Source organism: Sinohyriopsis cumingii, unplaced genomic scaffold (assembly GCF_028554795.1).
Source record: "Sinohyriopsis cumingii isolate HCF-2022 unplaced genomic scaffold, ASM2855479v2 utg000622l, whole genome shotgun sequence".
Lineage (NCBI taxonomy): Eukaryota > Metazoa > Mollusca > Bivalvia > Unionida > Unionidae > Sinohyriopsis > Sinohyriopsis cumingii.
Window position 1 is genome coordinate 2,660,538 of NW_028315918.1, and position 121,255 is coordinate 2,781,792.

The 121,255-nt window shown below is 35.6% G+C and overlaps 4 protein-coding genes and 1 long non-coding RNA gene across 5 annotated transcripts; all 5 read right to left on the minus strand.

Annotated features, from left to right (window-relative positions):
* Positions 1-33,877: 33,877 nt before the first annotated feature.
* LOC149773676 (uncharacterized) lies at positions 33,878-64,554 on the minus strand. Its single transcript, XM_089946249.1, has 9 exons — positions 64,261-64,554; positions 61,425-62,353; positions 60,609-60,992; positions 59,430-59,876; positions 39,173-40,381; positions 38,619-38,848; positions 38,238-38,346; positions 37,226-37,453; positions 33,878-36,594 (listed from the first exon to the last, which is right to left on the minus strand). Exons 2-9 carry the CDS (start codon positions 62,311-62,313, stop codon positions 36,395-36,397), a joined length of 3,696 nt encoding a protein of 1,231 aa, XP_089802375.1. The 5' UTR covers positions 62,314-62,353; positions 64,261-64,554; the 3' UTR covers positions 33,878-36,394.
* A 989-nt stretch (positions 64,555-65,543) lies between these two features.
* Positions 65,544-71,105, minus strand: LOC149773677 (baculoviral IAP repeat-containing protein 7-B-like). Its single transcript, XM_089946250.1, has 4 exons — positions 71,054-71,105; positions 68,203-69,131; positions 67,598-67,770; positions 65,544-66,948 (listed from the first exon to the last, which is right to left on the minus strand). Exons 2-4 carry the CDS (start codon positions 69,089-69,091, stop codon positions 66,574-66,576), a joined length of 1,437 nt encoding a protein of 478 aa, XP_089802376.1. The 5' UTR covers positions 69,092-69,131; positions 71,054-71,105; the 3' UTR covers positions 65,544-66,573.
* Positions 71,106-72,917: 1,812 nt separating this feature from the next.
* Positions 72,918-95,923, minus strand: LOC149773678 (uncharacterized). The gene is made up of 7 exons (XM_089946252.1): positions 95,640-95,923; positions 92,512-93,440; positions 91,712-92,092; positions 90,966-91,393; positions 74,988-75,897; positions 74,189-74,569; positions 72,918-73,822 (listed from the first exon to the last, which is right to left on the minus strand). The coding sequence occupies exons 2-7, from the start codon at positions 93,410-93,412 to the stop codon at positions 73,374-73,376; spliced, it is 3,450 nt and encodes a 1,149-aa protein (XP_089802378.1). The 5' UTR covers positions 93,413-93,440; positions 95,640-95,923; the 3' UTR covers positions 72,918-73,373.
* Positions 86,891-90,130, minus strand: LOC149773679 (uncharacterized). Its single transcript, XR_016417329.1, has 3 exons — positions 90,041-90,130; positions 89,500-89,578; positions 86,891-87,702 (listed from the first exon to the last, which is right to left on the minus strand). It is a non-coding gene; the product is annotated as an uncharacterized LOC149773679 (long non-coding RNA).
* A 7,088-nt stretch (positions 95,924-103,011) lies between the features above and the next one.
* Positions 103,012-107,993, minus strand: LOC149773680 (uncharacterized). The gene is made up of 3 exons (XM_089946238.1): positions 107,890-107,993; positions 107,192-107,419; positions 103,012-106,558 (listed from the first exon to the last, which is right to left on the minus strand). The coding sequence occupies exons 1-3, from the start codon at positions 107,978-107,980 to the stop codon at positions 106,359-106,361; spliced, it is 519 nt and encodes a 172-aa protein (XP_089802364.1). The 5' UTR covers positions 107,981-107,993; the 3' UTR covers positions 103,012-106,358.
* Between the last annotated feature and the right edge of the window lie 13,262 nt (positions 107,994-121,255).

Sequence of the window (121,255 nt, forward strand, 5' to 3'; positions counted from 1 at the left end):
TTAAGGACAGGTGCCTCCATATCAAATACTGGGTCTGATTCGCGCCTGAACATTTTTATTATAGTTACCATTTTTCCAAATGATGATCATCGTCGACGAAGACCGCTTCCTGCTATTAAATTTGCTGTTATATTTTTTTCTGCTTCTTCAGATATCGCCGCTAGTTTTTGATTTGCAGCCTGATTTATTATTTTACTTACGTCTGAGGGCATCACCTCAGTACTTGCCAGTTTCACCGGTGGTTGTTGTTTTCATCGCAATAATCGTGCTAGTCTTTCCTTGATCGCCGAGAACGCCTTACCAGCAACATTGACAATTGCACCAGGAGCTTTATCACGAACAATATCAATAGCCTTCATCGATAATTGTTTTGCGACGGGTGCTACTTTTGGAGCTATCCTCGTGAATAATCCCCGAATGACATCACCAAGTCCATTTCCGTAAATAACACTATAGATTGGTAATCGTAAGTTTACCGCTCTAACCTGTGTGGGTTTACGATGATTATCATGCACAATCATCTTATTTTATTTACCATTTATCTAACAACTAGTCATCAACGAGCTCATCAATAAGTTCTCGGTAAACGCCAATATCCATGATACCACCTTGAAATAGTCGCCGACAAATATCAGCTGCTTCATTGGTTATTTCTGGTGAATTATTTCCAGCTCGTTTTCCTCCTATGAGAACTTCTAACCGTGATACGTCATTGATGATATTATCAGGACAAATAAAATTATTTCCCAGACCACTGCCAGTAGCTCCTTCTTCTTCTGATTTCTTAAATAGTCTTAAGGGTGATCTTTTCTTAAATAGTCTTGAGGGTGATACTTCTTCTTCTTCCTCACTTATTGTTCTGAGAGATTTTGGTTCTTTTTGTGCAAGATACATGTCTATTTTTCTGCGATAATCATTATATACCTCATCACTAGAGTAAACTCTATCTTTATTGTAATATATACGATATATCCATTTATACCAGATTTCAGGATTACTAATACGAGTGGAACTATGTTCAGGTCTTAAAAGTTCTTCTTTTTTATTAAAACTTTCTACTGCAAGTTTTGATAACGTATTAATATCCTCAATTTCTTTTATGAACTTGATACCCGCACTAGTAAATTTATTGCTCAGCATAATCATTCTTCCTTCTTCTGATTTTGTTGATTCACGATCTTTCATATCACCTATCTCAGCACGAAGTTGTCCAATTTCTTCAAGTATTTCCTCACCAACAGGTGGAGGCTGAGCCGCAGCTATTTTCCCGGCTATGCCAGTTGGAAGATCTCGTAAAATCTTCTTTGCCTGTTTAGTTCTTCTTGCTATTTTTTCGGCCTGCGCCGCAGTTTGTTTTGATACCGGAAGAAGATCTTCTTTGATGACAGTTGTAACTTGTTCAGTAGCCGCAGTGACGGGCTTAAACAGTTTTTTAGTGTCTTCTTCAAACTCAACTTTTGCTTCTTGCTGCGCTTGCAGATTTTTTCTAAATGAGTCTCTGACAGGAAGAAATTTTTTAATTGTTTCTAATCGTTCTCGTGCTGTTCTTGCAGTATGAGATTCTGGATGTACCATTTTATTATAACATAATAATTTAATTAATATCAGCAAAAGAGGAATACAGAAGTTTGATGAACTATTACAGAAAAAGAAAGAACATAAATCCAAAAATAGAAAAACCACCATCAGAACTTGAATATTACTTGAAACATAGAACAAATTCCGAAGATTCAGATGAAGATGAAACAGATGAAGATTCCCATGATTCAGATGATGATTCCCAATATTGATAGCAGCAGAGAGGGGCGTCTACAATTCTGTTTGGGACAAACAATAATCGTAGACGTGGTAATTGACCTCTATGAGTGGTCACTATTTTTTTTTGGTCAAACACAAGGGTGACCATTCCCCTAAGTGGTCTGTTCACCCTCTCTGCTGCTTCTCACTCTTTTCCCTGAATGAGGCGAAACAAACTTATATGCTTAGGTACCACTTTTTACAACAATTATTAATTTTTATATCTTCAGAAATTATTGAAAATAAGGCTAAATTATGAATTCATACTAATCTCTCTTTTTGGGTTACAACGCCGCAAAACTGGATTATATATATATATATATATATATATATATATATATATATATATATATATATATATATATATATATATATATATATATATATATATATATATATATATATATATATATGTTTATCTATGTGGAATTTAAATCTTAAAATGCATAAATGTATCAATGGCGAATCCAAACGATTTTACCACAACAACTGTTATTAGACTTTTGGATAATTAGTATTACAAACAATGCTCATCACCTTAATGACTAAAATAAATTAAAGTTAAAAGACAATATGTATACCCGAACAGTTTGTCGAGCGCTGCATTTAAGTGTATAAAATAATCCTGGTAGTACAGTATGTCCTCGGTATTTAGGTATAAAAAAAATTCAACTTGTATCTTTACCAAATCTTTTGGTACACTACGGTGATGTTACAGAAAAACTTTGAAAAGTGTAAACGCTGTGAGCCAAACGTTTTTGTTTTCTGTTTTCCAGTGTTTCGAATGGTTCATGGTCGAAGAGAGAGAATGTTTTACACTGTGACTGGGAAAAAATATTCGAGTCATGTCGCGTATTTAAACGATTGATATTCAGTTCAATTCAATTATTTATTCTCATACCCTTGAGTTTATTCTCACAGAATATATACCATAAATATTGCGTGATTATCAATGTTATACGCACAACTTTAAACAACTTTCAACAGAAACTCAAGAAAGCCATCACCAAATGCTGCAAAAAGGAGAGTATGGGACAAATATAAACAATGTTTATAAACATTGTTATTAAAAGTAATTATATATCTCTAATTTTAAAAGCTTCATATACAAATTTAGCTAATGTACATAGTTTTCTTATTAATTGAAGGCCGAGGTCAGTTTTTATATTTTATTTGGAGACAATTTATCAGAATGTTGTCATTTATTGTTAAAGTCACAGAAAAGCATCTGCAACCCTTTATACAAAAAATTTAACAAAGTTGGAACAGTTATAAGAATCGGAAAGCATCCAAACTTCATCAAATCCAAATATGTGTAAACTATCTTTTAGAAGTATAACCTAGATAATACCATCATCTGACACACTTTCAATAAAGAATAGTCTATATGCTGCACTCACTGTAAATACAGTATTTTTTTGTTCTAAACCAGTTGTTAACTAACTTTACTAAGCTTTAGTATTGAAGTGGAATTCTTCCGTATACACTAACTTCAGAAAAAAAAAAGTTTTACATTTCAGAACTATTCTATAAATTTTCATTGTACATTTTCAAAGCATCAGCCTGTTAAAATTCGCATACCTCTTCCAGCCAGGTAAAAGTCCCATACCCCTGCTAAAAATAATTCAAAAGTCGGACAACATATTGATGAAAATTCAAACATTCATTATGATTTTATTAATATTTTATACAAATTACAAGCAAACACATTCATTTCCTTCAAAACCATATCATCCAATGTTTCTTGAGATTTAGGGAATTTTCCATTGCTCAAGACAACAAGACCAAGGCAACTAAAATATATGGGTTATCCAAATTGTTTTGCATAAAAAAATAACAGATCAATGTTTACCACATCGATACTTATTAGCAATGCGTTTTTCACCTTTTTCGAAATAGGCTTAAAGACACCTTGCTGATCTTCCACTGGTAACGATTCCAGATGTTTTAAAATGTAGCATCAAGATCCTAATTTCCGCTAGTATTTATTTACTTATGTTTTATAAATACATACAAGTATATGCATGCAGATAATGAGGCTTAAAGAACAATTTTACTTCTATTACCGTTAGTTGTAGTCTGTTATTACCATACATCACGAAAATGAAGAACCATTATTACCATTCTCTCTGTATTCAGTACACTCTAAACAACTATCACATAAAGGCGGTACCATTATCACTGTTAATTGCAATATGTTTATTCAACGTAAAGCCACGCGTAAGTCCCTTTATATTGTTATTGCGATTTTTATATGCAAGAGCATCATGCGAGACTCGCACCACAATCACAATTATTGGTAAAAGATCTTAACCAATATAAATGTAGCCTTAAAGACAAATTTGTAACTTTATTTTTTCTTTCTTTGTAATTAACTGTACAAGTTTTAGAGATCACTTTTCCTCATCGCTGTTCTTCGTACTCTGTTTAATAAAATCATGTTCTGCAACTAATACCTACCACTACCGTTGTAATTGGTCCCCTGTTTTTCAACTTCGTCTATCGAAATCATACACCAGCATTGAATGAGGGTGTCTTTGAGAAGTGAGATACATTGGGCGGTGCTAGAGCGTTATTAATGAACATTGTTTTCCTACCTCTTAAGTTTGTTCCAATGGATCTGTCAGTGAATTTATTTTTTTACAAAGAGGGTATTATCCTTCCATGTAATTAAGAATGAAATAGTTTCTTCCTACCACGTAGGTTTATTACAGGGTGTACTTCATTGAATTTAATTTGTTTGACAAAGCCCTCGCCCTTAAAAATATTTGGTTACATCGCCTACCCTAAAAATTTTGAAAGTCTGCTCGTTCGTTTTTGTATCTATTATAGTCTGAGGTGGAATTTTCATATTTATCGGTTGAAGCAGCTTCAGCTCCAAAATAATGAAAGGAAAACATTAAAGTGCGTATTTAATATTGCTGTTTGCAGCATCAATGGAAAAAGGTAAGGGCTTATATTTTGAGTCATGCCTTATTAGCACGTGTTGCGTAAAGATTCACGTGCACAGGACAAGAATTTTTTACTCTTTTATACAAAGTAAAAAAAAAACAGCAACATGTATTAGTCAGAACAAATATTGCATACAGGTTATTGTCTCTCATGATTGTTGTTAAATTTATTGTTGTGGCAATATACGCTTCACTTTCAGTTCTATGGAAAACAATGGAGTCAGTTATGGGTTGAACAAAGTAACATTTGACAGATAGATCGCAACAAAACAAATGTACTCTTTTAGGCAAAAGCATATTTCATGACATTCTTCATTTCCAGTCAGTAAGAGTAGGAAGTAGTAGGATAGACTACAATATAAGGATACATCGATAATATCTATGCATCAGGATGTTATATTATGATAATTATGACATGAACATATTAAAAGAGAGTACAACAGAATAAGTTTATTATATTTAAAAATAAAAAAGAAATTAAAATGTTTTGTGTCTGCGTAGATAATCACACATACACACACACACACACACATACAGACACCTGATAGGCCTGTAACCTAAATTGTACCTGGCTGATGATTAAACATAGTTACACACGACCAGTCCTTAATACCAGTCTTACCTAAATCACGTTTACCCCTGGTCTCACGTGATCAGACTTTTATCCTGGCCGCAACTGACTGACCTTTAACCTTGGTCTCTTTGGAACAATTTTCCAAGATAATTCTTGGTAAAATGACGGCTATGATGTAATTCCAGTTTGACCTTGATAAGGAAAGCTGGAAAATTTCATCAAGTTGAATACCGTCACAATCAGTACTAAAACCTGATTGAAAAAATAACTGACGTGGTGCATATCGATCTGTATTTGATCTACCACATTACTCCATAATATAACATTCATCTCATTTCTTTTATCTCTGCAAGTGTTCAGTAATGACAATTATCGGATGCTATTAGAGTCGATAACTTTATCTTTCATCTTTTGTCTCTACAAGTGTTCAGTAATGATAATTTTCGGATGCTATTAGAGCCGATAACTTTATCTTTTATCTTTTGTCTCTACAAGTGTTCAGTAAGGATAATAAAGGGTCGCTACTGGAAGGTAAAATAAACTGTCGTCGAGATTCAATATTTGCAATATTCAGTTTTAATATTAAAAAGTGCAAACGTTAAATAACACCCAAATTCACGGAACGTTTCTACGACGATGAAATACATATTTTCTGTTGTCTGAAAAATATGGCATCCGTCTTGGTGAAGAGTCTCCAGTTTGGATTGAAATGCTACAGCGTTCGAGGCTCCATGGCCACAATCAAGTTAGAAATTATACATTGATTAATGAAATGACTGTTTCGTGCCATTTTATATCCTTGATGCGTTTCGTTTTCAAAATCGGTAGATAGGCTACAAGCTTTCCGGAGAGTGTTCGCGAATGCTTTAAAAAATATTGCACAATCAAGATTTATTCAATTTCTTCGACATAAATATGTATACACTAAAATAATATGCATCTTTGGTTCAAAGTTGTAAATGGCATAATGTAAACGTTTTTTTATTACATACCCATGTAATCTTGCATGCTTAATCTGGACTTAGATACAGCTCTTGAGTCCGTATATCGTAAAACATTCTGGAAGTTTTTCCCCTTTATATGACTGTTCTAAATATTACTCTGACAGAACAGGATGGAAAAGTCACTGTTCTTATTTTCATGTAAAAATAAATTTGACTGCATCATTGTCACGATGAAACTGGACACACCGAGTCAATTGTTCCTCTAATTCATTGTACACTTTCATGTGCTTTATGACTGAATTTATTTTCAGCTCATGGTAGATGTCCTATTTGTTGTACTGACTACTGAATGATTGTGCCGGTATCGTTTATGACAAACCAGCTCGGGGCATTGCAAATTTGAATAGGTTTATATCGTTCATATCTTAAAACTATACCGCCCTGTTCAACACTTATATCAGGTTATATCTAGAGATGTAACACTGCTGCAAGCATGCCAAATTAACGCACTACCCTCTGCTTAATGTAAAGTGTCCTCACGAACATTAAATAGTACAATACATATATTTGCTCTGGTTAGAAAATAAAGTCTTTAAACACAAATAAAATTTAGAAGAGCCCCGTACAATAAACATAACAACAGGAGCATAAACTAATGTCAATCTGCAAGCACAGGAGAGAAATAAACAATCTATGTAAACATTTATGTAAACAACCATCAGTATGGTGAGATAAATACGCATAATATATAGAGTGGCCGGAATTCTCAAATATAACATAAATCGAACTGTTTCCATTAAAATAAATTAACACATCGTAAGGTAAATATAAGTGATTGCTATAAATATAATCGTATCCATGTAAAAAGAAACTGAATACTTTATATGACAACTTATTTCCTAGATAACAACATGAACACTCATGGCTATTTTATGACTATAAAAAATAATGCACATACTCTATTACTTTATACCAGTAGTACATCTGCGAGATCATCTCTTAAATCTTCTTTCTCTAAAATGTCCTGAGAGCAAACCACTATGCATCTGCTACATCATACTATCTGCAAAAACTTATGAGCAAATAATTTAAATATATAACTAAACCACTCTTTATTCAAATTATTGAAGAAGAAATCAAGTGTCAAAACAAGGCCATTTTTCTGGAGTACCTAATGGAGTGTTGGTATACTTTCTCTGAAGGTCTGTGAACATGGCCTTTTATCCTCTTGCATGCATTCTACAAGTGATCGAATGTCGGAATCTTGTTGTAATTGTTTCATATACCATGTAATTTTGTGACCATGGAATATGAAAATTCATAAATTTTATATCACCGTGAAGAGTCCGTCTATTGCATTCCTGTTTCATCAGTTGATAGTCGCAACTAAAGCAACAATGAATATTCTTGAGAAATCCTTCTAAATGTTCCAGATCAAATTCAGCATAATAATAAAACTTTAATAACTCTATGATCAGAATGTCTGCAATTTTGATTTTCACTTACTAATCCGTTTTCATGATTTAGCGAAATAAAATTTTTACTTTGGTAGCGCATGACCGATTTGTGACACTGGTCTTACGTTACCAATCCTTAACCTTGGTCGCACCTGACCGGCCTGTAAACCAAATTATTCTTGGCTGCTCTTTAATCCTGATCTTACATGACCAGTTCTTAATCCCATTCTTACCTAATTGATGTGAAACCCTGGTCTCACGTGACCAGACTTTGACTATGGGCGCAACTGGTTGACCTTTAAGCTTAGTCTCTCTTTTCCTGGTTAATTCTTTATATGATAGGTAAGATCACGGCTGTGATGTATTTCCCGTCTGACCTTGATAGGCAAAGCTGGAAAATTTCATAAAGTTGAAAACTGTCTTGATCAATCCTAAAACATGAATGAAGAAACGAATGACGTGGTGTAAATTGATCTGTACTTGCTCCACCACATTACTCAACATTAAAGCATTCATCTCATTTCTTTTCAAAACTGGGAATGCAATAAAGGGACAATCCATCTGCATTCCCGTTTCTGGAAGTTGGTATTTATTCTACTGTATATTCATACACGGACAGTGTTTCTAGCCATCAAGCCATGCAGTTATTTGAGTCTTTCAAACTATGAAACCAATTTAAAGTTTGGTGGTGACTTCTTACTGTGAATTTTCTCACCATCAGGTAGTGTTTGAAAACCACAAGGAAGTTCCAGACGGTCAGCAACGCCCCATCTCTGACACAATAGCTGTTTCAGACTTAGTCAATGACCGACTTGGATAAGCGATGACCCTTAGGTGTCCACTCTGATATGCGAACTGATAGAGCCCCTTTCAAGTAATTGAAGGCTATTTGGTACCCGTTTGTCCATTTGGTTGTTCTTCATGGTTATGTGAAACAATCGTTTGGGTATATTTGAAAAGTTTCAAATAGTAGGTACAGGTACCCATGAGTATGGAACCAAGATCGGACTAAGTTCAGTAACATCTTCTGGCTCCTTCCGATGGAGTATTATTTGGACCAGGGCAACACCATGATTTGAAATTGTATGTCACTGGAAGCTGGCTTCATCCTTTTAAATGTCACACTTCCGAGGTATCAACTGCAAACGTGCCAATTATATACGTTGCAAAATGTCTTTGAGTCTTTATATAGGTTGCAAAATGTCTTTGAGTCTTTATATAGGTTAATAGAAAATAACGATACACCCTATGATGGCATCAATATAGATTCCACAAGACAAATAATGCAAGTCTTTCAATGCAAGATTTACGACTCGTCGAAAATGTATGGGACACTTAGTCGATACCTGTGGCATTACTGAAAATTCAATAAACCATGCTTGTCACAAATGTATTTTTTAAAGAGGTCTTCTTTCCGAAACTATCTTGATGTAAAATCTAAAATACTAAACTGCATGAAGGCATTCATTAGCTATTGCTATAGCAAATCAACTTTCTACACAACATTCAATTATCTGTTGTCAAAATATGTTATCATTATTCTTCTTTCCCATCAACACAGTTGAAAATGACCATGAAGAGGTGCATTTCATGACTACATTTATACTTTCAATTTATCTAATGTTTCTTTCTAATCGTTTACAAATGACTCGGTACTCTTTTGAAGGGCTGCTTTATAGGTTTGTGTCCCTTGTGTCAAGCATGTGTTCTGCAAGATTGTTAAGTCATAAACCATTCTCAGAACGGGAGAAAACATACTGGAAATCAATCAACAGTCTTGCTAATTTATGTTTTGCTCAAACTTATTTTCGTCTAATATCTTAAATTTAAATGGTTCTCTAGATTTCCCTTGTTTGTACTTCTCTGAGTTTGCTTTGCTTTCCTAGTTACAGTTTTCCTCTTCTAGTAAAATACATTTTAAGTAATCTTGAAATTTCCATGTGGTACCACTTGTTACGCTTCTCTCTATTAACCTCATACGTCTTGTGGCAATGTTATTCCCTTTCTCACTTTCGTCTTCTTCTGGAGTTAGTACCCTTATCACTGACCTAGGTTTAACACTCACACGTACCTTGTTTTAGCAATACTGGTGATACGAAGGGATTAGTGACACGCAACTTTATCGTAGTTGTAGCATTGAGACAATTAAGACCCGAAGCCATTACGAAAGGATGACTTTCCTTGAAATGCTGCGTTGTTTCAATTAAAAAGACAATATCCACCTTCCTGATGATCAGTTTCACGACGATCAGCGCACGTCTATACTCTGTTCACTCAGACCTCGTTTACTGTACATATTCTATCATCAAACTGTATATTCCTAATTTAATTGCTAACAAGCTGTTGGCACGTGATCTCTTTAACATCAAGAATGATTTCATATTTACTCAATATGATATCTCCTAGCTTCCCATAGAACATTTAAATGCATCAATACAAAACAAAAGTTCATTTTCAGTTTCAGCAACAATGACTTATATGTCCGTACTAGAAGCGTCTAGCTCTATTATGGCTTTGCGTTTCCAATAATTCGTATGTGGTTATCCTCTTGCATGCACACGATATTCTTTAGTTCTTAATTCCGATCTTTCGGATTCCTGTTTTCTTGCATATTTATTCTGCTAGGACGGTTTTCTCAGCAACAGTATGTACTACAACACCTTTAATATAAATAACCTATAAATTTCGTACACCTCTACAAACGTGTGTTGATTATAGCTTACTTATTGAACAAATTGCTGCATTTGATCAGCAATGTAATTATTTTCTTTTAAGACATTGACAGTCTCTTAACCAACAGAACCAGTCCTCATTAATTTAAACATTTTTCAGAGCTAGATGCTAATATTTCTGATTTGTTTTCTGAGGTTTTCATTGTTATTGGTTTTCCACCATATATCATTTGATTTCTTTTATGAAATTAAAAGAATTTACACAAATAAAACATGCCTTAATGTGAGACTGGTATATCTGTTTCTAACCACGTAATTCGTTTTGGTAGCTTTGTTTGCTTTTGTGACCACTATCACGTTTGCTTTAAAGATGGATTCTGGAAGCCTGGTTGAGAACTCTGTTAAATTAGCAGTTTATTTCTTTATCTCCTCATAACCTTTCTCAGCTTATAAATCTGCTATGAAATCTTTCTTTTCACTGTTGCTTTTGCAGTCTGTTGCATATTCTTGTATTTGTTTATTCCAAACTTTATTCTTGTTCTTTCTTCTTTGTGTTGCCCTGGCAATTCTTTTATCTGTGGACATTTTTTCATCCTTAGTCTCAGATAGGCTGTCTTCATCAATGTCTTTACGCTTGCGTCATCAATGTCTTGCATGATCTAACAACCCTTTAAATAACCTTAGCAGTACATCTTTATCGTTCGGTTTCTTGGAGAGTTGAGCCATATTTCTTGTCCAGGAGACTCAGCTGAGTGCCATATGATTTTGCAGTTTCAACAATACTAAACTGACACTAATTGTTTACGTAATGCTCTGTAATCTGCACGCGCTCTGTAAGACAAATGTCCGTATTCAAATTCACCAGCGGCAATCGTAACCTGACGATTGGTAACCTCTTGAAATTTAAAATCTATTTAGCAAAACCTATCAACTCTTTTTACATCTAAAGGGTGGTAACTTGGCGCTTGTTGCGTTTTCCTGGTCCTTCGCATTATGATAACATGCACTGAATGTATAGTATGGTTCATTTTCACTCTCTGATGATAAAACATTTATCTGTCTAGCTTTTAAGGCAGGTCTTGAAATTTTAGTTTTGTTATGGCAGTCCTCAATTGTCTCCTTGTTTCATGAACGTTATGGTTACCGTCTTGCCCATAATTACCGTCACTTGTGCGAAAAACAGTCTCTTGGGTGCTTCTAATTGTCGTGTCTTCTATATTAATGTTTTGCAATCTTGTTCGTAGCTCATCTGCAACACCCATAAAAGTATTTTTTTCTAATTTTGGATAGCTTCTTTTCCATTGCTTTTACATCTTTGGCAATGTCTGAATCCTGTGTAGGCTGGTTCCAGATATTATGTGTCAAGAAAGCTTAAACAGTAATTTAATAACAAACTCTGACTTCAGGTTCATTAGTTTATTGCACAAATAATTAGATCACCTTGAACAATAACGCAAGCAAATATGAAGCTAAATGACACGTTTGAGAATAAAATAATTTCAACTATCATCTTGCTTATCTGTACTATCACAGTAGTGCATATTACTTGCTTATCTGTACTATCACAGTAGTGCATGTTACTTGCTTATCTGTACTATCACAGTAATGCATATTACTTGCTTATCTGTACTATCACAGTAGTGCATATTACTTGCTTATCTGTACTATCACAGTAGTGCATGTTACTTGCTTATCTGTACTATCACAGTAGTGCATGTTACTTGCTTATCTGTACTATCACATTAGTGCATATTACTTGCTTATCTGTACTATCACAGTAGTGCATATTACTTGCTTATCTGTACTATCACAGTAATGCATATTACTTGCTTATCTGTACTATCACAGTAGTGCATATTACAGTAAAATAAAACACACTGTGCAGAATAACCAGGACTTATTTTAAACTCCAGTTGAAATAAATAGAATGACGACATTAGAATAAAAATGTCCAATCAATAAATCTACATCTGTGGAATTAAACTTGTCTTCAAACACTTGCTATATATACCTAAAACTATATTTCTAACGATAAGAAAATAATCTACATTTTATGATTTTACACAATAAATTGCTTATCTAGCATATGTTATAGTAAAGGTTTTCGAAAGATACGCAAAATTCTCTGCCTCCCTTTTGTTTGAAATATACTATACTCAAATTAGTTTAATATTCGAATAGTTATAAAGCTAATAAATCTAATTCATGTACCTACAATTTTGATTATAGCCAAAATCTAGAATGGTTCCTAATGAAAACGTTTAACCATGCATACAATTCGACCAAGCCATGTCGTTTATATACCTTTCGACATCCTGTAAAATATAAGGAATTCGGCTAAAACCGGAGCAGAAAACATTCATCCCTTCAAATTTATTCAATCTTCAATGAATAAAAGTTATTTTTACAATAACCTAAACCTATTCATTAGATAACATTTACTTTCCGTAACAGCGATATAAAACCTCCATTGCAAACTCGTTCGAATCTCAGTACTAACTGAAGCGGGAATCGAAACACACGATGACCTGGAAGTGAACTCTAGTGAGGTCACACCAAAGAAGTCAAACACAACATTACACAGATGGTTTTGTCCTTATGGGTTTATCGCCACTTTTCAGCACATGATAGGCTATACATGGAGGCCAGTATATCTGGTGGAGGAATAAACCGAGAAGAACTACCAAACCACGGGAAGCTACTGGCAAGCTTTCTCAGATACCCACGTTGGCCGACCCGAGACTCGAACCCACGCGGACAGAAATGAAATGTGAGTGGTCTGTAAAGGTGAGCGTCTTGGATCACTCAACTATCTGGGACCCCCGCATTACGCAGGAAAATGACGGGGAAAACAATTAGGGGTGAAACGATACACCTGTACCCCGTATCGATACGATTCACGATACACAAGTAGTTAAGTGGGATAATAGAGCGACAATGAAAATTAGCATTACAGGACCCCTTGGGAACATATAGCGACAATGGAAATTTAACATGGAGAAAAATCGTGGGAACATATAGCGACAAGGGAAATTTAACATGGAGAAAAATCGTGGGAACATATAGCGACAAGGGAAATTAACATGGAGAAAAATCGTGGGACTGTTGAGCGACAAGGGGATTTGAACATGGAGAAAAATCGTGGGAACATATAGCGACAAAGGAAATTAACATGGGATTTTTTTTTTAAAAAAAAATAAAAAATAAAAAATGGGGTAGGCAATTCAAAGACTATCTCTTTTCGAGAAATATGGCTGGCCCTGAAAAGGGCCTTTGGGTTTTCTTCTTCTTCTTCTTCTTCTTCTTCTAATTTCTTCTTTTCCTCCACCAAGTTCTTATTTTATCTCCTACACTCTTCTTCTCTTTCTTTTTTTTATTCTCCTCCTCTTCTTTCTTCTTCTCTTCCTCCTCTTCTTTCTTCCTCTTTTCATTTTCTTCTTCTTTTTCAATTTTTTCGTTCCATTTGCGTATTCTTATTCTTTCCTCTTCATCCTCCTTTTCCTCCTTTATTTCTTTCAACAGATCACTGATGATTACCTTCATTTTTCGTAAATTGTTTATCTCCATCTTCACTCTATGGGGACTATATGAGTAGTGATCCTCGTTTAGGTTAACCAACATTTGCTCAAACATTCCTAAATTGTCCATGACGTTTTGCAATTTTTCCATTTTGTTAAGGTGGTTTGAAGCCATCTTCTTTTTTTATTCTTTGCAGAATGGTTTGAACCACGAATACTGTGGGTTCTTATACAAAAAGCGCGGACGTGATGGAAAACATCCCCCTAAAAACATAAAATTGATCTTACCTAGATCATGACCAAACAACGTGCGGACGTGAAGGAAAACATCCCCACTTTTTTCATTTCATATAATATAACCCCAACTATACTCTTCACATACGCTAAGAAACCCATAATCTACTATTCACACAAACATACCTGAGCTCTTACAAACACAAACACACAATCACACAAACACATACCCTCACATTTTTTTAAAAAAGAGTTAGTGTTTATTTTCACACTACTCTACCTACACACTTTGGCAAATCGATCGTTATTTCTTTTCTAGAGTATTGGGTAGCCCTGAAAAGGGCTGTTTTGTTTGGAACTTCATGGACAGGTGGTTAATGGTGGCACCTTCCAGGCCTGGCGCCACATACGCATCTTATCCCCCAGTTACTTTTTACCTTTTGGGGGGAGAGAGCAGAGGCAGGATATGTCGCTTCAGAATCCCAATTTTCGCTCTCTGGGATTTTGAAATTTCTTCTCTCCTTTTCCTCCTCCTCTTCTTTGTTTCTTCTTTCCTCTTTATATCTTCTTTCTTCTTCTTCTTCTTTATATCTTCTCTCCTCCTCTTCTTTGTTTCTTCTTTCCTCCTCTCTTATCCTTCCCTCCTCGACAATGGCTTCCGCGGCCAGTTCATTTAATATGCGCCTGGCATATTCCAGATGCACATGAAGCTCCAACAGTTTCTCAAGTCTCGTGTTCATTTTTTGGTGTTGATCAATCAACAAGGGTAGCTGGACTGCCGAACGAGTTTCAATTTATAGTGAAAGCGCGGACGTGATGGAAAACATCCCCTAAAAAACATAAAATGGATCTTACCTAGATCGTGACCAAAATCAACAACAACGCGCGGACCTAAAAGAAACACTCACTCACTATTCTAAAATTTTTTATTAATCACTTCAATAGACTATCCACATACGCAAAGCAATCCAATCTAACCCCAAATATACACCTCTAACAGCCAAAAAACTAACATCATTTTAATCTACTATCCATACCAAGTTACGTGAGCTCTTACAAACACAAACACACAAACACACAAACACATACCCTCACATTTTTTATAAAAGAGTTAGTGTTTATATACACACTACTCCACCTACACACATTGGCAAATTAATAGTTATTTCTTTTCTAGAGTATTGGGTAGCCCTGAAAAGGGCTGTTTTTTGTTTTGCTATGGCATTCTTTTTTTAGTTTCTAAGAATGCGATGTCCTCTGATTATAGACTTTCTGGCAATAGGTCTGCTTCTTCGGAAAGAGAAGAAGAACTCTTTGGTGTCGATACGGCAATCGACAAAGCCTCTGTCAGGTTCAGGTTGCTGCTGCTGTTGTTGTTGCTGTTGCTGCTGTTTTTGAAGTCTGTACTTCTCTGTCCATTCTTCTTTCTCCCTGTTCACTTCTTCTCTGAAGAGCTCTTCTATCAGGTCTTCAGTGATTTTTAACATTCTCACATTCTCTATTTCTTCTGGCTTCGGTATCAGACTGTGTCTGACCCTATGCAAATTCACGTAGGCTTCGTTGAGCTTAGCTAGTTTGGAGCACATCTTCGTAGGAGGATGAGTCGACAATGGATGGTTAGACTGGAAACAACCCCGGTTCTTAAAGTGAAAGCGCGGACGTGAAGGAAAACATCCCCCACACGGTTTTCGAGCCGCAACGTTCAGTGAGTGTCATGAGAGGGATAGTAAGAAATGAAAGAGCATCAATTCAACATTCTTATAGCTAAACAAAAGACAAAAGCATTTTTTCAAAACACAACATTTTTTTATTCAAAAATCACTTAACACTAAACAACAACATTTTTAACAATAATCCAACACTATAACATCAAACAATTTTTTTCAAATCACAAACATTTTTTTCTTCAAATACAATCTACTTTAAACAGGGCTGACAACGTTGTGAATGAAATTGTGATTTCCACTGTTGGAAATCATTAGGCCATTGATGGACACTACGTTTCCTAGCTTGAGACAAAAGATAAACATAATGGTCACAAAACCATCGATCTACTTTCACATCATTTCTAGCAGAAGAACGAGGATCGAAATGAGTCACTAAATGTTCTAAGGAATAGCCCAGGCTCCGATGATGCAGAAAATACACACAGTACTGTCCACACACCAAGGAATCTGTGCCTTGTAATTTCACATTATTGAATCGGGTGGTTTGAGCATTTCTTCTCATAAAGTCGATGATATCGTCTTCCAAAGGGGGCAATCCATACGAATCGAAATATTCCACACATCCTTCTTGAGGAAAGTAGACGGCTACCCAGTGGGTTCCTGGGAGATGACTGTCGTCCGTGTTGATCACGTAAGCTTGATGGTCTTTAGGTTTGCGATGAGGGAGTTCATCTTTAGCACAGACGACGGGATTCCAAGAAGACGTATACGAACTGTGGTTCAAAAGGTAATAAAGTTCCCAGGTATCCATTGTTTTGTGTTTGTTTTTTTCTTCTTCACAGGTAATAATACGTTGTCAATTCGATCCTGACTTTTTGCTTGAAAATGTCTGAGGAATAAACGGTTATTCGTTCTGTTTCCTCACTCTGATTCAGGAGAGCTTCGATACGATGGATCTCTTGAGTGGTTAATGGTGGACAAGAATGTTCACGCAAGTCTTTATACCACTGGTGCAACACGTCTTCGTTCGAGATGAGACTCCAAGCTTCGTCCAGATACTCGTCCAATTTTTCTTCTTGACTTAACATCAAGCATTTATCGTGTTGAATTTGACTGGGATGATCGTTTTGACATCCATAGCAATTTTTCTTGATCAATTCCGTCATTTTGTCGACCAAGTGTTTGGCAAAACAGGAGACTAAATGGGCTTCTTGTTCTGGCCATCTCGACTTCATCATGACAATTTCTTCGTCTTGGGATTCTCCTTCCACGGTCTCCTCACATTTCATGTCCAAAGTTTCTTCACTTTGTAAAGAGGGATAACAGTCTTCCATGGCTTCTAATAATCTAGAATGACTTCTCTCAAACTGTTGATTTCTATGGTATTATCGAATTCTGCATACAGGATGACGTTCACTGTCTCTGGCAGAGGATTTGCAAACTGAAGTTCCACACGAATCTGGCCGGATTTTATAGGGTGGAAATGTCCCTCGTCGCTGCCTTGGTCTGGAGTGAAATCAAACGCCCACAAAGCATAGCCTCCTGCATAATCTTCGTACGTAATACCGTGACTGGTGTTGGTTCCTAACTGACCGGTGGCTTCGTACAAGGACAAGTACGATCTCAAGTAATTCTTCTCTTTAAAGTCAGGTTCAAAAGGTCGGGTACACAAGGTCTTACCATCGCGACTGACTTCGATCTTAGACACGCCAAAGTGTTCAAAGTTGAAAGGATTTTTATCGGCAGCTCCGTTGAAGGCTGTATTCTCGACCATACCAACGATCAAACGTTTGGGTAACTGTCCTTGAAACAGATGATCTTCGATCATGGATCGCTGTCCCTTGGGAATGGTGAAGGTTTTCACTTCCACGCGTCGTATGGGATATTTGGCGGTCGTTCTGCTCAACGTCTGACTGATGTCGTTTCCCACTTTAGGTAACACTTCCACACGGCGTACGTAGAGTCTGGCTTCTAGGATTTTGGTTTTGTACTCGTCAGCATTACCCAATAAATGGAAAGCGGTACTGCTCCGATTCAGTCTCAGGCGAACATTCACTCCGTTTAGCAAATATTTCTCTTGCAACCACATGTCCAAATGCAAACGGTCCATCAGTTCTAAACTCTGTCCATCTTTGATTCTGTCTCTTCGTTCTATAAATCCCGCATTGTTTGGTGTTTTTTTTACATCAATTTCGAATGTTTCAAACTCGTCTGCTTCGTCAGCTTCCCATACCACACAGGAATTGAGATGAGTGTTCTTGGCATCTATTCCGTACGTCAAGAGATTTTCCAGGTAGGCACGATAAGGGTAAGTATCCATGCTGCTACTGACCAGTTTGTTATTCAAGTACAAGTCCACTCCACTGAACAAGGAATGCATGAAATTGTTGACGGGAGCTACTGCTTCAGTGTCTATAGGACCTCCAGTCTTATCTAGAATTTTGACTTTCAGGTACAAGTAACTGCTATTCAGATCGATGTAATCTTCGGGCTGTCCTTTGATTTCAAACTCGATGGGAGCGGAATCGGTCAATGAGGAGACGGGGTGAAATTCCACCCACTGAGATTCTTGCATGGTCATCATGGTGGGGGGCATGGCAAACAGATCCAGTTCCGTCTTGGAACAAGCGCAAGACTCTCGGTGCATCATTTTTTTGTTCTGTGTCTCAATAATCGAAAACGTCTAAGTCTCGAACGGTTCTTCTTTTCTTGGCCTTTCTCGCTTGAAGTCTGGTGAAAGGGTGTTTTCTTCTTCGTCGTCTCTTTCTGCCTTGTCCTTGCTGAATGCCTGACTCGGTAGCGTGCAGGGCATTTATAGGTGTGTCTCGTCGGCCCAAAATGTCTTTTCCCGTTTGCAGCAAGACATTTTTGCCTGCCCTCATGAAGGCTTCTTTAGGGTTTTGTTTGTCGATGATGACATTTTGGAGAAATTCTTTGCCTTGCGTCAGTGCCGCATCTTTCAAGGCGTGCAATCCTCGTGTCACCATCGGTTTCAACACTGGGGCCACCGAACGAAAGGCCGATTTTAACATGTCTCCTAAACCGTGTCCTCGCTGTCGAGCCACCCCTTGGTACACTGGATACATGACTTGCTTACGAGTCGTGAGAGAACCGTTTTCGAAAATGGAGTTTCACCGTGACTTTTCCTTTGGTGAATGGAATATTTTGTCCCAGATCTCCTTTTATAGTAATGTTGACCGTGTCCAAATACGACTTGCTGACCGGTAAATAGTGAGGATGGACAAATTCGCGGTGGACGTGGTAAGTGTTTCCACCTTCCTCGTCAACGTTCGTGGTAGAATCCACTTTGAAAGGAATGACACGCAGTAATGGCACAGAGGTGTGTCCCACCACGTTATACTCCACCACATCGGAGTACACGAACATTAAATTCATTCCTTGGTTCAGTTCTACCGGTTTTCCAAAAGCTTTGTAAAAATCCATATTACTGTTGATCTTGGGGCTCCAATTGTTTGTGACCATTGTTGAATGTCCACCCAAAATTTCAAACAAAATACCATTGAACCTGAAGGACAATGTGTCCGTATCTGGAAATTTCATCAGTAAGCGACGAGCCACTTTATGGTACTCCAGGGTGACACTTTTTTTGACTCTGATCAGGGCTTTGCCAAAGGCGAACTCGAACCTGTCCGCAATAGTGTCCACCAAATGTTGACCACTAAAATAAAACCCTGCTGGAATTTTCACGGTGTAGATACTGAAGGCTGGTTTGCTGGCTGGTCTTGTGATCCCTGAAAACCCGATGTCAGTCATGGCTTCTTGTAATTGTTGGTTCAGGATTTCCACCTCAAAAAAGTTTTGTTTTTCGGTGATGTTTTGGATTTGTGTAGGGTGAATCATTTCTACTAAAGCCACTTCCCAATGGGCTTCGTGATCTAAGGGGATGGCTTGAGGTAATTTGGCCGTGTAACAGCACAACGTGTTGTGGGGAAACACCTCCATGGAACTGTCACTGGGTAAAGTTAAGTAAAATTGGTTTTGGTGACTCATAATTCCAGAGTTCTGTGGCTGTCCGAGGGGATATTACTGGACGTCAGAGGTGTGTCTCCGCCCAAAATGGGGTTCTGGTTGTGGTTGTTGGAGTGGTGACTGGCACTGGCACTGGACACAACGTTCCCGTTCGAGGAGAATTTCAGGGAGGGATTGGGAAGCAGGTAACCGATGCAACTGCTCAATAAAATGGTCCACAATTGTTTGTCTCCTTGTTGCAAACTCAAATTGGCGATGGCTGCCCCGATGACACAATACACCACGAAGATTTGGCAGAAAAAGACGATTTGCGTTTTAGGCACACGTTCTCCACACCACACCCACAAGGGTTGTTTTTGTAAATCTTGCACAGAAGAACTAGGTGAAGGAGGATTGGTCGACGTAGCTGCGTCTGCTGTGTGAAAGGGCATGATGGTCACTTCTTTTTATAGTCGATGACTTGCGAAGCGTCGATCCAAGAATCGAAACTGGGTGGATATCCTTTCCAACGTACTTTGACTTCTTTGACACGTCGTTTGCCCACTTTACGGGTTCTGCGTTCGAGAATGCTTTCGATGTCGTACACGTCGTCTTCTTTTTTGGTGACACGTTGTAACTCGGGCAAATAAAACGTTCCTTTGAGCACTTCTCCGTTCATGTCTTCCAATTTATAGACGGCAGGATGACGGCCATGCACTCGTCCAGTGACGCGAAACAATTCGGTCGTCCAGTTAGGTAAGTAACCTTTGTCGAAAGTGCGTTTGGTTTTGCCAATGCGCACCCAATCTCCTACGGTCAACTCTCCACTTTTCTTGGGGACAGCCCTCGTCGGGGACGTACCGAACAGACGCTCGAACACCAGCACTTCGTTGTCGGGAGTCACGTCTTGCGGGGCACGTCCGATGCTTCGATGGTAAGATTGGTTGTACGCTTGCACCAGATGCGGTAAGATGTCGATGTACTTCAGAGTGTGGTGATGCGTAAAATATTTCCACATGCGTTCTTTCAAAGTGCGTTGAAAACGCTCCACGATGCTGGCTTTGGTTTCGGGATTCTCGGTGGTAAAAAAATGAATGTCACGTTTCTTTAATTCTTTTTGGAAAGCTTGGTTCAGAAATTCAGTGCCTTTGTCCGTTTGCCATCGAAGAGGGCGACGACCGCTTTGTTTTAACACCCGTTGCAGGGCTCGCACTAACTCGCTGCTCGATTTGGAAGTCAAGGGCACGACCCAGGCAAATTTGGAAAAGACGTCGATGACACAAAACAAATATTTGTAACCACGATTGTAGCTGGCCAAATGAGAGACATCGGCTAAATCGGCTTGCCATTGATGATCGATGCCTTCCACTCGGGTGCGACTTCTGGCAAACTTGCGTCGAATGGGTTTGTGCAAAGTGTAGGTAGCTTGTTCTTGTAACCATCGTTGCACTTGAGGTAAACGGAGACTTTTCAGTCGCGTTTTGGCAGCACGATACAATTTTTGAACTCCTGCGTAACCTGCAGGATGCGAGGGATCGTAGTAAATGCTAGCTAAGACTTTTTCCATTTTTTTGTGTGGATTGGTGTGTTAATAAGGCACCCACTCTTGGAAGAGGCTACTCTTTTTCTCTTGGGGTATTTTCTTGGATTGCAAGGCTTTGCGTGTGCGACCGGCAATAGGTGTTGAAGAGGAGGAGGATGTCTGAGCGGGGGATATCGGTTCTTGTTTCACTTCTGTCTTCACTTTCTTTTTCTCTTGTGAGGAAGAAGGGGTGGCCATCATCTTTTTAATCCATCCAATTCTGGAGGTAGGTGGTGTTGTTAACTTGCGTACTTTTTCTGGTGGAGTTTGAAACCCTTCTTCTTCTTCTTCTTTTCCTTTTTCTGTCTTGGTCACGGGTAGTGGTGGAACTGGTACTGGTACTGGTGATGGTGCTGGACTTTTCATCAAGGTCTTAAAATCTTTCAGAGTGGGTAGAGCTGTTTCGTCTAAAGCTTTCTGGTGAAAGAGTTGCAGTCGTTGCAAGAGTTGACCGTACTTTTGCGATTTTTCTGTTTCGGACAAATCTTGGCGATCCATCAAGGACTGCAATTCGTGTTGTAACTGGGACATTTCGCTCAAATGGGGATTGGGAGGTAAATGCGGGGTGTGTTGTTCTTGCCACCGATGGTATTCCATCCATCGTTTGTAAGGCACTAAAGCTAGTTTTCGTCCTTCCATGGGGTTGTCAGGGGTCGATTCTGAGATCTTGGGACTTCCGAAGGCCTTTTTATCTTGCTCCCACCAGTCCTCCCAACATGGTTCCCAAGACTCCTTTCAGTATGGGGCCTAACAAGAGAGGCAAAATGCCTCCACGTTGCACTAACATTTTCTTTTTTTGACGAATGGGAATTTTCTTTTGAACCATTTGGCGAAGAACGTGACGATGTTTGCCTAAGCATTGTTTCTGGTGTTTGGACAAAGGGATCGTGCCTTTCAAAACGTTCAAACAACATTCGCACACGGTATCGATGACCTCTTTGGAGGCCGTTTGAATGAGTTTTTTTCGTAGGGGTGAAGAAGCTTTGGACAGGACAGATAACAGGTCCCCATGTTTAGCTAAACGTGGTGGCAGTCCTTTCCTTTTCTTTCCTTGGGGTTTTCTGGAGGGTGACATTTTTTGCTTGTGGTTCCGGGACATTCACCGAACAGACACTAACGTCGATGACTTAACGCACACCCTTTTATCTTTTTTTTGGGACTATCGCTTTGTCATAAAGGTGACAATGTTTTTCCCAAAATCACCAAGGAATCCTCCCCTTTGTTGACGCCTCTTTTTCTTGGAACGACTGTGTCTTTTCTTAGGGTAATGTCGATGCTTGGCTAAGCGCTTTGTCGGATGACGCGTCTGCCTTTGTCTCTTTCTTTTGTGGCTTCTTGGAGGTGACATCTTTTTTACAAGTTCACTGATACCCCGACTTGGTCACAGGCTCTTTTTATACTGGAACGCGTCGCCACTGATTGTCTTTACGTTTTATCAGTTTGAGGACAGGCATGACACGTCGTGCAGGGGTACGCAACGGACTAAATCGAGCCAGTTCTTGCTTGGACAAATCCAGTAAACTTTGTAACATGCCCGATCTTTCTTGGACTTTGATTTTGGGAGAAGGTACTTTGTGAGCAGCAGCCACTGCCGCTAAATGGGAGGGTCCTGCCACTGGGGAAGTTCTTTTGGGGGTCATCAACGGAGATGTTCTTGGTGTGATCAACGTCTCCAAGTACTCTTCAGTTCTGGGTGTCATCAACGGAGAAGTGGATGAACGTGAGGATGCCGGAGACGCAGTCACTGCCGTGGCAGGTCGTGGTTTGCGAGTGTAAGGTTGCGTCCTGGCCGAAGTGCCTCTCTTGCGACTAGTTTTCTTCTGTGGACTTTTCTTTTTCTGGGGACTTTTTCTCTGTTTCTTTTTCTGGGGGCTTCTTTTCTTTTTCCGGGGTGGTGGTGTCTGGTAAGAGGAGGGTCCTGCCACTGGAGAAGTTATTCTTCTTGGGGACCTGGTCTTTTTCTTTTTCTTCTTGGGGCTTCGTTGGACTTTTGTCTTGGGGATAACTTTGGGGGCATTAGGATCCCATCTTAAGAGTGAGCGAATGATGACCCCTCCTAGAGTACCGCTCCCTCCAGGTTTCAAAATGATTTGTTTTTTGGTTTGAGTGTCGATGCGGGGATCGGCCAGTTGGACCAAAGCGACTTTGTTTCGATCGAAAAAGCGTTTGGTTTGATGAGGAATCTGAATGATTCCTTGGAGTAATTGACGTGCCGTCACCGTGAACCATCGTAAGACTTCTTTGAGACTAGCTTCTAAGACACGGGCTCGTGTTTGTGGATTTTTTTCTCGACTGATGCCATACAAGGCACGAATCAATTTGACGGGAAGATGCGACTGAAGGGACGTCATGTTCACACTGTGTGAGACAGACGAAAAAGGGTCTGAGGTTTTTATAGATTTTTTATGGGGAGTGAAATGAAGTCGAGGACGGAGACGTGTACAGGACAAGCCCTCCGTCTTGGCACCAGTGGTGAAACAAGTGGGTACGAAATCGCAAATCCTCGGGGGTCGTAGGTTTCAAATCGACGAGTAAATAGGCGTGTGGCGTTTGAGTGGCATCGTCGTACGCCTGAGTCAGCCAAGGCGTTCCTAACTGTTTGGCTAAGACTTGCACTTGCGATTTATCTCGAGGGCTTTTAAACAAGACCACGTAATGCGCATTGAGACTGATGGTGCGATGGGCTTTACTTTGTTGAAACAAATTTTGGGTGATGTAAATGACACTGGCATTACGGTGATGCCCTTTGCGCGTGAACCACAATTTAATTTCTTCTTCGTCTTCTCCTAACATGTCGTCGAAAATGACCAAATGGGTTAGACGGGAGTCAGAGACGATGCCGTCGTCTTCTTTAGGAATGCCTTCCACAAACACGATGGAATCACCTTGACTTTCTCGCAAGAGGCTGTACGCCGATTGCCACTCTTTGTAACACCACACGATCCGTTGAGGGGGCCGATCGATCAAATGATGTTTATGTTCGATCAAACGTTTGACGAATTCGGTTTTGCCTGAACCGCTAGGTCCAGCAATGAGCATGTTAAAGGGATGGCGAAGATACAAAGCCTCCCAACTGGCACGATCTAAGTGTTCGTCGATGACTTTGACAGTAGAGGAAGAGGGAGCAGAGACAGTAGAGGTAGCCATGGTGTGAGAAATGTCACTTGTGACACGAAAACAAACAAGACAAGAGTTTATATACTTTTTCAGAACACGTTTATTGAATGTTTTTTTTCAAACATGAATACGAAAGACAAAAATACATAAAAGCCAAAGGCTTAAGTACAAGGATAAAAGGCACATGATAACGATGAACGTGGAATAAACACAAGTGTCTGTACAACAATCACATCTTTTGGGTAATGTTCTAACCAGTTCAACAGGGGGTAAGGTCACACAAGTGTCCTCCCGAAAGGGTCTTTCAGGTCTGTCCACGACAGTCCTGTCCTGGGTGACGGGTTCTTCTGGCACCGTCACTAACACGGGTTGAAAAGTAACTTTTTTCCTTGAACAACTCTCGTGCATACTGGGCCACTTCTTGGGTCCAAGCCTCAAAATCCCATTCTTTCCAGGCACGGACATCTGTCCAATGGGGATGTAAGTCACAAGCTACACACACATCGTCATACACGTCTTGGGTAGCTAAAAGTTGACGAATCTTTTTTTCCCGTAGAGGTCGAGAAGTATCCAGATGAAAACGCAAGGCTTTGAGCAAAAGGAGTTTTTCGTGACCATTTAAGGCCATGGAGGTGGTAAGTACTGATCGTAAAGAGTCCACAAAGAATCGGCTGGTAAACGAAATCCCAAAAAACAAGTCACTAAGACACACACCACTTGTCGTCCCAAATTGAATGGATACAGTTCTTGTAATAATCGATGGTAATGATCCACGGTTTGAATATGGTCATTGAGTTCCTTCCACGGAATCTGTTGGATGACATGTGACATAAGTCGTGGCATGGCAGCCTGTTTTTATAGTCTCTTTGTTTCGGAAACAATACACGTACTTTCTAGCCAGAGATCTTCGTTCTCCAGTAGGGAATCTAAATCTTGCATACTGTAACCGAAACTTCAGAGTTCGTTTAGAAGTTTCCTCTTCCTCTAAGTGGATTCCACGTAAAATATGTTGATAATCCTTTAACTTGTCTTCCTCAATGTATTGCTGTAGGTGAATCTCGAAGTAACCAAAATCATGAACATTTCGATCATTCACTAACTCAAAGTGTTGAACAAGGTCTGACCACTGAAACAGTTTCTGACGAATCAGTTCTCTTATACCATTCAGGTACCAGTGGTTAAAGATCTGGTGACGTAACGGATGCAATTGTTCTTTACGTTTGACTTGTATTTTCACCAGCTCTCGGTAAATGCGTTCTCTCAACTCCACAGGCAAAGCACGAATGTTCTCTTGTAAAGTATCCATGAATAGGTCATACTAAATCCTCTTTGGTCTGACACAAGAAATGTACTCTTTGCACAAACATGGTTTCACTTCAGTGTCGAATTTAAATCGTTGAGTCACTAATCTACACATGACAATTCGTTCAGAAGTTTCCTCTTTCACTAAGTTGACATTGTGTTCAAGATGTTGGTAATTCGTTAACTCTTCCTCTGGAATTCGATGCAGTACGTTTACAATGATGTAGGTAGAATCGTCCATACCAAACCAATCCTTTTTAAAACTAGAGGATCGTTGATCAATGTCTGTCCGATGGAACACTTTCAATTGAATCAATCCTTGTATAGCCTTCAGGTACCAGTGGTTCAAACACCGGTGACGTAACGGATGCAATTGTTCTTTACGTTTCACTTGTATTTTGACCAGCTCTCGGTAAATGCGTTCTCTCAACTCCACAGGCAAAGCACGAATGTTCTCTTGTAAAGTATCCATGAACAGATGATTATGGTAAGAAGTTACTTCAATGTCTCGGCCCCACTAAAGGTAAGTAATGACAATTCGGTGACCATCGAGCATGTTCTACGTAGGCTGAATCTTGCGGTTCCCAGTGGTGAAGTGACACACCGCAACTGAAGCACTTGACTTTATCTCCTTCGCCCAAGTAGAAAAATCCGGCTCTGGCTAATTCTTCGGGGGTCGGTCCTCCCAGATACTTTGGCCATTTTCCTTTGAACGATTGAAGACGATTTTCAAAGTCGCAGTATTCCGACGAACGCACAGGAAACGAATATTCGTTTTTCACAGGTTCGTTTCGATGAGGGTTGAGTGACATGGGTAGAAGTTTGCTCAGGGCTGGATGACATCCGTAGGGAGGTAAACGTGAAGGTCGACATTCCCCTTTAAAACGAAACCCAGTAAAATGTCCAAGAGGACGAGCAGCATCGCTTTCGCATCCCACAGGTTTGACACGCACAGCATCACTTTCCATGACAGGGGTAGGGGTACTAAAGTTCCCATGATGCTTTACGGCATCGCTCAGGTCACAAGGTACAGCATCGGTCCCATCGCAAGGCTCACAATCCCACTCGTCTGCAAACTCCGTTACGCAATTACAATGGTAACCACATGGACAATCGCAGTCTCCTTCCGGACATTTTCCGTCGCAATGCCTGGGTCTTATCCATCCAGTATTAGTCACACTAGAGGAAGATACAACTTTTTTACAATCCCCAAACTGGAACGATGTCTTTTTCAAAGTATTCATCTTGTTCGCTCGGTCTTGGTAGTCCCAATGAACTATCGATCTTGACCATAGCCCCCTTTTTATACTAGTCTCAATGCAGTCTCCAGCTTGTACATCTTTCCTTTTTTACGTTTTTTATGTCTTGTTTCGGAAGGTACCGTCTCTAAGGTACCGTCAACATTGTACCGTAGTGTGATGGGTGGAAAGGCCATAGAAAGGTAAGGGCAGTGCGGAGACCATCGAGTATGTTCCAGAATAGCTGAATCTTTATAGATACATAGATCCATTCGTAACTTCAGTCCGCAAGCGAAACACTGTACCTCGTATCCCAATCCTGACTCAGGTTCCAAGTAGACAAATCCTGTTCTAGCTAAAACATGCGAAGAAGGTAATCCTTCCCTATCCGTAGGCCATTTCTGAAACGTGTCCAATCGACGGGCACAATCACAATAGTCAGGTAAGAAGACTGGAAAATGGTAGGGTTTGAACTTGGAGTTCTCATCGGGTTTCTCACTCGATTCTTGCTGTGGCGAAGTCATCTTTCTGGTGGGTGGCTATCCTCTTACAACCAATGTTTTATACCAACGTGTCCATACGGTAAGGTGAAATGATTGGGAAGTCGAACTCGCTTCTGGTATACAATTTGATAGACTTTTTCCAAGGGTCGACTGACGATGTGGTGAGTGGGTAAACGTACAATCTTGTTCGGTTGATAGGTGGTCACTTTAAAGTTTCCATCCTCTCCCGATTGCAAGGCTTCTTTCAATACCCCAAAGTTGACCACTCGACTGGTACGATGATTCAGAGTCAGTCCTTTCACTTTGCACGTCGTGTGCACTTCTCCTTGTTTGTCCCGGTATTCGTAGCCGTAATTTTTGGGACCACCACTAACGAAATTTAGAATCTTGTCGTCGGGATGCTCGTCTGTCCAGGCTCCTAAACGGTCTCCTTCGATGTCAGGGTGCTGTTGAATCGGGTGATGGATGTAAATGCAACTGTCCGTGTCAAAGTACAGGACGCGTTCTTCTAACAGTTCTAAAGCTTCGTACAATTTTAAGCGAGCATGAGCTGTCACGTAAGCCGCAATGATGACATTTCCAAAAGGGTCGTCTTGTACAAAGTCCAGATCTTCTTCGTAATTGACCAAGATCAAATCCTCTCGAACGACGTCCACGTGTTTCATGTATTTGGTTTTGTCGTGAATCATCTGGAAGTAGCGGGAAGGTTCTGTCAAATATTCCGTCTTGGGTAAACACGGTCGTTGTGCCATTTTACCCCACAAGCAATTTAACATCACTTTGGCAAACGATCGCCTGCCTTCGTTTTTCTCGATGTGGTCTAAAGTGATGCCTTCTTGTTCGTAGTATTTCTCTTTGAATTGTATTTGGTCTTCGGGAGTGTGACACCAGGAAGGATAGCCGCTGGCTTCTTGCTTCAGTTTCAAAAAGGCATCCACGTAGTCGGCGAAAATGCCTTTCTGACTGGGATCACCCTTGTGGTATTGTTGTGTCTTGGGAAAGTGACAAATTTCGTACACTTCTAACAGTTGGTATCCCATGTCCAAAGCTTTGAACAATTCTACGCTGACCCAGGTTCCCGTCAAGGCCCGTTCTTCCTGGCTGTGATGACAAGGCTGGTCTTGGTTGCACGTTTCGGCACAAGTACGGCACAAGGGAAACATCAGTTTGCCTTGACAATGGTGAGGTAAGACGGGATGGTATAGGTTCGTGGGAGGCAAAACTTTGCACTTGATCAAGCCTTCGTATTGTCGAATGTTTTTCAGGTCGATGTGTTCCGTGAACAATTGTGGGTGCCCTACAGGAAAGCGACAATATTTGCACACGTAGGGATACAGCGAACACACGTCCAAGTATTTGATTTCTTCTCCTTTCTCTTCGTCGGCTTGGTACAGCAAACAGGTGGCATTGGTCCTTCCTCCGTACAAACTATCCCTCGGGTTCAGCGAGTCCATGAACTGGTAACTTTCCACGAGGCGTTTAAACTCGGGATCGGTTTTCATACGGTGATCGTACTCGTGTTCCCACATTTCCACCACTTGGTATCCTTGCTGTTCTAACTTTAGGCGTCGCTGACAAGTGTCCTGGTACAAGTCTTCCATGGTTCGTTGCAAAAACTGATTTTTAGTGCCACGGTCAGGGTAACAAACAGGACATCCGTGAAATAAGCAACCGTTAAACTCGTACACGATCTTGGGGTTTTCTAAGTCCCAGCCATCGACCGAATACGTTCCGATGGTCTTTTCGCCCCCTCCGTTGCGGGCATGCTGAATCCACTTGTCTTCCTTGTCGCACAAGTAATGTAACCAACGTAGGGCTTTGACCGAGTATTGACGTTTGACAAAGTGGGTCGTTTGAGGGCCGATGACAGCCACGGTGTTTTCAGGCATGAATCGTTGTCGATACACTAGGGAACACGCTTTGGCAATGGTGCAAGCTTCTTTCAAAGGATCCACCCCTCCGTGTTCCATGAACAGTTCTCGAAATTTTCCACAGCAACGCCGTAAAATGTCCACGTCGGAACGACAATACTTTAGCATTTCTTCCTGAAAGTCGAAAGGGTCCGAGGCGTGAGCCTGGTACCAAGCGTAGAAAGCTTCTCGTTGTTCGGTACGCATGTTGTCGGGGTCGTAATAGTGAGCCTCAGGTAAATGGGGTAGAACGGCGTGTTGATTGGCTTCCGTATTGAAAAAGTGTGGAAAGTACCCTTTAGCCATTTCTGTCATTCCAAACGTTTTAGGCATTCGGCTCAAAGGCATGGCCAAATAGCTCATCGAATCTTTAAACTGTACTTGTCCCACTTGCATGAAAATGATTTTGGCTCCGTTCAAAGTCACTTTAGGACGCTCGGTGCCTTGTTCCGTATAGTATCTGAGAAGAAACTGTCCATCGTATCCGGAAAAATTGTGAGCCATCACTGTGGCATGACGATGACAATCTCGGTAACGTTCGATGTCCTCTTGGCTCCACGTCTTGTCGACGGGGTCTAAGACCCATTGGGCAAAATCGGCTAACGTGTTCGGTCCTCGAAAGATTTTTTCACGTCCTCCAGGAATCTTGCTGCAGTGAGGGCAATGACTGAAGATAGGTTCTTGAATGCACTTCTCGCACGCTCGATGAGCCACGCAGAAATTAGGGATGTGAATGCCAGTCTCTTGCATGCATTCGAAATCGAAAAAGATGAAATTGCCTTTCTTCTTGTGACCGTCCTCTTTCTCTGGTGGGGGTTGGTATTTTTGCACGTAACATTGGTGTTCCAAGTCCACGATGTGGTGACAAATGTGACATTTTTTCTTTCCTCGACATACGTGTGCCTTGGCATTGTTGGTAAGTATGCCTTGTCCACACGTAGAGCACAATCTCAGGAGTTGACAAGCACATTTCTTCTGTGAACCTCGTGTTTTCAAATGTTGTTGGTAACAGGTAGGGCTGACAAACGTGCGCAGACAAGTGGAACAAGGCACTGGTTCTTCGCTCAGACAGGGTGGAGAGGCCAAACATCCTGGGCATTTCGATCCACAATGCTTGTGTTGCTCTCGATTGTTATAACCATAATCACATTTCTCACAATAATAACCGTATCCTAGGAATCCAGTGATACTGGTAATGGTATCGAAATGGTCATCGTGATGATAAACGTGAATGTATTTTCCGTCCTTAAAATCTTGCCCTCGAAACAACAAAGACCCGCGCACTTCTTGAGGGTACACTTTCAAGGTGTATCGTGGAGCTAGGGCATCTTGCAATTTTTGCATCTCAGGTATGCCACAGGGTGTGTCTTTGGACATGCCAGCTTGTCGTAACAGGAGTTCTGCTTCACTTCGTTGTTTGGCTCGATCGGATCGTTGAATAGTTTTCCAGGTTCTTTTCCATTCTACCGTGTCGTTCTTGTTGGCATAGGTTCGTCCCACCACGATGGCACGGGCTAAACACATCTGGTCATGAGGATTGTGAATTTGGACAAGGCTACGCTTAATGCTGCGAAGGTCATTCACCAATAACATCTTTTTGCGTCCGGTTCCTTGAGGAGGAGAGACGTGGGTCATGTCCAATGTGGCTTTTCCATCGGTGATGTCAAACTGGTCATTAGATTGTTGCACGTGTTGAATCTTGTCCATGACTTTGGAAGCGGTCAATTCTGCAGGGGTGCTAAACTCGATCCAAACAGGGGATTTCAAACCGTCGTGTTGTATGGAAAGTCTCAAGCGATCGTCTTCTTTGGGTTGACATTGTCGCTTGAGTGCAGTGAGCAGAGAATCCCACACTCCGGTGATGAACCCTTCTGCTTTCTCTAACGGTACTTCGGACTTGAAATCTTTAAACTTCACCGTGTATTTGTAAGCCGTGGTTCTAAATTTTCTAGAGGAGCGCTTTTCCGTCTCTCGAATGGAATAGTATTTTTCAGGGTTGACTAAGGGTGGTGAACTTGGTTTAGAGGTTTCAAATTCTGGTTCACTCATGTCCTCTTCAAAATCACTGGCATGAATTTGTGCCAAGATTTCAGCCCTGGTTCGAGGCGATAGATCACGTTTCTGCCTCTTACTTTCTTCTTTCTTCTCGAATGAATGGGATCGTTTCATCTTGAAAGCAAAAAGTCAAATGACTCAAGTTCAAACACCATAAACTACTTTATAGTCATAGCAGACCAGCGTATATAAAAGGGTGTGTGTCTTGTCCTTTCACTATTCATTTCACTCTCAAACCGAGCACAACGATGGAAGAGACTAACCAGATGGAACGTTTCGTCAGAGCTTTGCGAGGGGTCATTAGAAAATTCTCTTCAGACCAGCCTACGGACTACTCTCCTTCCTTTCGAGATAAAAGTCAAGATACTTGCTATATCTGTCAGAAGAAAGGGCATTGGTCTTCAGAGTGTCCAGACCGTCAAAAAACAGGAGCTAAAAAAGACAAAAGTCAAGATACCTGTTATTATTGTAAAGAAAAAGGACATTGGTCTCCAGATTGCCCAAAAAAGAAACAAGAGGAGTCAGAAGAAAAGAAGGATTCTTCAGAAGAAGAGAGGGATTCTTCAGAGGAAGAAAGCAGACAGGTGAAGAAAAAGAAACAGGAGAAGAAAAGAAGAAGGGAAGAAAGTGAGGAGGAAGAAGAGGAAAAGAGTGTGACGGTGAAGAAATTCAAAAAACAGAGAGACTAAACAAGGAGAAAGAAGAAGTCAATGAACTTTTTATTAAAGTGTTGTGTTGTGAATTGTGAATTGGATTGTAAAAAATGGAGAAAAGAATAAATGAATGATATAAGGTAAGAGTCTTTGAGTTATGATTTTAAAATAAGAAGCTACACTCACGCACTCATACACAGGGTAAAATGGGTGGGTTATTTTTTTTTGAGTTATTGGCAAATTGAAATTGTATTTCTTTTCGAGATATGTGGGTGGCCCTGAAAAGGGCCTTTTTTACGATGTAGGGGTGAGTTTAAGCAATCAACTTTAACTGTCTTATGCCTTTGCCACGGCCAAGGCCTACTTCTGGACTGCGTAATGTTGATGATGATGATAATGATTGGGTTGAAATCACTAAGGGTGGTACGGTAGGCTTAGTCACAGGGTTGACGTGTTTAGCTCGGGAAGGTCGTATTCTCTTCGGTCGTGATAAAGAAGTCTGATACATTTGTTTCAGACTTCTTAACTCCGCTAAAATATCCAACAGTACCGTGACCGTTTGATTTTCACCCTCTTGTTTCTTTGCTGCTACTTCTTCTTGCTGTTGTTTTTTTCTTACCTCTTCTTCTTGTTGCTGTTGCTGTAAGAGAAAAGCCTGTTCCGCTTCCTTTTGTCGTTGCATAAATTTCTCCAATTCTTCTTTCTGTCTCTGTCTAAAATTCTCCACTTGCGGTAATGAAGAAGGTAACGAAGGTTCCGGAACAAATTCTTGCGAGGAGAGAAAATCGACAAAATCCCAATTCACCTCTTCTGAAAGTAAGTCCGGGTTCCCTTGGGCGGTCTCCGCTGCTGGTGCACCCCATTGGATCGTTTTCTGAGTTTCCGTCATGTTGAATCACTGTCGCATAGATTGACTGCACACAAGCGCTAGCAGATCTATATTGACTACGTGACGTCACAGACTGCTCTCTTCGGATTGGATGCGGGCTGACTGAATTCTGTAACGCGTGTTCGGATTGGTGAATGAACTCAATCCGTTTCAATCCTACCTGTCCCTATAAATAAGCGCAGTTCAGTGCATTGATTCACCTATTGTAGGAGCCTCAACATGTGGACCGACGTTGAATCTTCAACCCTTGTGTCAACGATGATGTTCAGGACGGACATACTCATGTATGTCCGATCCAAGTGGACCGTTGTCCACAGGACCAGCAGCAGCCTGTGGATAAGAAGAGTCTATATAGAGAGACAAGGTTGCCTCAAGAGGACTCTGATGTATGGCCCTGCTGTAAGACGAAGTTTGAGGACAAGAAGATGTCGCAAATGCCCTTTATGTTAAGGGCATATTAACATAAACCAAAGGCCCTTTTCAGGGCCAGCCATATTTCTCGAAAAGAGATAGTCTTTGAATTGCCTACCCCTTTTTTTATTTTTTATTTTTTTTTAAAAAAAAAATCCCATGTTAATTTCCTTTGTCGCTATATGTTCCCACGATTTTTCTCCATGTTCAAATCCCCTTGTCGCTCAACAGTCCCACGATTTTTCTCCATGTTAATTTCCCTTGTCGCTATATGTTCCCACGATTTTTCTCCATGTTAAATTTCCCTTGTCGCTATATGTTCCCACGATTTTTCTCCATGTTAAATTTCCATTGTCGCTATATGTTCCCAAGGGGTCCTGTAATGCTAATTTTCATTGTCGCTCTATTATCCCACTTAACTACTTACACAGCTTGCGATACGATACGTATCGATGCATATATTAACTTGATGGTCTTTCCATCTTTGGAAGATAGGTGATGACCTTTTATTTACATTCACATACTGGGTGTATTTCCAGTATACAGATTACAGATAGACATATAGAAATCATAGTTATATGGAATTCTCATCGATGACAAGATAACAAAAATTCTTTCAAACAGACTACCCTCACAGGAGTTTGTTATGTCATGAATAACAATATCATCATAAGAACAATTGCGTAAATCTACAAGACAAGAACAACAAAAACAGGTAAAACTATGGTTACGAGTATATGCTCTTAAAATAAGGAACAGAAAAGAGTGAAAACAACACGAATTGTAAAATTTAACAAATAACTTATTTCTCTAAAATACAAAGTGAAAAATGAGAAAAAAAAGAACGTGCTATTTTACGAATTAAATCCAAAAATAATATAAAAATTAAAAAATAGAAGTCCTAATGATAAAAACTCCTGAATTAAACTGAGTTCGAGACTCGATGAAATCCGAAATTGAAGACGATGACGACTTTAATATCCTACGAAGTGTAGATGTGTCAACAGCCTCTTGTTGAATCACAGAAAATATTTTATTCGAGTTTTAAATTCATTATAAAATCCAGTTAATGTCTTTATACAAGAATTTTGTCAGAGAACTTTTGTATTTCCTGAGAAAATGATCACTTAAATTCAATAACTAGAAGAAAATAAAATTCAGCCCAAACTGGTCACAACATAACACAACCTAAAGTGCTAGGTGTGAAAGCACGACTGATAGAATTCTGACAGTCACACGATAATATAGTTCTCTGTTTGACCTCAGGTCACAAATTAGCTTTTTCTAAAAATATCCATTACCTAATGGAAAATAACTTTCTAGCATGATTTAATGAGCCTTGTTTATTTAAAACGTAATAGCCTATAAAATTCACTTTGGTTTCTCCAAAACCCTGACCCAAATCAACATATTTCTACTAATGAAATAAAAAAGGCAATCAGGTCAAACAGAACTGAACTCAATTTTGGACAAGGTCAAGTCCAGTTAACAATGTTACATTACAATAGCAAGTAAAAAGGGAATACAAAAAATTAAAACTAACAGACAAACAATTAAATTAAATTTACATAACAAAAGATATTGCCCATTTGATAGCGGGTGACGGGGTGGGGGAGGGGTCGGTATATCTGTAACATAGATATAAAAACCACCCTATATACAAGCGTGGTTTAAATGTTAACTTACAGAAGTAAATAAACTCACCTAGGTTCACAGAAGAATATGGACATAAATGGGTTTCGCAACTAACAGAACTTTATAAAACCATAGCATATTTACGCAGAATATATGGGATGCAAATCCGACCCAAAAAGAAATTTGTTTACGTCTTCTGTACAGTCTATTGTTCCAAATCAAATAATGCAAATATCCGGTCACAAATGCATAATGCATTACATTAAATATGGTAATTTCTACATCCAGTAATCCTGTTTCACAGGAAAATTCAACGATGTAATGCTTAGTTCTGAAAGTGACATTTTAGGGTAAACATGTAATCTAGGCCTACTGTCTACCGTAAAAGGCCTCAGGCTCGGCTAACGTGGGTACGTGAGAAAGCCTGCCAGTAGCTTCTCGTGGGTCGGTGGTTCTTCCCGGGGTTTTCCAGGGTTCTTCCTCCACCAATTATACTGGCCGCCATGTATAGCCTATCTTGTGCTGAAAAATGGCGTTAAACCATACAACAACAACAACAACAACTACCGTAAAAGGCAATGTGACCTCGCACGCATTGATCATTCTGTTTTGAAAAATGATTTTGTCGTTATAAAATGTTATGTTTATTCGGATGGAAACTTTTTTGATTTAGAGTTTGTAAAAAAAGTACAATCTACCTTTACTAGTTCAACTTTGTTTGGGACTATCTTTTATGCACAACAAAATTATTCATTCTTCTTTCTATCTAAATAATTTTGATTTGAAATAAAAACTATGTGATATTAAATTCAATATTAAATCATTACCCATTTGAGATCTTTTATGTACAAAATAAATCACTAGAGCCAGGTTTGCCTTTTCGCATGCACAATGCCTTTGGATGGCATAATTTGGTCAATGTTTGTTGTAGACCAGAGTTTTCAGATGTACAATTTCTTGCTTTAAAATAAATGACATTCAAATTTGTAAATGCCTGGTACTTTGTGTATTATTTTGAGAGAAAGAAGTAATTTAAATTGATACATCACAAGTACTTTTAATCGATACATTTGAAGTACCTTAACGTGATACATTAGAAGTACTTTAACTTGATACATTAGAAGTACTTTAATTTGATACATTAGAAGTACCTTAACTTGATACATCCCGATGATGTACTTAGGTATACTTAATTTGAGAAAAGGATGTTGAAATTGTAGAGGCGTCCTGATTACCATCTTATGCTACCATCATAATAGCAGTCTCAATCTGCCTTCAACATTTTCCTCGACTTCATCCTCACTCTTCCACAGCGTTTATGACTTAAATGCACGCACAGTAGCAAGAACTAATGCCCTGCACATAGGGCACATGCGGAAAGCCGGGGCACACTGGGGACAGGTCATCATGTGACTGCACGGGAGAAACACGATACACGCCTCGGCATCCATACAGATCTTACAGGTCATCTGCTCCTTTAGTTCACGATTTGCTTCTAAGATGGACTCAAGGTCATCTGAAAAATGTGTCCGATTTAATAGGGCCTCATTTACACGTATGGCTAATCAATGTTACTCCAATAATATCATCCACATTTTAAAGCAGCATCCTTAGCAAGATATTTTTGCAGGAAAATGAAATCTTATTTTCTCTCCTGTTAGTTATGATGCCATTATCATACATATGAGATATTTGAAATGATACATGCCTACAAAATGAGCAATGAATTCAGGTCTCTAAGAATGATGTCATATGTGTTCATTACATATATAATTTATGAAACCAGTTGAAAAATGGTATAAAATTTTAACTCTTTGCAGTGAGTATCAAGAGTAGTCATTCAATGTGTGTGACACTAATAATGTCAAAAGGTTCTGAGAACCTAAAAGGGACACCATTTCATCGGCTTTTTACTGGATACTAATATGGTTATGTGACTTTGTTAATTAGTATGCAGCAATGCGATGTATGATTTTCATAATATTACATCATTACACTAGTAAGTACCAATATCAAGCTTTAAATGATCACTGTTAATCCACTAAAATTGCAGCTCATAGAAGAGAACGGCAAATAAATCTCAGATAAATATGACAAAATCTAAACACTAAGGAATGATAATATTGAATCATCGAATAAACACTTACTGCCATTTGCAGTTTCATCAGATGAATTTTGTTTGTCTAACCTCACGTTGGATGGCTCCTTTCTGATACTGGGAGAATTAAAGTCTGCTGTTGATAACACCCCAGCTTCTCCTTGAAAGAAATCGCCGACCCTTTGGTTCTCTGAGGATCCATTGATACTGTTACTTTGGTTCTCCTCTGTATCAAGAATTAGCTCCAGTAGCTGTTCCGCCGCGAAATCTGTGCCTGCTAACATAAAGAAGAGAACAAAATTGAAATAGGGTTTACAAGTTATTTACATCATTGTACAGTTATATGTGATTCCCTCGTTTACCTTTTTCCTGAACATGGCATGTAGACTTTTATAATTGATTGTTACGTTTACATTGTTCCTGTACTAGGCATTCAAACATTTATAAATTAAATAACTGTCTCTTGAATTTATATTTATTAAAGTGGTATTCCTATTATTGACACTCCCCGAGCAACTATATTTTCCACAGTACTTAACAAACAAAGGTCATCATGGACCCAATTTTCTTGATGTTCAGGCATCATTTAGGTACGAATGTCAGGTTAGTATGTAAAGAGAAGAAAGAGAAACGTAGTGTCCATGGAAATACGTGTTCCAGACCAAATGTTTTTGTTTGGTCAGATACTTTTCCCATCATCAATGTTATCATCAACATTATTCAAAATGGAAAAGGATGCATTGTAAATATTCTTAGCAAATTTTCTTGCTTTTTTAAGACATAAAGAATGATAAGTGTAAGAGCTGCAAATTTAATTACCGTTGTAAATGTTTTGACGATTAAAGCCAATATAACCTAATTTGTATAAAGCCTTTGATATATGATTGAACATGTTAGCTGTTGCAATGCAGAGTGTATGTTCAATTGTTAGTGTACGCTGCTGTGTTTCCTTAAAAATGTTGATTCTAAAAACCATAAAACTTCATCTTACATAGCTTCCGTGTGTGTGTGTGTGTGTGTGTGCGTGAACATATGTTGTTGTTTGTGTGTACTATCTTTACCTAGCTGCACCCGAAATGTTTTTATCACCTTTGTCACTGTTTGAACGCTGTATCCCATCGACAGAATGGTCTGGGCTGCTGTAGTTCTCAGTTCATTTTTCTCCAAATTCTAACAAAGGTAAAATTTGGAACTCAAATGGATACGGGTTATATTGGAAAAAGAGTACGGATTCAAATGTTTAGATACTTAAATTTTCCACAATGGCCATTTTGTTAGAACCTAAGTGACATTTACAAATGTATATGATGCAGATTTAAAGTATGGTAACGCAGTGAACAGAGTATTAGTAATAAAAAAAACGCTGAAGAAAATTGTATAATCTTGCAGCGGAGAGAGAGAGAGAGCATTTGTATAGGAATACGAATAGACGTGTCACATACCTCTTGTGAGGTACACAGAGTGTTCCCAGTTGCTGTCGCTTCGTCAAAATTTGCTTCTGGTGAATGGTTGGTACCTCTTGATTGTTGCGTGGCGAATTCATCACCTCGACATATCCGGATAAAGTCACAGTCAGGGTACCATCGAGCATGCTCAACATATGGGTCATCTCCATTTTGCCAACTTCTCAACCCTCCTCCACAGAAGTAGCATCGTACACAGTCTCCTGTCCCTACCATTTGGAGAAAGTGATTTTAATAAAATACAATCTAAAGCATTTGGTTTACGTCTGGGACAAAATGGCTTGATTAATATCATAAATATAAACTCAAATATTCCATTGAATAAGACAACTGTCAATGTATTTAATCCCATTTGACGACGTCACAAAGCGTGAATAGATATAAATGCATGTATGTATGACATTTGGTTTTTATATTTCTGTCCTTAGAAATAATTATTATGTATTATATATTTGCATCAAACGTGTAATCATTGACTTTTTGCATAAGAAAACTAAACAAATACGAGCCATTAAAAGATGATTTCAGCTTACTCACATAATAGAATCCTGCAGATGCCAGGTCACGTGGTTGATGATTTGTGACTCTTGGCCAACCAGTGAAGGATGCTAATCTGTTGGACAAAATTGCATAGTAGGAGTGTTTTGCACGATCCTTGCTAATATCGGGTGGTCTTCGTTCACCAGATCCAAATGAACTCCCAACATTGCATGAAATTCCATCGTGGAGTCCATTCGTATGTGCTTCTCTCGTGCCTGTCATCGTCCTCTCGATATGGTTCCTAGGCGATGCATACTGATAATTTGTTGCAGGAAAAGATTCATTCAGACCCCCACGTGCTCCGTTCTCTACCTGCAAGCTCTCGCTATTATTTCTACAGTCATTCCTTTCAGTTTGTTGGTGTCTTTTCGTGTTGTTCTCGTCCCTTTCAATAGCTACATTTCTGTTGTCAGATCCATTCAGAAAGGTACAATCAGGAGACATCTGCTGATGGACTTCCCTAGGATTTTCCTCGGGTTTCCAGTTTTTGTACTTAAGCCCGCACGAGAAGCAGACAGTTTCGTCCTGATTGCCCGTATAGTAGAACCCGGCCCTAGATAGTATGATTGCTGGAACTTTACATGTCTTTGGAAATAAGCGGTATGTCAAGTAACGTGCCCATTCATGTCTCATAAGATCTACTTGCGAAGTGTTCGGTGTCCTTATAACATCTTCAATATAAGCTGTTATCGAAGCGGGATGCGCACATAGCTTTGTTGGTCTGGGTCTGAAGTGGTCATATCCGTAGACCATTCGAGACGCTGTCTCATGTGAGAAACTTTTGACAACCTGTGGTAATTCAAATGGGCACAAAGTAAAGTTCCAACCAGCAAAATTAGCATTCAATACAAGGGCACTTTTTGAAGAGTTCGTGTCGACAACATATAATTTTGACTGCAAAACGTTGTATTTTCCATGGCACATTTTATTTTTCAAGCATTCTTTCCATATTTCATTTCCCAGTTCTGACAATACTGATTGGATCGATATTTTTATTTCGCATATAATCATCAGCATCCAGACAACAATTACTAACAGGTTTCCACAGAGAGATTCATTTTCTTTCCTTTGCATGCTGGCCAATGTATCTTCCTTAATTGATTTACTCCGTATCCTGTTCATTTTCTTGGTAACTTTACGAACTGTAACTTCGTTGATAACGATACATATCACATTATTAAATATATATAATTGCCGTGCAGCTTAGAGAATTTTAATTCGTACTCTAAGGAGATTCGAAATCTGGTTGTAATGTAAAAATAAAAAAGAACATTATTCACGGAACTTGTCATTTAACGATATCATTTGCGATAATTATCATTGATTCTACACGGGCAATCAGAATCATTCTTCCAGCCGAGCTGGTAAAATCTGAAAATAAAAAGATTATATAATCGCATTAGCTCTAGTAATTCCATAATGGTTCTAACAAATTCACTTTCATACTTTTCTGAACGATCTTTTCATCGAATTATGGATTTCGTCCTATTTTCTCAATAATGAAAGCTGCAGAACTATTTTATGGTAACGTATTCATGATATGTATACGTATAGAAATGTACTTTCTTTTTGCTTCATTTCAAACGTAGAAAAACAAAATTAAGTTTAAATTCAGCTGTCTGTCCCACGCTAAGATTTTATTCATTATTGTATCTCGAGATTTTTATTGTTATTGTTTCAACATTCGTTGTATATATATATATATATATATATATATATATATATATATATATATATAGTTTGTATTACCCAATTAATTCTAATTTCGATTAATTTTACTTGTCAATATTGCTCTACAAGTGTGTTGAACTTGAAATAATCATTTGCGATAATTATCACTGATAGACATGCAGTAATAAAATGCAAACATCAGGTAAACTACTTTTTAAAATAATTAGTCACCTCGTCAAGTGTCAGAATTTGATTAAAGGAGCATTTAAGGACATGAAATGTAACATAATTGAAGAACAAAAAAGTTCATCTTTGCGTACTCTAAACGCTTTTAAAATATCACATTATTAAATATATATAATTGCCGTGCAGCTTAGAGAATTTTAATTCGTACTCTAAGGAGATTCGAAATCTGGTTGTAATGTAAAAATAAAAAAGAACATTATTCACGGAACTTGTCATTTTAATTGAAAATGTTGCAGGTTGGTACGCTTAGTTACTTCAGTGTTTTATTTTTCACCCACTTCCATCAGCATTCAAATTCAGGTTAACATTTATCTTCCCATATATTTAAATCCCAGATGAACTCGTTTCAGATCAAGAATTTAGGAACGATGGGTCGAGCAATTACTTCTAGCTATTCAAACGTGTTCAATATCAAATTTGGACGCATTCTTCACAGAAGTTTTATATTGATATGAAACTTACCTCTTTCGTTCTTGGCTTGAACAACCACAGCGTGAGTATTGTAATTCAAGAGTCAATGGCAAACATGTTATAACCATATAAATATATAGGTTCAAATGGTTTCAAAATGAAATTTTAACATGTTTAGGTGTTTTTTGTCTCGAAATAAAATTAGTACGTCCGCGTCACGAACAATATAAATGCTTAGAGCACTGGCTATGACGCAAGGCAGTAAAAATGCGGGATTTTCCTCTTCCTTGTATAGGGTATGGCTAAGATCACGTTTCAATCTCTCTCTCTCTCTCTCTCTCTTTCTCTCTCTCTCTCTCTCTCTCTCAAAGCCTGGGTGTGGAAAGTCATGAGTGTAAGGTAATTTCAATAACGCACCGTTTTGAATACAAATATGCACCCTGGGACAGCCGGTCCCTTTTGCTTTTTATCCTTGTGCATCCATACATCGTTTGGAAGGTCATTATTTGCAAGCCCTGAGAAATACTTATGCCAAAATCACTGCGAAATTATGTGGACATTCTTTGAACAAGGTCAAATTAAAGGTTTGATCCAGTACAAATTGGATCGATTGCCGCGCGCTTTGATGTCAAATTGGAAGCAGAGCGAGGTGAAAACAAATTCGTGTTAGCCTGTTATGTGTTATGATAGACCTGACGTCCTCTTTTCTCGACCCATTTTAGTACCTAGCTACCATTGTATTAGTCCATAGAGACCAATAATTTTCGCTTACAGGTTTTTTTTAAAAATTACATTTAAGGTGCAGAGCATTTAACATCCGGAAGTGATCAGGCTTTGGTTAAACTATTTTTTTAAAAAAATTTAGAAATACAATTTACATTTTAATTTAATATGAGTAAATGGGCCTACATGACCTGTATGACTTTAACTTTTTTTTAAAAGTTGTATACGTTTCTTGCGTCTGTTTAACGCCATGTACATTATGACGTCTTAATATTCATAATGACAGTATTTTCTCAAAGGATGAGATCAAGATGTATCTGCTTGGTAAAACAAACAGCATGGTGGCAAAGTTTTTGCCGCTTACCCATGGCCTGATATTCGTATTGCAGATTGTTTTAATTCGTATATAATAATATTAGCAATATTAATTCAATCTTATCAAATCGTTTCTTCAACATCTGTACTGTTATATTTCATAACATTATTTGGTACAATATATTATTGCTATTTAATAATTGATTTTGCTCTTTATTTCAAATCTTAAAACTTCGATGATTAGGTTCGGGCAACAATTTAAAAAGGGAACCACTCTACCCCCACCCCGCAAAGCAACAGAACCTTACGATGGTAGTAATTATTAAGTTTAAACAGTAGAAAGGAGAAAATTTACATGAAGTGATAAAAAAGAGATAAAAACACATGCTCACCATTGCGTTTTCTTACTCCACCAGCGTGTTATGCACTGTTCTTTTCTGGCTGTTATATACACTATATATAAATAGGACAAACGTTACTCAATATTGTTTGAGGTTTAGTCATGTCTTTAGTTATAAATCGACTTAGCATTCAACACGTTTCAAGTGAACATATGATTATGACCGTTTAGTTTATACAATTGATTAAGACTGAATAGTATACAATCGGTAGAAGAAAAATGATAAAAAATATGAAAACTAAAATATATTCACAATAATGAATAGAACAGAGAACACAGTCGGTTCCCAATGCAGAAACAGTATCGTGTAAGGAAGGACAACCCGTGCAAACATAGACCCGTTTTTACAACAAACTATGAACAGAGTCTGCTATTTTCAGTCAGTCAAACATATTTTACGCATTATGTATGTGAGCTGTGCGTTTAGTATAACCGAATGAAGTGCGAAAATGAGTGTTGGATTCTAGTTGGGAATTACTGTAAATTTAAAGAAATAAATGTAAGTTACTCATTGTATGGCACACAAAAGTACAAAACTTGGTAAAGCAAAATAAACGTAATACCAAGATGATTTCACATCAGGAATTATTGTTGTGTTTTGAGATGGACACAGTGGATATGGACACAGTGTGATGTTATTTTATTTTATTTTTGTGAATTATTTTTTTGAAGTTTGACTACTTGTTACAACTTAAAACCAAGATTAAAGAAACAAATCAGATAATATTCTTGGGCAACAAGATATTTTCTTTCTTTTATATACAGCATTACTTGTAGAGATTAGGGCTCATAATACCTTTGACTTATCATGTCTGAATATCTACATTCATTAGCATCCATCTGGGTCGGATAGTTCAACACAAATGTCATGCTGGGTTGAAGAAATGTTACAAATGAAACTGTAGCGCTGCTTTGTTAGGAAGTCAACATAAACTGCACATTGGTCAGTCAGTGTAGGCAAGGTCATGTTTATAGCAAATGTTATCGTTATCCATTTAATAACTGATTTATTTCCTTATTTGGAATGTGCGGAAGTACACATCTAGTACTAATTTGGATAACCTACTTAGAAGTCATTATAAATAATCGTACGGTATATATTCGCTTATAGGTCTGGTACAACTGTTAACAGTATAGACCCGGACCTGGCGTTTGTTCTGCTGATTATTCCTAACAAACTGCATAAACCCAGATGAGCTGGCGCAGTATGTTACGTGTTATGTATATTTAATTTAATTGTTTGTTTGTTAGCTTTTTTAATAAAAAAAATTTTTATTACCTGCTATTCTAATGTTATATTGTATGCTGGACTTGACCTTGTCCGAAACTGAGTTATTTTTGCTTGACTTGATTGACTTTTTAAAAAAATTTATTTCATATCATGGCAACAACTAATACATAGCTAAATTATTCTCTATGTTTATGGACTTAATATCAGGATCTATATTAATAGAAGAAATATATATATGTTTATTTGGGTCAGGGTTTTGGAGTTTCCTAAGTGAATTTTCCATAATCTAGTTTATTGTGTTGTTAACATTAGATCATTCTAAAAGGTTATGTTCCATAAGGTAATGGATTTTTTTTTTATAGAAAATGCTAACTGTGACCTGAAGTCAAGTAGAAAACTATATAATCGTGTAATTGTGAGCACTTGGCCATTCGTGTTTAACATCTAACACTTTCAAGCTGCGTTATGGTGTGACCAGTTGACTGAATTTTATTTTCTTAAAATTATTGAATTCAAATGATTATTTTCTCTGGAAATACAAAAGTACTCTGACAAAATTCTTGGATAAAGACATTCACTAGAATTTATACTGAATTAAAACCTGTGATTATCTTACTGTGATTCAACAAAAGACTGTTGACACATCAGCACTCCATAAGCTATAACAGACACGTCATCGCTTCAGTTTTGAATTTTTTCGGGACTTGTACTGAGTTTTATTCAGGACTGTAAATTATTAAACCTTGTGTCTGTAGTTCTTGGATTATTTTGGGATTTAATTCGCAATACCGTAAGTTCTATTTTTCTCTTTTTCACTTTGTATTCTAGGGCAATAAGTTATTTGTACTCTTTTCTGTTACTTATTTTAAGAGCATAGACTCGTAACAGAAAATTGGACTCTCGTCCTTGGTATACGAATTTTGCTAAAAAATTTAAGAAAACATTTTTTTTTTAAATTTAAATTCTCCTAGTTTCGGAATTTTTAAAAATCCCAGGTATTATTTCACATGTTATAAATCTTTAATGAAATCAACAAGTTTTTTAAAATGTCATTTGAAGTCGGGATCTATATTTCAAATCCTACCCAGGACCAGGACGTCATTTGGGGGGGGGGGTGCGCCCCCCCCCCCCCAATTTGCATTTGCTGCAAAATTGCTGTAGCCTATATACGAAAATTAACAAGTCCCTCCAGTTTTGCCCCCCCCCCCATCAAGTTTTGCCCCCCCCCCCGAAAAAAGTTGAAATGACGTCCCTGCCCAGGAGCAGTTAAACTCCTTGAAAAAAAAAGATGAATTGCCTCAGCTTGCCAGAAAATATTATCTTTCTGTGGCAAAATCTTCTTTAACAAAGCAAGAAAAAAATATATTTTTGTCCAATATTTGGTGGAAAAGAATGTTTTGGATACAAATGCTTTGGATAAGTCTGTATTAGACACGAACATAAATGTAAAGGAATTAAAATTAAAGTACAAAATGGAACTAGAGTTAAGAAAGCTTGAGTTTCAAGAAAGACAGATGCAGTTAGATAAAGAGGAAATAGAGAGGGAAATGCATTTGCAGAAAGAAAAGAGAGAGGCAAATGCAGTTACAGAAAGAAGAGAAACAACTGCAAATGCAAATGAAAAAAGAGGAGAGAGAGAGAGAGACAAATGCAAATGCAAATGAAAAAAGAAAAGAAGAAAGAGAATTTCAATTTTGATTAAAATAATTAGAGCTGGCAAGTGAAAAGCACACCCCACTGTACATACAAATTAAAGTTTTGATGTTACTAAGAATATTAGGTTAGTGCCCCCTTTTAGAGAAAAAGTCGATAAATATTTTCCTCATTTTGAACAAATTGCTAAAAATTCGAAATAGCCATGAGAGCATTGGACTCTATTATTACTGACTGCACATTTTGGCAAAGCCCGAGACATCTATGCTGCCCTGTCAGTACAGCAAAGTGCTGACTATGATCTAGTTAAGAAATGCATCTCAAAGGGTTACGAGTTAGTCCCTGAAGCCTATCGGCAAAAATTCCGGAACTATAAACAAGAAGCTTGACAAACGTATGTCGAATTTGCAAGAGAAAAAGAGAAGTTATTTGATAAGTGGTACTTAGCCAAGAAAGTTGACGAAGAATACGAACATCTAAGACAACTCGTATTACTTTAAGAGTTCACGAACTGCATCCATAGTGACGACAAGACTTATCTTGATGTGCGTAAGGTCGAAACTTTAGAAAATACTGCTCGTACTGCTGACGAGTATTCCTTAGCTCATTAAGATTCTTTTGTAAGTATGTCTTCCACTCAGCAGTCGTCTGGTAAAAAAACTAGCTATTTCAGCCTAATACCAGCCCTTCCAAATCTTAATCTGGCACAACGTTTAGAAATCAAGTTTCTGATAAGATTGATCAGAAGTCCTTATTTCTTCTTACGTGTACCTATTGCACGAAGAAAGGACACGTTATTTCTGATTGCTACAAATTGAGAAATAAGCAACAGAACCAAGACAGACCTATTCCAAATGCTCTTATCTCTTAGAGGTCATGGTCACAGTCATGTATTGAAAGCAATACATTTGTTGGGTCTAATAAACCCCAGTCTGATTTTATTATGGAGAATTATGAACCATTCATTCTAAATCACTCATGGGTGATTCGGCCAATGCTATCCCTACTAAAATTTTAAGGGCACAGGAGCTTCTCAGAGTCTTTTATTATCAGTCACTTTGCCTATTTCTGAGAAGTATTCTTTGAATGAGAGTGTTCTTATTCAGGGAGCAGAGTGCAGCTTTGTTAAGGTTCCTCGCCATTGTGTAAATTTGTTATCAGACTTAGTCTCAGGAACCGTGACAGTCAGAATAGTGCTTGCTTTACCCATTGAGGGCATTCATTTCTTACTATGCAACTACCCAGCTGGAGATCAGGTTGTGGTATCTGACAAGCCTTGTTTGGATCAGAAAGTCGATCCTATTTATAAAGAAATCGCTGATTTATGCTCCGCTTGTGCAGTTACTAGAGCTATTGCAAAGAAAGCTCTTGAGATTGATGTTCCTTTAGCTGACACATGTATTGGTCAGGCTTTTGATGAGGTCACTTTCACTCCTCGTTTTGATCAGTCAGATGGTATTGCTCACAGTGATCCTCTTTTAACGACTTATTCTCTTTATTCTAATCAGGGTGACAAACGACAATCATTTGTCGTCGAGCAGGGAAAATATCATGAGATCTGCTTGTTCTAAAGGGCCATTAGTGAAACTGAAGCACAGAAGTTCTTGTTTGTTATTTCGTTAAAAATGTGATTCTTATGAGAAAATGGAGACCACCCGAGGTACCTGCTAGTGACGAGTGGTCAGTGAACTTTCAAATTGTAGTTCCAAAATCATACAGACCGGGAATTTTAAGTCTGGCCCATGAAACTCCTTTGGCTGGTCATTAAGGGAATAATAAGACTTATTACAAGATCTTGACTCACTTCTATTGGCCAGAAATTAAAAGTGATGTTTGTAAATACTGCAGATCTTATCACACTTGTAAAATGGTAGGAAAGCCAAATCAAAAGATACCTTAACCCTTATCTGCAACATATTCCTGCAATTGATGAACCATTTAGCCGAATAATCATAGATTGTTTCGGTCCCTTACCTAAGACCAAGTCAGGTAACCAATACTTGTTGACCATAATATGTGCGATTCCCAGCGGCAATTCCTTTGAGGAATATTAAAACTAAAACGATAGTAAAAGCTTTGATAAAGTTTTTTTTTACTCAGTTTGGCCTTTCCAGATCTGTCCAATCTGATCAAGGGTTAAATTTTATGTCTGGAGTTTTCCAGCAAGTTATGTACAAATTAGGCATCTAACAATTCAAGTCTTTTGCCTATCACCCTGAGAGCTAAGGGACTTTAGAAAGATTTCATCAAAATTCGGTCATATTGTTTTGATACGGGTAAAGATTGGGATTAAGGCATTCATTTACTTTTGTTTTCTGTTAAGGAATCAGTTCAAGAATCATTAGGATTCAGTCCTTTTGAACTAGGTTTTGGACATACTGTGTGTAGACCATTGAAGTTGTTAAAAGAGAAACCTCTTTCTAATGAAGATAACGAAAATAATCTTCTCGAATATGTTTCCAATTTTAAGTATAAATTGTCAAATGGTTGTGAGGTTACAAGAACTAACCTGCACTCTACTCAGTCAAAAATGAAATTAAGATATGATAAAAATACAAAGGATAGTAGTTTTCAGCCTGGTGATAGAGTTATGGCTCTCTTGCCCGTACCACAAAATCCTCTTCAGGCCAAGTATTATGGTCCTTACACAGTTGAAAAGAAAGTAAATGATTTAAATTATATCATCAATACTGTTTGGGGAGGGGGGGGGCGAAAACTAAAACAGTTTTGCCATATAAATATGTTACAGAAGTATGTTGAGAGGTTAATTTAGTTGTACCTGTCGCACTCAGTGAGGAATTAAGCGAGGAATGCAATTGGACTCTATTGACTTTTATAGTAACAAATATTCGAAACTAAGAAATTATGAATAATCTAGTCCAGAAACTTTCACATCTGCAGCAACTAGAAACAAATGAACTAAAACAGTTATTAATTGAATATGAGCACTTATTTCCAAATGTTCCTACAAGAACAAAAAAGGAGACTAAAATGACGCTAAAATTATAAATTTCACACCTGTGAAACAATACCGTAGAAGACGAACCCTCTCAAACAGGAATATTTGAAGAATGAAATTCAGTAATTGCTGTAGAATGTCGGTGATGTAATCATCTACAACGACACCTGGAAAGATCATTTAGCGACAATTCGGAAATTCTTTGACAGACTCACTGATGCAAATTTAACAATTAATTTATCTAAAAGTGAGTTTTGCCGTGCTTGTGTAACATTTCTAGGACATATCGTGGGACATGGACAAGTTAAACCTATAGATGCTAAGGTCAAGGCTATCTCTGAATTCCATGTGCCTATCACTAAAAAGCTATATTTGGGTATGGCTGGATACTATCGGAAATTTTGTTCCAATTTTTCCATAATTGCTGAACCTCTCAAATGTATTGAGCAAGAAAACCAAGTTTGATTCGTCTGAAAATTGTCAGGAGGTTTTTGATGAGTTAAAGGCCATACTTAACAGTGCACCAGTTCTTACAGCTCCAAGTTTCAGTCAATCATTAAACTGCCTGTTGATGCAAGTGATGTTGGGATTGGAACAGTATTGATTCAAGAAGACAAAAATGGTGTAGATCATCCAGTGTGCTATTTTTCTAAAAACAATTAAATAAGCACCAGAGAAATTATTCCATAATCGAGAATGAATATTTGGCTTTGATACTGGCCTTACAACACTTTGAAGTCTACATTAGTGAGCTCCTTCTCCGATCATTGTATTTAGTGATCACAACCCCCTTACTTTCATTGGCAAGATGAAAAACAAAAAATCATGGATTATTGAGGTTGAAACTTTTGTTGCAGGAATATAATATTAACATCAGGCACATCAAGGGAAAAGACACTTAAATGGCAGATGCACTTCCACGTGTATAGAAATATATTGTTTCGTGTGTACTTCGTGTCATTCATAAAATTTCATCTTATGTTTATTTACATATGTATATTTGATTTATAGTAAAAAGAAAGCTTCATTGCATAAATCTTTCTTTTTCTTTATGAGAGGAAGTGTTATGTATATTTAATTTAATTGCTTGTTTGTTAGGTTTTAAAACATTTTTATTTCATTACATGCTAGTCTAATGTAACATTGTATACTGGACTTGACATTGTCCAAAACTGAGTTCATTCCTGCTTGACCTGATTGACTTTTTTAAAAAAAAAAAAAAACTTATTTGATATCATGTCAACAACTAATACATAGCGAAATTATTCTCTATGTTTATGGGCTTAATATCAGGATCTTTATTAATAGAAGAAGTAAATATGTTTATTTGGACCAGGGTTTTGGAGTTTTCTAAGTGAATTTTACATATCTAGTTTATTGTGTTGTTAACAGATTATTCTAGAAGTTTTTTTTCCATTAGATAATGTTTTTTGTTAGAAAATCCTAATTGTGACATGAGGTCAATTAGAGAACTATATAATCGTGTAATTGTGAGCACTTGGTCATTCTTGCCTTAACATCTAACACTTTCAAGTTATAATATGGTGTGACAAGTTGAATGAATTTTATTTACTTAAAATTATTTAATTCAAGTGTTTATTTTCTCTGGAAATACAAAAGTGCTCTGACGAAATTCTTGGATAAAGTCATTCATTGGAATTTATACTGAAATCAAGCCTGGAATTATATTTCTGTGATTCAACAAAAAACTGTTGACACATCAGCTCTTCATAAGCTATAACAGACACGTCATCGCCTTCAGTTTTGAATTTCTTCGGGATTTAAATTATTAGGACTTGTTTTGTAATTCTTGGATTTATTCGAGATTTAATTCACAATACCGTGAGTTCTTTTTTCTCATTTTAACTTTGTATTCTAGGGAAATTAATTATTTGATAACGTTTACAATGCTTGTTGTCTTTCACTCTTTTCTGTTACTTATTTTAAGAGCATAGACTCGTAAAACACGGCAGATCTAGGTCTGTGCAGTTTGAAGTTGGACTCAAGTCGTAAGCTAGTAAAGACGGAACTTTATCTTCATGATAGAAAAACAGCTTTTTCAATCGGTACAAAACTGTAATAATTTATATATACGAGATATTACGTTAATGTTTAAAACATTTAACAATGTATATGAGTACCAGATAAACCGTTTCTAACAAATTACAAAACTTGAATGCTCAAAAAATAACTTCCCAATGTAGCAAAAAGAGTGTGTAAAGGAATATTTCCATGTCAAAGTTCACTTAAATCTAATTTGGTCCCCTTCAACTCCTGGTCGTACAATTCCAGGTGTTTTGATTGAATAACTTTGAGCGAAAAATAAATATGTTGAATGATTCGAAAAACATTTTGCGCCAAAACAAAACAGATGTTAAAGTTGGAAACTGACACATGACATATGGTTCGTTATGTCGCTGTTGAAAGAGAACGGAATGTAAACTTTACTGATGAATGACAAAAATATAGGTAAGAATCTTGAGGAACGTTACTGATATGATATACAGAATTTGGTCATATATATGTATATGTGCATGATATACTGCTGTAGGTCGACGTAATTTCTTACAGCAAACATGAAAATGACCCCTTTTTGAACAACGTAGGTATGTGAGAAAGCTTGCCAGTAGCTTCCCGTGAGTCGGTATTTCTTCCCTGGGCTTTCACGGCTTCTTCCTTCACCAAATATACTGGCTGCCATGTGTGTGTGTGTGTGTGTGTGATTTGGATTTTTAACAATTTTTCAGTCATATCGCTACGATGTCTGCAGTGTGGCAGTTTCTAGTGATGTCTAGCACTTGGGCATCATGCCGCAGACATGTAGCATGATATCCCACCCAGTCACATTATCCTCACACTAGCCCGACCAGTCCTAACACTAACTTCTTAATGCTGAGTGCCTAGCGGGGCAGGTGTTATTACCATTTTTAAAAGTCTTTGGTACGACTTGACCGGGGTTCGAACCCACGACCTCCCGCATCCGAGGCGGACGCTCTAACCACTAGGCCACCAGAGCGATCGGATGCCATGTATAACGTCTCATGCAATGAAACATGGAGTTAAACCCATACCAACCAAACAATCATTTTGGTATAGAAAACATTAATTTGGTAACAGTGTTGTTAATGTCACAGCTGTTGAACTGCATGCCGTAGCTGATTAAATTCGTCATCGATCCGGGTGGTGCGTAGAGGAAAGACCAAGGTTAGATGTGGATCAAAGGAATGTCAAAACTGGCCTTAAGATTCAAAATTAACGTTTCTATAGATTGCTTGTTAACGTGCCAGAAGACTCACACTAATGCAAGAAAGTGTCGTTAAATGAAAATATAAGGTACTGTTTATGCCTCCAGTTCGATAAACCTTACATCTCGTGTCTTGCCAACAATTCCTAAACTAGGCAAGGGAATTTCGCTGCAGTTATTGCTAACTGTAGGCTATAATTTTTTATTTAAAAGTAAGGCTATTATTTTTCTTGCCTCCATATTAAGACCTCTCATGACTTCGCAGTCCTCAAATTTCTTTCAGTGAATGTTTTGAAAGTTCGTATTTTGCATTTTAATGGGCTTATGTCTACCTTACTTTAGTTTTAAATTATATGTCTTCTGAGGGGAATTTTAGGTAACTTTTGTCATTTAAATCTCTTTTTCTGTAGTAATACATGTACATATAAATGGTCACCTTGACCTTTTACTCATTAATTACATAATATGACAAGGCTGGTAATATATTTCAGCATTAAATTCAAGAGCGATAAATGGTGATTTTAAAAAAAGATGATTCCTAATAGACAGCTTTATTTTAATATTTTTTCTTATTTTCTTAAATAAAGCTCAAATATTTAAACGTTGCCTTAAATGCACCATTGATCTTTAGGTGGAGATGAACTTGCAATATAATGTAATATTCACTAATGTAATCTTTGACAAGCAGGACTATGCACATTGCTTACTTATTTATTGAACTACTATTCCTAGGGCTGTCAAGAAAATCAAGGGTGAATATAGGACACACGGTACTAATGGTATGGAAAAATGGGAACGAGCCTGGAAATGGGTGAACCTAAAATATAGTATATATGGGTTAGGCTGACCAGGATTGGTTAATAATGTAAGTTATGTTGTAGGAAAAAGAATCTTTTGAGAGCTTATCCTAGTTGTAAGTGAGAGAAAAAAAAATAGAGACGTTGTTTTATTGATGGAATTTCAGTCCTTTAACAGTCTTGAGTTTGGAACACTTATTACTAAAATTAGCACCAGACTCTTTGGTGCGGAATTGAAAGCACATGTTTCAAACACATGGAGGTCCAGAAAATGCCGCGGCTCATATCCTTTTCTCTACACAGAAGCTGACATCCAGGTTTCATCTATACTGATAAATATATAGGTGTGATCATGAGCACTCAAACATTTTAAGTTATTGAATTTTTAATATCATGGTGTTTGCATAGGTTTACTATGGGAACTGAATTAATATCATGGTGTTTGCATAGGTTTACTATGGAAACTGAATTAGTACCGCGAGTCCTTTATGACATGCCAATAGGTTAGACTATAAACTGTACTTTTAAAAGTGTACATTGGTTACACCATGATATAAAAATTAAATTTACATGTGTGTATCTATGTGTGTAATGTACTTAAACTTCTTGCACATGAACATTAGGGTAATATTATCAGCAGTGCTCTAATAAGTAATGTACATATATATTTGAAACTTTAGAGGCATGACACACTCCAAATCCCCCTTCTGATTCATTCAAACAGTACAGTATATCTTAAGATCGTCATGGCACAATCGCTTAATGCGTAAATTAACTGGAAACAAAACTTGAAACTGTGTGGAATCAGCTACCTTGGTGCATCGACAGACTGTCAATTTTATAAGATGCACAGCTTATTACTACAACAAGTACCGTAACAGAAGAAAGAAAAAAACGAAAAAGCTATCATAGTGGAATGAAAAACGGGCAACTTTAATAATAATGCAAATAATGATCACAGAGACCTATAACCCCGACATAACATTTTATTTGAAATTATTTGCTTCAAACATCTGACGAACAACATCAAAGAAGCTGTTATTTTCAAACACAGAGATATAGTCTACAGGAGTTTTAAATATGCAGATGTTTGCGCTCGGTCCATTTGGACTTATTACACTTTTTACTGGCGTATGGCATTAACTAGAACTAATAAATCCTTGTCATTAGCGTGTCTAATCTAATTTCAGATAGGACGATATGAAACTAGAGAAGAAAGGTATATCAGAGTACGTCCTCCTGATCATTAGCAGAGCAGTTACAGAATATTATCAGGAATCTGGAACTAGTGGAACTGCAAGTCAAAAAATGATAGTCAAGAGATTTCCTGTGATAATGTCGACAGTTCAGGCTACATGACACGGTAAGTGCAGACATTTGCATACAAATATTAAAATGCTTGCAGTTGTTTTCCTTTACCTATGAAAAAATATTATATATAGTTTTACATAGCTAACTATAAAACCGGAAACTTCATTGATCATTTCCACCAAAACAATAATAGTAAACTGTCAAACTTGAGCTGAATGTTCTTCCAAGTGAAATGACTGATAATTTGGCAGTGTGTGTGTGTGTGTGTGTGTGTGTGTGTGTGTGTTCCAAATCAAATTAATGCAATTATCCAGTCACAAATACGTTACAGTAAATATGGAATGTCTGTATCCAGTAAGCATCTTTTCACATGAATATCCCAACAATGGAATGTTTAGTAGTGAAATTGACACTCTTTAGTGTAAACACGGATCGTCAAAATGAACCGGTATCAAACAATGGGACATCACACTTACATAACATTCTGTGTTGAAAAATGATTTTGTGTGTGCCAAATGTTCTATTAATTCGGAATGACACTTGATATTTGATTTACAATTTGTAAAAGAAATCTATTTTTAAATGTTAATGGTTGTTTAACTTTTTCTGGGACCATTTTTTGCGCAGAACAAAAGAAAAGCGCAACGGCTGGGTCAGAATGAATGAAATTATTCCTTATTCTTTCTCTAAACACAATCTATAAACTAACTCCATTAAAAAGCTGTGATGAACATAATCTCAAATTGATAATCAGTTAATATTACATTTGCGAAACTCGTTGAATAATGCACAGCTTTTGCTTATCAAGGCTCCCAAAAGCGGGACATTATTCAACTCGTTTCATAAATTCAATCTTAAATCATTACCTGTTTGTGATCCTCTATATAACTTCATGCAGAGAATGAATGATAACGTTAATATTTTATAATTTTGATCTTTATCTTGCAAATTCTATAAAAATTAGAGATTCTGTGTTTAAATAATATAAAAGTTATATTTTATGGTTGTGCCATATTTTGTCATATATATATATATATATATATATATATATATATATATATATATATATATATATATATATATATATATATATAATTTCGGCCAGTGGTCTATCTTGCAAGAAGTAAAAATTATTGTTATTATTAGTCGTAGTAGTGTTAGTAGTATTAGTAATAGTAGTATTCAGTTTCATGATATATGAAAGATGCGTGACATGGAAATAGTTCAGTGTTAAATAAGGTAAAAGTTTCATTCATCCAATTCGTAACATCTCAAGAGCAAGATTGTTTTGATTTTTTTGTTTGCATATTTGTTTGGGGGTTGGGGGGTAAACGGACTGACAGCTAAGTTACGTCCCAGCACAATAAAAAAACAGTTTTTACTTGGGTACTGTTGTTCAACATTACATTATTACAGTTCATTCTAGGCAATTAAAACTATATTTTAAGCAAGTGTTTTGTTTTAGATTCCATGCATCAGTCAAAATATGTACTAGTTTCTGTCTTTTTTAGATTATATTTCCAGTGCATAGAAACAAACCAATTTGAGAATGAAGCTATACATTTTTGGTACTGACTGGAAAGCTTTGAGTTTGTTCCTGTCTCTTATTTTTAAATCGGTAACATTAGATAACCACTAAGGTTATGTAATATCCATAAACATTACTCATTAGATCATAACAATTGTTATTATTATTATTATTATTATTATTATTATTATTATTATTATTATCATAACTTCATGAAGAAAAAGCGAATTTCAAGGAGTGGTATCTTAAAACTAAACAGACACAAATACGGTTCAAATTTTAATGCGTGTGTTTTTGTGAAAGGGGAGAGTGGGAGGTATGAAGAGGCAAAAAACATATAAAGCGCTCATCAAATATGAGAGATTTTTAAGTTTATAATTTTAGAATGTAATGTCTAACTCTGGGCTGTTAGGTTTATAGGTTTACGCAGGGTCGTTCTGTTTGACAATTTGGTTATAAGACCACATGTTATATAGCAATTCACGGAATGTACTCTATTAGTTTATTTTTGTCTCTCGAAAAATGCAGTGATTCTGTTCATGTTTGAAAAACGTCACCTCAAGCGTAACATAGACCTGTGTCAGAGAGAGAGAGAGAGACACTGTTTTTATTTTCATAAAGAAATCATTGAATACAAAGACTTACACATTAACATCATTTGAGAAAATCCAGCTTTCTGTGGAAAAGATTAAACAATGTAATACAAATATTAAAATGCTTGCAGTTGTTTTCCTTTACCTATGAAAAAATATTATATATAGCTTTTCATAGCTAACTATAAAACCGGAAACTTCATTGATCATTTCCACCAAAACAATAATAGTAAACTGTCAAACTTGAGCTGCATGTTCTTCCAAGTGAATTGACTGATAATTGGCAGCGTGTGTGTGTGTGTGTGTGTGTGTGCGTGTGTGTAGGTGTGTTTCTGTCTTAATGTCTCCAGCAAAATCTACGAACCTTGTGAGACAATGTAAATTGTTAATCGGCCGATGAAATTTCAAGTGTAGTCGTGTTTGTTTTATTTGAAGAAGAAACTTTTAAAGGTTTGTAAAATACTTTTGAAAAAATTATCGGTTTGTCTATTAAGTTACGTCGAACACGCGTTACTAACCTCTAAGTCTTGCTGTCAAGATGATGTCCATCCCCAAAGCCTGCTTTACCTTTCTAGACAAAATATTTTCTCGAGTGGATGAACTAATTGTACATTCACGAAAAGCTGATATTTATATCCTTAACGTTTTAAAAACAAATGCGAACACAACTTGTGCTTATTTCGTACGGAGCTGCAATTACTGCATAGAAATTTAATGGAATATATAACAACATATTTCTTTTACACATTTCACAAAATATTATTGCAAACTTTAAATAAAAATAACACGAATTAATGCTGCAGTGAATTAACTTATATCCTTCTTTCTTTGCGACAAGTAAAAATTTGACTTTCAACCTTTAAAAGACGCATATGTGTTATGCACTTAGTGATCCGCTATAAAAACATAATCGTGCGTACATTTTACTACATTGCTGACGATTACCTTTAATTATCGTTACACTATGTACTAACGTATGGCATAATATGACCGTAGGAAGAATATTAACCTTGATAAATCTTTATGACCAATCTGTCAACGATTATCTTAAAACAGGTTGATATGAAAACTGCAGAAGTAAAGAATATTACCTTGATTACTTACTGTTCATGGATATTGATATTTCCCGACTATCTGGATTGTAGTTACAGAGTACTATCGGGAATCTTGAAGTAGAAAAGCAAAGTGTAAAGAATAAGGTACAGAGAGCTGTTGTGTTTATTTCAACGCTTCGTGACAAGATGCACAGCAAAGGTAGACATTTTAATAAAATTTCTTAAAGGGAATGTGTAGCGACTGCTATTAGCTATGCTTTAATGAACAAAGTGATATACATATTGCACGACTAAAATATAACCTAATGCATTAAATGGTTTTGTTAGTTTGAGAATTTTATTAAATAATGCCCCAAAACATTGCTAATATCCTGTTGAACTTGAGCTATGTTTTTCAAAGTGAGACAGTATACCACGTTTTGTTATTGTCAATTGCTTTTCTTGCATCGTTGCTGAAAGATCAATCATTGTTACGAAAACAAATGTCCCATGTTAATCCGTCGAATGTATTTCAAGAATGTTGTGTTTTGATCAGTTGGTGTAAGAAATTGAAATTGATAGCTCTCTAAAATGGTTTTAAGAATAATAATGTTTCCTAGGTTTAATTAACTCGATTACGCATATGTATCATTGTATATTTTAGTGACCTCCTAGTCTATCAGGACGGATGGTGTCGAGTTCGAAAAGCCACTTTCACATTTTTAAATAATATGTATTTTCGAGTGGGTGAGGTATAATTCAATAAGTTCAGTAAAGGCTGATGATTATATCTTTGGTTGTGTTTTATCGCAACACATTGGTAATGAGAATTCGGAAGAAAGCCGAGGTATCCCTAAAAGTACTGCCATTTTGACAGAGAGAAATACCATTGTATGTTGTAACGAGTTTATCACAAAATGCGCAATATATGTTTAAAAAGACAACTCTTATTAAATAATTATATCAAACTATATGATAATTTTTTGAAATAAGATGTAAACACAGTTTGAACTAGAATAAGTAACAAGCTTATAACTACATCACAAACAATTCGTAGAATTTAAAATAGCTTATGGGTTGCAGAACTTTATAAAAATGTGAAAATACATTAAAATCAAATGATTTTATTTCTTCATTGCGGGAAATAAGAATTCCAAATGTCTCTTGTTCACAAATTTCCCTTTTTTGCGCAAACAATAAAACAATCATTCCCTGAGAGAAAAAAATAGTCTAAATTTGTATAAAAAATGATTCATATCATTCATCTATACCTTGCACTCCTGGGTCAGTTCCTAAGCTCCAAGTGAAGCAGGACGTCAAAGTCAAAGGTTCAATATATTGTAGTAATAGGCTTCAACCCTAGAATACAATATATTTCATTCATTATTCTACTCGAATACAAAACTGCTTCTTTGTCAGATTTCCACTTATCCAACGGAAATTTAAGATAATAATAATAATAATAATAATAATAACAAAGCATAACTAAATCTAAAACTATATGTGAAACTTTTATAGACTTTTACTGAAATAAATCACTGGAATAATTCGCAAAACCATACAAAGTTTATAAACATTTAATATAAGGACGGAAATAATACCTATAAGTAATGACAGTTATCACAGTAAAATTGAAGATTTTTCAAAACCTCATGAAAACTATGTAAAGAAACAGCGACTTGTCCATTGTAAGAGTTAAAATGCACATATTGCACATAAAATGTAAACTAAATATTAAAAGCTGCAATGCAAGACACTTCTTTACACGTGATACCCGTATGTCAGTGCATGATTCATAATTCTACATTGCATCATGTATAATTATTACAATCTCATGCGTTCACATCAATCAATTGGACATCTAAACGTGGAAAGAACAACAAGATAAATGTAATAACAAAAACAAAAGGCACCTAAAATCATCAATGAATTAAAGGAACGAGAAAGAGTAAATATTTAATCGTTCTCCGTTTTTGCGAGTAAAAGGGAATTTCTCCCGGCCCAGAAACCTCTGATAATTCATAATTCTTGGCTTCACCATGTACTTTGTCAGCAAAAGCCTTTGCATATTGTTAGTCCATTAATCGATCCGTCCTCCCGTAAGAAAATATACTTGCTAAGAAGTTTGCTATTTACGAAACATACGCCCTTATAGTGCCCTTTATCAACTGTCTACACATAGGACATTTTCTGAGGGCAGGAGCACATTGAGGGCAGGTCATCATGTGACAACACGGTAGGAATACAATACATGCCTCTCTGTCCATGCATATTTTGCACGTCATCTGGTCTTTGAGTTCCTGATTTTGTTCCAGCAGAGACTCCAGTTCTTTAGAAGACATGTTGGATTTTGAGGAATCGTTTTCTTCTTTAACTTCAGAATGGCTTTTATCTTGTGGCGAGTAATGATAGTTCTTCTGTTTGTTGCTTACATTTTCCTTGTAGCCTGTTCCGTTTATATTGTCGAGTCTTTGAACCATATCATTGGTAGATTTTAATTCATTCGCCTGCTTTGATGTTTGTGCTTCTTCTGTTTCAAATATTTCCTCCAGTAAATCAGTCACTAAAATCTTGGAACGCCCTTAAATTAAAGAAAATAACATTTTATTTGAAAGTTATTGAAAGAAAAGTATAGAATTTTTATTGAAAACGATTTTTACAGAATAGCATAAATCAAATAATTTCGTGATTTGTCGTGCAGTCTACTATTTTGGATGGCTTGCAAGATCATACTTATTTGGAAATTTGCAAGATCATACGTATTTAAAAAAGTCATCACCCTCATTTCAAATCAATGGAATTGCAGAGAAAACATTTCGTTCTTAATTATACCACTGTTTATTTCATCCATAATATTGGTTAATATATTACGTGATACATTAACCGCTCCGGTGGCCTAATGGTTAGAGCGTCCGCCTCGGATGCGGGAGGTCGTGGGTTCGATCCCCGGCCGAGTCATACCAAAGACTTACAAAAATGGTACGAACAGCTGCCTCGCTTGGCGCTCAGCATTAAGAGGTTTGTGTTATATCTGGTTGGCCCGGTGTCAGGATAATGTGACTGGGTGGGACATCATGCTACATGTCTGCGGCATGATGCCCCAGTGCTAGACATCGCTATAAATTGCCACATTGCAGACATCGTAGCGATATGACTGAACAATTATTAAAGCTACGTTACAAATCCAAATCACATCACACATCACATCACGTGATACATTACTGTATATTATCATGCACAAACGAAAGGTCCTGCAGTTGTAATGCTTCTTCATAGACTGTCTTTTAATAATGTAGATGATCAGTGCAGTTACCTTCTTTAGACTCAAGTCTCTCCATAGCTTGTCTGACCATCTCGAGGCTGTAACCCATGGAAAGTACGCTTTGTACTATTGGGGAATCCATGGAATTTGAACTGGCAGCCTCTCCGATTATAGATGTAATTTCCATATTGTACGCTTCATCCCCAGATTTCATTTCACAAGTTCCCCACAAGTCATGTGATTCAATATCCAAGGTGTCTTCAGATCTCAGGTTTATTCCATCCAACTGCCTCAAGACAAAGTCCTCTCCCTTGAACTGTTTTAAAAATGCGCAGTTTGGATACCACCGTGCATGCTCTTCCCAAGGGTCGTCTCCCTCCTCCCAGCTTCTCAACCCACCTCCGCAGTAGAAACATCGCACACAGTCCCCTACACCTATGAAGGAAGAATATAAAATAATTAAACCGTAAATAAACTGCATGGGTAAGTTTCTCTTAGATTTAAAATAATAATACCCAAAGTCAGGAAAACTTTATACATTATCTAAGAGGTATATTATGTTCCATATTAGTACATCTGAAAGTTGTGTAATTCATTATTGCGTCATTTGATATATCATAAAATATTATTGATTTTTTAGCAATATTTATCAAGTAATCAATCGTACCCATTTCTTTAAAGTAGCATTGCATTGACCTAAATTCATGAAAATCTCTTTCACTCAGATTGAGCTCAACATGATGTATAATCAAACAGGTTTAGGCCTGATTGAACCTATTTGCATCGGTACAGGCGAAAGAGTGAATTGAGATGCAAGATGTTCAAAACATAAAGCAATACCTTATCAGCGCAGCAAATGAAACTTACCAACATAGTATAGACCTGCAGCTGCCAGCTCGGATGGTTTTGGTTCTGCTGGGGAAGGCCATCCTCTAAAGGATTCCAGGCGGGATATCAGGATAGAATAGTGAGGATGCTTTGGTGTTTCAACGTATATTCCAAGATTATCGATCGTTTGCTTTACGGGTTCAGGTTTGGGTATTTCTAGCTTAGAATATTTAGTTTTGGCAGTCGGTGTTCCATTGGTAATAGTAGAGAACTCGGGATTTCTGATTGTACCATTATGGGTTTTTTCTAATGTTGTACTGCTCATGCTTTGTCCTTCTGCGAAGCTGCTGGCGTTGTGCGTTGCTTCCTCGGGTCTCTCTTTTGCATCTGTAGGTGAGTATTGACTATTGGCATTGCATGTATTCATTAATTCGTCATTCTTCTTTGTACACGAAAGTTCGAATTGCCTTTCATTTCTTTCTCTGCTCTCGCGTGTAGGGGACTGAAATGTAAGGTCCGAGATTTGATTCGTGTCCCTGCAGGAACCATTACAATGTATATTTCCATCTAATATAGGTATATTGCTGTCTCCAGTTCCATTTGCAAAATTGCAATTCGGCGACAATCTCGTATGCACCTCAGATGGGGACTCTCCTGCTTTCCAATTCTTTTTCCTAAACCCACACGAGAAACAAACAGTTTCATCACCCAGGCCTGTATAATAAAACCCGGACTTCGATAATCTATTTGGGTGGACAGGTGAATTTCGTGGGAATGTTCCAAAACTGATGTACCTGGCCCACTCATTTTTCATGAGCTTGATATTAGTGTCAATTTCAGATGAATTCAAAACACTTTCAACATAGCATTGCAAGGACGTGGGACCTACACTGATGATAGACTCTTTATCACCCTCTGATCTTGCCATCAAGGAGAGCGCACGGTGTCCTCGGGGAAATGATTATTCCCTGTAATAATAATAATAATAATGATAACAATACCAGTAACAGCAATAATAATAATAATATACTGGAGGACAATGAGGCGCTGAGAGGAAACTAGTATATTCTCGCAATCACGTGACTTATGAAAACATTAAAAGCAGTATCGAACATCCAGTTACAGGAACTGAGACGCCATCGTTTTGAAAAGTAAAATCACTAGATCAGCCTCTGACATAAATCGTGATTAATATATACTTGCGTAAACGGTTTCAACTACTGGATGGCATATCTGTTTGAATTATTGCTTACCGTGATATTGATATTGTATAGTTTGTCATCCCTCCCCATATTCGATGAAACTAGATTTATCCAGTGTCACCAAGCAAATGGTTTTGAGACTGCAAGATGAAAAACTGATTTGGACGTAAAATACAAATTGCCATGCCGTAGAATTTCTCTCAGGAAACAGCATTTTAATAATTCTGTATATACAACTGTATCAAATATCGTAACGGTTCTATCTTCAAATACCATAACGTTTAACTACTGTAATGGCGGTCTCTCGATTCTGCTGTAAATAGTTATGTGAGTAGGTCACATTCTGTTTTACGAGCATGTCTGAACTATGTTGTGGAATGTTCTTTACTGACCTCATCCTTCTCAAGTAAAATATTTTTCATTCCAAGGAAATCTATAAATTGTTAATATCTTGGACTATTTCTTACGTTTGCTGACACTTTCCTCAAGCTGTCCCACAAATGATTCGTGAATGCTATTACCAAGTTGATGTAAGTATATCGATATGAATATGGGGTTTTCAGCTTTATTTGTACGCATAATATTCGGAAAGCTTCGTGACCTGTCGGTAAATCCCATAGCTGCAATTAACTGTTCGATTAGTATTTGATTTATCTGTAGAAGAAACCGAAAAGAGAAAATTTATGTTTCCCCGATTAGCATCTTATAAATAAGCACCCACATTTGTCTGTGACCCGGCTACCAAACAAGAGGTCGCAAGTTCGAAACTCGATGCGGCATCCCAATTTTTATAAAATACTTTTTTTAAAATATTTATCTACTTTCTTTTGATCTCTCGCTCATCCCAGTTTTGTATTCCCGTCCTAGGAATGACAATTAACTTAGTTAAATTTATATTTAGTCAAACCGTTTGCAGTGTTTTGCCATATTTATCGACTGATTATACTCACCTTTCATTCCTACATAAGAAACGACCGTGTTTCTGACATTAAAATACACACTGTTGAACATTAAAGATTTGTGTTTCTAGCATCAGTTAATGTTGCCAAGTAATCTTTGATTGATCGTGAAAGATTTGACATAACCGAAATAAATGATCCTTTGCTGGTCGCTTGGGAAGTTAAAACTGATGACAATAATAATAATAATAATAATAATAATAAAATAATAACAACAACATGCAAGGGGGAATTTTCCATCAGATACATATCACAAGGACAAGAGCCCATATTACTGTGCGTAATTTATATCATGCTGTAAATATAATCCTGATAATGTTTGAAAATTTACTTTATTCGCAACGATGACAATTCTTGACTATTGTTAGATATCTGCTTTATATGATGACCACGTTACATGATTGTCTACTTGAATCATTGATTGTCTACTTGAATCACTGATTGTCTACATGAATCATACGTCACGTGACAAATGAATCATGGTTTCATATCTGTATTGGGGTTTTACGTTCTATAAATATAATAAATCAATGAATGCGGCACCTATTAGTGCTCTCTCTCTCTCGATATATATATATATATATATATATATATATATATATATATATATATATATATATATATATATATATATATATTATATATATATATATTCTCTCTGTATATGTGTGTGTGTGTGTGTGTGTGTGTGTACGCTGTGTATTTCATCCCTACCTCTCCGTTGTCTGTTGTGGGGCACCACAACTCCAACTTCTATATTTCACGCTGAAGAAAAGTGAGGAACGGTTTGTATGCCGGGACTATATAGAACTATCCGCCTACAACAGGAAGAACAGCATCCGGAAGAAGATATAAAAATAAATACTAAATATTTGATAATGGTAAAGAAATGTACTTTACTGACGTCAGCTTTCGAATCATATTTAATGTGTGGGGCGGTACGTAATTAAGGACAAAGGTTAAAGACTAAGTTATAAGGATGGTAACTTACTACAGATATAAGGCACGTATTAGCGATTTTCTCTGTCTGTCTCTCATTATATATATATATATATATATATATATATATATATATATATATATATATATATATATATATATATATGCAAAAGTAGACATTTTAATACAAATTTCTTGCAGGGAATGTGTAGCTGCTGTTATCAGTTGTGTTTTAATGAACACAGTGATATACATATTACACGAGTAAAATATAACCTACTGCGTTAATTGGTTTTGTTAGTTTAATAATTATATTACCCAGTATGCCAAAGCATTGCTAATATCCTGTAGAACTTGATTTATTTTTCCAAAGTGAGAAATTATATGACGTTTTGATATTATCAATCGTTTTTCTTGTATCGTTTCCTTCTTTCCTTGCTGTTAAGAGTCATCAGTGTTATGAAATCAAATTGTCCCATGCTCATTTGTCGAAGCCACTTCAAGTATTTTGTGTTTTGGTCAGTTGGTGTAAGAAATAGAAATTTATAGCTATCTAACATGGTTTTAAAAAATAATATTGTTTCCTCCGTTTAATTATCTCAATTACGCATATATACCATTGTATATTCTATTGACTTCTTAGTCTATCAGGACGGATGGTGTCGAGTCCTAAAAGCCACTTTCACATTTCTAAATAATATATATATTCGAGTGGACAAGGTATAATTCAATACGTTTAGTAAAGGCTTGTGTTTACATCTTTGGTTGTGTTTTTTTTTTTTGCAAACACAATGTTAATGTAAATTCATGGAGAAAGCCGAGGTATCCCTAAAATTACTGCCAATCGTATTGTATGTTGTATCACGTTTATCACCAAAAATCCTCAAAATATATTTAAAACATAACACTTATTAAATAATTGCATCCAAACATATGATAATTTTGAACATAAAATGTGACCACAGTTTGAATTATAATAAGGGCAAGCTTATAACTACAGCATAAACAATTCTTAGAATATCGAAGTTACAAACGATTTTATTTCTTCTTTGCGGCAAATAAGAATTCCTAATGTCTCTTGTTGAAAGATTTGCCTGTTTTGCTCACACAAAAAACAATAATTCTCCATGAGAGAAAATAGTCTAAATTAGTATAAAAATGTATTCATTTCATTCATCAGACATGGTACGCTTATGGCAGTTCCTAAGCTCTAAGTGAAGTAAAACGTCAAAGTCAAAAGCTTCCATATATTGTATTTGTAGGCTTCAACTCATGAATATAATATATTTCTTTCATTATTCTTCTGAAAGACAAATCTGCATGTCTGTCAGATTTCCACTTATCCATAAGCAATGGAAGATAATAATAATAATAATAATAATAACAATAAAGCATAGACAGATCTGAAACTATGTGTGAAACTTGTATAGACTTTTAATGAATTAAATCACAGGAATAACTGGCAAAACCATACAACATTTATAAACATTTAACATAAGAACAGAAATATTACCTATAAGAAATGACAATTATCAAAGTAAAATTGAAGTTCTTAAGAACTTTATAAAAACTATGTAAAGAAACAGCAACGTGGCCATTCTAAACGTTAAAATGTATATATTGCACACAAAATTCAAACTAAATATTAAAAACTGCATTGCAATTCACTTCTTGAACGTGATACCCGTATGTCAGTGTATGATTCATATTTCCATATTGCATCATGTATAATTGTTACAAACTAATGCGTTTACATCAAATAATTGGACATTAAAACATGGAGAGAACAACAGGATAAATAAAGTTACAAAAAACAAAAGGCACCATAAATCATCAATGAATTATAGCAACGAGAAAGAGTAAATATATAATCATTCTATTTTTATATATAAAAAAAGAATTTCTCCCAGCTAAGAAATCTTGATAATTTATACATCTTTGACTTCAACATATACTCTGATAGCAAAAGACTTTACGTATTGTTAGCAGTCCACAAATCCCAGCCAAATCGAATCCGTCCTCCCGTAAGAATATATTGTGCTTCCCTGACTAAAAAGGTCTAAATATAGTGGCTATGAATTTCGCTATTTACGAAACATACGCCCTTACTGTGCCCTTTATCAAATGTCTACACATAGGACATTTTCTAAGAAAGGGGGTACAGTGAGGGCAGGTCATCATGTGACAGCACGGTAGGAACACAATACATGCCTCTCTGTCCATGCAAATTTTGCACTTCATCTTGTCTCTGAGTTCCTGGTTTTGCTCCAGAAGAGTTTCCAATTCCTTAGAAGAAATGTTGGATTTAGAGTAAGTTTTTTCTTCTTTAACTTCAAAATGGCTATTTACGTGTGGCGAGTAAGCATCGTTCTTCTGTTTGTTGCTTGCATTTTCCGTGTACCCTGTTCCATTTATATTGTCAAGTCTTTGAACCATATCATTGGTACATTTTAATTCATTCGCCTACTTTGATGGTTGTGCTTCTTCTATTTCAAATATTACCTCCAGCAAATCAGTCACTAAAATCTTGTAATGTCCTTAAATTAAAGAAAATAACACCGTATTTCAATGTTATTGAGAGAAAAATATAAAATTTTTATTCCAAACGATTTTTACAGATCAACTTATAATAAATAATATCGTGAACTGTCATGCAGTCTATTATTTTGAATGGCTTGCAGGATCGTACATATTCAAAAATTGCTTTACTATTATTTTAAATCAATGGAATTTCAGTCGAAACATTTCGTTCTTAATAACACCATGGTTTATTTCATCAATGATGTTGGTAAATGTGTTACGTGATACATTACTGTCTATTACCATGCAATAAAAAAGGTCCTGCAGTTGTGATGCTTTTTCATAGACTGACTTTTAATAATGTAGGTGATTAGTGTAGTTACCTTCTCTAGACTCAAGTCTGTCCATGGCTTGTTTGACCATCTCGAGTCTGTAACCCATGGAGAGTATACTTTGTACTGCTGGAAAATCCATGGAATTTGAACTGGCAGCCTCTCCGACTGCAGATTTAATTTCCTTATTGCATGCTCCATCTCCAGATTTCATTTCACAAGTTCCCCACAAGTAATGTGATTCATCCAGGTTTTGTTCAGATCTCAGATTTATTCCCGCCATCTACCTCAAGACAAAGTCCTCTCCATTGAACTGTTTTAAAAAAAGTGCAATTAGGATACCACCGTGCATGCTCTTCCCAAGGGTCGTCTCCCTCCTCGCAGCTTCTCAACCCACCTCCGCAGTAGAAACATCGCACACAGTCCCCTACACCTATGAAGGAAGAATATAAAATAATTAAACCGTAAATAAGCTGCATGGATAAGTTTCTCTTAGATTTGAAATAATAATACCTAAAGTCAGGAAAACTTAATACATTATCGAAGACGTATATTATGTTCCATATTAGTACATCTGAAATTTGTGTAATTCATTATTGCGTCATTTGATATATCATAAAATATTATTGATTCTTTAGCAATATTTATCAAGTAATCAATCGTACCCATTTCTTTAAAGTAGCATTGCATTGACCTAAATTCATGAAAAGCTCTTTCACTCAGATTGAGCTCTACATGATGTATAATCAAACAGGTTTAGGCCTGATTGAACCTATTTGTATCGGTACAGGCGAAAGAGTGAATTGAGATGCAAGATGTTCAAAACATAAAGCAATACCTTATCAGCGCAGCAAATGAAACTTACCAACATAATATAGACCTGCAGGTGCCACCTCGGATGGTTTTGGTTCTGCTAGGGAAGGCCATCCTCTAAAGGATTCCAGGCGGGATGTCAGGATAGAATAGTGAGGATGCTTTGGTGTTTCAACGTATATTCCAAGATTATCGATCGTTTGCTTTACGGGTTCAGGTTTGGGTATTTCTAGCTTAGAATCTTTAGTTTTGGCAGTCGGTGTTCCATTGGTAATAGTAGAGAACTCGGGATTTCTGATTGTACCTTTATGGGTTTTGTCTAATGTTGTACTGTTCATGCTTTGTCCTTCTGCGAAGCTGCTGGCGTTGTGCGTTGCTTCCTCGGGTCTCTCTTTTGCATCTGTAGGTGAGTATTGACTATTGGCATTGCATGTATTCATTAATTCGTCATTCTTCTTTGTACACGAAGGTTCGAATTGCCTTTCATTTCTTTCTCTGCTCTCGCGTGTAGGGGACTGAAATGTAAGGTCCGAGATTTGATTCGCGTCCCTGCAGGAACCATTACAATGTATATTTCCATCTAATATAGGTATATTGCTGTCTCCAGTTCCATTTGCAAAATTGCAATTCGGCGACAATCTCGTATGCACCTCAGATGGGGACTCTCCTGCTTTCCAATTCTTTTTCCTAAACCCACACGAGAAACAAACAGTTTCATCACCCAGGCCTGTATAATAAAACCCGGACTTCGATAATCTATTTGGGTGGACAGGTGAATTTCGTGGGAATGTTCCAAAACTGATGTACCTGGCCCACTCATTTTTCATGAGCTTGATATTAGTGTCAATTTCAGATGAATTCAAAACACTTTCAACATAGCATTGCAAGGACGTGGGACTTACACTGATGATAGACTCTTTATCACCCTCTGATCTTGCCATCAAGGAGAGCGCACGGTGTCCTCGGAGAAATGATTATTCCCTGTAATAATAGTTATAATAATGATAACAATACCAGTAACAGCAATAATAATAATAATATACTGGAGGACAATGAGGCGCTGAGAGGAAACTAGTATATTCTCGCAATCACGTGACTTATGAAAACATTAAAAGCAGTATCGAACATTCAGTTACGGGAACTGAGACGCCATCGTTTTGAAAAGTAAAATCACTAGATCAACCGCTGACATAAATCGTGATTAATATATACTTACGTAAACGGTTTCAACTACTGGATGACATATCTGTTTGAATTATTGCTTACCGTGATATTGATATTGTATAGTTTGTCATCCCTCCCCATATTCGATGAAACTAGATTTATCCAGTGTCACCAAGCAAATGGTTTTGAGACTGCAAGATGAAAAACTGATTTGGACGTAAAATACAAATTGCCATGCCGTAGAATTTCTCTCAGGAAACAGCATTTTAATAATTCTGTATATACAACTGTATCAAATATCGTAACGGTTCTATGTTCAAATAAAATAACGTTTAACTACTGTAATGACGGTCTCTCGATTCTGCTGTAAACAGTTATGTGAGTAGGTCACATTCTGTTTTACGAGCATGTCTGAACTATGTTGTGGAATGTTCTTTACTGACCTCATCCTTCTCAAGTAAAATATTTTTCATTGCAAGGAAATCTATGAATTTTTAATATTTTGGACTATTTCTTACGTTTGCTGACACTTTCCTCAAGCTGTCCCACAAATGATTCGTGAATGCTATTACCAAGTTGATGTATGTATATCGATATGAATATGGGGTTTTCAGCTTTATTTGTACGCATAATATTCGGAAAGCTTCGTGACCTGTCGGTAAATCCCATAGCTGCAATTAACTGTTCGATTAGTATTTGATTTATCTGTAGAAGAAACCGAAAAGAGAAAATTTATGTTTCCCCGATTAGCATCTTATAAATAAGCACCCACATTTGTCTGTGACCCGGCTACCAAACAAGAGGTCGCAAGTTCGAAACTCGATGCGGCATCCCAATTTTTATAAAATACTTTTTTAAAAAATATTTATCTACTTTCTTTTGATCTCTCGCTCATCCCAGTTTTGTATTCCCGTCCTAGGAATGACAATTAACTTAGTTAAATTTATATTTAGTCAAACCGTTTGCAGTGTTTTGCAATATTTATCGACTGATTATACTCACCTTTCATTCCTACACAAGAAACGACCGTGTTTCTGACATTAAAATACACACTGTTGAACATTAAAGATTTGTGTTTCTAGCATCAGTTAATGTTGCCAAGTAATCTTTTATTGATCGTGAAAGATTTGACATAACCGAAATAAATGATCCTTTGCTGGTCGCTTGGAAAGTTAAAACTGATCACAATAATAATAATAATAAAAATAATAAAATAATAACAACAACATGCAAGGGGGAATTTTCCATCAGATACATATCACAAGGACAAGAGCCCATATTACTGGGCAAAAATTATATCATGCTGTAAATATAATCCTGATAATGTTTGAAAATTTACTTTATTCGCAACGATGACAATTCTTGACTATTGTTAGATATCTGCTTTATATGATGACCACGTTACATGATTGTCTACTTGAATCATTGATTGTCTACTTGAATCACTGATTGTCTACATGAATCATACGTCACGTGATAAATGAATCATGGTTTCATATCTGTATTGGGGTTTTACGTTCTATAAATAGAATAAATCAATGAATGCGGCACCTATTAGTGCTCTCTCTCTCGATATATATATATATATATATATATATATATATATATATATATATATATATATATATATATATATATATATATATATATATATATATATATATATATTCTCTCTGTATATATATGTGTGTGTGTGTGTGTGTGTGTGTGTGTGTGTACGCTGTGTATTTCATCCCTACCTCTCCGTTGTCTGTTGTGGGGCACCACAACTCCAACTTCTATATTTCACGCTGAAGAAAAGTGAGGAACGGTTTGTATGCCGGGACTATAAGAATTATCCGCCTACAACAGGAAGAACAACATCCGGAAGAAGATATAAAAATAACTACTAAATATTTGATAATGGTAAAGAAATGTACTTTACTGACGTCAGCTTTCGAATCATATTTAATGTGTGGGGCGGGACGTAATTAAGGACAAAGGTTAAAGACTAAGTTATAAGGATGGTAACTTACTACAGATATAAGGCATGTATTAGCGATTTTCTCTGTCTGTCTCTCATTATATATATATATATATATATATATATATATATATATATATATATATATATATATATATATATATATATATGCAAAAGTAGACATTTTAATACAAATTTCTTGCAGGGAATGTGTAGCTGCTGTTATCAGTTGTGCTTTAATGGCACAGTGATATACATATTACACGAGTAAAATATAACCTACTGCCTTAAATGGTTTTGTTAGTTTAATAATTATATTACCCAGTATGCCAAAGCATTGCTAATACCATGTAGAACTTGATTTATTTTTCCAAAGTGAGAAATTATATGACGTTTTGATATTATCAATCGTTTTTCTTGTATCGTTTCCTTCTTTCCTTGCTGTTAAGAGTCATCAGTGTTATGAAATCAAATTGTCCCATGTTCATTTGTCGAAGCCACTTCAAGTATTTTGTGTTTTGGTCAGTTGGTGTAAGAAATAGAAATTTATAGCTATCTAACATGGTTTTAAAAAATAATATTGTTTTCTCCGTTTAATTATCTCAATTACGCATATATACCATTGTATATTCTATTGACTTCCTAGTCTATCAGGACGGATGGTGTCGAGTCCTAAAAGCCACTTTCACATTTCTAAATAATATATATTTTCGAGTGGACGAGGTATAATTCAATACGTTTAGTAAAGACCTGTGTTTACATCTTTGGTTGTGTTTTTTTTTTTTTTGCAAACACAATGTTAATGTAAATTCATGGAGAAAGCCGAGGTATCCCTAAAATTACTGCCAATCGTATTGTATGTTGTATCACGTTTATCACCAAAAATCCTCAAAATATATTTAAAACATAACACTTATTAAATAATTGCATCCAAACATATGATAATTTTGAACATAAAATGTGACCACAGTTTGAATTATAATAAGGGCAAGCTTATAACTACAGCATAAACAATTCTTAGAATATCGAAGTTACAAACGATTTTATTTCTTCTTTGCGGCAAATAAGAATTCCTAATGTCTCTTGTTGAAAGATTCGCCTGTTTTGCTCACACAAAAAACAATAATTCTCCATGAGAGAAAATAGTTTAAATTAGCATAAAAATGTATTCATTTCATTCATCATACATGGTACGCTTATGGCAGTTCCTAAGCTCTAAGTGAAGTAAGACGTCAAAGTCAAAGCTTCCATATATTGTATTTGTAGGCTTCAACTCATGAATATAATATATTTCTTTCATTATTCTTCTGAAAGACAAATCTGCATGTCTGTCAGATTTCCACTTATCCATAAGCAATGGAAGATAATAATAATAATAATAATAATAATAACAATAAAGCATAGACAGATCTGAAACTATGTGTGAAACTTGTATAGACTTTTAATGAATTAAATCACAGGAATAACTGGCAAAACCATACAACATTTATAAACATTTAATATAAGGACTGAAATATTACCTATAAGAAATGACAATTATCAAAGTAACATTGAAGTTCTTAAAAACTTTATAAAACCTATGTAAAGAAACAGCAACGTGGCCATTCTAAACGTAAAAATGTATATATTGCACACAAAATTCAAACTAAATATTAAAAACTGCATTGCAATTCACTTCTTGAACGTGATACCCGTATGTCAGTGTATGATTCATATTTCCATATTGCATCATGTATAATTGTTACAAACTAATGCGTTTACATCAAATAATTGGACATTAAAACATGGAGAGAACAACAGGATAAATAAAGTTACAAAATACAAAAGGCACCATAAATCATCAATGAATTATAGCAACGAGAAAGAGTAAATATATAATCATTCTATTTTTATATATAAAAAAAGGAATTTCTCCCAGTTAAGAAATCTTGATAATTTATACTACTTTGACTTCAGCATGTACTTTGTCACCAAAAGCCTTTACGTATTGTTAGCAGTCCACAAATCCCAGCCAAATCGAATCCGTCCTCCCGTAAGAATATATTGTGCTTCCCTGACTAAAAAGGTCTAAATATAGTGGCTATGAATTTCGCTATTTACGAAACATACGCCCTTACTGTGCCCTTTATCAAATGTCTACACATAGGACATTTTCTAAGAAAGGGGGTACAATGAGGGCAGGTCATCATGTGACAGCACGGTAGGAACACAATACATGCCTCTCTGTCCATGCAAATTTTGCACTTCATCTTGTCTCTGAGTTCCTGGTTTTGCTCCAGAAGAGTTTCCAATTCCTTAGAAGAAATGTTGGATTTAGAGTAAGTTTTTTCTTCTTTAACTTCAAAATGGCTATTTACGTGTGGCGAGTAAGCATCGTTCTTCTGTTTGTTGCTTGCATTTTCCGTGTACCCTGTTCCATTTATATTGTCAAGTCTTTGAACCATATCATTGGTACATTTTAATTCATTCGCCTGCTTTGATGGTTGTGCTTCTTCTATTTCAAATATTACCTCCAGCAAATCAGTCACTAAAATCTTGTAATGTCCTTAAATTAAAGAAAATAACACTGTATGTCAATGTTATTGAGAGAAAAATATAAAATTTTTATTCCAAACGATTTTTACACATCAACTTATAATAAATAATATCGTGAACTGTCATGCAGTCTATTATTTTGAATGGCTTGCAGGATCGTACATATTCAAAAACAGCATTACTATTATTTTAAATCAATGGAATTTCAGTCGAAACATTTCGTTCTTAATAACACCATGGTTTATTTCATCAATGATGTTGGTAAATGTGTTACGTGATACATTACTGTCTATTACCATGCAATAAAAAAGGTCCTGCAGTTGTGATGCTTCTTCATAGACTGACTTTTAATAATGTAGGTGATTAGTGTAGTTACCTTCTCTAGACTCAAGTCTGTCCATGGCTTGTTTGACCATCTTGAGGCTGTAATCCATGGAGAATATACTTTGTACTGCCGGAGATTCCATGGAATTTGAACTGGCAGCCTCTCCGACTATAGATTTAATTTCCTTATTGTATGCTCGATCTCCAGATTTCATTTCACAAGTTCCCCATAAGTCATGTGATTCATCCAGGTTTTGTTCAGATCTCAGATTTATTCCCGCCATCTGCCTCAAGACAAAGTCCTCTCCCTTGAACTGTTTTAAAAAAGTGCAATTAGGATACCACCGTGCATGCTCTTCCCAAGGGTCGTCTCCCTCCTCCCAGCTTCTCAACCCACCTCCGCAGTAGAAACATCGTACACAGTCCCCTACACCTATGAAGGAATGATATAAGTTAATTAAACCCATAAATAAAGTGCATGGATAAGTTTGTCATCGATTTAAAATAATGAAGGTCACTTTAGACAATATCTAAGACGTATATCATGTTCCATATCAGTACATCTGAAAATTATTTAACTGAGTATTGGATATTTGATTCATCATAAAATATGATTCATTGTTTAGCAATATTTATCAAGTAATAAACCGTACACATGTCCTTAAAATAACATCGCACTGACCAAATTCATGAATCTCTCTTTCACTCAGATTGAACTGTATATGATGCACAATCACGCAAGTGTAGGCGAGATCAAACCTATTTGTATCAGTACAGGAGAGAATGGAAATTGAGATGCAAAATGTTCAAAACATAAGCAATACCTTATCAGCACAGCAAATGAAACTTACCAACATAGTATAGACCTGCAACTGCCAGCTCGGATGGTTTTGGTGCTGCTAGGGAAGGCCATCCTCTAAAGGATTCCAGGCGAGACGTCAGGATGGAGTAGTGAGGATGTTTTGGTGTTTCAACGTATATTCCAAGATTATCGATCGTTTGCTTTACGGGTTCAGGTTTGGGTATTTCTAGCTTAGAATCTTTAGTTTTTGCAGTCGGTGTTTCATTGGTAATAGTAGAGAACTCGGGATTTCTGATTGTACCATTATGGGTTTTGTCTAATGTTGTACTGCTTATGCTTTGTCCTTCTGCGAACCTGCTGGCGTTGTTCGTTGCTACCTCGGGTCTATCTTTTGCATTTGTAGGTGAGGACTGACTATTGGCATTGCATGTATTCGTTAATTCGTCACTCTTCTTTGTACACGAAGGTTCGAATTGCCTTCCATTTCTTTTTTTGCTCTCGAGTGTAGGGGACTGAATAGTAGGGTCCGAGATTTGATTCGTGTCCCTGCGGAAACCATTACAATGTGCATTTCCATCTAATATAGGAGTATTGCCGTCTCCAGTTCCATTTGCAAAATTACAGTTCGGCGACGATCTCGTATGAACCTCAGATGGGGACTCACCTGCTTTCCAATTCTTTTTCTTAAACCCACAAACAGTTTCATCATCCTCACCTGTATAATGAAACCCGGATTTCGATAAACTATTTGGGTGGACGGGGGAATTTCGTGGGAATGTTCCAAAACTGATGTACCTGGCCCACTCATTTTTCATGAGCTTGATATTAGTGTCAATTTCAGATGAATTCAAAACACTTTCAGCATAGCACTGCAAGGATGTGGGACTTACACTGGCGACAGACTCTTTATCACTCTCTGGTCTTGCCATCAAGGGGAGCATAAGGTGTCCTCGAGGAAATGATTATCCCCTGTAATAATAATAGTAATAATAATAATGATAACAGCATCAGCCATAACAATAAGATACGGAAGGGGGGGGGGGCAAAGCATAGCTGAGAGGAAACTTGGATATTCTCGCGATCACCAAATTTATGAAAACATAAAAAGCAGTATCTAACATGCAATTACAAGAATTGTAATGCAGTCTTGTGGGAAAGTAATATCGCTAGATCAACAGCTGACATAGAAATCGTGGTTAAGTTTGCAAAGTCCATGAATAAAAACTTCCCTTCTGCAAATGTATCCAGTTTCGCCAGGCAGATGTGTACTAGACTGATATAGATCGTACGAGAAGAGAAACCGATTTGAACGTAAAATACCGATGCCCAATCTTTAGAATTTCTCTCAGCAAGCAGCATCCTAATAATTCCGTAAATACATACAGCTATATCATAGATGCAAATCATTATATGCTCAAATGCCATAACGTGTAACTTCTCTACTAACGGTAAACAGTTCTCTGTAAACAGTTCTCTCTGTAGGTCATGTGGTGTTTTACGAGCATGTCTGAGCTATTGTTGTGGAGTGCAATTTACTGACTTCTTACTACTTAAATATAATATGTTTACTTGAAACGAAATCTATGAGTTTTTATTATTTTGGACTATTGCTTACGTTTGCTGATACTTTCCTCAAGTTGTCTCACAAATGCTTAGTGTAAGTTTTACCAAGTCGTCGTAAATATATAGATATGAATACGGGAAGTTTAACAGCTTTATTTTCAGAATTTAGTTAACGTTCCATATTCTGTCGGTAAATCCCGGAGAGTTTCATACCTTGTTTTCGATTACCGGTAGTACTTGATTTGTCAGTCGAAGAAACCGAAACAAGGACATTTCATTTATCGACTTACCAGTACAGTGAAAAAGTACCGAAGTACGTGCCACCACAAAAAAAGCTACCGGGATAAAAATATATGACTATGCATTTTATCCACTATTCAGAATTATAACATTCTGTAAATAATATTATTATATGCTCATTTTTTTTTCTCCGTTAACTTTACATTATCAGAATCGTTCAGTATTTTACGACATTGCACACCTTCATATTGCACCCACGCGCAGGACAATAATGTATTAGGAACTACATTGTAAACAAATCATAGGCTTTGGTTGATTAAATTTGTTTCTGAATGAACTAAATCAGATGTTTCGTGGACTGCACATACCAGCTGCTTTGATAGATTCTGCGTTAACTTTTTTGATACAATATTTCGGATTTTTGGCGATAGACGCCAGGTTTCTTAAAATTGCTTGGTACCTAACAAATAACATGCAAGCAATAAAGGCATAAACTGTCTATTTTAGCTGATAATAGGAATAGTAAAAAATATACTTACAGTTTTACATTCTGAATTTCCTCAAAATGTACTTTCTTAGTTCTGCAAATCCGGATTGCAAGAGCCATGTCATGAGTTCTCAAGCTTAATTACAAATTTTGAAATCATTTCGACTATATTCCAAGTGCAATTACATGCTCCTTTCTGCACTCAAAATGAAATAAACATTTAATTCAATAGCGTCTTTTTGATAATTATAATTAAAACACTTCATATTTTTCCCACATTATGATTTCAAATAGTCAATGATAGAACAAACACGCTTGCAGATGTAAGCACGCTTCTCCCGCGCTGCTTCAATCCGTTGTATTTCATGTACAATTTGCACAGATGAATCAAGTCCATAATCACGAACTTTCGTGGAATAGAAGAAAAAAATACCAAAATCTATTCATTCCAGATCAAATGGAAAAGTTGTTGCAATGCGCATTCATTCACAATATGACTCCAAATTTCAACTAGACACGCCATTTTCTTTCGAAAGTTATGTCTAGCGCGCGACTAAGTTCAAATTTATCTGGGCGGAGTTATGTGCGCATTAATAATGTTGTTGTTGTGTAATGATGAATCCGCGCTTGTGTATTTAGTTTGGAATATGGCATACATTCATTTGCGTTGTTTCTTGTAGTGTATTTTGTTTATATAATTAACCTTAGGTAGAATAAGAAAATGAGCATGTAAAAAGGTTACTGCATTTGTATGGGAAAATATGAACTCGTTTTGTCGGATGGATATACTGCACTCCGAAGGTCGTGCAGTATTCCATCCAGAACACTCGTTCATATTTTCCTATACAAATGCAGTAACCTATAATGCTCACGTAGACTACAAACAAATATTCGTTAAGAAACGGCAACGTAGACTTCAAGTAACCAAATAAATCCAATTTAAAAAGCTTGACATTTGCAAAAATCTTTTTTTTTTATAACAAAGTATGTATTTAGATAGCTCTGACCTATAAAACTTTGTAATATAAGTATTCTGTAAAGTATTTTAAAAAGGGATAAACTTAATTGAACACTATAAGTTCTATAAATATTACATGCAGAAAACAAGCTTAAGCCTAAATTACAATGGCCGTAACAGGACATATCAGAAGACTCTTCATATTCTTTAAATATGTACCACTTGAGAAAACTTACAAAACTGGTTTTGTCATACTTCTCGATACGATGAAGTACTTAATTAAGTATAAACAGAAAGTAAAAACAATGTAACGTTTTTCAATGTCGATGCTGGATCACCATAATTACCTCCCCCAATTACCAAAATTGAAACATTTATTAACCTCGTTTTTCTCAAAAGCATGCAGATAATGCTACCATTATTCAATTTAATCTTTAAAAAATGTCACTTTTTCAGTATTGTAATAAAATGCCATAAAAAGTCACGGAAAATGGACATGAGATTATGTCGATTATGTCCATCAACAGTATCCATCATCTGAACACTATCATTCATCGATCTTCCGGATTAGATAAGTCTTTTTCATGAAATGAGATCGGGTCTGCAAGATAAATTATAGAATGAGCCAACAAGCTGAAACATATCGGTAAGTAATTACAATCTAATAAAAGTTTAGTTCAAGAAAACAAGCACCACTGTGTATTCCTCTTCACGGGTTAAGACAGCATGAATTTGATAAGTATTTCCATGTGAATGGGACAACTGTCTCAGTCTACCAAAGTACTTTTATGATCATGCCATAATAAGCTGGCAAAAATTTCACTGTCATTAAAAGTCACTTCATTTAGGTTTCATCACACTATATTTTGACGTATTCAAATTCAACATCCAAATGTTTATTTCACGTTTCCGGAGTTAAAGTATGTCCATAGGAAATATGAATTAATTAATTATTCACTTATTTTCTCCTTATATACACCCCTATGGCTCTACTTCGCAATATTTTCGTACTCGATCTATGTCGCAATACCACCCACGTGACATATTTCACAAAACCTCACGTCGTAACAGAACGCGCCTGACACAATCATCCAATCTAAAATTAGTCCAAAATTTTAAATAGGTTTATTGTTAAGATTGTTAGACTTGTAAACACCTCTTTACAGCTGATATGCAAATCTACAGTCATGCACCAAAAGTATTATAGTTCAAACAAAACTTGTACAATTGTATGTTTGAACCAATGCTAGACAAATGTACCTGAGTTATGAAAATCTCTCTCTCTCTCTCTCTCTCTCTCTCTCTCTCTCTCTCTCTCTCTCTCTCCATTCACTTATACAATGATTTAAATGAACACTTACAGGAGAGTACTGTAAAACAGCAATAAAGTTGCACCTTTAAGAGACCATATTGCAAAGTTTAGCAAATGTATTGGTGTCATAACATAAATAAGCGAAAGACATTTAATCACAATCCGTACAATTATCAACAAGACTGAACGTCAATGCTATTCTTGTCGAATCGTAATTTAGAGCTTAACACTGAAATAAGTAAAAATAGATATTATATAAAATGTTTCAAGAAACTTTTGAACCACTGAATATTAAGAAAACGGACACTTTAATAAATAAAAAAAAACAAAAAAAAAAAAAAAAAAAAAAAAACAAACAAAGTGTATCAAAAAAGTAATAGACAGTATGAGTAAACTGTATCATAATTTGTAGTGCCCAAAGATTTGTGCACATGGGCTACCTGCGTAATATTTATAGCCCGAAGATTTATACAATATATCTGTCACCAGTGTAATCTTTATAGGCCTTTATACCCATATGTCAACTGTGTAATCTTTATAGCCCGAAGATTTATATACATATGCCATCAGTGTAATCCTTAAAGGTCAAAGATTAATAGACATATGACATCGGCGTACTCTTAATAGCCTGAAGATTGATACGCATATGCCAGTGGGGTCTTTATAACCCAAAGATTTATACACATATGCAATCAGTGTAATCTTTAACTTTAAGATGAATTTCTATACAGAAGATCATTCAGGGGCGTGTTCATACGCCATAACGTTTTCTACTACAGAGAACCATGTAATGAATCTCTTTCAAATCCATGTAGACTCCTACTAGGGAAACCCAAAGGGTATCCATTATATTTTCTTTAAGAAAATAAGCACACTTCAGGGACAATCTTTATCTTCTTGAAATAATGTTGATGACCATGGTTAGGTAATAGGCAAACATATTCTTCCAACGGTAATGGATTAAAGCTTTTTGTTTTATTTCTGAGAAATAAATTACTAACGAAATTTTCAATGTAATTCCATGAACTTGCATTGATACAGACTGTACCATAATTATAGATCGCATTTATTTTTGTACTTCATTTCTTTCCAACTTCAGTTTACCAATATAGATAAAAATTTAACAAAAAGTACCTTTGCATGAAAATGTTCAAGTCTCTGCGAGTGCCGCCAAATGCGAAACATTTGCACTATATAGATGACTATAAAATATAAGTTTGGCCAGTTTTAATAAGCCTAGATTGGAATCATTTTAGCATCGAGTTCTTTCAAGCCAGATAATCTAATTTCTTGCTTGGCTTTTGAGCCAGTGTCAGCAAGATGAGCGATCTCAGACTCATTTGGGTCTCTGTATCAATTATACACGGCTAACTCTAAACATTTGCCGGAACAGAAAAACACATTTTACAACCCTAAATTGATGTATGAGATTGAGGTAATTTACTAATAGTTGCAAGTTAATTTCAGCTGCTTACATTTAAAACCACCTGACTGGTTTAGGCTTTGCTACCATGTTTCAATCACTATTTGTTAAATTAGCTTCGCTGAGACTTTAGGTCATTTGAGAAATTACTTCCATCTGAATTGTGGTCGTATTCGTATAGTGTGTAATGTATTGATCTGTAATCCACTCATATTAAATTCATTTTAAAAATAGTGTGCCAGGATTAACATATAGGCCGTGGAAAATGTCTCAGTGAAATCATTATGTTTGTGTATAATTGCATGTATGTGTGTGATCCCCCCCTCCTTAATCTGATTTCTAAATGTTTTTTAAAGCGATGACGTATCAAGCGTTTCACAGAAGACCTTTTGGTCCCTTCATACAAATGAAAATTATTTTTTGCTAATAATGGACAAAATTACACAAAAAAGCAATGGTATATGTAAGATTCGTATATGAATGTCAGCCCTATGCTCATCTCTTTGTGCTTGCTTTTATGAGTATTTGGCTTTGACAAAGATAATCATATGTCCTGAAAGAGGAGCTAAGACTAGGATACATGTAATAACTCTCTTATAAAACTCAGTTTCTAGAGATCCTGTGCATATGGATACACTGCTATCTGACGTATAATTCATATTTCATATACATGCATTCTGTCAGTCTATATGCTTGTATGTGTGTATGACTCTGTATGTATGTGTGTGACTGTATGTGTGCATAACTGTATGTATGTATCTAAGACTATATGTATATGTGTCACTGAATATGCATGTACGTGTCTACGATTATGCATGTCTGTGTGTATGACTATGTATACTTGTGTGCATCAATATGTTTGTTTGTGTCTGCAGTTATGTATGTATGTGTCTACCACTATGCGTGTATGTGTATGTGACTATGTATGCATGTGTTTATGACTATGCACGTAAGTGTCTACGACTATGAATGCATATGTGTAAGACTATGCATGCATGTGTATATGACTATGCACGTATGTGACTACGACTATGTATGTATATGTCTACGACTGTATATGCATGTGTTTATGACTATGCAGTTAAGTGTCTACGACTGTGCATGTATATGTGCATGACTATGGATGTATGTGTGCATGACTGCATGTGTCTCCGACTATGCATGTAAGTGTCTACGACTATGCATGTATGTGTGTATGACTACGCACGTAAGTGTCTACGCCTATACATGTATGCATATGACTATGCATGTATGTGTGTATGACTATGTATATATATGTGCATAGATATGTATTAATGTACCTACAATTATGCACATAAGTGTCCCCGCCTATGCATGCATGTGTTTATGACTAGGTATATGTATACGAACATGCATGCATGTGTGTATGACTATGTATGTACGTGTCTACGACTAAATATTTATGTGTGTGTCTATGCATGAATATTTCTTCGACTATGTATGTATGTGTGAATAACTATGCACGTAAGTGTCCACGACTATGCATGTATCTGTGCGTGACTATGCATGTATGTGTCTACAACTATGCATATATGCCACTGCGGCTTCATAATATGCAATACCCTGTATAGCTGTATATTGTGAATATGTAAAAGAGTTGCTTTAAAATATTATTATGTTCTTAATCTTCTTTTGTCGTTGCTAGAAATTCTCGTAAATGCTTGTGTTTAAAATTGTTATAGCATTTGCAAGCTTAAAATGAAAATTGCCTAACTTCATTTTGAATAACTTCTCATCGTTGTTTGTTGCAGCCACGTCATTGATACGATCTAACGTTATGCTTACAAGACATATTTTTTAATGTATATATTGCTACACCAGAACTATTTCTCTTTGTATCTATGCACAAATATAAATTCTGCAAAAGAAGCATTTATGACCCTTCTTATGTCACGTGTTTATGCTAGAATAAACAGTAACACAAGAAAGAGTGAAAACAGCACGCTTTAAAAAGTACAATAATTTATTTCCCTGGAAAATATTGTAAAATCCAATAAATATTAACTTACGGTTTTATAGAATCAAATTCAAAAATTAATCCAAGAATAATCCAAGAACAAAATTTTTGAAGTCCTAATAACAAAAGGTTTAAATTATTTCACTTTCGAATCCCGACGAAGAATCCAAGATGAAAGACGGTGACGTATGCTGCAATTTGTAGTGTTGAAGTCTACAGTTCCTTGTAGAAACAAGAATTATCACTCCTGTTTCTGATAGCTCAGTAATTTTATTTTAAAAAACTGTTCTTGTTCAACAATATTACATGGGCAAACGTGTTTTCCAGAAAAAAAAGAACAGAATTAATCATTTTGAATCTAAGTAATTTGAAATAACTCCAAACAAAGTAACTTGAAATAACTCCAAACAGCACAACATACAACTAGCAGTTTAACAGCACAGCTTCTACTGATAATAACTCTCCAAAACAGAGATTATATCGTTTCCAAAAACGTAAACAAGGGATCACGTGATCATCTTCTGAAGGCTTATAGAAATTTAAATACTTGTTAAAAGTCACATACACCCAGTGTGGCCCTGACAAAAATCATCCATTTTACTCTAAGAAATGGAAATATAAAAAATTGTTTACATCTTAAAGGCAAAGTCCCATCATGACCTCAAAAACAACCAGTCATTTTAAAATACAATAAAACTTGTTCACGATTCTTTTGAAAGAAGGTCAGGAGTTAGATCAACACCTGCTGTTTACAAAACTAACAGTCAAGGTCAAATTATTTTCTGAAAAACGTATCATCTCTAGTGAATACATTTACATTAGAATATCATGTAATGTAAAATAATTTTAAAAAGAACTGAGAAACAATTAAATTGAAATAAATATATATTAAATCAGATACAATTAAATCCAATATACAAAATACTTCTCTCATAAAGAAATAGAAAGATATATACATAAATAAATCAATAAAAGTAAAACACTGATTCAAATAAAAAGTTAGTTGTACGTTGCATGTTTCGTTATGTTTCTGCATGATGATGCATATTAAAGAAAAGTTTTTAAATCTTACATTATTTTGTTGTCATTATAAAATCTTTCGATTTATGAACGTAAAAACTGGGCAACGAGGAAAACTCATTTATAGATGATAACAAATATTACGTGCTTGATATTTTCGATTAGACTCACATTTATTTAAGAAAGAAATGCAAAATCTTACAAGTACTGAATTAAAAAAATTAAAAAATTGAAACCAAATTATTTCGACTAATAAATGTATAAACCTTGACAAGTGACAACGTTGTGTGTGTGTGTGTGTGTGTGTGTGTGTGTGTCTTTATAGTCAGGATAAAAATATACAGAATCATAATGAATTTTTGAAGTAGAAGTAACTAAGTTGGTGATAAAGTTAACTTACATACCCATATCCCTTAGACAAACTTATATCGAAACTCTTTGTTACTACCCTATCTCCCAAAAGAGTTCACAGGAAATATTCATCTTTGGTGTGAATCTTTGGACCAGTCAAAGAAAGTATTCATCTCTGGTGTGAATCTTCGGACCAAACTAAATATATCCGCATGAACCTTAGGTGTAAAATAATAGATATATTTCAAACTATTGATTTGTTGCCCAATATTGGATGGAACTTTTTTCATCTAATGTTTGGGCTCTCATTCCCACTGAGGAACGAGAGAAGGGTCAAAGGCAACCTGTAATTTCTACATATTTTGATATAATCCAGTGCACAATCGCTATCGTTCGTGATTTTATTTATGTATTTATTCCTTGAACATCGTGTAAGTAGACAATTAACTTTATGTTTATATGTTTGATATAACATATAATCCATTGATATGCTCATTTTCTTAGCATGAAAAGAACAGCAATTTATGCAACTACCACTGGTCCTTGGGATGATCCATATCTTTCTGCATAACTTAAAAATTGTTCATATCCGCACACTTACAGTTTATGTAGGGGCGATAAAAATGGTACTAACAGCTGCCTCGCTTGGCGCTCAGCTTCAAGTGGTTAGTGTTAGGATTGGTCAGCCTGGTGTCAAGATAATGTGACTGTGGAACATCATGTTACATGTCTGCGACATGATGCCCCACTGCTAGACATCACTATAAACGGTCACACTGCAGATAGGAGAAGCGATATGACTGAAAATTCGTTAAAGCTACATTAAAAATCCAATGCATTCAAATTAGGTTAACATGTCTGTGCTTACCCTCCATAGGACCGGCCCACTGGGTCTTAATTTGAAAGCTGTTTACATCGCCATCCCTTAACCATTGATACACTTACTATGCACGAAAGATAAAATCAGGTAAGCAACCAGAAAGTGGCCCGAGTCCTTCCCCAACCCTTCTGCAGTATTTTTCAATCTCTCAATGTTTGGAAAGTTATAAATTTGAAGGTTAGGAAATAATGATTTAAATACAAACATGAGAGAAAAGTAAGAAAAAAGAGTTTATGGCAGATTTTGCAATGAATATATAAAAAGGTGGGTCATGAACTAGCTAAACCTGATAAATCCTCAAATAAGCAATGTAGAAATGGTAATTTATTTGACCATGCCAATCGTCAGCAATAAACCAATCGCCTTGACTTACACGAAAAGTGTGAACTATTATGTCCAGATTAGTTTCGTTCGTATAATACATTAACATTTTTAGATATGGATTTCCAAATTCGTTTTCTTTTACATTTAAATTAAATGTTAATGGATGGTTTCTAAACGGTATTTTTGTGATCTTGTTCTAATTATATCAAGGACATCCTGTCAATGAATTTGTTTCAACATTTGTATCACACACACACACACACACACACACAGACACAGACACACATACACACACACACACACAGACACACACACACACACACACACCAGTTTTGGCGAAATTGTGTGCCATCTATATGACGAATATTGCGTAACTTCGTCATAGATTTGGTCATGTATTTATTTACCTTTGATACCGGATATTTAAATAAGTTCCTTCACGTGGAACATATGACCAAGAAAGTACCGTTCAGGCAATTTATGGAAAATAAACGACGAAACAAGATTAAGGAAAGAAAAAGAAACACAAAGATGCCCCCCCCCCAAAAAAAAAAAGAAGAAGAAAAAATATAATAATGAACATAGTCATTTCTCATTGTATGAAAATCTCCTAAAAAGAAAGACAACCCGTGTGTATATAAAAAAAATGGTAGGGGGGACCGGTAACGCCATTTATCAGCACCTGATAGGCTAGACGAGAGGGAACCCTGGAAATCTGGAGGAATCACCGGGAAGAGCTACTGGAAAGCTTTCTCACACCGGATGAGCGATTACAGATAGAGGTGTGATAACTATGATCGGTAAATGCTAGGGCCTTAGACAACTATGCGACCCGTGTATACAAAAAAAAAAAAAAACAAAAAAAAACAAGACCTTGAGTTGTTGAGGTTCATCATTGCACTTGCAAAATATTATTATTGCTAAAACATTATGACTTCAAATCACCGCAGCAAAAACAATGCATTGTAATTAACTGTAACTGTTGCTAGTACACAAGGTCTATTATGTTAATTGCAAATAGGTAAAAATATGTGAAAGATTCCAACTAGTCCAAAACATTTCAAAACCCTTTCGAAATTTGCATACAAATATTAAAATACTTGCAGTTGTTTGCCTTTTAATGAAATATATATATATATATATATATATATATATATATATATATATATATATATATATATATATATATATATATATATATATATATATATATATATGTTTACATAGCTAAATATAAAACTGGAAACTTCATTATTGATTTCCACTAAAACAGTGATTTTAAATTATCAAACTTGAGCTGCATGTTCTTCAAAATGACTTGCCTAATAATTTGGCATTATGTGTGTGTGTGTGTGTGTGTGTGTGTGTGTGTGTGTGTGTATTTGTGTGTGTGTTAATTTTTCCGGCAAAATCTATGAACCTTAAGAGACAAAGTCAATTGGTAATCTGCCGAGGAAATTTCAAGTGTAATCGTGTTTGTTTTATTTGGAGAAGAAACTTTGAGAGGTCTGTAAAAATACTTTTGAAAATAATATCCGTTTCTCTATATCTTTAATAAATATATTTTTATTAATATACTAAAGACAATTAGCTGAGAAAAACATGTTGGTGCTAACATTACGCCTTGTTTGACAGAGAGAAGAAACATTGTAAGTTGTTACGAAAGTTTATTATAGAACTTTTTCAGAATTACTTGGAAAATAGTTGAGTTAAAACATGTAATAGCGTTTTAAAACAAACGCGAGCACAACTAGTACTTGAAACGTACAGGGCTGTAATTACAGCATAGAAATTTCATGGAACATATAAAAATATATTTCTTTTACACATTTCTCAAAATATTGTTACAAACTATATCCAAACATTAAATAAATTGTATCCTTCTTTTTTGCAACAAGTAAAATTTCCACTGTCTTCCTTTAAAAGACGTATATATACTATGCAAGTTGTGATCCACTATGAAAGATAATCGTGTGTACATTTTACTACACTGCTGACAATGTACATATTCTTATCATTGCACAGTGTGTTGACGTATGTCATAATATTACCGTTGGAAAATATAGATTAATCTTGATAAGTACTTATGGCCAATATGTCAAGATTAGCTCAAAATAGAGTGATATGAAAACTGCTGATGGAAAGAATATTACCATGGTTACTTACTGTTCATCAATAATGGTGTTTCCCGACTATATGGATTGCACTTACAGGGTACTGTCAGGAATCTGGAAGTAGAAAGCAAAGTGCAAAGATTAAGGTCTAGAGAGCTTTTGTGTTGATGCCAAGTTTTCGTGATAAGATGCATATCAAAAGTAGACATTTTAATAAAATTTCTTGCAGGGAATGTGTAGCTACTGCTATCAGTTGTGTTTTAATGAACACAGTGATATATATGTTACACGAGAAAAGTATAACCTACTGCATTACATAGTTTTGTTAGTTTAATAACTATATTACCCAGTATGCCAAAGTATTGCTAATACCATGTAGAACTTGATTTATTTTTCCAAAGTGAGAAATTATATGACGTTTTGATATAACAATCGTATTTCTTGTATCGTTTCCTTCTTTCCTTGCTGTAAGAGTTATCAATGTTATGAAATCATATTGTCCCATGTTCATTTGTCGAAGCCACTTCAAGTATTTTATGTTTTGGTCAGTTGGTGTAAGAAATAGAAATTTATAGCTATCTAACATGGTTTTAAAAATAATATTGTTTCTTCCGTTTAATTATCTCAATTACGCATATATACCATTGTATATTCTATTGACTTCCTAGTCTATCAGCACGGGTGGTGTCGAGTTCAAAAAGCCACTTTCATATTTCTAAATAATATATATTTTCGAGTGGACGAGGTATAATTCAATACGTTTAGTAAAGGCTTGTGTTTATACCCTTTCTTTTATCTTTTTTTTTTCTGCAAACACAATGTTAATGTAAATTCATGGAGAAAGCCGAGGTATCCCTAAAATTACTGCCCATCGTATTGTCTGTTGCATCACGTTTATCACAAAAATGCTCAAAATGTATTTAAAATACAACACTTATTAAATAATTGCATATGATAACTTTAAACATAAAACGTGACCACAGTTTGAATTATAATAAGGGCAAGGTTATAACTACAGCATAAACAATTCTTAGACTATAGAAGTGACAACAAATTAAACGATTTTATTTCTTCTTTGCGGCGAATAAGAATTTCTAATGTCTCTTCTTGAAAGTTTTGCCTGTTTTGCTCACAAAAAAAGCAATAATTCTCCATGAAAGAAAATGGTCTAAATTAGTATAAAAATGTATTAATTTCATTCATCATACATTGTACGCTTATGGCAGTTCCTAAGCTCTAAGTGAAGTAGGACGTCAATGTCAAAGCTTCCATATATTGTATTTGTAGGCTTTAACTCATGAATATAATATATTTCTTTCATTATTCTAATGAAATACAAATCTGCATGTCTGTCACTGATCCATAAGCAATGCAAGATAATAACAGTAATAATAATAATAATAATAACAATAATAATAATAATTAATAGTAATAATAATCATAATAATAATAATAATAATAATAAAGCATAAACAGATCTGAAATTATGTGTGAAATTTGTATAGACGTTTAATGAAACAAATCACAGGAATAACTCACATAACCAGAAATGACAATTATCATAGTAAAACTGAAGTTCTTAAAACTTTATAAAAAGTATGTAAAGAAAAAGCAACGTGGCCATTCTAAACGTTAATATGTATATATTGCACATACAATTCAAACTAAATATTAAAACCTGCATTGCAATTCACTTCTTAAAGGTGATACCCGACAGACAGTTTCATCACCCTGGCCTGTATAATAAAACCTCGATTTCGATAAACTATTTGGGTGGAAGGGGGAATTTCGTGGGAATGTTCCAAAACTGATGTATCTGGCTCACTCATTTTTCATTGGCTTGATATTAATGTCAATTTCAGATGAGTTCAAAACGCTTTCAACATAGCACTGCAAGGATTTGGGACTTACACTGGTGACAGACTCTTGTTCACTCTCTGGTCTTGCCATCAAAGAGAGCTTACGGTGTCCTCGAGAAAATGAGTATTCCCTGTAATAATAATAATAATAATAACAGCATCAACAATAACAATAAGATAATGGGGAAGGGCAAAGCATAGCTGAGAGGAAACTTGGATGTTCTCGCGATCACCAAACTTATGAAAACATAAAAAAACATTATCTAACATGCAATTACATGAATTGAAATGCAGTCTTTTGGGAAAGTAATATCGCTAGATCAACAGCTGACATATAAATCGTTGTTAAATTTGCAAAGTTCATGAATATATATTCATAGAAAATAGAATTGTTTATGGGTTGCAATACTTTATAAAAATATAAAGTTACAATAAAATCAAATGATTTTGTTTCTTCTGTGCGGTGAATAAAAATTCCAACTCTCTCTTGTTGAAAGATTTGCCTGCTTTGCTCCAAAAATGAAACAATAATTCTCCATGAAAGAAAATAGTTTAAATTAGTATGCAAAATTATTCATTTCATTCATCTATACCTTGTACTCCTGGGGCAGTTCCGAAGCTCTAAGTGGAGTAGGATGTCAATGTCAAAGGTTCAATATATTGTATTTATAGGCTTCGACCCTAGAATACAATAAATTTCATTCATTATTCTACCCAAATACAAAACTGCTTGTCTGTCAGATTTCCACTTATCCAATGATAATAATAATAATAATAATAATAATAATAATAATAATAAAGCATAAACAAATCTAAAACTATGTGTGAAACTTTTATAGACTTTTAATGAAATAAATCACAGGAATAATTCGCAAAACCATACAACATTTATAAACATTTAATATAAGGAATGAAAAAATACCTATAAGAAATGACAATTATCATAGTAAAACTGAAGTTCTTAAACACTTTATAAAAACTATGTAACGAAACAGCAACGTGGCCATTATAAACGTTAAAATGTATATATTGCACATAAAATTCAAACTAAATATTAAAAACTGCATTGCAATTCACTTCTTAAACGTGATACCCGTATGTCAGTGTATGATTAATATTTCTACATTGCATCATGTATAATTGCTACAAACTAATGTGTTCACATAAAATAATTTGATATCAAAACTTGGAGAGAACAACAAGATAAAGGTAGTTATAAAATACAAAAGGCACCTAAAATCATCAACGAATTAAAGCAACGAGAAAGAGTAAATATATAATCGTTCTTTTTCTGGCATGTAAAAGGAAATTTCTTCCACCCGAGAAATCTTGATAATTTATACATCTTTGACTTCAACATATACTCTGATAGCAAAAGACTTTACGTATTGTTAGCAGTCCACAAATCCCAGCCAAATCGAATCCGTCCTCCCGTAAGAATATATTGAGCTTCCCTGACTAAAAAGGTCTAAATATAGTGGCTATGAATTTCGCTATTTACGAAACATACGCCCTTACAGTGCCCTTTATCAACTGTCTACACACAGGACATTTTCTGAGGGCGGGAGCACAATGAGGGCAGGTCATCATGTGACAGCACGGTAGGAACACAATACATGCCTCTCTGTCCATGCAAATTTTGCACGTCATCTGGTCTTTGAGTTCCTGGTTTTGCTCCAGAAGAGTTTCCAATTCCTTAGAAGAAATGTTGGATTTTGAGGAAGTTTTTTCTTCTTTAACTTCAGAATGGATATTTTCTTGTGGCGAGTAATGATTGCTCTTCTGTTCGCTGCTTGCATTTTCCGTGTACCCCGTTCCGTTTATATTCTCGAGTCTTTGAAGCATATCATTGGTAGATTTTAATTCATTCGCCTGCTTTGATGTTTGTGCTTCTTCTGTTTCAAATATTACCTCCAGCAAATCAGTCACTAAAATATTGTAATGTCCTTAAATTAAAGAAAAGAACACCTTATTTGAATGTTATTGAGAGACAAATATATAATTTTTATTCCAAACGATTTTTACAGAACAACTTATAATAAATAATATCGTGAACTGTCATGCAGTCTATTATTTTGAATGGCTTGCAGGATCATACATATTCAAAAATTGCATTACTATTATTTTAAATCAATGGAATTTCAGTCGAAACATTTCGTTCTTAATAATACCATGGTTTATTTCATCAATGATGTTGGTTAATGTGTTACGTGATACATTACTGTCTATTACCATGCAATAATAAAGGTGATTAGTGTAGTTACCTTCTCTAGACTCAAGTCTGTCCATGGCTTGTTTGACCATCTCGAGGCTGTAACCCATGGAGAGTATACTTTGTACTGCTGGAGAATCCATGGAATTTGAACTGGCAGCCTCTCCGACTGTAGATTTAATTTCCGTATTGCATGCTCCATCTCCAGATTTCATTTCACAAGTTCCCCACAAGTCATGTGATTCATCCGGGTTTTCTTCAGATCTCAGATTTATTCCCGCCATCTGCCTCAAGACAAAGTCCTCTCCGTTAAACTGTTTTAAAAAGGTGCAATTAGGATACCAGCGTGCATGCTCTTCCCAGGGGTCGTCTCCCTCCTCCCAGCTTCTCAACCCACCACCGCAGTAGAAACATCGTACACAGTCCCCTACACCTATGAAGGAATGACATAAGTTAATTAAACCCATAAATAAAGTGCATGGATAAGTTTGTCATCGATTTAAAATAGTGAAGGTCACTTTATACAATATCTAAGCCGTATATCATGTTTCATATCAGTACATATGAATATAATTTAACTGAGTTTTGGGTTTTTGATTTATGATACAATATGATTGATTGTTTAGCAATATTTATCAAGAAATAAACCGTACCCATGTCTTTAAAGTAGCATTGCAGTGACCTAAATTCATGAATCTCTCTTTCACTCAGTTTGAGCTGTATGTGATGTATAATCAAACAACTTTAGGCCTGATTGAACCTATTCGTATAAGTACAGGAGAGAAAGGAAATTGAGATGCAAAATGCTCACAACATAAACAATACCTTCTCAGGACATCAAATGAAACTTACCAACATAGTATAGACCTGCAGCTGCCAGCTCGGATGGTTTTGGTGCTGCTAGGGAAGGCCATCCTCTAAAGGATTCCAGGCGGGATGTCAGGATAGAATAGTGAGGATGCTTTGGTGTTTCAACGTATATTCCAAGAGTATCGATCGTTTGCTTCACGGGTTCAGGATTTGATATTTCCACCTTAGAATCTTCAGTTTTGGCAGTCAGTGTATCACTGGTAATAGTAAAGAACTCGGGATTTCTGATTGTACCATTATGGGTTTTGTCTAATGTTGTACTGCTCATGCTTTGTCCTTCTGCAAACCTGCTGGCGTTGTTGCTTGCTTCCTCGGGTCTATCTTTTGCATCTGTAGGTGAGGACTGACTATTTGCATTGCATGTATTCGTTAAATCGTCATTCTTCTTTGTACACGAAGGTTCGAATTGCCTTTCATTTCTTTCTCTGTTCTCGAGTGTAGAGAACTGAAATGTAGGGTCCGAGATTTGATTAGTGTCCCTGCGGGAACTATTACAATGTGCATTTCCATCTAATATAGGAATATTGCCGTCTCCAGTTCCATTTGCAAAATTACAGTTCGGCGACAATCTTATATGAACCTCAGATGGGGACTCTCCTGCTTTCCAATTCTTGTTCCTAAACCCACACGAGAAACAGACAGTTTCATCACCCTGGCCTGTATAATAAAACCCCGATTTCGATAAACTATTTGGGTGGACAGGGGAATTTCGTGGGAATGTTCCAAAACTGATGTACCTGGCCCACTCATTTTTCATGGGCTTGATATTAATGTCAATTTCAGATGAATTCAAAACGCTTTCAACATAGCACTGCAAGGATGTGGGACTTACACTGGTGACAGACTCTTGTTCACTCTCTGGTCTTGCCATCAAAGAGAGCATAAGGTGTCCTCGAGAAAATGATTATTCCCTGTAATAATAATAATAATGATAATAACAATAACACCATCAACAATAACAATAAGATACGAGGGTGGGGGGCAAAGCATAGCTGAGAGGAAACTTGGATATTCTCGCGATCACCAAACTTATGAAAACATAAAAAGCAGTATCTAACATGTAATTACATGAATTGAAATGCAGTCTTTTGGGAAAGTAATATCGCTAGATCAACAGCTGACATAGACATCGTGGTTAAATTTGCAAAGTTGATGAATACATAATTCCCCTCTGCAAATGTATCCAGTGTCGCCAGGCAGATGTGTACTAGACTGATATAGATTGTAAGGAAAGCGAAACCGATTTCAACGTAAAATACCGATGCCCAATCTTTAGAATTCTCTCAGCAAGCAGCATCCTAATAATTCCGTAAATATATACAGCTATATCATAGATCCAAAGCATTATATGCTCAAATGCCACAACGTGTAACTTCTTTACTAAGGGTAAACAGTTCTCTGTAAACAGTTCTCTCACTAGGTCATGTGTTTTACGAGCATGTCTGAGCTATTGTTGTGGAGTTCAATTTACTGACTTCTTACTACTTAAGTAAAATATATTTAGCTGAAACGAAATCTAGGAGTTTTTATTATTCTGGACTATTTCTTACGTTTGCTGATACTTTCCTCAAGCTGTCTCACAAATGCTTAGTGTAAGTTTTTACCAAGTCGTTGTAAATATATAGATATGAATATGGGAAGTTTAACATCATTATTTTTAGAATTATTTAACGTTCCATAACCTGTCGGTAAAGCCCGTAGAGTTTCGTAGCTTGTTTCCGATTACCAGTAGTATCTGATTTGTCTGTCGAAGAAACCGAAACAAGGACATTTCATTTATAGTTAGTCAAACCATATACAGTGTTCTGCCCTATTTATCTAATGAGACTATTCACCTATCCATCCTCCACAAGAAAAGAAATTAGAATATACTGCTGTTTAACATTAAATCAAAGCTTTGTGTTTCTAGCATCAATTAATCCTGACGATTAAACTTGCATTGATCGGGGGAGGTGTAACATGAACTAAATAAACGTTCTTCGCTAAAGCACATTTTAAATATGTCAAAATATTTCCGACAATAAATGTTTTTAAACATTCCATAGTCATCAGCTAAAATACTGTTAGCCAACAGTCCTGCCTAAATGGATCAGGCTTAAACAACTGCAAGATCATGTAAGAAAAAGTGGCGTATTGTATTTGTCATTTCCGCAGAAGCAAACTCAGTATATGTACTAAATTAATAATAATAATAATATCATCGACATCGATACTTCTTCATATTCATTTCATTTTATTTTGTTAAAGTTGTTGTTGTGTAAGTTCTTCAAACAAGATATAAAGAGTAACTGTTAAAAAAAAGGTTGATAGCATAGCCCACGCCAATAAAGCATAGTAATTACTCTTGTTATTTGAAAAGTTAAAATTAAATGGAACACAATAACACAAATAATAATAATAATGACAAGAACACGCAAGGGTGAATTTTCCATCAGATACGTATCATAAGGACAAGACCCCAATTTACATGATTTCATATCTGTATTGGGATTTTACGTTCTATAAATAGAATCATACGTCGAAACTTTGAAATAGTGAATTGGGTCACATGATCAATTTTGATATGAAATTTGCAAAGTCTATACAAGCAATTGGGACCATAATGTAGGATTGATTAGGTTTATCCACATTACGAATTTTTTTGCCAGCATAAGTTCTGTGTAAGTCAAGGAGTGAATTAAGGTTTTGCTCGAACGAATTCCGTCTTCCTCTATTCAAGGTCAATCAAATGATTCGATCTAGTGATTACGGATATGTGTTAAAGATTAAGGTATTAGGATGGAAATCCTCTCAGACAGCGCCACCTGTGAGTGTTTCTTCTGACTGTCTTTCTGTCTGTCTGTCTCTATCTATCTATCTATGTATCTATCTATCTATATGTGTGTGTGTGTGTGCGTGCGTGTGCGTGTGTGACACGTGGTGATTCGAGAATATTAAATATATTTGTCTAATTGACCATTAATTAATTAATTTGTGACAGAACCGTTTTGTAAAAAATTTTAAACCACTTTGTCATAAATAACGAAAACACCCTATTCATATAATTAAAGCCGTAACAAGAGTCTCGGGAATCTCCGTACATTCCTAAATGACGGAAACTATCGACTTACCAGTACAGTGAAAAAGTACCGAAGTACGTGCCACCGCAAAAACTTTACCGCGGTAAATAATTATAACTATGCATTTCATCCCTGCTTCTCTGTTGATTGGCACCACCAGTCCTACTTTCCGCAACAGGGAAAAGTCATGAATTATTTATATGCCAGACCCTTTTATAACTATCCGCCTATAGCAACTGTCCACTTAATCAACTATCCGCCTACAACAACAAAACCTCACGATCGAGATAAATATAGAACAAATATTTGCCCACCCCTGTGATTGCACTCATTCAATAATAGGTGTAACTACGACTGCACCCCGCATGTTTCCTTTGTAGGCCGGGAAGTAAATAATGCAACTATTGAAGGTACGTAATCATGCCTGAGAAATGTCGCGGCTGTGTAGTTTTAACATGTACTTACTTTATATCTTGAAAAGAAATTATAGAGTATTTCCATAGTGCTTCAAACACGAAAATGTTTTAGATCGAACTCTATATAGTAACCGTTGCTATTAACATCAAATTATTTATAATGAGTGTCATATTACATTTATCTCGCTAAATAAATATTTTAGTAGAAAATCTTTGTTTCTGAAGACATCGTTTTATAAATTATTGTTATATTGAAAATTTACCCATGAATGGTTCGGCAAACATAACTCGATAGATTTTTCTCAGAAATAAAAAAAAAGAATGGAACTGTTTTAGACTTCTCTTACTTCCTCAGTTGTTTCTTTTTGGGTAGATTTTATTAACTGTATTTACTGTTTGCACATTTCTTGTAACGTTTGCAACTTTCTGGTTTTAATATTAACTTCTTTGTATAAGAAATAAGCCATATATTGTATATAAGTTTTGTTATAATGAGTATGGCTGTGATATTATATATATATATATATATATATATATATATATATATATATATATATATATATATATATATATATATATATATTATAATTATATATATATATATATATAATTTGTAGTATCCACTATTCAGAATTATAAATTCTGTAAATAAAATGCTCACGTAGACTAAAAAAAACATTCGTTAACAAAAGAGCGCCACGGCAACGTAGACTTCAAGTAACCAAATAAATCCAATTTCAAAAACTTGACATTCACAAAACACCTTTTATTAACAAAGTGTATATTTAGATAGCTATGACCTAAAAGACTTTGTAATATAATTATTCTGTAAAGTATTTTAAAAGGGATAAACTGAATTGAACACTATAAGTTCTATAAAAATTACATGCAGAAAACAAGCTTAAGCCTAAATTACAATGGCCGTAATAGGACATATCAGAAGACTTTATATTCTTTAAATATGTACCACTTGAGAAAACTTACAAAACTGGTTTCGCCATACTTCTCAATACGATTGAGCAATTAATTAAGTATAAACAGAAAGTAAAAACAATATAACGTTTTTCAATGTCGATGCTGGATCACCCTAATTACCTCCCCCAATTACCAAAATTGAAACATTTATTAACCTCGTTTTTATCAAAAGCATACAGATAATGCTACCATTATTCAATTTAATCTTTAAAAATGTCACTTTTTCAGTATTGTAATAAAATGCCATAAAAGGTCACGGAAAATGGACATGAGATTATGTCGATTATGTCCATGAACAGTATCCATCATCTGAACACTATCATTCATCGATCTTCCGGATTAGATAAGTCTTTTTCATGAAATGAGATCGGGTCTGCAAGATAAATTATAGAGTGAACCAACAAGCTGAAACATATCGGTAAGTAATTACAATCTAATAAAAGTTTAGTTCAAGAAAACAAGCACCATTGTTTATTCCTCTTCACGGGTTAAGACAGCATGAATTTGATAAGTATTTCCATGTGAATGGGACAACTGTCTCAGTCTACCAAAGTACTTTTATGATCATGCCATAATAAGCATGCAAAAATTTCACTGTCATTAAAAGTCACTTCATTTAGGTTTCATAACACTATATTTTGTCGTCGTATTCTCTTGCTTTCTCATATCTTCTTTTGTTATTAAATGTTCAAAGACCTTTAAATATTCAAAATCGACATCCTAATGTATATTTCACATTTCCGGAGTTAATGTATGTCCAAAAAAAAATATAGTTTTCGCGTGTTCATCAGTGATAATTTTCTATTCGTAATCTGCTAGAAACACTTGTATTTCCGAGATGAACCGTATCTTTTTGTTGGATGAATATTAAAAAGCGATTATTTTTTACGTGTACCTAGAGTTATATAATATCTCTATGTATACACAAATAAAAAGAAATTGATATTTAGCAGTACAAAACATAAGAGAAGTTAGAAAATGTTGATTAGCCGAGTACTGTTATGCTCGCTCCAAATAACTTACAGTTGTTACGACTTTATGGTCTTAAACTAGTTAAAAGAAAGAAGCAAAACAGACATGTTTGTAAAACTTAACATATAATTTAATTTTGTAAGTTAAAAAAGTTAAAGTTAAGAAAAACATATAGTATTTTATATTAAATCCAAAATAATCGGAAAAATTTTCACTCAAGTCCAAAAGAATCGAGTGTTCCGAATGAAATAATGTTGTTGAATGAACTGGAGTACCAGTAGCCTTGAATGTGTTAAAGAGCTAACAGTCGTGAAGTATCACAATGACATTGCCTAAAATTTCTTTAAATCAATTTATCAATAAACCCGAAACATTGCTTTAGTTCAGTCATATAAGCACTTTGTAATCCCAATGAATAATCAGAACAAATGGTTCCTCTGAAATTATATCAAACTACAACATTAAATACATCTGCAAACTGACTTAAAACAAAAACATAGAAAATATGAATGAATTAATTAATTATTTATCCACTTATTTGCCCTTATATACACCTCTAGGGCTCTACTTCGCAATAGTTTCGTACTCGATCTATGTCGCAATACCACCCACGTGACATATTTCACAAAACCTCACATCGTAACAGAACCCACTTGACACAATCATCCAATCTGAAATTAGTCCACAATTTTTCAATAGGTTTCATATTAAGATTGTTAGACTTGTAAACACTTCTTTACAGCTTATATGCAAATCTACAGTCATGTACCAAAAATAAAAGACACAATATACAAACATATGTATTACAGTTCAAACGAAACTTGTACAATTGTGTGTTTAAAACAATGCCAGACAAATGTACTTGAGTTATGAAATTCTCTCTCTCTCTCTCTCTCTCTCTCTCTCTCTCTCTCTCTCTCTCTCCATTCAGCCTTCCATTACTCCATCTCCAAACCATCCATTCACTTATACAATGATTTACATGAACACTTACAGGAGTGTACTGTAAAACAGCAATAAAGTTGCACCTTTAAGAGATCATATTGCAAAGTTTAGCAACTGTATTGGTGTCAGAAAATAAATAAGCGAAAGACATTTAATCACAATCCGTACAATTATCAACAAGACTGGACGTCAATGCAAATTTTGTCGAATTGTAATTTAGAGTTTAACACTGAAATAAGAAAAAATAGATATTATATAAAATGTTTCAAGAAACTTTTGAACCACTGAATATTAAGAAAACGGATACTTTAAAAAGAAAAATGCTATAGACAGTATGAGTAAACTGTATCATAATTTGTAGTGCCCAAAGATTTGTGCTCATGGGCTACCTGCGTAATATGTACAGCCCCAAGATTTATACAATATATCTGTCACCAGTGTAATCTTTATACCCATATGTCAGCTGTGTAATCTGTATAACCCGAAGGTTTATATGCCTATGCCATCAGTGTAATCTTCAAAGGTCGAATATAAATACACATATGACATCGGCGTACTCTTAATAGCCTGAAGATTGATACACATATGCCAGTGGAGTCTTTATTAACCCAAAGATTTATACACATATGCATTCAGTGTAATCTTTAACTTTAAGATGAATTTCAATGCAGAAGGTCATTCAGGGGCGTGTTCATATGCCATAACATTTTCCACTACAGAGAACCATGTAATGAATCTCTTTCAAATCCATGTAGACTCCTACTGGGGAAACCCAAAGGGTATCCATTATATTTTCTTTAAGAAAATAAGCGCACTTCAGGGATAATCTTTATCGTCTTGAAATAATGTTGATGACCATGGTTAGGTAATAGGCAAACATATTTTTCCAACGGTAATGGATTAACGTTTTTTGTTCTCTTTCTGAGAAATAAATTACTAACGAAATTTTCAATGTAATTCCATGAACTTGCACTGATACTGACTGTACCATAATTTATAGATCACAGTTGATTGTTTACTTCATTTCTTTCCAACTTCAGTTTACCAATATAGATAAAAATTTAACAAAAAGTACCTTTGCATGAAAATGTTCAAGTCCCTGCGAGTGCCGCCAAATGCGAAACATTTGCGCTATATAGATGACTATAAAATGTAAGTTTGGCCAGTTTTAATAAGCCTAGATTGGAATCATTTTAGCATCGAGTTCTTTCAAGCCAGATTACCTAATTTCTTGCTTGGCTTTTGAGCCAGTGTCAGCAAGATAAGCGATATAAGACCCACTTGGGTCTCTGTGTGCATTATATATGGCTACCTCTAAACATTTGCTGGAACAGAAGAACACATTTTACAACCCTAATCGATGTATGAGATCGAGGTAATTTACTAATAGTTGCAAGTTAATTTCAGCTGCTTACCTTTAAAACCACCTGACTGGTTTAGGCTTTGCTACCATGTCTCAATCACTATTTGTTAAATTAGCTTCGCTGAGACTTTAGGTCATTTGAGAAATTACTTCCATCTGAATTGTGGTCGTATTCGTATAGTGTGTAATGAATTGATCTGTAATCCACTCATATTAAATTCATTTTAAAAATAGTGTGTTAAGATTAACATGTAGGCAGTTAAAAATGTCTCAGTGAGAGCATTATGTTTGTGTATAATTGCATGTATGTGTGTGAATCCCCCGTCTCTCTCTCTCTCTCTCTCTCTCTCTCTCTCTCTCTCACACACACACACACACACACACACACACACACACACACATTGATCTGATTCCTCAATTTTCTTTAAATCGATCAAGAAGTATCAAGCGTTTTACAGAAGAGCTTTCGGTCCCTTCATGCAAATGAAAATTATTTTTTGCTAATAATGGAAAATATTACAAAATACAATGATATAAGTAAGATTCGTATTTGAATGTCAGTCTTAGGCTCATCTATTTGTAATTGCTTTTATGAGTATTTGGCTTTGACAAAGATAATCATATGTCCAGAAAGGGGAGCTAAGACTAGGATACATGTAATAACTCTCTTATAAAACTCATTTTCTAGAGATCCTGTTCATCTGGATACACTGTTATCTGACGTATAATTTATATTTCATATGCATGCATTTTGTCAGTCTATATGCATGTATGTGTGTATGACTTCGTGTGTATGTGTATGACTGTATATGTTTGTATGCATAACTGTATGTATGTGTCTACGACTGTGTATATGTGTCACTGACTATGTATGTATGTGTCTACAACTATGCATGTCTGTGTGTATGACTATGTATACTTGTGTGCGTTAATATGTTTGTTTGTATCTGCAGTTATGTATACATGTGTCAATGACTATGCGTGTATGTGTACATGACTATTTATACATGTGTTTATGACTATGCACGTAAGTGTCTACGACTATGTACGTATATGTCTACGACTATTTATGTATGTGTTTATGACTATGCACGTATGTGTCTATGACTATATATGTGTATATGACTATGCACATATGTGACTACAGCTATATATGTATATGTCTACGACAATATATGTATATGTTTATGACAATGCACTTAAGTGTCTACGACTGTGCATGTATATGTACATGATTATGGATGTATGTGTACATGACTGCATGTATGTGTCTACGACTATGCATGTATGTAAGTATGACTACGCACGTAAGTGTCTACGCCTATGCATGTATGTATGTATATTACTATGCATGTATGTGTGTCTGACTATGCATATATATGTGCATAAATATGTATTAATGTATCTAGAATTATGCACGTAAGTGCCCCGCCTATGCCTGTATGTGTTTATGACAATGTATCTGTCATCGAATATTCATGCATGTGTGTATGACTATGTATGTGTCTGTGTCTACGACTATATATGTATGTGTGTGTCTATGCATGTATATGTCATCGACTATGTATGTATGTATGTGTATATAACTATGCAGGACAGTGTCCACACCTATGCATGTATGTGTCTACAACTATGCATATATGTGTCTACAACAATGCATATATGCCGCTTCATACTGTGTAATACCATGTACGGCTGTATATTGTAAATGTGTAAATTAGTTGCTTAAAAATATTAATATGTTCTTAATCTTGTTTTGTCGTTGCTAGAAATTCTCGTTAAAGCTTGTGTTTAAAATTGTTATAGCATTTGCAAGCTTAAAATAAAAATTGCCTGACTTCATTTTGAACAACTTCCCATCGTTGTTTGTTGCAGCCACATCATTGATACTATCTAACGTTATGCTTACAAGACATATCTTTTAAAATATATATTGCTACACCAGAACTATTTCTCTTTGTATCTATGCACAAATATAAATTCTGTAAAAGAAGTATTTATGACCCTTCTTATGTCACGTGTTTAGGCTCGAATTACCAAAGACTTACAAAAATGGTACTAACAGCTGCCTCGCTTGGCACTCAGCATTAAGAGGTTAGTGTTAGGACTGGTCGGCCTGGTGTCAGAATAATGTGACTGGGTGGGACATCATGCTACATGTCTGCGACTAGATGCCCCAATGCTAGACATCACTATAAACTTCCACACTGCAGACATAGTAGCGATATGACTGAAAAAATGGTAAATATTGTAGACCATTTGTAACACCGACAAAAAAAAGTGTTTTTTAAGTCCTAATTAAAGGTTAGTTCCATATATCAAGAAAGTCTACACATTGTATCCCCAGGGATAAAAACCAGTCTTGACAATACTCCAAGATATTGATACACATTCTCTCCAAACATATTTTCAAAATTACTTCTAAAAAGTCTCCCTAAATATGTTCTTTTTTTTTAATAAAAGTGTCAAATCCTGCAGAAGCCAGCAAAGGAATGTGTCAACCTTTGACATATAATTACCAACATTGTGGATGCATGCAATTAGATGTCATGGTATTGCCTACATTTAAGTGCCTGTGTGTCCCTGTAAAGGATAGTAATACTTTAATAGAAAACTTCGATATTAGGTTCCTCCATTATTGTACAAATAATTAAGCACATTCAGCAATAACACATGTAATTAAAAATATATTACTAAATAGTATATTTGAAAATGAAACAACAAATTATCATTTGATTATCTTTATTGGCACAGTAGCGAATATCACAGTAAAAGAAACAAAACATTGTTAAGGATACTAGAACCAAATATTACACTAGTTGAAATAAATACCATGAAGGAATTGGAATTAAATATGAGATCAGTAAATATACTTATGTGCAACTAAACTTTACATCAAACATTGCTGCATAAAATTAAAACTATGTTTCTAACGATAATAACACAATCTACAATTTATGATCGTCCTTAATAAACTATATGTCCAGCAAATGTTATAACAAACGTGTTTGAAAGATATATACAAATTTTTCCCTCCTTTTCTTCTGATGGTGGTGAACTTTAAAACAAAAATGTGTTCTAGAAAGTTTCGAAGTTAAGCGCTAATCCCCTCTGCAGATGCAAGACTGCTGTGCATCTGCAGAATCTTAACAAAATACTTCAATATTTGTATCTTGACCTCTGTTGAGAAACTGATCACCGGCAACCAATGAAGACAACACAATTTTACTTGATAGTAGTAAAAGTTAAAAGTCAATATTGTATTGATATTACAAAACCCTTGTTTGTTTGTTCCTGCCATAAGTCTTTGCCTCCAAGCCATCAACCACTCTCAGTCAATGCAGCCTATTCAAATCATTTTGTTATTCAGGGCGGGTTCAAGAAAGATAGGGGTAGACATATGTTGACGTAAACAAGTGACGTAAACAAGTGAGTGATGTTTCCACTCTATTGTTTTCTAACAAAGTAATTGGTCGGAAAGAAACAACATGTTCTATCAGTCTCAGACCCACAATGTCATGTTTTCCTATCTATCTATATTAATATAATAAGATCCATAATCAAGCAACTGAATCATATGCAAAGAACTGTCAAAATCAAAATAATTTGAAATAGCTGAAATTAACATGTCACTAAAATTACGAAAAATCATATGCAATAAATCTATATTAACGGTACTATCTACTTGGAAATAGTAAAATATTTCTCAGCTCCTTTTAGCACAATCACTGTCCAAGGCAGTCATTCTGTCCACTTTCTATTAGTTATTATGGGATATTTGAAATGCATCAAAATAATAAGCAGTTCATTGGTCCTGATTACATGCCTATTACGCAATGCCCAAATGACACTCTAACAAATAATTTGTCACATTTACCGGTCACTTAAACATCAACGTATGCATTTTACGTTCCAGATTCATTGTATAATGAAAGAACGTTAATGATATTTACGATGATGTGGAGAGGAACCTTAAGAAAGACATGATCATTCGCGTATTGTTCTTTCTTCCTTTGATGTTTTAACATTAATTTGTGTTTTCAAATTAAATAGTATATTACTTTTATTGATATGCACAAAATAATATCCTAGTCAGGTTTGCTTTTCGAAATGTACAGTGCTTTAGCTGTTAATGTTTGTCCGATGTAGATTTCAGATGTATAATTTATTACTTTAAAATTAATGACACATCTCAGGTTCTAATTGTTCCGTCCTACATGTTTCCGACGACTTTGTGGTCTGAAATAAAAGTCACGTTCTTTCAAGCTCAACTACTCAGAATCCTGCCTTCTACACCCACCCACCTATCTGTATCATATAAAAAGATTTGACACCCACCTATATGTATACATACAAAAAGATTCATGTTAAAGGAACACAGCAATATCCAAGTATCTCTTAAAGTCACAAGGCTATTAAAACAGTTGAAATGAACATGGCAGTAATTCTACAAAAGATTGTATGCGTGTATTTATGAAAAATATGCAGATTTTTTTCCATTTCTGAACCGCCATGTCCGTCTGAAATAAGACTTTTCAAAATATAAGACCATATCTGCCAAGAACTGTGTTGTCAGTGCTTTCAAGAGACAAACACAGTGGTTATTAGGATGTGCACAATGCATCTCTGCATCCGAGGCAGTCAGTTTGCAATCCTTCAAGTAGCAATTATCAGAGGCCACGTGTTCAGTATTCCAGATTCATTAAACCAATAAGCACTTAAGTGCGACAGATCTCAGACCTATATATTATACCAAAAAGAGTCACCATTAGATATGTATCACATTCACAGACCACTTAAATATTAGCATTGACGTTTCTTTAAAGAGTCCATGGTCATAAAATAAGCAGCAGAAAGAAGCAAAACCAACAGGTTATGTAAAACATAACAAATAATTGAATTCTCTAACTTAAAAATGAAAATTGAAGAGGAAGGTACGGTGTTAAGAATAAAATCCAAAACAATCCTAAAACGTTTATACAAATCCAAAAGAATCGAGTGTTCTGCATAAATTCTAGGTTATATAATGCTCTGATGAGAAAACAGTCTTCGTGTATTACAGTAACTCCAAATAATTTCTCAATAATCCCAGATTAATATTTTGGTCCAATGAGCACTTCGTAATTCCAATGAATAATCCGAAAAAATATTTCGTCTGAATTGATATCTAAACACAACATTAAACATATCTTTCAACTGATATTAAAACAGGAATATAGGAAATAATGATTTAGTAATTGTCCAGCTCGCCCTACTTATATGCACCCATATATCTCTAAAACGCAATTTAGTTCCTACTCGCTACGTGACATTTAACGGTACCCCATATCGTAAAAGAACCCACCTGACCAACCTATCCAATGGAAAATAACTTAAATCTTTTAACAACCCACCTGACCACACAATCCAATAAGAAATTATGCCAACCGTATCAACATGTTCAATATATGGATTGAATTTAACCAATTTCCATAGCTCAACATCTTTAAGATAACATTTACATCCATGAACGATACGTTAGTTAATACCATCACTACAATTTACAGTAATAAACAAAAATTACATACAATATAGATTCAGTCATGTGCCAAAGGTTACACAAAATATTGATATGCATAACAGTTTAAACCTCCAAAATGTGACTGTCTTTATAATATAAGAAAGTTACAAAACAGTGGATTGGAATCAATTACATATGTAGGTCATGTGTACACAGGTAAGTTTTCTTTATGTATACGTCAAATCTCTTTAAAGCCTAAATAACATTATTTCCTGATAATTTTGCTTCTCCTCTTGTTATTTCTTACTTTTTTGGGAGGGGGTGCCACGTTGGAGGAAAACACTTAGAACTGTTTTGATTGTACATGAATATTTATATGGCATCAGGCGTGAATTGTATGTCAGTTTATCAACTATTTTCAAGAAAAGAAATACTTTAACTTGATACATTACAGATGATATACGTAGATATACCTAATTTGAGAATATGATGTTTGACACGTGAAGGTGCAATTAATACTATCTAACGCTACGATCTCATTAATAGTTTAAATCCAAGTCAATGTCGTCCTCGGGTTCACCCTCATTCTTTCACAGCTTTTATGACTTAAATGCTCGTACGGTTCCACGAATTAAAGCCCTGCAGACAGGGCACTTGCGGAAAGCCGGGGCACACTGGGGGCAGGTCATCATGTGACTGCATGGGAGGAATACTATACACGCCTCGGCATCCATACAAATCTTGCAGGTCATCTGCTCCTTTAGTTCACGATTTGCTTCTAATATGGACTCAAGGTCATCTGAAAAATGCGTCCGATTTAATAGGGTTAAATTAAAACGCATTGCGTATTGTTACTTGCTTAATATCACCAACGTTGTACAGCAATTTCCTTGAACTAGACTCTTGGCAGGAAAATTAGATCATACTTTATTTCCTTGATAGTATTACTATCAAAGATACGAGTTAGTTTGAAAAGAATTATGTATACAAGATCAGCGATGAGTATCAGGTTCCAAAAATAATTTTAAAATGTTTTCATTGCGTATGAAACTTATAAAACCAGTTGATAAATGTTTAAAACTAGAAACTTTTCTGCACTGAGTCGAAAGGATATTTATTTCAATATGTTTCATACATATGATGTCATAGGTTCTGAGATCCTATAAAAGACGTAATTTCATTGACTTTTTTTTGTACAGGATAATAATATTTCAAGGTGATTTTGTTACGTGGTATGCTGCAGTATAATGTAAGATTGCATAATATTATATCATTCGATTATTTTTTTTTAAAAGTCACGCTATAAACAATTACTGTTAATCCGCTTAAATTGCAGCCCATGAAAGAGAACAACAAACTAAATCTGGGATAAATATGAAGAAAACTACAAACTAACGAATAAAAGCCTGTTAATCATTGATTAAAAACTTACTATGACTTGTAATTCCGTCAGAGGAACTTTGTATCCCTAACCTCGCGTTGGATGGTTCCTTTCTGATACTCGAAGAATTAAAGGTTGGTGCTGATGGCACGTCAGTTTCTCCTCGAAACGAATCGCTGAGCTTTTGGTTCTCCGAGGATCCGTTGATCTTGTTACTTTGGTTCTCCTCTGAATCAAGAATTAGCTCCAGTAGCTGTTCTGCCGTGAAATCTGTGCCTGCTAACATGAAGAAAAGCACAAAATGGAAATGGGGTGTACACGTTATTTACGTCTTTTAAAAGTATCTGAAGCAGAGCATAGTCTGTAGCAATCTTATTCCTGTTATTAACAACACTCCGCACAACTTGAATGTCCACAATGCTTCAGAAGGACAAAGTGTTTCATAGACGCAATTTCTTAATGTTCGTGCATCATTTAGGTACGAATGTCAGAGTAGTATGCAAAACGGAAAAATAGTCATTTTATCATGTACACTATTCGAAATGACCATGGTGTTTATCATAAGAACATTATTGGGCAAATTTTCTAGCTCTTTGATGAAATAAAGAAATGTTTCCTTAACATTGTTGACTTTGAAAAACAATGAACATCCAATTAGATGGCTTGCAATATATGTGTGCCTCTGTGTGTGTGTGTGTGTGTGTGTGTGTGTGTGAACATATGTTCTTGTTTGTGTGTACCATCTTTACCATGCTGCACCCGAATTGTTTCTATCGCTTTTGTCACAGTTTCAACGCTGTATCCCATCGATAGAATGGTATGAGCTGCAGTAGGTCTCATTTCATTTAGTTCCGAATTCTAAAAAGGTAAGGTAGCATTTGAACTCTCACACACACAGATATATATATATATATATATATATATATATATATATATATATATATATATATATATATATATATATATATATATATATATATATATATATATATATATATATATATATATATATTTGTGTGTGTATCTGTGTGTGTGTTACGCTTTGTATACTCTAATCGAAATTATGTGAATTTGACAATTACCTGATGCATAACTAAAGTATGGCACCATAGGGAACATATTATACTAATAACTGTATTATCTTCCAACGACTAGAGGACGAGTAGACCTGTCACATACCTCTTGTGAGGTATACACAGCTTTCCCAGTTGCTGAAGTTTGGTCGACATTTGCTTCTGGTGAATGGTTGGTGCCTCCGGAGTGTTGCCTGGCGAATTCATCTCCTCGACATATCCGGATATAGTCACAGTTAGGATACCACCGCGCATGCTCAACATAAGGATCGTCTCCATTTTGCCAGCTCCTCAAACCTCCTCCACAAAAATAGCATCTCACAGAGTCTCCTGTCCCTGCCATTTTTGAGAAAGTGGTTTTGAAACGTGCACGCGGAGGCGTCTATTTTACATCAAAAAGTTATTATAAATAATATCATAACTATAAGCTCAAAATATGACACTGGATAAGACATCTTTCAATTTATTGAAATTAATTCGATGACGTCACAAAACGTTGAGTAGTAATATATGCTTATATGCCTGATATTTGGGCTTTTATACATCGGTCATTGAACATAACCGTTTTTTATGTATCAAACGTGAAAACGTTTACATATAGCATTGGTAGGAAAATCAAAATATGGGCCATTAAAAGAGAATTCGAACTCACCCACAAAATAGAATCCTGCAGATGCCAGATCACGTGGCTGAAGATTTGTGACATTTGGCCAACCAGTGAAAGACGCCAATCTGTTGGACAAAATTCCATAGTAGGGGTGTTTTGCACGGTCCTTGCAGATATCGGGTGGGCTTCTTCGTTCACTAGATCCAAGTGAACTAGCACCATTGCATGAGATTCCCTCGTGAAGTCCATTTGTATCTGCTTTTTTCGTGCTTGCTATCGTCCTCTCCGTATGTTTCCTAAGCGATCCATGGTGATAATTTGTTTCAGGAAAAGATTCATTCGGACCCCCACTGGCTCCATTCGCAACATGCAGACTGTCGCTATTGTTGGTACTGTCACACCTTTCATTTTGCTGCTGTCTATCCGTGTTATCATCCCTTTCAATGGCTACATTTCTGCTGTCAGATCCATTCAGAAAGGTACAATCAGGAGACATCTGCTGATGGATTTCCCTTGGAAGGTCCTCGGGTTTCCAGTTTCTGTATCTAAGCCTGCATGAAAAGCACGCTGTTTCGTCCTCTATGCCAGTGTAGTAGAACCCAGCCATAGATAGCCTCATTGGTTGAACTTTTGATGTCCTTGGAAATGATCGGTATGTCTGATAACGTGCCCATTCATGTCTCATAAGATCTACTTTGGAAGCATTCGGTGTCCTTAGAACATCTTCAACATAAGTTTTTATTGCAGCGGGATGCACGCATATCTTTGTTGGATTTGGACTAAAGTGATCATGTCGGTGCACAATTCGAGCTATTGTTTTACGTGCATATGAAATACTTTTGACAACCCATGGTAATTCAAATGCACCATGAGTCTGGTTCCATGCAGCATTGAATTTAAGAGTACTTTGTGAAATGTTCGTGTCGACAACAGGTGCTTTTGACTGCAAACTGTTGTAGTCTCTTTGGTAAATTTTGTTTTTCGAGTGTTTTTCCCAACTGTCATTTTCTAATTCTGTCAATACTGACTGAATCGATATTTTTACTTCGCGTATAATCATCAGCATCCACACAAGAATTACTAGTAGGTTTCCACAGCGACTTTCAGTTTCTTTTCTTTGCATGCTGGAATCGATAGCCTTTATTGAAAGACATTTCGGCAAGGTGCCCTCCTCATTTGTTATACTCGGCATCCTGTTCTTTTTCTTTGTAATTATACGAACCGTGATTTCAATAATACAAACCCTGACTGCGCTGATAAACTCCTTATTCGTTCTTTCAGCCAGTTGCTAATGTCTGAAAGTTAAAAGATAATATAATCACATTAGCGATAGTCGTTTCAGTATGCTTCTAAATATTTCGCTTTCACAATATCCTCAACTGTGGTATATGGCATTATATCTTATTGCGTTTATTTTACAAATAGAAAAAATAAAATGAAATATAAATTAAATTTGTTTCCCCAACACCAAATTTGTATTCATTATTGTATTTCAACATTTCTGCGAATTGAATATGATTTATTTTAATATCAGCCGTGCTATCTGCTCAGACATGATTCATTTATTGGAACTTTCTTATCGTAATAAAGATTAATTTATTTGAAATGTTCGAAATAACTAAAACTCAGTTATTTTATGTTTCTTTAAGTTTTTGATCTTTGGATTTGGGTCTCTTGAAACTTAGTAAGCAGGGACGTCATGGGGGGGGAGGAGGGAGGATATTTACATGTGCTGTAAAATGTAAAATTGCTGTTGCGTATATATGAAAATTAACAAGCCCGTCAAGTTTTCCCCCTCCCCCAAATCAAGTTCTGCCCCAACCCCATCAAGTTTTGCCACCCTCCCCCGAAAACAAGTTGAAATCACGTCCCTGTTAGTAAGAATATCACAGAATTTTCAATAACTGTCATTGAGTGTGCAACCCATCCCCCAAGGATAAATAGTGAGCATTTTAGACGTACGTTTTAAATAAATCTATAAATAAAGATAAAAATTCTAGGCAGATTGCTTTCATTTTTTTAAAAAAATAATTAGGATACTCGTGAAATGACATCATTAGCTACAACTAGCAATTTAAAACTTGAAGAATATCATGGCTGAATACGAAATCAAAAACCCAAGTATAATATGTTTTTACTAGCTGTAGCAAGGTACCAGATTTCTATCATGTGTTAGTGCTTTTTAACTGTATGAAGTCTTTCATTAATGATTCGGTACTTTTCTTACGAGTCAACTTTCGTACATCCCTTGAAGTCGCAGCTGATCTTGACTTTCGAGTTTTGAATGCATATATGATGTTCTAGAATTGGACCCGTTGTATTTATAGCGTCGTCAAAATAGGTGACATGTCCAATCATATCACTAAGGTCTATATATATTCGTGACTTACCGTACATGTGGCATTTACATCGTGACTTAACGTCGAAAGTTCTGGAAGTTGAAAATATGGACTCAGCATTTATTTCCAGCTACGTAATGACCCGTTATAGAATAATATGATTCAAGCGATTAGCCGTTAAAGGGTGTGTCAATCAAATAAACAAATTTTATTATTATGTGTTACAAATATATTGATTAACACATCTCTTGATGTTTTTTATTATATGTGAATATCATTGTTTTTATCACATCATATCTAAACGGTGTCACTTTAATGTCATTGTTTCTAATACGTTACTTATCTCTTACATGTCATTGTTTCTATTACGTTACGTTTCATTTACATGTCATTGTTTCTATCATGTTACGTTTCAGTTTCGTGTCATTGTTTCTATCATGTTACGTTTCAGTTTCGTGTCATTGTTTCTATCATGTTACGTTTCAGTTTCGTGTCATTGTTTATATTGTTACGTTTCATTTTCATGTCATTGTTTCTATTACGTTACGTTTCATTTTCATGTCATTGTTTCTATTACGTTACGTTTCATTTTCATGTCATTGTTTCTATTACGTTACGTTTCATTTTCACGTTATTGTTTCTATTACGTTACGTCTCATTTTCATATTATTGTTTCAATTACGTTACGTCTCATTTTCATATTATTGTTTCAATTACGTTACGTCTCATTTTCATATTATTGTTTCAATTACGTTACGTCTCACTTTCATATTATTGTTTCTAGTACGTTACGTCTGACTTTCATGTTATTGTTTCTAGTACGTTACGTCTTACTTTCATGTTATTGTTTCTATTACGATACGTTTCAGCATTATGTCATCGCTTCTATTACTTTCTGTCTCACTTTCACGTCATTACGATGTAACTTTCCTTTCCTTCCACGAAATTCTCTTTGTATTAGAGTACGAGGAGAAACAATTTGAGATCTTATGTGTTTTTGAAAATGCATTCATTCTTATCTGCAATCATAAGTATAAATATAAATGTTATTTTACTAAAATTGGTACTGCATTTATAATATTAGCAAAGTTTGGTCTTGATATGAGTCCATATTTTAAATGGGTTGCAGTATAAGTTGTTCTTCTATTAAACTGTGATAAATATCAAGTTAGAAAACCGTTGTATCAGCATTACATTGAGTTACGAAAGTCATTACCTGCCATTTGTCTGGGACGTTTATTTCTTTTTCAAACTTATTTCTGCATCTTTATAAATTACGAGAATTGAATGCTGAGAACACTTGCGTTATGAAACTATTCTCTCTGAAGATGATTCAAAAGAAAAATACACATAGAGACTATGTAAAATAATGTATTTATCGCATTTACGTTGACACAATTTCTAATGCATGCCCGCTATTTACGGGATTTCAAACTCCTGCTTACAATTTAATATGTTCATGTTTTCTTAATTTCCGATATAATTACTTTTGGTATTATCCTTATTTTCCAAACTAACATGACAGAAAGAGAAACAGAAGAATTATCCAACAATTAAAGGACGACTTTATCTTGGTAGGACACTAAATTTATTACCAAAATACTGCATCATTTAGAAGTTTTGTAAAGGTTTTGTAAAGGTTATTTTGAGTAGGTGATGTTTTGGGAAAGAAACTGATTTGTGATGTCTGCATAGTGGCTTTTTAATGGTATGAATACTATATGATGACCTGCTAGTATTTTAACCTTGTAGCATGGTAATCATCCTGAATAATATGATTACTATCTGATGACCTGCTGGTATTTTAACCTTGTAGCATGGTAATCAACAGATTGAAGACGTCTATGAGTTACGGGTAATGAACAATCGTAGTAAAACTTGTATTGGTAGATTAATATTTAACGCACTTTTACTCTTTCTTCTCTACACAACATCTCGTTTATCACTTTGCTAAGTTAATTGACTTAGTGTGCATGTCTGAACAGAAGACGTGTCAAAAATGTGTTTGTGCATCATGGCTGTAATCCTCCGTCCTGAAATGTATCTCTTTCAGATATACCAAAGTCTCTTAAAGAGAAAACCAAAAAGATATCCATCATTTTACTGAATTGTTTTTTAAAAATCTAGTGTTCAATGTGGGAAAGGCTTACAGGATATTCTTAAAAGTCGAGCAAATTTCAGAGAGAATCTATACTTTCTTGAGATGATGAAAATTGTCAGGTATTAGGCTAAATTACGGAGGGCTGATTTCTCAAACGAGAAAGGATTACAGGCAAAAATGTTTATTCATTAGTAATAAATTTCAAACTAGTATTTTAAAAGCAATTACAAAGACTAATTCTATTCCAAAATAAAGGATGGCTTACATAAAAATTTGCACATATAATATGGTTCCATCATGCCATATGACCGCGTCTCTATTTATACAGGAAAATAGTTTAAACTCGACATCGAAGTATGATATTTAGGTATTCTATTAGTACTTGCTACATTTAAAATCCTCTGTTTAAATGGGGTTGTGTCGCCTTGTTGTTTCAGTCTCTCTTTTTAGCTGAAAAAGCTTCATTGAAGTTGTAGTTGCTTTAAAAATTAATTCCAGTGGACTGTATTTTCCATGTGTGTGAAGTGAGAAAATGAGGTAAAATTATTTTATTGTGATAACTGTATAGAAGAAACCGCATACAGCTTAGTGAGTGATGGATTTTACCTTTACACTCCGATCGCTTGAACAAGTTCCTATATTCAAACTCTTCCTTATCTAGAACTCGCAGGAAAAGGGATAGTCTTCCAAAAGAGGTAAGATGGTACACGGTGAATTGCCTAAGATAGTAAACTATCATATAAACCGTGTCTTTGAGTGAAGTACACATCTAGTCGCGACTAGTCGTTTGAAGTAGTTTAGTTTCTTCTCTCGATACCATTGGTAAGGAACTTTTCAAACTTGTTATTAAATTCTGTTTTATGCTGATCTTTATACGCTGTTCCATAGTTTATAACTTATACATTGATACATTGTTTATAGCCACACCCTTAAAGTTTATAAAGATGAGAATAGATTCATAGCTACCATTATCCACTCCGGGGAAGCGCTCCCCCGCCCCCCCCCCCCCGTATGGTAACTTGAAAACTATTTAATTTCGTATCCTTTATCCATGAATATACTTTCTTTTTGTCAACGTTTAAGTCATCTGAGACTTTAATCTTTGCCTATCCCACGGGAATTTGCCACATTTACGTGTAGTCTGCCAAAGGTTACCATTGCTTTAGAAATTTTGGCATTTGTTTCACTTTCAATATAAACTTCACCTGACAGTGTAATGCCGAGATAGGTGAATGTATCCACTGCAAGGAAGGTCTAGTCTCGTACTGTGAGTGTAGGCTGTAGGCAGGGGTTTCCTGGTGCCGGTTAGTGCATCACTTCTACCGTCTTGACACAAATTGTGAGACCAAAATTGTACCATTTGGAAAGAAATGGTCCATATTGTGTTGCTTGTCAGTCTCAGATTTGGCATTCAGAAAACACAATCAGCAACAGAAGATGACGAACAGTCACTTCCTCTCATGTAGTCTCTGCCTCTAGTTTCCTCATATTGAAAGATAAATGTCGTGTACATGATGGAGTTCTGTTCCTGGAATTTCCTGAAGTTGACAAGCTGCAATCACTATGTATATGGTCCTTCGTCCTTTACTAAAGCCACACTGACTCTCAGCAAGGAGCTCGTGACCAGTGCCATGCACAAGGCGAGTCAGCGGGATTTTGCCGGCTATTGACAGCAAGAAGATGCCTAGATGGTTGTCGCAAGTTTTTATGTTGCCATACTGCTTATAAATGTGGGCAATGTATGCATTATTGTACTCTTGGGGTATAATTCATTGAGTCAACATTGAATGGAATAGTTCCTTCGTTTTCTGTGAAATGTGCGAGTCTCCGGCTTTGTAAACTTCAAAGCATCTTAGAAGTTCTTCATGTTAGTCATATAGTTGTAGGACTGGATTGTTGCCAAGCCACGAGTCTTGCAACTCGCTGAGTTTGCATTAGACACTCCTCTTAAAATCGTTGAAAGCTGCCTTCTTAGATGATGAAGTCCTGTCTTCTAAACGGAACTTTTGTAGTTGATATTTCTCATTCAGTGTTCTCTGTAATACTAATAATAATAATAATGAGGACTTTGTATAGCGCCTAATCTTTAAAAGCTCTCAGCGCTTTACAACATTAGACAACACATATAAGATAAAAAAAATATATAATGGTATGATTACAAAAACAAACACTATGAAATTAGAAAACATTTTTAAAAAAACAATGCTGAGAAAATTTAAGGTAGGAAACATTGTTAGGTCTTTAAGTTTGTTCTTGCAGTCGAAATAAGTGAGTTTTGAGAGCACTCTTGAATGTGATCACTGTGTCTTTGTGTCTAAGTTCAGTGGGCAATTCATTCCGCGTTCCTTTCTGTCTGCAAATTAATAAATGTCCGTAGCTGGAAAATTGGGTCCTAAAAGCAAACCAAAATTAATAGCGACAAGGGGAAATAACCTTTTCATAGTTTAGAAGTCGTTATCTTGAATCTGCAGCGTTTTGATTTTATTAATTGCTTGACTGTTAAAGTAAATAAATTAATGAAACTGTCGCGCACATTATAATAATTCACAGACGTTAACGATTCTTTTGGTCAATACTTTATGTGAGCAAAAATGCAACAAATGAAATATATCCGTTATTTTTAAGACGTGAACTAATGTTAAAGATTGGTTAGAAAAAGGAACTATTTAATTCAGTAATGTATTTATTAATTCATTCATCTTTTTTACATATTGTTATCTCTTTTATTATTTCCTTTAAATAAATTTCTTCAATATTATTTCAATCTTTAAAGTGATTTGTGTGGAAAAACCAATCGTGTTGCAACTGGTTCTGCAAGAAAGAAAGAAAAAGAAAAAAACGAAAGAGAAGTAGGACGGAAGAAATAAAAACAAGAAATTGTTATAATGTTGAAAAGTGCCTTTAATTTTTAATGCTTTTTTATTTTGCTCCAGTCAGCCAATTGCCCGCAAAAATGTTAAAGAGTAGTCAAAGATACCTTAAGGATCGCAAATTACGTGTTCTTTACTAACAAGTTTATTGGCTGACTCAACATCTTGCCATCAGTGCATGGATACTGACCAACCGTCAAAGAAAGCTTTGGTTGCCGGAATTTTCTCAATATCCGCAGACTAACAATTGCTTTATTTATTACATGAGTTTTATTTATTATATTTAATCGGTGATGATATTAATATAAGCAGCAGTATGATTACTTGACAAATCGGTGATATTTTGAATCTTCAAATCATGTTTTGTTAATATTTGAAAGTATTTTTGACGACCACGTTTGTGTCTGCGGACATTATGGCCTCTTGAGACCGTTCTTTTTTTATGTCCACTGAAATGCACACAATCCTGATATCCAATACGTGTTTGATTTGGGGTGAAGAATATATCAAATCTTTAAAGTTGAAAAACTGTAAAAGCTAATTTTTAGAAATGATAACGCTTTTGTCTTTTATAACCTTCGGAATGAGCATTGACAGATGGCATATCTCTACACCAGGTCTTGCAATAGGTCAAACGCACAATTTTAATATAACCTGGTAGGTACGACCACGTAGTAAAGACTGAAGCTAACAGTTGTTCTCATTTGAAATGAAGAAAACCCATGTTTTGAAGCTGTTCTGCGCCTTTCATGTATTTTCCCCTCGCTTTCCCAGCATTAAAGGGGTATTAAGAACCACTATCTGTGTACATACGTACCCATATGTATTATGTATACTGTCCTTGTTCGTCACGGTTTAAAATATACACACGAACGATCGAGTAGCTATAAATATCAGCAATGCGCTTCTTACTGTATATGTACTTCTAAATTTAGATGTATGACACACCCCAAAAATTCCCGTTGTGAGTATGACTCATTCAAACTGTGATTTTTCTCTAGTTATCTGTACGTTCAATTTATCCAATGTACGCACTGACACAGTCTCATAGTAAGGTAAATTAACTAGAAACACAAAAGGTGAAATTGTGTGGAATCTACAAATATCAATCGACTGTGAAGTTTAGGCGCTGTACAGTTTTCCTCTGTATCAACAGTACCAGCTTACCTCTGTAACAGATCAAGTCAACACAAGCAATGCAGTAAAAGATACCGAAATGGAACGGAAGATAAGAAACATTCATTGTACTGCATGTAATTACTATAAAGACGTATCAAACACTGGGATGAAATGTTCATTTAAATTATAGGATGCCCACATCACACAACCGACAGGAAAAAAGAGGTTATTTTAAAATATCGACATACATTCTAAAAGAGGATTAAATATGTGCAATTCTCTGCACCATGCACATAAACCTGCCTTTATACCCTTTGTATTGTATGGCACTGTATGACCAGATATTGATAAGGGCATCAGATGGCTGCGAAAAAGGTTTATCACTGGTGTACAGGGACCAACTTTGGGCAGCTCAATATGAAACTATAGAAGAAGAGGATATCACCTTGCTTACTGTCCGTCTCCAACAAATTAGTAATGAGTAATGGGAGTGGGGTTTCCTGACCAGTTGGAGGGAGTTAATGAAGACTATGGGAGTGGGGTTTCCTGACCAGTTGGAGAGAGTTAATGAAGACTATGGGAGTGGGGTTTCCTGACCAGTTGGAGTGGGGTTACCGAAGATTATGGGAGACGGGGTTTTCTAATTATTTGGAGAGTAGCTACATAATACTATCGGGAAACAGGAACTACGTGGAACAAAAGCGAATAAGAACAAGTACTGTCAAGAGAATTCCTGTATTCGTCCTGTCTTTTATTGCTACGTGACACGGTAAGGGCAGAACTTTGTTTGAAAATAGTATGGCAGCTATGCGCAAGAAATGTCATGTATACTGTGGGTTTTTTCAATCTAAGAAGGAACTTTAAGTGGTCTATACAATATTTTCGAAAACAGTATCGGGTTTTTTTTTGTCAATTACGGCAAAAACGCACTTTTGTTAACTTTAACTTTATTATTATTTTCTTTGTTAACGTCCATGTCTTTCTGTAAGAGGATGTAGAACCCCAACGCCTTTTTTTCATAGACAAAATTAATTTTGAGAGAGTTATAATTAAAAATGACAGCTAAAGCTGATATTTATATTTATCTCATATCATTTTACAACTTCAATAATAACGTCAATAAGTGGAGAAAACCAGATTGTTCCAAACATGACGAATTTATGGACAGAGAAGAAATATCGTGAGTTGTGACAAGGTTACTTGGAACAAATATTGTAAAACATTGTACATAAAATGTTTTAAAACAAATGCGAACACAATTTGTACCAGAAGAATACTGAACTGTATTGCATCATTGGCACTTCATGGAATATAGAATAATATTTGTTTTGAACCTTTCATGAAATGTTTTTGCAAAAGCATAATAGTATTCCTTTCTTTCTTTTTTTCTTTCTGACTGTCTTTTTTCTTTCCTTGAGACAAGTATGAACTCCCAAGTCAGAAGATGTATCTCTGCAATGCAAGTAGTAATCCTCTCTTAACCGGAAGAGTGTGTAAATTTTACTACATTGCTCACCTTACGTATCATTAAATTTTGTAATGGCGTATGACATAATATGACCGTAACAAAATAAACTGGTCCTAATAAATCCTTACTATCAGTCTTTCTAGACCAACCAAAAACAAGGATGGCATAGCAAGTGTAAAAGAAAATTATATTACCTTGAATTCTGTCTGTTGACAACAGTTTAGCTGAAAATTGGACTTTGCTGATTATTGGAGGGCAGTAACTGAAAATTTGCGGGACTCTGGAAGTAGAAACGAAAATTACAAACAGCAAGGTCCAGAGGGTCATCTTTAGATGCCGACGTTTAGTGTTAGGATGCACACTAAGAGTAGAGATCTTGATTAAACAAAATGATAAAGGGACTGTTGAGCTACTTCTATAAATGTTTTAAGCGCAGTGATATACATTTGATACAAAAAAATCTCACCTTTTCTACGTTAAATTTTTTTCTTTTAAAACTTCACTTTAAAGGTCACTGGTCACCTATATTGTACAAACGTGTGATATTATTATAGTCATAAAAACACATTTGTTATGTATGCACACCATAAACATATTTGATTAGACTGAAAAATCTGCTTTTTTAATTTAAACAATTATTCAGCAATCACCGTAAACCAGGGGTGTCCAAAGTCCGGCCCGCGAGCCAATCACGGCCCGCGGTGAGATTTCATACGGCCCGCAATTTTGGTCATATTTGTGGCCAGCTAGCACGCGAACCCTTCTCCGCTCATTTCTGCCATGGCGACTGATGCACACTTATGCACTTGGACTTGTGGCACTTATTTTATTAAACTCTTGAAATAAGATTTGGTTATAACTGTTGATGTGATGTATATGTGGCACAAACTATTATTTTCTGAAAAATCTTTTAAAAGACAAAAGCAAAATTCACTTGCTTTAAACTTTAATGATAACAGAATACTTTGCATTAGTTATAACTCCTGTTTAAAATTACCATGAGGCAAAGATATTTATCTAACTCATGGAATTTTAAGGTATTACATACAATTCAATGTTATCTGATTCTCCAGATATGAATGAAAGGCAGAATTGTGTTTTCAGAGTTGTTCATGTCTGTCTGAGTGGCTTATATTAGTTACATTGCCATTTGAAAAATAAAGATAATTGTGGCAATGAAAATTGTTTTATTTATTTATTGTTTATTTGTTTTTTTAAATTTATTTTTTGTTCTATAACAGCGTATATTTGCATGTACCTTTTGTGGACCAAAAAACATCAGACGGAACTATTGGCCCCCGGGCATATTCACTTTATCAAATCTGGCCCTCTTTGCAAAAAGTTTGGACACCCTGTCGTAAACAATCGGTAGTTTCCGCGTGCCAAAAACGTATGTGACGTTCGTTTATCCCTTCTATCCAGCCTAGCCCTTCAATTGTTTAATATTCCCACGTAAATGTCTATGTGATATATCTTTGCGACCGTGCTTTTGTACAGTAAATATGGTGCACTGTGTTGCATATCTATGTAACTAAAAGAGTGATGATGGGACAAAAGGGTTCTTTCTTTTTCCCAAAGAACCTGTTTACCAGAAAAAAAAGTGGATTGAAGCTGTGAGATCGAATATGGTGAAGGATGAGAAAGCTATACCATTTATCCCAGATCATAGTAAATTTGGCCCAAAAACAATTCGGCCTAAGACAATTCAGCCGAAATTAAGACAAGTCATCGTAACTTGAAAAACAATTCGGCCTTACTCGAAAGACAATTCGGCCCAACTCAACAATAGTTTGAACAAGTTCTTTTTTTTTCAAACAACAAGTAGATACTATGTAATATATATATATATATATATATATATATATATATATATATATATATATATATATATATATATATATATATATATATATATATATATATGTATATGACTTTGTGTGTATATATATATATATATATATATATATATATATGTGTATATATATATATATATATATATATATATATATATATATATATATATATATATATATATATATATATATATATATATATATATATATATATATAATGATTTATAAAACAATAATACTTAACAGGTAATATTCTGCAGAATACGTATACATTTTTTAGGGTAGTGTACATGAGATATAATATATATATATATATATATATATATTTATATATATATATATATATATATATATATATATATATATATATATATATATATATATATATATATATATATATATATATGTGTGTGTGTGTGTGTGTGTGTGTGCGTGTGTGGAACAAAATATTTCTGAAATTTTGAAAGGTTGTAATATAGAACAGGTTTTAGGGGGAAAAAAATTGAACAAATTTAAACAGAGTAAACTATCTGTATATTCTTTAAAAGAAATCGTACCCTGTATATTACACATATATGAGAGAAAACACAAACTGCCATCTTGCTCATTCTAATTAAAATATTTATAATCATTTATTTTTTATGCTAAAAGATATATGCATCGGCACATCGACATTCTCAACTTA

Excerpts from the sequence above, each read along its gene's own strand:
- LOC149773676 (XM_089946249.1), bottom strand. The coding sequence starts at position 62,313 with ATGGCAAGATCAGAGGGTGATAAAGAGTCTATCATCAGTGTAGGTCCC. Across the intron at positions 38,849-39,172 it reads TGCAGGATTCTATTATGTGA|GGACAGGAGACTGTGTACGA; the intron begins GTAAGCTGAAAT and ends TCCAAATGGTAG. Across the intron at positions 37,454-38,237 it reads AACATTTCGGGTGCAGCTAG|CAGGCACAGATTTCGCGGCG; the intron begins GTAAAGATAGTA and ends TCTTTATGTTAG.
- LOC149773677 (XM_089946250.1), bottom strand. The coding sequence starts at position 69,091 with ATGGCAAGATCAGAGGGTGATAAAGAGTCTATCATCAGTGTAAGTCCC. Across the intron at positions 67,771-68,202 it reads TGCAGGTCTATATTATGTTG|GTGTAGGGGACTGTGTGCGA; the intron begins GTAAGTTTCATT and ends CTTCCTTCATAG. Across the intron at positions 66,949-67,597 it reads GCGGGAATAAATCTGAGATC|GCGAATGAATTAAAATGTAC; the intron begins TGAACAAAACCT and ends CCATCAAAGTAG.
- LOC149773678 (XM_089946252.1), bottom strand. The coding sequence starts at position 93,412 with ATGCTCTCTTTGATGGCAAGACCAGAGAGTGAACAAGAGTCTGTCACC. Across the intron at positions 91,394-91,711 it reads CAGACTTGAGTCTAGAGAAG|GACATTACAATATTTTAGTG; the intron begins GTAACTACACTA and ends CTTTAATTTAAG. Across the intron at positions 75,898-90,965 it reads GACAGTTGATAAAGGGCACT|TTTCCTCGAGGACACCTTAT; the intron begins GTAAGGGCGTAT and ends AGGGGATAATCA.
- LOC149773680 (XM_089946238.1), bottom strand. The coding sequence starts at position 107,980 with ATGAGACCTACTGCAGCTCATACCATTCTATCGATGGGATACAGCGTT. Across the intron at positions 107,420-107,889 it reads AACAATTCGGGTGCAGCATG|CAGGCACAGATTTCACGGCA; the intron begins GTAAAGATGGTA and ends TCTTCATGTTAG. Across the intron at positions 106,559-107,191 it reads TGACGGAATTACAAGTCATA|ATGACCTTGAGTCCATATTA; the intron begins GTAAGTTTTTAA and ends CGCATTTTTCAG.